The sequence below is a fragment of the Labeo rohita genome, unplaced genomic scaffold (assembly GCF_022985175.1).
Source record: "Labeo rohita strain BAU-BD-2019 unplaced genomic scaffold, IGBB_LRoh.1.0 scaffold_66, whole genome shotgun sequence".
Taxonomy (NCBI): Eukaryota; Metazoa; Chordata; class Actinopteri; order Cypriniformes; family Cyprinidae; genus Labeo; species Labeo rohita.
The window spans coordinates 503618-646252 of record NW_026129590.1 but is presented as its reverse complement, the minus strand read 5'-3'; the positions used below and the strand labels follow the sequence as shown (position 1 = coordinate 646252).

Genomic DNA, 142635 nt, shown 5'->3' with positions numbered 1-142635 from the left:
CCTCCTGTGCACTTTGAACTGGCTTATATTTTGTATATTTAAATATTTGTAAAACATGTGTGAAGAATTTTAAATTACTGTGTGTAAACGATGACAGCCGTGTTGCAGTTGTGCTTAACTCTTGCTTTCTTATGTTTAGGGTTTTGCATCACAAGTTCATCAAAGAGCAAATTGTGTCTTAGTGAGTGAGAATGTGTTTAGAGTTTTGCAAAAAGATTGCATGAGATCTGCAAACAGTGTCCAAACTGCCTAAACTTGTTTAAGGTTTTGCAGAAAAAGTGATTTATTTAACAAATTGGTTTAGGCTATTGAGAATTTGGTTTAGAGTATGGCGTGTAGTGTTTTAGCAAATGTGAAAAACTGTAAACAGATCATAGTCAGAAATCAGGCAGAAGGTCAAAATACCAAGAGAGCAGTCCAAAAGTTACAAATAAACAAGGCAATGGAACAAGGCAAAACTATGGCAATGAAACAAAACAATAACCATGGAAAATACAAACAAGGCAATGAAAACAGGGAAAACGCTTGGTAGAGTCCACACAGGCAAAACAATACTTCGCCAAGCCTGTTTGGTATAGGCCTCCTTAAATGGCCACGAAACAGGAAGTAACCAGAGAAGCAGCAGAGGGAGCGGTAACAGGCAGTCCATGGGAAAGGGCTCCCTCTGCTGGTGTGGCATTACAATATGTGTGTGTGTGTGTGTGTGTGTGTGTGTGTATATATATATATATATATATATATATATTATATTTCAATATTTCGAAAACAACTGTGAAGAATTTTGAATTACTGTGTCTTAACAATGACAGCCGTGTTGCAGTTGTGCTTAACTTTTGCTTTTTTGTGTTTAGGGTTTTGCATCACAAGTTCATCACAGAGCAAACTGTGTCTTAGTGAGTGAGAATGTGTTTAGAGTTTTGCAAAAAGATTGCATGAGATCTGAAAACAGTGTCTAAACTGCCTAAACTTGTTTAAGGTTTTGCAGAAAGAGTGATTTATTTGACAAATTGGTTTAGAGTATTGAGAATTTGGTTTAGAGAATGGGGTTTAGTGTTTTAGCAACTGTGAAAAACTGTATATAAAAAAAAAAAAATCTTTATTTTGCAAGAACATATAATACATACATAATCAGGGAAAATATGACTATCTCTGACAACATTTACACTTACATCAACAACAAAACAAACATGGCCTTACATGCACAGACAGAGAAAGGCACAATGATAAGGTCAACATGTGTCTTTAAACACATCCTCATAAAACATAAACATTTTGTGCTTTTGTTTATAAATCTAAGGGATGAAATTGAGAGTTGAATTCAGCAAGGAAAAGTGGAACTTAAACCATTTTTGCTTATGGATAAATAATTTTACATACAAAATAAATGAACAACATAAAAAAAAAAAAAGTGTGTTTTGGGTTCTCATAGTAACAAAAAATAACATCTTTGAGGACAAAATTGTGAACCACATTTATAGTGCCAAAAACAAAAAGTTAAATCAACCCCAAAATCTATTAGTAATGCTACAATCAAAAACTAAATGGGCAGCCGTTTCTTCCATAAGCCCACAAAATGAACAATTCCCATCAATAACAGAATATTTAGGAGTTAACAGGATCATTTTTATGAAGGACTTCATAATGGACTTCCTTAATCTTGTTAGATCTACAAAACGCGCTTGGCAAAAGTCAAGCCTTTTCCCCAATCTATATCGGTTATAAACGAATTCCAGTGGCACACTCTGATGCAGAACCGAACTGACAGTGCTTGCAACAGTCCTGCAGATTTGGAACGAAGTACATATGAGAGGATTTTTCATTTTTGGGTCAACTATCTCTTTAAAAACGGCATAATGTCCCTTTGGCAGTGTGCTGCTGCATTCGATTTTTATTTGTTATTTTTTTTAAACCATGAAAGCGCCCCTTTTCGGGCTCTGAACAGATTTTCCTTGTCCAAATGTTTATGCGCACACACACGAAATAATACGGCAGTAAACACTAAACACTGCACACGTGTTTCAGCGTCCACACCCGAAGTGCGTGCTGAAGCTCACGAACTTAAGCCGAACTTTGACGACTGCTAACAGACTAAACACTTCAACTGTCAGAATAGTTCACGGCTGTCCTCTTGTGTGCCTTAGAATAACTCGTTATCTTACCGTAATATCATTGATGAAGATTCGGAGTCTCCGTGACGTTCGTGTTTGCGCAAGCTTAAGCACTAGTTTGCTATTTCCTCGTGAGCTACAAACAACGTGGAACAATGATTTTAGAGAAAATACCTCCAAGAATATGCTCTTTATTCATGCAAAGGGTAAGTGTGGTGAGCATGCTTTTGTGGGTGTTCAGCGCGTATTCACATTTAAAAGGGACGATTCTTAGAAACGCTCGTGGACTGTAAAGCATTTATTTATTAACGTCCAGATGAAAACTTTTGTCCTTGAGTAGAGGGCTCTTACATAAGGAGACGAGGGAAGTGACTTATTTTCAGCGAGCAGCTCAGTCGCTCACTTTCAGTCGTCTTGTGTCCCGTTCGTCAGGCCGTGCTGAGACAGGCCCACTCCTCGGTCCCGCCGCAGCCGGTGCCTCCGCTCGGCCAGACGCTGCAGCGCTACCTGACGGCTCTGGAGCCGCTCCTGCCCGCAGATGAGCTCGAGCACACCCGCAAGATCGTGCAGAAGTTTGGCAGCCCTGGAGGTCTAGGCGAAAAACTGCAAAGAGAGCTGATTAAAAGAGCAAAGCACTCACACAACTGGGTGAGAACAGCGCATATAAATGTCAGTTTCACGATTTATTTGGACAGACTGTAATACTGCGGTACTTTTGTGTTTAAAGCAGGAATGTCAAAATAGGACTAGAGGGTGCCTTGCGTTTTTTTTCAATTGTCCATCCTTGTCGTTCTTCCTTGGGTCGTACCTTCTCCGTCTTAGGAGGCGAGGAAATAATGCAAGGGTGAAGCAATTAACAAGAGTTTTTGTAAAAGAACTCAACCCAATGACTATGTGTCAAAACCTAGTGAGAACTGCCTCATTTTTGGCATCATGGCTGTGTGCAGCAGTTTTCACTCTGCTCGTATGTGTGATGAGCTAGCGGGCTGGTGTGTTATGTGTGTGTCTTGACTTTGCAGATTTCAGATTGGTGGGTGCAGTGGGCATACCTGGAGTGCAGGCAGCCCTTGGCAGTGCATTCGAACCCTGCCATTTCGTTGCCCAAACGTGACTTCACCGACTGGAGAGGTCAACTAGTGTACGTGACAGCCAGAATCTACACACTCAAACAAACACCCTTACAAAATCACTGACAGAAATGTCCTCTTAAGTTTCCTTTCAAATGCTTCAGATAACTGATTGCACAAAAGTATTAAGTATCAAAAAGTATTCAATCTGATACATCTAAGACTGCATTAGGGTTGCGTGTGTTAATCTGTATACGCGTTGTGTCTATATGTCTACGTTGTTTCTTGTGCAGGTTTGCATCAAAGCTGATTGCAGGAGTGTTGGACTTCAAAGCTCAGGTGGACAGGTCTGGACCATAAGAACATACAGTGGCAGAGTTACTGTTTATGTCTGAGCACCTGTGCTAATTTAACCGCTAACCTTTAACTCATGCTGGTCTGCATGCTTCAGTCAAGCAGTGCCAAACACTGGAACTTAATATCATGATATTGCTTCTAAATATATCATACTGTTGCTGTCTGTAGCTCAATGTGACTCCCTTTCTCTCTTTTTTTTTTCTTGATTTCTATCTGCATGTCCTTTCTCTCTCTTGCTCATCTAGTGGGAAGCTGGCGGTAGAGTATATGCGCGGACAGCCATTATGTATGGAATTGTTTCCTCAGTTGTTCTCCTCCTGTCGAATCCCAGGACCCAAACATGACCATGTGGTTCACTATGGACGTCCACGCCGTGGCCCGGTTCACATTACAGTGGTCAGGAACTACCAGGTAACCTCAAAATAGATGATTCTACAACTCAACAAAAAAATTTAATCTTTATTTTTTCACATATCTTGGCAGGGAAGGGCAGGGCTTAAGGCACCAAGTGTCCCGTAGGTTGGGCTAGTTTTTGTGGAGTGTTCCACACGTCGGCTCACATCAGTAGCAGTTTTCATGATTCAGTGCTTAAAATGAAGAAATTTATCAATGTAAATGATATATTCAGTTTAGTAAGCAAAGTGCTGCTTTGTTTATATTTGGGTTCTTGTTTCAAATGACGAACATAGGCTGTCGATAGCTGCTGATATTGACGTTTGTGTGTTTTCAAAGTGATTCTAGCAGTCGGCATCAAGTGTCATATATCATTATAAACAGGAGAAGTTTTAGTCTAGCTGTCTTACATTTGTTTTCTCTAAGAATGGATGAATTTGCCAGAATTAAAAAAGAAAAAAGGCAAGCCACAATTTGTTTTTGTTTTTTGTTTTTTTGCTTGTTTGTTTGTTTTTGTTTTTTTAAACTGTGACCTCAAACAATAACTCCCAAAGTTTATATTTTTTTCTTTAGATAGTTATTACTGTGATATGCATTTTAAGCTGTTCAGCGTTTTTTGAAAGGTGTGTGCCTGTCCAAATCATACCCAGTCAGTTGAATTTGCCACAGGTTCATGTGACAAAATCCTTTATTTGGGGGAAATTAACAAAAATTTGCGTAACTGTACTAGATTTTGTTTATTTTCCCCAAACAAAGGATTGATCGTTTCCTTCAGTTACTACTGAAATAATGATGACATGTTTCGGTCGTGGATTTTATGGTAGTGACAATTTTAGATGCGTTTGAGCCCAGTTCAAAGATACTAATCAGCACATGATTACCTAGCACAGTTCTGAACAGTTCTACACACATAAAAACTAAATGTTATGGAATAACACCCCAAAAAAAAGTGTGCTTACTTGCAGAAAAAAGGTGTTTGGTAGTGACGTTCCTTAAAGGGTAATAAAACCCCCTGTTTCAGCACTGGTTAGTTCTCACCACAGTTTTTCGCTCCCATTGAGTCAACAACACAAATAAATCAAAAACATCTATATGAAACGCTGCACCTCTATTAACTTCTAAGGCTTTTTTGCGTAGTTTATAATCCTTTTGATGGGTTGCGTCAAGAAGTGGTCAAAACCGCTATCACACTCACTCTATGCATGAATCGCGTTTGTGCCGAACTCATACAAAGCAAACAAAAACAAACGCTCTCCTTCGGTCCATGAATGTTTCTCTCAGTTAATATACGCGTTCTCGCAGTCTAAAACTTCTGTCATAGCAAATCAGCACAGGCTGTTGTGAATAATTAGGCGAAGTGTCTACTCATAGGATAAGAGCACACAGCCTCATGAATAATTATGAGACAACAACGCGTCGTCGAAGTACTGTAGTCCTTTGCTACGTCACAAACTGTGACGTCAACACAATGTAGATTTTAAACCCGGACCCAAATCTCTCTCCCACTTCGCTTCCTGTCAGTTCTGATCTGTCCTATCCTAATAAAGGCAAAAATGCCAAAAATAAATAAATCTTAAAAAAAAAAAAAAAATGATAGGGCCTCATCAAGTAGATATGAGAGAGAGAGAGAGAGAGACATACATGCATGTATTTATATATATATACTTATATTTATATATTCATACACAGACGTTTGTGTGCAGATATATAGCAAATAGTGAAAACAATTGTGCAAACTGTCTTGAGCAGCAAAGATAAAAACAGTGCAAATGATTTTCACAAACTGCACACAAAATTAGAGAGAAATGTACTGAATAAATACATGTTGATAACTTGGCTGTACTCCTTCTTGCTGCTCCAGGTGTCTGCATTAGAATCTGAATCTAATGCGTGCAAATACTTTCACATTGTTTATTGGTTTGAACCAGTTTGAACCAATCTGAGCACAAGGTGGGACTAAGCATCAATAACTGTTCCTGTTTTGGCTCAGAGAAACAAACCGTGTTTGTTTGACGAATTCATGATGATCAAAACATGATGACGAAACTACTACGAAGCCTCTGAATGTCCAGCCAAGACAAATGTGATGGCACTGATAAGCCAAGAATCCTCTTTACCTTTAAAAGCCCAGATGTACAGATTGGATTAGCAGTTGAAAAATTATTAAATATTTTGAGAACAAATGTGAAAGATAAGATGTTAGATGTAAAATAAGTTAAAATAAGTATAGAATAGAAATAGTGCTTTACGCCTTAAGCGGGGGAGAGAAGATCCATGCGTGGACTGGAAAGGGGTTTGAATGAAGCTTCTAGATAAAGATATTAGAGGATACGGTGCTGAAAGATCATTGCCATAAACAACACTGAGCATCCGTGGCGTGTACATCTCCACTGTGCTGATGCACTACTCACTTTTAGCTGTTAAAAACGTCAGTAAAATGGCTCATGGTTGTGTTTTTTTTGATTCGCAAAGAGAGAGAGAGAGAAAATAATATATATTTATAATTTTTTTTTTTTTTTTTTTTACCCAAAATAGGACTGATTGGCAATTATTAAGTGTGTGAACTGTGAACTGTTTCATTCGTACTGTAAGCCGGAGGGATCCACATATTCATCACAGAAGTAACAGAACTCATGACGTTTCAGGAAATCCCTAATATGGACAAACGTTGACTGATGTTGTGGAGTAAAAATATGCTATATTGTTCTCTTTTGTAGGACAACAGGTTTAGAAACACTTCTGATTGCATGTCATTACAAGTCAAGTTTAGTTTTTAGCATTTTAATTCAAGCATGTTTAATGTAGCTAGCCAAAGGTAAGATACGTGACGCCACATAATTGCTGGATTCACGCGCTCTTCGGATGGTCTTATTTACCGAGTTGTGCTTTTAAACAACAGGGACTTTAACGTTACTACAAAGATGTGTTGGATTTGCTCAGTCGGGAAATGATTTTTCCAGTTATTCTGAAACCACATGAATGCATTGTCATTTTACCAGATACCACATGCAGTGATGATGCTTATATACATTTCGGAGTACGAGAGGGCATATATTTCAATCGACAGCTCGGGTGGTAAAAGTAGTTACCTTGTAAATGAACAAAGCCCAGTTGCAGGCTCTTAGCTCCATTGTCTTACGCATGTGATGTCATCAGTGCACGCACATACCAGAAGATAATCGTGTGTCTAGCCTTCTCACGGCATCTCCATAAACTGTACAGATTAATGGCAAAGAGAAACATACCATTATAATAGAAATTTAAACACTGAAGCACTAAGTTGCTCCAAAATGATTTTTCATTATAGTAGTATATTTGGAAGTCATATAGTAACTGTGATGTAGTAACTGAACTGTGATATATCACTCGGTTCATATTTGGTATTTACAAGAAATCAGGTTGTAAACACATTATAATTATTTAAGTATACTGTTTCTTTAAAAATAAATAAATAAGCATGCATATGTGGTTGTGTGTAGTTTTTCCAGCTGGATGTTTACAACAGTGATGGAACACCACTGACAGAAAGTCAGATCCATGCTCAGCTGTTGCGGATCCGCTCTCAATCGTGGAAAACCGATAAGGAACCGATGGGAATTTTGACCAGCGAGCATCGTCACACCTGGGGTCAGGCTTACACGCGCTTGCTCAGAGGTAAACCTGACCTGCACGCTCAACTACTGTCTAAAACAACACCAGAAAAGGACCGTGTACTGATGATCCTTTAGCGAGAGTGATGCACAGTAGCGTTGTTATATATACGAGGTCCTTCTTTGCTTTTTGCTTATGTGGCCTATTGTGGATTTCAAGACCAATACAATTTTACACTTTGCCCCATCTAGCTGCAGAAGTTTCAGGCTTAATTTAAACTTTTTTTTCATTTAATCTTTTTGTTGTTTTTTCCCCTTCAGATAAAATCAATAAAGAATCTGTGAGGCTAATCGAGAAATCGATCTTTACGTTGTGTTTGGATTCTCCAGTTATGAGGGTTTCTGATGAGAAGTAAGAGTTGTTTATACACTCTGATTGATTGTGGATGATGCTGACAGTTACTAGAGCTTAAACACTGTACTTTCATCTTATTGAGAACAAAATTGTTTACATTTTTACTGATGATGATTTGGTGTGGTGCTAAGGGTGTTTGTTGTTTGGCAGGTATTCTAGTCGAATGGCAGCACAGATTTTGCATGGAGGTGGGACTTATTCAAACAGCGGCAATCGCTGGTTTGACAAGACACTACAGGTGAGCCGCATGGCAGAGGCCCGTTCTAAATGCATATAATTGTTGAAGAAAAGTTTAAACACTATTATATGTCAAAATATGTCAATCATTGTATTTAATCAGCAGCTTCAGAGTGGCAGCTCAAGTGTATCTCTGTCACACACACACACACACACACAAAAGCTGCTACAATGGAGCTCCTTTTAAAAAGTAAAGGATGGTGAATGACCCTTGGTGGCACAATTAATGCTGTGTACGGTTAATGTAATAATGTTCATCATTACTCAACACGTGAAATTCTGTCATGCATAGAGTTAAAGTGGACTGCGTCTTCCTTGTAAGATTCCCACTTGCAAAATAGGCAATGTTTCTTTATTAAGGTGTTTTACCACCTTTTGCCTTTAATACAGCTTCCAGCCTTCTTAAAATAGATTCATGCAACTTTTGAGTAGTCTCCAGCTGGATGTGGATCAAAACATCTGCCTATTGCTTAAGAGATGTTAACGGTGAGATCTGCTTTCTCACCGTTCTCTCCAAAACTGGCCACAGTGGTTTGATCATATTCAAGTCAGGTGATTTGTTTGACCAGGGCAGATGTTGACGTTCAGTCTAGCTGCTCTGGTTGTTCAGGTTTTATGATCCTAACAGCATGTCGCGCTGGTGTGTGTGAATTAAAGTTTTGCTAAATTGCAGCTCTTTCACTGATGTTGGCTTTGTAAGGTTCTCACTTTTCCGCATTAGTTCTGTGTTGTTTTTACACAATCCTTTTTAGCGTCCGACAGTCCCTATCATCCAGTTTCAGTTTTTTGACCACTATTCCTTTTTGCTGACAAAATCTTTCTTTGTCTTTTTTTTTCACGTCTGACAATTGATCAGTTTCACCCATGGCTTGTACTAAATACTAGAAAAATAATTTATGCTGTGTGTGTCATCCAGTCAAATTGCTAAACCTAATAATTAGAGTTCTTTCGTTTGCTTGGAACTAAATTCAGTAATGCGTAAATCGCAATTAATCACGTTTAGGTACTGTAATCAGTTTTAGCTTTCTTTGATTTTTATTGTTAACGTATCATTTTTTCTCTCCCTCTGTTTCTGTGTTCAGTTTGTTGTTGGTGAGGATGGGTCTTGGGGTCTCTTGTATGAACATGCGACAGCCGAGGGTCCGCCTATATCCACGCTGCTGGATCATGTGCTAGAATACTGGTATTTACAAACTCACGCATGCCTTAAGGCAAAAACGCACAACAGTTCTATGCATTCATTGTCTCTGCATTGCTGTATTAATACTAGTAAAGGTGGCATCTCACTAGCCAAATTGGTTTTGTTTAAGGGTGTCACACCTACAACCGCTTTTGATAAATTCTTGCCCTGTTCTGTCTGAGGTTTGTAAGGAGAGGTGCACTAGACTGTCTTCAGAAAGAATGAGGCTGACCATTTTAAATCGGCTAGTAAGATGCCAGCCTAAAAAGACATTTTTTTGTGGTAACAGTAATTGACAATGTTTTTCTCTGTTAGTAAGAAACCGGACAGAGTGCGAGCTCCGTTAATTCCTCTGCCCATGCCCAAGAAACTCTACTTCTACATCAATTCTGAGATCAAATGGGATCTAGAGATGGCCAAGCAGAATCTGGATATGTGAGTTCAAATGCCTGTTATTGTTTTGGGCTCTTTTTGGTTGCTTTAAGATCAGACACACTACAGCAATCTGGTTTAGCTGCAGAGGCTTCGCTGCGCCACTTTAAAGGTTTGCCGGTCTTGAAATGACAGGAGCTCGGACTAGAAGCTGCCAGTCTGAATTTTCTAAAATTCTAATAGGATTATCACAATACCTTACTTAATGTCTCTTAGTAGTATTGTGGTACCACTCATATTGCTATTGCAGGAACTTTTCTGTTGCACTTACAGTTTGCAGCAGTGTTGCCAGCTTTACCTTTTATTTTATTTTTTTACCTTCTGTTCCTCACCTATCTAGTGTGTGAGACTCCCCACCACTGGCCCATGAGCAGGTCTTGCCACATTTGCACCTTTCTTCTGCATCTGCTCTGTTTTCTCTGTTTTCAGTATGCGCTAAAATCATTTTTGGTCCATATACACGTGTTAAATGGATGTTGTGGTGCACTTTATGTTTGAGAAACACACAGCATTGTGTTAGGTTCTTCCAACTTGTCAGGAAAACCAAAAATGTTGCATCCAGTCTCTTTACCAGATCCTCTCAGAAGACATCTGCTTTTTCTGGCACCCCAGTGCAGTTAACAGAGAGTTTTGCCCTATATCCGAAACAGTTAAAGTTTTGTCTGATACCCAAAACCTGTTTTTTTTTTGTTTTTTTTCCCCAAAAATGTCATCAGCCAAGAGGCAGGGGTAGAACAAAAAGCAGGAGATGAAGTAGAGTTTCTATAATAATGAGAGTTTAATGAATAGTCTTAGTTGTGTCTGAGAGGAGAAAGAAGGTAGGAAAAGTGCTGCGCCTTTATGATTGTTCCAGAGAGTTTGTATATAAAGAAGAGGAACTGAATGCTGTGCTGATGATAATAGCATGCTAATTTGTACTTTAAATTCTCCCTTTAGTCTCATCAATGATTTGGACATCAAATGTTTCAACTTCCAGCGCTTTGGAAAAGAGTTTGTCAAACAACTCAAGCTGAGTCCAAACTCCTTCATCCAGCTGGCGATTCAGCTGGCCTACTACCGGTGAGCTTTCTAGAAAACGTTCTCTCATCATCAGTTAGTAAGGACAGATAAGAAGATGAGCGAATAAAGTGTGCGTTCCTGTTCGCCGCCAGAGTTCACAGCGAAGTGTGCGCAGCCTGCGACATCGCCTCTCTGAGGATGTTCCGGGGAGGACGAACGGACTACATCCGCTCTCCCACCAACCAGATGCTGAGCTTCATACAGGCCTTTGACGATAATGCCGTTTCTGTGAGTACATAGGATTGTGTAGAGGAGACGGCATGGGACGTCACGTTTAGAAGTAACGCTGGTCGTTAAATGCGCGCGTGTGTCTGTTTGCGTGCGTTTTAGAGAGAAGCCAAGGTGCAGCTGCTGAGAGAGGCTGTTGATGCATACAGCATCCTCACAGAGCAGGTGAATTACATGGAACCTTCTGACTCTCTGCCCAGATCTTAATTTATTTTGACTGCATAATGAGTGTCATTTTTCCATCAGTCGCTGATGGGGCAGGGTATAGACCGCCACCTGCTGGGTCTTAAACTTCAAGCCATTGAGGAGGGACTGAGCGTGCCCAGAATTTTCATGGACACGGCCTATGGCCTTGCCACTCACTGGAAACTCCGAACGGGACAGGTAACTTTTAGATGCATTGAAACAAACCCTGCCTTAATTCATTCTCAGATCGTAACTATTTCTGCACAAAAAAATGCTAAAATACAATGCAAACATTTCATTTATCTTCTTTGAAATGCAAAACTGAAGCAACGTCACAGCATAAAAGATGCATGGGAGTTCATGTCTCTGCTCTTAATGTTCAGTCGTCCCCACACAGAATGCATTGCAGATCTGTTGCGTTGTGGTTTGTACCCTCTTCCCCACTATAGACTGTAAAAATGAGAAATGAAGCCAAAATATCCTAGATATGGCAGCTGTCATCTGGCGCAGATGATGTTATTTGGAGCCGGAGTCTCAAAGTAGTAAACTGGAAGCGGATCCGCGGTATCAAGGTCCCGGCCGAAACTCTCGCAGACTCGATCATGAAGTCACACCCTGTTTTTACAGTATCAAATAACTAAAAGCAAACTTGTTCGAACAACAATTGAATAGTGTTATAAAACTACCTAAAATGACAGAAATCACCTTTGGGGGAAAAAATGTGATTCGGTGTGTTATTTATTAATAGTTTTTGCTCCGGTCCCACTCGTTTACCAGAAGAGGGTGGGGGTTTTGACCTGTGCTGCAGCCAGTATAATTTTGGCTTTCCGTTTCAGCATGACGGTTGCTTCTCAACCTTTTAAACGGTTTGATTACACAACAAGCCTAAACTATGAGAAGACTATAAACTATAAAGTTAAAAGCACTTGCATGTTGCATCTTCCTCACAGGTGCCCACCAACACAGACAGCGTGATGTGTTTTGGACCGCTGGTTCCCGACGGCTACGCGGTCTGTTACAATCCACAGCACGATCACGTCCACTTCTCCGTAACTGCCTTCAACTGCTGTGAGGAAACCAACGCAGAGAAACTGGCTCTCACGCTGGAGCGATCGCTTTGTGATCTCCAGGAGTTGTTTCAGCCCACCGTTTAGCACCGTCGAGACATTCAGAGATGGTTTTAAAACTCTAATCCAGCCTCGCGGCAGCTTCAGGACCACGGCCTTTAATATGTGGTGAACAGAATGTACTCCTGAAAGTGCCGGGCTTTGTTAAACGAGTGCTCTTCATGGAAGTTTGCGTGAAGTGCAGCGCATTTGAGCACCTGAGATGGACCATTCGCTAATAAGAAAAACATGGCTATTTTTGGTGTTTTAAGAACAGCCATGAAAGCTTAAACCGGTAATCTAATGTAATACCAAACTTAAAGGTGTTTGAAATATGAAATTGTCTCATGCTGTGCATTTGGGTCCCTCTTCAGCTTTTTTAAAAGAGCGCAGAGTTTCAAATATGTCTGATTTTGTGTGACATACCAGCAGTTCAATTTGATATACACTTCTTCCTCATAAAATGTGTGCCTAGTCAGGAAATGACCAAATGTTTAAGTAACACGTATATATTTGTGTGAAATCACTGATTGTGTTACAAAACCGGTTGTTGTTACTATTTAAACCTACAGGAGATGTCTGTTACTCATGTCCTAAAAAAAAAAAAAAAAACTTTTTTTTTTTTTGGTCAGGTAATAAATTGTACACTGGTAACACGTGACTTTTCTTTTACATTTTTTTTTGCCAGAGTTCTCCAGATGTTCCCTCATTCAAATGATCTCTGTGTTTGGCTACATGAAGTAGTTGGGTTGTTTTGTTCTCAAGAAAGTTGCAAAACAGTTTTATATGGAAGCGATTACTGTTTTCATATGAGCTACGTCTTTCTATCCATAAACATAGCTCAAACCCTATCCTAATACAATTATTAAACATCTTTGATTATAAATTGTGCTGACTGGTTTTGGTTCATTATTAACATTGATGGGTCTCCAAATCATTGCTCTTAAAGTGACAGCAGCCTATAAGTACCTGCTGCTGTCTGTGTCAGTTACGTTCATCAAACAACAAAACGGCTTTAATAAAGTCTAGTCTTCATTTCATGTATACACTAAACACTATGCAGTTATGTAGTTAATTAACCCTAACCCTTTTTCTATTGTATTTATGTACACTGCTGTTCAAAAGTTTGGGATCAGTAAGATATTTTGAGTCTCTTATGCTCATCAAGGCTGCTTTTATTTGATCAAAAATACAGAAGAAAAAACAGTAATACTGTAAAATATGATTACAAAGAGTGCCATGTTTTCGCAAAAAAAAAGAGACTTACATTTTAGACACCATATTGCGTATTTTGCTCTATTTCACCAAAAAAAATAAAATAATAATAATAATAATAATAATAATAATAATAATATTTCCAAACACAGCAACAGCACTGTTTTACATCTCTGAACAACATGATGGTTTTTCTTTTGTGAGTCAATGAACCGTTTGAATGATTCGGTCCAATCGCAATGACTTACTTATTAACAGTGACTTGCTGCCACCTACTGGCCGTTTTAATTTCACAATTAAAGTCCCTTATTATTATTTTATTTTATTTTTTAAATAATTTCAGATATCAGTATTCAACGTTTTAGGATTAAAATATCAAAACATTATTCATGCATTTAATGCATTCACGTCCTGCATTAAACAGTGGGTAATACATCTGTCTGTGTTTCCGCTGTGCTGAAAAGATGAAATTTGTTGATAATGATCTAAAATGCCTTAATATTTGAATTGACTTTACTGATTAAATATAAGAATTTGACGCAGAAGATAATGCACACTTTTAGAAAAAAGAATGGCTTTATAAAGGTAAAAAATGCCCATAAAAGGTAAAAATCACTTTAAACCGTTTGGAAAATATTCATTTCTGTCGCTGCTGTGAACTGTCCACACTGAATATGAAGAATATCAAGAACTTTAACTTCAGCTGTCCACGGCAGTCCTGCAGCGCAACACACTCACAAAATCCAGTCTGATTATCGCTATCGATAAAATGTCTGGTGAGGGGGACCCCAAGAGCTTTGACACAATTCACACACTGCTGTTAAATGGTCTAACTACAGAGCCTTCAACGTGGTGCAGGCACAGTACCTTCAGATGGATGCAAATAACTATTCTAACATCTTTTAGAACTCCTTGGCGTTAACAGAAGCAGACTCGGATATTAATGGCGAGTTTTATCGTCAGCAACAGAGCTGACTGGGAATGTCAGGTAAGCAGAAACTGCACTAAGGACTGGTGGAAAGAGCACTTTTCTGCTTAGAGGAAAAGGTGGAATTGTCTCAGGCGTTTCACAGGACCACCACAACGTGCTGGTGATGTTTGGCCATGCTCCGGGAATATACAAGGACGAGTCCCAGAGCGCCTAGTGCATGAACTCCTGGAACAACCTGCTGAACACCAAGGCTGGAGATGTTCGAGGGGAAGTGGGTATGAAACTTCACTGTAATCTTGTTCAGAGCACAGTGGTCTCACGGTAGCTAAAGGCTAGGATGTCAACGGACTGCATCTCAGTGGGACTTTCGATGGATGTGGGGTTTATGAGAAGTATCTTGGTCTGATCAGAAACTGGATGGGGAATTTGAGGAAAGCAGACTGGGAAACAATTACTGCCCCACTTCAGGACTTCTCTCGTTATCAGTCTGCCGCAGTCCGGATTCCAGCAGGAGCTGGCGCAAATTGCGGCATCGGCATCTCGCAGCCAAGTATACCCGGCTGCAGCCCGCAGAACGGGGCGGGGCTACACGCATCGCCCCGCCCACAAATGCTTTCATTGGCTAATGACATGTAATGACGTAGTCAACTCCGTAAACAGGAAATGCGGTTACGAGCATAGTTCAAGCTACGATTTGCGATTTCATTGGTCAATCCGGTTACGCGGTCGCCGCCCCTGAGAAGAAGTTTAGAAATCAATCAAGGTTGTTGACGATGGATGCATCGCTGACAAACGGTCACATATTGTTTGCTATACAAAAGAATTAATAATAAGTTAAAATATATATATATATATAATCTTTTTGTGTTTTCCGGTTTTTGTTCTGTATAATACGTGAGTGTAGTTTACTCAAGCGTTAAACTACTCTGTGAGCATGTTTTATAGTCTATATGTAGTTTTAAGCACTGTTTCTATTCATTTTGTACACCGTTTTATTTAAATTGTAAATTGTGAGTACGTCGTTTCACTCGTGTATCCCTTTCGGGTATTGTATTAAAATTAGTGTGTTTCGGGGCGGCCGTAACGCTGTGTAGCCAATCAGCGCTGTGATACAGTTGACCAATGAAATCGAGCCGGAGACGTGAGTCGCGGCTCCGAGGTGGGGTTTTCGCTTAGAGGGCGTGGCTTGCTCTTAACTGGTTTGGGGAAAAAAATGACGCCTACGGTTCATTCGTGATATTAAATATCTGTTACATATAAAATATTAAACAATATATTATAAATTCGTTAATTATCTACATGTGATATTAATAAATGGTTCAGTTGGCTAATGACATGTAATGACGCAGACACCTCTGTAAACTGGAAATGCGTGAAGAGCACAGCTATATAGAATATAATTCGTGATATTAACTTACATACAAAAATAAACAATATATTATGAATTCGTTAATTGTCTACACATAATATTAATCTATACCAAACATAATACATTATGTTTTCATTCATTATTTTGGGCAACATTTCATTATTATTTCTAAGCAAGCATCCACTTCCTGCTTTCGACCTGTCATATCTTTGTGCATTAAGAACTGTATATCGCAACGATTAATGTTTATTTGCTAATTTAAATTATTTATGGGTTTTTATTTTTATTTACGCATTTACTTGTATTTAATGTTTTTGTTTTTTTTGTCACCAACTCAACACTTAAAGTTTCTTTGAAAATGTTGTCTTAGAATTGAATTGATAAAGTGCCATTTTTATAAGAACTACATGACAGCTATTGCTTTGTTCTGATAACAAAACCTTTCACAATAAATTATGTGTACATGTAGAGATAAAATATAGAGATTACCTCATGTTAAAGAAAGTTGGAAGTCCAAAAGCGTTGGACTAAACAATATATGAAGAGGAATAAACTCAGAGAACATGAAGATAATGCAGTTTGATTATTTCATTTTATTGGTCATACAAAACTGCAGTTTAACATAACTGTTTTATTAGCAGAGGCCCACCTGTTGTGTCTTCCGTTGTTACCACATACATTTAACATGTAATAATACACACACACACACACACGAGGGCAGTCTTATTTTAACTACTTCACATCTCCTTATACAATCGCTCATTAGTGACATAATGAACGCAATGTTGTAATCAAATATTACAACTAATCAAATAAGACAAAACTCGTAGCTCAACTACTCACCAACGCAGCGACAAACGAGTGGAAATAAAATCCTGCTGACCAATGATATAATTTGTGGGCGGGGTGACACATGTAGCCCTGCCCCACATGCAGCTCCACCCCGTTCTGCAGGCTGCAGCCAGCAGCCAGGACCTTCTCGGCTGCGGCACTTCTCCAGATGCCGCCACAGCGCCATCTCTATAGATGCTGCGACATTTTAAAAAACTTTAGCGTGGCTTAATGCATTAAAATAGTGTTTTCAAAAGACAAATATCAATAAACACATTAATAATAATGCATATTATGTACAGATAAGCAGATGCGTTTCGTTTAATTGCGCGTAAAGCGCTTTCCTCCCATAAGGAATACCCTTATAGGAGAAAAATGCTTTACGCGAAATTAAACTCAACGCATCTGCTTGTGTGTACATGGCATGCCTGTAGCCGTGGCATCTGGGGACCGCCGGAAGTGCCGCTGAGAGATGCCGATGCCCCAGTAGTATGTTCCTCCACAACCGGAGGCTGCAGTTTCTAGTGATGGGTCGTTCTTGAACGATTCGTTCATTTTGAACGAATCTTTAATGTGACTCGGGACGAACGAGTCGCCTCGGGGAGTGATTCGTTCAGTCGCGCATGCGCAACATCCTATTAGGTTCTGTACTGGAATTAGTTCACCTGTTTTAGAGTCGTTCGTTCACCTTATGGGGCTGTCACGTGATGAACGAACGACTCAAACCCGAAGACTCAAAAGATGAACTAATCAATTCTCCTTCCGGCTCAGGCTGCATAGGTTAACATTACAGGGCTGTCACGTGATGAACGAACGACTCAAACCCGAAAACTTGTCAGATAAGAGGCGAGGTGAGCGAATCATAGACTAAAGACCCAGGTAAACAATGAATGAATCTTTTCTGTTTCTTATAGCATTATAGTTTTGTTTGTAGTGTGATCAACGTTTGTGTAAGCAGTAGATGTGTTAGGGAGGTAAAACGTAACATTTTAATTATATTTTGCTAAAATGAACGAAATGACTCGAAAAAAGATTAGTTCATTTTGCTGAACGAGACTCAAAGGACCGAGTCGGTAAAATGATCCGAACTTCCCATCACTAGCAGTTTCAGGACCGCACTTCTAGGACCCTATTTTTTTGGTGACAGCGCCATCTAGAGGAGACCTGATTCAGGCATAAAACAAAAACTATTCACTTTTTATCTTTCCATCTTATTTTTAATGTAAGACCTGGTGTGAACTTGTGTTCGAGGCGGTGTCAGCAATCTCCATTTAGCCAATTTAGCTGTGCAAAACAGTTCATTGCTCTGCTGAATGTTGTAAACTAGCATTTGTATTCAAATTATCTTACATTTATTGATGTACCAATAAACACACTAATTTGTAGCGCAATTGTTTTACCGTTTACTGCACTTTATGCGTGTCACACACCAGATGTGAATCGCTGTGCTGCGGCTAATGAACTGAAGTCTCGCAAAGATACAAGTCTTTCTTTACAAGAAAACTGAATTTAAAACCAGAATATATATAGAATATATTGAAATAAATTAGGTTGAATATTTCAGTCGGGTTTCCAATGTTAAGGGTATGTTAAGGGTTAGGAGTTGCTTAGGACAATAATTAAGTGTATACAATTAACCAACTACATATTTCTTTAAAATATAATAACATACACAATAGCAAGCGCTATTAAATAGTATAAGAAGCTAATACATACATAAATACAATAATAAAATAATAATAATAAAAAATAAAAAGACTGCCACCCTAAGAAAAAGCTCTGCCACCCACCCTGCCAATTATCACAGAATAAAATATAAATGAAAGCAGCGTTTCATGTGCTACTTTTCAGAAGCGGCGATGACGGTTTAAGGCAAAATAATGGCAAAAACACGTCTTTCAGTAAACAGTTCACGATAGTTATACGCGCACGCAGCGCGCACAGTGTATTCGGCTTCATTAACAAATGACTCCTATGAACCGGTTATTTCTGATTCCAAAACAACAAAGCGCTGCCCAGTTCATTAACGAATTGTTTTTACATTTGTTCGTAAATCAGATAATAATTGCTGCTTTTCGGCTAACTCGTCCTCTGATAAATCTAATTCCGTCCGGTCTGAGATTCATTGTTTGTGCTCCGATTCTCCGACCGCTCGCATCCACTTTCATCATGGACATAGGCCAAATCTGACGAAACAATAACGTGAAATCAATAAGAAGATGCCGATCACGGAAACTGATAGCAGAGTTAGGTAAGAATCTAGTCGTATTGCAGTTTTCTCGATTGCTAACAAGTATAAATTCCCGTGTCGATTCGTTCAGCTCTCTCCTCTCTCCGTTGTTAGGACGCAGAGATTCTGATTGGTGTGTCATCAGTGTTGCTAATGTTTAACATAGTTTAACTCATTGTTAAACTTTTTGTGAAATGAATGAATGGTTCGGGAAAATGTGCCAACTAAAATAAGTTACACATAGAGCACATCAGATTATGGAAATTTCACTACTCTATATGTAGAGTAAACTGATATTTTTTTTTTTTTTTACAGTATGTGTACTGCGTTTTTGCAGAACTGAGAAATGACTGCCTAGAGATATAGTATTGTGTCAGAAGACCAAGAAACTACTATAGTACTGTATACTGTAATGAAATTTATTGTGGTATTTTGGCATACCAAGTTCATGTACAATGCTTTGTTATTTGAACTTGTCTAGTGATTATTATCTACTGCAAGATTACTTTACAGTAGTAAAATGAAAATAATTTTTTCCCCCCCAAAAGTTAATTGCTGATTTATACATCTGTATCTGTTTTTGTTATAGTGTTATTGATCTCGTGAGTCATCAGTGCATTTAAATTGTGTGTAAGCGCTGCAGAACACCTGTGATAACTAGATTGAAAAGTTTGAAAGACAAATGTATGCTGGCTTGTCTTACAGTCTTGTTTAAAAACATAACTAGTTTGGTCAGATGTTCTAGGTTTGCTAAAGGGTTGCTAGGATATTCTGGGTGGTTGCTAGGCTCTTGCTATACAGTTGCTGGGGTGTTGCTACAGTACATGGTTGATAGTGTATTCTGGGTGATTACAGACATTCCCACCTCTGTTAATAATAGGAAATCAAACATTGTTTTCAAAACTGATTCAGTTTCAGTCCTCTCATATTATTGTATTTCTTTCTAATGTTAGGATATTCAAACGTTTTTGTTGCTCTTAAACTTGCGCTAAAACGTAATTTATACCATCCAAGTAGCCTATATGTAATTTTAATAGAACTTCATGTCTTCTTTAGTGATGCAAGCTCAGAAATATTTATAACCTGTTGAAGCTTTTTATGTTGCGTATTGACTTTTAAACAGTATAGATGCTTACCTAATGGTAATGCAATATTTGTGAACACAGCTGTGTATGTCAGACTATAGATCTCCTAAAACTATGCATGGGGGCTGCTTTGCTGTTGCCACCCCTCATGGACCCCATGCCACCCCTTTGCCACCCTAAAAATTGTTTTCTAGATCCGCCCCTGCCTAGAAATGCCGTCCTGAAACTGCAGCCTCCGGCTGTGCAGGAACACCGTTCTCGCCGATGCCGCAGTTTGCGCCAGATTCCAATCCCTGCCGGTAGGTGGTGGTGAGGAGCAATCACTTCATTCCATCCACTGGCTGCTGCAGGGGAGTGCGCTGTGATTGGCTGAGGCGAGAGCTTCGCAGATCTGGAACATGTGGATTCAATCCACTTTATTTTACCCGTTCATCTGAAATAAATACATATATTACATAATTGCTTGTGCTTTTATTCCTATATTCAGAAAAGCTTTTAAACAAAAAAGATGCACGTGGTTACTACTACTATTATTATTATTATTATTATTATTATTATTATTATTAGTGCTACTGTCGGATAAGGGACATCACGAGAAAACACCGAATTAAAGCAAAGCGTCAGGGAGCATGGAAAGAAAGTGAATATCTGCACTCATCTTTTTAACATCGTGCTTTTTAACAAAAGTTGATTACACAAATATTATAATAACATAAACAAACAGTTACGATAGCAATTAAATTATTCACTGGATAGCTCACGGTTTGTATGTTTTTTTTTTTTTTTTTTTTTTTTTTGAATTATGAAGTAAGCCTCTTATTACTCTTATTTTCCATAGAAACTATAGAATGATGGGGAAAAATAGAATCCGAAATCAGCTTCATATCTGGGAGGGCAACTGAGCACGGATATGACGTAGCGAACGCTTGTGTTGATCTACTGACCGGAAGCCGCACAAACAGATTCATACAAGCCTAAATATGACCAACGGACCCGAGCTGTGTTTACAGTAACGCAAATACAGGCGCTTGCTATGGATTACTTCTGAATTTATTGCTTTGATTTTATTGTTTTTAGACGTTTATTTATATAAGACTTTTTTTTAAGTCATTTTTGTTGTTGTTATGATGAAGGCCGTGTCCGTGTGGCCGTTGTTTGCTGTGTGTGTGTTTTGTGTGTGTGTCGCGTATAAACCGGTGATCATCATTCACGGGCTCTTCGACAGTCCTGCTGATTTTATCAACCTTCACCGATTCATCAACCTGGTAAACCATTAATCTGATCTACGTGTTTCCCGTCGTTTACTCTGTTTTAGCTGTTTCGAGCTGATGAAGACTATCAGACCTGTACATTTGCACAGGGTCAATATACAGACAATAACTCCAAAACAGAGACTAATATTGAGGACAAAAAGCTTTGTGGTGGAACTGTGCTGCAGTGACAGTATATAATGGTGTATCTGTCGTTTTTATAGTCTTAGCTAACAGAATGAGTGGCGTATTATTTAAACGTGCAATATTTGCCAAAGAATATGTGGGGGTTTTTTTAGTTATCAACAAAGTAATTTTATTACTTATCATTTGAAATGATTAAATAAAATGGTTATTTACCTAAATGAAATAGTATAGGTCATTTGTTGCTATAGAAGGATGTTTTGTTCTTAAGTTCCTCATGGCTCTGGAAATTACATGTGACATGATCCAAACAAATACACCACATGCTGCGTGTGTTTCTTAGAGAGGACAGTTTGTTGTTTGTTCATATGTAATTGATTTGTGTGTTTTGTGTGTGTGTGTGTGATCGGTGACAGTCTCACCCGGGCACTAATGTGACTGTCCTAGACCTGTTTGACCGCAGCGCCAGCTTGCAGCCGCTCTGGAAGCAGGTGGAGGGCTTTACAGAAGCCATATATCCCATCATGCAGAACGCAGTCGATGGCGTCCACCTCATCTGCTACTCACAAGGTTTGTGGCCTGGCTGGTGGTTGTTGTTAAGTCATGATGTGCAACATAATTACGTGACGCTATGGTTTAGTGTACAGCGATGATAAACAACTTTTTGGCCTATTTTATTTGTTGCCGTGCTGGGATTTAAGCTCGGGTGGAGGAGCCGTGTTAAACGCTAGGCAGGACCAGAACTGGGTCATTCCCTGTCAACAAAACAAAAGGCCCTTGGCTCAAATGTTTGGTTTTTTTTACATTGCCAAAATATTACAGAATTTTTACTGAGTAATCTTCTGTTTTGTAGAGGGGAGTCAGATTGACCATTTTCACCTGAGCTTTGGAGCCAAAATCCAGGAAGATACAAACGAGCTTTAGAGAGATGGCGCCATCGTTATTTTTACTCAGAGATTGGTCTGTTAGGTCTTTGGTGAATTATGACAATGGTGACAATTAAAAAATGGGAAAACATTTTTTCCCCCTATTTAATCTACATGCCTGTAACTCAGGAAGTACTTGAGATATCTTATGTCCCTTTTTATTTTAGTTTTTAACAAACTTTTCTTTTGGTATGTTAATTGTTAAGGCCCTATATGCCTAGTTTTCAGAGATATAGGGATTTCAATGTGGCTCACTGAGAAAATTGTTCAGTGATCAAGAACCAAACATGGGTCACTTTGCATACAGATGAATTTTTTTTTATTTTAATTTTTTTAAAGAAGAATGTCTGAAGAACAAGTTGTTTTAATATCTGTTTTTTCCATCTATCAAAACAACTGCGTAGAACATAACTCTGATTTTCTCTGAAGTTTGTGTGCCTGTAACATAAAATGTATCTCAGTATGATTTTACATTCTGGTTCCTAAGAAACTTTTAGCTTTTGTAATCTTGATTTTAAGATATTGGGTACCTGAATGCGGCTCCATATCCAGATTGTTAAAATTTCTTTGACCACTGAAAATGTGTACAATTGAACAGTTTGCTCTTGGAGCCATACTGAGATCCCAGTGTATCCGCTGGTGTTGAACATCGTTCCTTTATTTCAGACTCTTAGGTCCATATCCACAAAAAGTAACAAAATACAAAAACAATACAAACATAAATATACATAGCACAGCACTATTTAAAAACATACGAACATTCGTTCCAGCGCTTCCAATACCTTGAGGAGTACTTCGTATCACTTAATGTAGGATCACTTGAAACCATTATAACTACATTTCTTGAGTTACTCAATCTACACACAAAATGAGACACATATTTCCTTAACACAGCATGAAGAGTAGGAATATTATTATACACAAACATCTGACTTGTACTCGTCCACCTTGGGAGCCTAAGAAAAATTCTCGATGCGTCGTTAAATGCCACCTGAAGCTTTTTCATTGTAGCTTTACTGTAATTACACCACAAGTGCGCTGTATACAAAGAAGTATGTTTTAACCTCATCTGTACACAAAAAATGTACAAGCCAACATATTTGCTTGTCCATACAACTTACAACATTGGCGCTCATCATCATGAATCATCATTCAAATCATCTTTGATTTTTTTTTTTTTTTTATTCACCACATTTAATACTTGATCACCTTGATAAAAAGATAGAAGATTTAGCTTAAGGTCCTCTTTGGTTTTGACAATCATAACCAAACTATTTTTGCTATTAAATTTTATATCAAACTGCACATCATAGCTTGAACATATTCAAAGCAACTGTAGCAAGTCATCAGCATACATCGGATGATTTAAAGACATCCAGTTTTACACTCATTTAACTTTACAGAAAGATCATCCATATACAAGTTCAAAAGAAGAGGAGACAATATTCCACCTTGACGAAGGTGCTGATACACTCCCACCCCATCTTACTCCTACTGATTGATGGATGTACCAGTAATGCAAAATCCTTATCAAGTAAAGGGAAGCCCCTCTTTCTTCTAATTTTATAAATAGACTAGTATGATTAATTTGATCAAATGCCTTCGAAGCATCTAAAAAACACGTAAATACTGTAGAATTTTGCTTATTATATTTACTAACCACTTCCTTCAATGAATATATAAAAAAAGTTTGTTAGACCCAAAATCTTTAGACTGTAAAGATTTTTAATTTGGCTGCAAATCTCATTTGTCATTTTGACCTCCCTCTTTAAAGTTTACTCAGGAAATATTCATCATTTGCTTTCATTTATGTTGGTCTTTTTTTTAAGAAGAAATAAATAAATAAATAAATAAATAAATAAAATAACTTGTGTGTGCATGTTGGATGGCCAGATCTCCCATTCTCATTATTTCACCCCCAAATAAGGAGGAAAGAGTGCACGGCCCTGTGTATGTATATATTTACACAGAGAGCTGTGCAGACCTCTAGTGGTTACACCATGGCATTACATAAGTTTTAATCTTAAATGCTGCAATGAGGGGGAAAAAACATTCAAATGTTAGAACCAATAAAGCATGTATAATAATATTATTTAGTCAAATTCCCTCCAGTTACAAAATATTAATGAAAAAATATTGAAGTGAAATATAGTACCTTTATTTCACTGAAAACGTTGAAAAGCCTACGAGTATGAATGTGGTCTGTAAATTAGGGAGCATCAGAGGGTTAGACAAAATCGAACTTTCTGTTGGAATTTGGGCATATATTTTTATGCAAATACTTCACCACTCTAAAGTGTAATGTCTTTTGTGTCGTCTATAAAGGTAGATATTTTTGTTGTTGTTTTTATTGCCGACTCTGTTCAATAAGTTGTGCTTTTTCTTTATTTTTGATGAACACTCTTACTCTTGGTGTTTTTTTTTTGTTTGTTTTGTTTTTTTTTTTTTGAGTATTAAAGCGAGGGCATGTCTGAATCTGTTGCAGGTGGCCTGGTGTGTCGAGGAATCCTGTCCACTCTTTCAGACCATAATGTGCACTCTTTCATATCTCTGTCTTCTCCGCAGGCAGGACAGTATGGAGGTAACACACTTTCTTTAGTTTTGCTGAGAAACACGTGTACAGATGTGCTGATCTGATTAAACGCTGAATTAAAAAGCTTTGACTCATCGAGGGTTGTGTGAAACCGTTCTGTGTTTGAACCTTTTTGGAAAGAAATGTTTCTGCTTTTGCTTATGTCTTATAAGATCCATATTTGCTTTTCTTTTGTAGACACAGACTATCTGAAGTACCTGTTCCCTCAGTTTGTCAAATCCAACCTGTATCACGTATGCTATACTGCAGTGGGCCAGAAAATATCAATCTGCAACTACTGGAACGGTGAGTGGATGAATGGACCAGAAAATAGACACGCAAATGAAGCAGCAGTCAAATAAAAAAGAGGTTTCCTTGTCAAAAGTTTGATCTATGATCTTAAAGGTCTAATAAATACATTCATGACATCTCACTTTCATTTTACATCACTATCACTATTCACATCGCGTTACTATTGTTCATACTGATTTGAACAAAACCGAACTCCAGGTCATAACTGACGCTCATGGTTTGTGCTGTAGACATGAATGATGCCTCAAGTCATACGTACGATTTTAAAGAGATTGTTCACCCTAAAATTAAGATTCTGTCATCAGTGACTCATTCTCATGTTGTTTCAGCCCTGTATGACTGAGCGTCCTCTGTGGAACACAAAAGAAGATATTTTGAAGAATGTTGTTGACTCTGTGAAATTTCCGGTTTAAATAATGACTCTGTTTTTCAAGTCTTGTGTTTTTTTTTTTAATGCATAAAAACATAAAAACTTTCATAAATGGGTTTCAAAGAAGGTTTACATAAAGCAAAACATTATTTGCCATTACAAAATAATGCACTTGAAAAGTTGTGTAGATGGCTGATTATTTGTACAACTGAAAAGTACTTTAAAAGTATAGTAGCAGTTTAAAGTTCATGTTGAAAAGGCTTCAGATTTATGCAAACTGAAAATGGAATACCTGTTCATAAACATCTTTTGTTGATCTCAGCTATTTAAATACAGTGATGTTTTAAGGAATATGATGTGGCCTGAAAATTAAAACGTTTTTGGTTTTAATCCCCGAAGTCAGACATGTTTAAAAAGACGTGCGAGTGAGTAAAAGATGACAGCGTTTTCTTTTTTGGGTGAACTAGGGACCTGAGGCATATCTAGAAACCAGAATATCACAGACCCATACAGGGTGCTTTTCCACCGTCGGGCCAGACTGTTCTCGTTCCCGTGCTGTGCCGAACCAAATTCGAGTGGACATATAACTGTAACCGTAAAATAAATCTAACCGTAAAAGTGGCAATAGAGCTGGTTCTTTTGACTTGGGCCGGTATCAGCCACCCAGAACACCGTGTCAACCGAACAACCATGTGCTGGAACACTGATCATTGACTGACTGGTTCAGTTTTTTTGGCTTAGAATGATGGTATTATTAAGAAGTCTAGTATTTGTTTATGCTATCATGAGACACGCAGTGATGTTTCAGCGTCTTTTCTTCTTCAGACCCTCATCACAGAGACATGTACATCAACAGCAGTGACTATCTGGCCTTACTGAACAATGAAAGAGCAAATCCCAATTCCACTGGTGAGGCAGCAGATCACAGTACCAGCTTGTTTTAAAAGAACGTTTTCTTTAATAGGATGCTTCCTTTTTTTCAAAGAAAATTGTGTATGACTGGTTTGTGATGTAAAAATGTTTTTGCACAGCTTGGAAACAAAACTTCCTGCGCGTCAAGAAGCTGGTGCTGATCGGTGGCGCTGATGATGGGGTCATCACACCGTGGCAGTCAAGGTTGGTTAAATCAGTTTTGTCATGTTTTTTAAGCTCTGATTTATAGAAGCTTAAACATAATGGTTATTTTTGGCTTTTCATTTTAAAGAGATTTTTATGATGCCTCATTTTTTTGCTTTTCAGTCAGTTTGGTTTCTACGATGAGAATGAGACGGTCGTTGAGATGAAAAACCAGAAAGTAAGCATCATTTACTTGAGGCTGCTTTGTAATTCTACGTGTGACTCTGACAACAAATATGATGTGTGTGTGTGTGTGTGCGTGTACAGTATGTATAGAATTGTTGATGTTTCCTCTACACGTGTGTGTATACGTATGAATCAGGGAGGTGAGCTCTTAGCTCAGGAGTGATACCGATGCCGAGTAGGACTGTAGATGCAAAAAACTCCATAAATGTAAAGTCTGAATATGCCTTTCTTGATACCTTTAACCTTAGTTAAGAACTACAGCGCAATCACAAAGGATTCATATCCCTTCATCTTTTGCTCATTTTGTTTTAGCTTAAATGCTTTAAATAATTTTGTCTACATTAGTCTACACCAGGGGTGGCGAACGTCGGTCCTGGAGAGCCGCAGCCCTGCATAGTTTTGCTTCAACCCTAATCAAATGCACCTGAACAAGTTAATCAAGGTCTGAAGGGTTACTAGAAAGCAACAGGCAGGTGAGTTTTAATTAGGGTTTGAGGTGAACTCTGCAGGGCTGCGGCTCTCCAGGTCTACACCATAGACCGTAAAAACATGGACGTAGTGTCCGTGACGTCACCCGCAGGTTTCTGAAGAGCATTTTTGAAGCTCTTAGTGGGCGGGAGTCGGCCGTCGCCATCTTGGAATCGCGTCACTGCACGTCACTCCCGGATAATCCTGTTGGAAGTTGGGTGCTTTGGATCAGCTTTTTTTAGGGATTTCTACCCTGACTAGTCCTCTAGTCCCTGCCGTTTAAAATCATTCTACTTAGTCAAGTCAATGTTTCTAATATACCGCTTTTCACAATGCATAGTTTCAAAGCAAAAAAAAGTTGAAAATATCGTATTGCCATAAGCCTCTGATATAACACTGGAGAAACTGAAGAATGAACTGGTGTGTCGTCATTTCGAACAAAATCATACCAAAAGTTCATTGTAGGAGTTCAGGCTTATTTTTTGCTTTGCCTTTTAAGGATTAAAAAAAAGTCAGAAATACCTTTACCTGTAGTGTTTGCGAACATCGCAAGGCCACCCGCACTGATAAGAGCCCTCGCAGCGGTTCTTCATGCATCTGTAGGTTTACGGTTCATATTCATCAGCTTGTGTCTTGATTTCCAGGTGTTTCTGATGGACTTGTTTGGGCTGAAGACGCTGTACGCGCGAGGAGATCTGATTCTGTGTTCGATGGCAGGTGTTGCACACATCTTCTGGCACTCCAATGAAACCGTTTATAAGACCTGCATTGAACAATGGCTCACGTAGACACTGACGAAGGGCCACACTTGACTACAGATCTTTCTCTGTTTTCTATTCATTGATAGAATCTTGCACATTTCGTTACAGTATACTAATGCGTTGCATCAGAACATACATTTTTGTTACTGCGTCCTCTACGACAGAGACACACACATAGAAAGGTGAACACTAAATATAAAGAACAACCATCAGTGCCTGAGGGATACATTTCTCATTTTGCAGAAGGGTTTGGATCCTAACCACTAGTTTTCAATGTGTGTGTGTATTATTTTTTGTCACATGTTTGATGTGGACTGTGCTGCTGCAGTAACATTCATGCCTTACATTTGATCATTTGAAAAAAATCCAAGTGCTGCGTCGGACCGCACATAGTAGCAGTGCAATGAGAAAGGAGAGAATGAGGGCGAAAGGGGAAAAAGGGATAGTTTGAAAGAAAGAGGAAAGGGAATCCATTTGTTGTATATAAGATTACCTCTCACTGCACATCCTTCAAACCTCAGGCCAACGTCGCATGTTCGGCCTCATAGGGATTTGAGTCTGAACGGCTCTTTCATATTAAACACTTGTGTTAGGGTATTTTTACTGTTGTTTTATGCTTCTAGAAACCTGGTGTTTTATCATCGTGCTCTAACAAGGTGTTCAGTTCACATAGTGTTAATGTTCACGTTTTTAAAATGATTCATAGAAGGGATTCATAAAAGCACAATTTGAAAGGATGCCTTTAGATGAAAGGAACTCGTTTCCCCTCTCTGAGGTGAAGCTATGCTATACAGACGAGTACTGTACGAAACATATTTTGCCATATTTATTGATATCATAGCAGTGTTATGTGTTTTGTTTGATGTTTTAGCTTGCTTTAACTGTTTTTAATGAAATGCTTGACATTGGAGGATTAATGGATAGTTTAACATACCGTATAAATATTGTGTCTGAAGTCAAAAAATCCTTCAATATCGAAGTACACTTTTCAGCTAAAACTGGCTTTGTTCGATATTTCAATACCATGAAAAGATGCACATTTTGTAAATGACTTGAGCTGCATTACTGTTTTTACCTGAGCCAGGTTTCAGAATAAAATTTCCATTTTATGTTACCAGTGTTGTCATTTGTTAAATGTTGCCCATGTTTTTTTTAAGAAACAGGAACGTTTTAAAAGCTGTTTGTGACACAGAATCACACTTCATATGTAAATGCTTTCTGAGCCTTGCATAAGTCTGAGCCATGTGGTGTTACACTGTAAATGTAGTACACATTTTGGGGTAATCTGCCCTTGTCTGTATATGCCTTAAGTAGTGAGTGTGGTGCATTAGTATGAAAATAAATGAAATACGTATGAAGTATGAATATAAATGAAAAAGCCATCTGAATGACTTAAAGCATGCCGTGCCATTGATCCGAGCCGACGTCACGTCTCTGAGTTCAGGGAAGAAATCAGGTTATGTAACATACTGCAGCAATGGCTTTTAACACAGACATATATAATCTCTGATTACAAGTGACCTTGTACTTTCCAAAATCATCATAAATGAGGAAATTCCCTTCTCCCAGACTTTCAGTTTGTATTGTTGTTCCTTTGTGGTTATTTCCTTTTCACATGGTTTTAATTCCCTTGGTTCCGTTTCATCATCGCCTGTTTCTAGTTTAGTTGCTCGTTATCCCTTGTGCACATATGATATGTTATGATGTATATGTGATATGGTGTATAATGATAAAGAACTGGTGAACTGTGGTGTGGCCAGTGTTAAGGCAGTCTGGTTGCTGATATAACAAGTGAATGCTATAGATCTCAGGACAGGAAATGGAAAGACGACACTCTCTTCAAAGAGGTGCGACAGGAGCTGGTTTTCCTGTGCCTTGTTACTGCGTAGATTTCAGCTAAGCCACATCAAAGGGTTTAAATGTTTACAGAAACCATCAGGATCTGAAACCTTTCTTAGTGAATAGTCAGAGATAGTCAAGAAAAACATTCATGGACATGAGAAAGCAGACAAACTGACAAAGGAAGCAGTCAAAATGTGTGTGTGTGTGTGTGTGTGTGTGTTTCTTTTTTTTGAAGCAGTATAAAAAAGCAAATGTGGAGACAAGAAGTATAACACTGACAACAACATGGGCATCAAGAAATGAAAGAGAGGCAATTACGCTCAATAAAAAAGACCAGTGGATATTTTAAGAAATAAGGGAGCTAACAAATAACAAGTAATAATTAGCAGGTAGGGAAAGGGGCATAGCGACCTCAATAACACCGCACACAATGGAAAACTTTCAGGTCATGAGGGTGAGACAGCTGAACATGTTTAAGCTAAATGAAAAAAATCATTCAAGACAGGAGAGAACTGATGACTAATTTATGGGAAACAGGAGGAATAGAGGGCAATATTAAAAACATACCAGATGCCAGCTGTTGTAAAACTTACACAAAAAGGGAAAGAACTGTGCAAGTTTATAATTTACCGGCAAACAATTAGGAATTATATTTTGATAACATTATTATTTTTCATTTATTTTATCATTGTTAATTTATTTTATTTTATTTCGGAATCTGTCCATTCTGTCATTTATTATTCGACAAAACTTGCACAGGCAGATGAAGAAGCCTGAGTTCTATTAAGAATCGATTTTAAGAATCGATTTTCAGCTACTGAAGAGACATTGATCTATAAATTAGTAACTATGACACCATCAGAAATTGTACCACATATACGTATATCTTAAATGTTGTTTCAGGGAGAGTAAATATGAGGAAAACAGGTTGTAGTTATATATGTGAACCTGGAGCACAAAAACCAATCGTAAGTATCACGGGTATATTTGTAGCAATAGCCAACAATACATTTTATGGGTCAAAATGATCGATATTAAGTAAAGATCATGTTCCATTAAGATATTTAGTAAATGTCCTGCCTTAAATATATCAAAACTTAATTTTTGATTAGTAACATGCATTGCTAAGGACTTAATTTTTCTCAATATTTTGATTTTTTCGCACCCTCAGATTCCAGATTTTTAAATAGTTGTATCTCGACCAAATATAGTCCTATCCTAACAAACCACACATCAGTGGAAAGACTATTTATGTCGAAAAAATGGATCCTTACGTCACATATAAGAAACCAACATCATGAAGTGGAAACTACAATTAGAGAGTTAAGAGATATTATGGTCGCAAATCAACAAGTGTAAACCTTAAAACAGCACTGAAATGAAAATGTCATTTGGAATGATGGTCCAAAGAGATTTTGATAATTAATTAATTAGATTTATTCTGAAAACGTTATCGGCAGGAATCATCATCTCTTGATAAAAAGCACAGAAGCATTTTATTCCGCGTCCTGAAATCTGTCGTCCTTCCTTCCGCTGATCTATGTAAAGACTGTAGTCTAGTTCTCTATTATTAGCGATCAATGCCTCCCTCAAAGTGTACAGCTTTTGTTGTCTTGAAGGATCGCTTCAAAAGGGCTCTGGCGTAACTTCCGGCGAAAAGAGGACGTCAAGGAGACGCGCAGACCGGACGGTCTCTTTCCGCTCGGAGCGACGACGCGTGCGGCAGCCAGAAGATGTAAGTGAGAAACAACGCTTGGTTTGAAACTAAAATATTGATGTGATTCATCGTTCAATGCTTAGTAAACGTCTTCAACAGTATTTCGCGCACATTCATCGAACACGGATATCCGTTTGATGTTAGGAGACGAGCGCGCTTCTGTCCACGTGGATTCGTTTGATCAACCACAAGGCCATGAAATATCTTAAGCGGTGTAACAAAAGCCTCAATTATCACTTTACTGCAAAATTTGGGCACTGAAAAAGACGAATCGCGATCGGACTAATGTGACTGTTATCGGGTTACTTTAAGAGGCAATGCCTTAGTCTTGAACGTTTCGCGCTCCAGACGCGCTGTTTCAGAGCAGCTCCTAATCCATGAACACGTGCCTTTTTATGCCGTGGATTTTGACCGTTTTGAATTGATGGTTATTTTGTTGTATGTAGTAGGAGTGCAGGTTTGATGCTCCTCATCAGTCTGAACGCGCAGGTGCAGGTAGCCTTAGTAAAGCACGGATGTTTCGAGCGCGTGCCTTTTTAATTTTGCGGCACGGATGTAAGCAGTTTTCCTTGAAATGGTGAAACTCTTGATTCTTTATCCGCTATAGAGAAGTCATTTCAAGAATAACCGTGCAGTAAACGGTCAAACCGTTCCCGCGATGATGATAAAAAAAAAAAGGATCATTGCCAGTGTGCAGTATTGAGCAACATGACTCGTGTCAAACACACACATGTATATCTACAGTAGTCAACATGTGAAGTGGGCGAAAAAAAACAAAAAACAAAACAAAAACCAGTATTGTTTTGGTTTTAGGACGACTTTGATGAAGGGTTTTGATCCACTTCAGATGTTGAGTGCTGTACCTGCAGCGTGTGTGTCACGGTACACCAGACTTTCATCAGACACACAGTGGCTCGCGGATCTGAGGAATGGACGGTTCTGTTTGCTGTGAGTGGGTTTTACCTGCTGATCTGTTAAGGAATCATGCCGTTCTGAACTCTCTTAAGAAAGATGTTTTAAGAACGTTTCAGCTGTTTTCATGCTCTTATTAAACATTTCTCTCTTCTTTTCACAGCATGACCCTTCCAGTTGTGGCCCCAGAGATCCAGCTCTTTAGATGTTGCTCTGTCAGTGTTCAGATGGACGATCTCGCTCCGGTTCAGGAGACGTTTGCCAGGTGTTCACTCGCTGCTCGTCTTCAATTCCCGTAATGTCTCTGATTGGTTCAGAAGCGAGACTAGAGTCACATCTCGATGTTTCTCGTTGTCCTGGTGTGCTATAGTACTCGCAGAATAATGTCTCGGCTTATTCATTGGCTGCTGCTTTCCATTGCCCAGCCAATCACCAGCTCAGAAACATGACGAATATTAAATGCCTTCCGTCTCTCATAACCTGGTGTGACAGCAAATTTGTAACAGCAGATCACTTGCTGCTTTTGCTGTTTCACATGATTAGAATTAAAATCCTTTGATTACCAGAAGAGGATATAGTAATACTAATCATTTATTCATTTTTTGGGTCGTCCTCAAAATTTACAGCACACCTAGTTAGGACACTGGATTTTTCTCTGTGTTTTCCTAAACTCTGCTTCATTTTTTACATTTTTTATTTTTATTTTTTCTTCTTTGGATTAAATGGTTATTTCTTCAGCAGTGATGTAATCCTGAATGAGAAGAATGAATTCCAGCAGCTTTGTCCATTCTGGTGGTCGCTGCATTGCTGAATGTTTCCGAATGTCTCCGTTCATCGTGTGGCTCCTGACAAACTCTAATAACGGCGGCTGGTGAGCGTACGCTCGTATGGTTACAGTAGGACAGGTGGGTGTGTTGACATGCCGAAGTTGTCAGTTTTTCTAAAGATCTAAATCTTTCCTGGTTTTATCAAAGTAATGTCTGAAGAGCGAGACTAGAGTCACATCTCGATGTTTCTCGTTGTCCTGGTGTGCTATAGTACTCGCAGAATAATGTCTCGGCTTATTCATTGGCTGCTGCTTTCCATTGCCCAGCCAATCACCAGCTCAGAAACAAATCCATTATTACCAAACCTTTTTGGTCCTGTTGCAGTTGTGTACTAGCTTTGTAGTTGTTGAAGGGTAATGTGGTGTTTCCTCTCAAACCCCTGCAGGCGCTGGTGAATCTGCTCATTAATGGCGTGTCAGTCAGGAGGAGCAGCGCTGCAGATGCGTCTTCCCTTCGGACTCGTCCGTCTCATCAGTGCTGTCAGGGTGAGTTTAGTTCTTCCAGAATAACATCCTGAGCAAGACGCAAGACATAAAGTAATAATCTTGGGCTAAGAAAATCAATTGTCTGCAACTGATTGTAATTTGTATGTTTTCGATCGCATTTCTTTGTCTGAAGAGCGAGACTAGAGTCACATCTCGATGTTTCTCGTTGTCCTGGTGTGCTATAGTACTCGCAGAATAATGTCTCGGCTTATTCATTGGCTGCTGCTTTCCATTGCCCAGCCAATCACCAGCTCAGAAACATGATGAATATTGTATACAGGGTTTGAAATGAACACCTGCCAAATGCGGCTAAAAATCAGCTGTGGCGGGTAACGCTGTCAAATCACTAGACAATTTGATGGGTTACTTTTCGTAAGTTATGTTCACTCACTCATTTCTTGGGTAAGTTCATTCAAGCCAAATCTGTGCGGGTTTAGCGCAAATACTGAACTTGTGACATCATCATATATTAAATATAGCCTAACTGCACAGCATCTGAAGTGTACGATTTCTTTTTCTTCAAAAATCAGCATAGTTAGAAATGTGGTGTTAATGTTATACAGCAGTTCAATAAACAAGTTAATATTAAGAGATGTGTGTTGCAGACACCTTATTGGCTGTTTTTGCTCCATTTCGCAAACAAAAAAACAGTCCAAACAAAGCCACAGCACTGTGTTTCCTTCCTGAATGAATCAACCATTAAAAGATTCGATTCAATCGCAGTGACTCAATAATTAACAGTGACTTGCTGACACCTACTGGCAGCTTTAATTTCACATTTAAAATGTCTTTTCTTTTTTTTTCTTTTTTTTTTTATTTCATTTGTTTTATTTTTTAAATATTAAAGCATTATTTATGCATTAAGTGCAGGTTAAAGCATTCCATGTCCATAAGTTGCATTAACGTGTAAATCCATCTAAATTCCGCTTCATATGCTGCTTCTGCAAAGATGAATATTGTTGATGATTTCATTGGTGTGGTAACAGCTTAAATGTATCCAGCCTATTATTGTAATTGACTGATTAAATGTAAGAATTTGACTCAAAAGATGATGCCAACACTTTTAGGAAAAACTGCTTTCTAAAGGTAAAAATGCCCATAAGTGGTAAAATAATTTAAACTTAGTGGAAAAGATTAATTTCTATCAATGCTGTGAACTGACCACACAGAATATGAAGAATATCAAAAAACGTCAGGAGTCGGCTGTCAGTGGTAGTCTCTAAGATATCAGCACGGTAACACACTCTGCAAAATGTCTATCGTTATTGAGTAAAATCCCAGCAAATATTGACATCTCGCTTATCACGCACCACTAGTACTGACACAAGTAGAATTTAGTAGCCAAATTGGCCAGTAAGTGAAAAAAGTTCATTTCAATCCCTGATAAAATGCCTTCAGTTTCTCATAACCAGGTGTGACGCTGCAAAATTGTAACAGCAGATCACTTGCTGCTTTTGCAGTTTCAGATCATTAGGATGTGAGATGTGATAATTTTTTTTAATTTTTCATTTATTTTTTTGGATCGTTCTTTAGATTAAATCAGTATTTCTTCTTCAACAGTGATGTAATCCTGAATGAGAAGAATGAATTCCAGCTTCTTTCTCCATTTTCTCCATGAATTCCATTTTCTTCCGAATGGCTCCGTTCATCGTGTGGCTCCTGACAAACTCTAATAACGGCGGCTGGTGAGCGTACGCTCGTATGGTTACAGTAGGACAGGTGGGTGTGTTGACATGCCGAAGTTGTCAGTTTTTCTAAAGATCTAAATCTTTCCTGGTTTTATAAAAGTAATGTCTGAAGAGCGAGACTAGAGTCACATCTCGATGTTTCTCGTTGTCCTGGTGTGCTATAGTACTCGCAGAATAATGTCTCGGCTTATTCATTGGCTGCTGCTTTCCATTGCCCAGCCAATCACCAGCTCAGAAACAAATCTTTTTTTTTTTTTTTTTTTTGGTCTTGTTGTGGTTATATTGGCATCAGATGATTTCTAACTGCTGTTCTGTGTTGTCCTAGGGATCATCGGACTCCTACACCAAGATGAGCTGGAGAACGTGAAGCCCAACTGTCAAACATCTGTTGCTTTATACACTTATGAATGATGACTTTTGCAATAGAATATAGATGATTTTATTGTGTGCAGTTGTGGTCCGAAAAGCAGTAATATACTGGTGTCAAAAGCATAACAGACCAGTCATAATGTGGTGAGATTGTAATTTTTCTTTTGTTTTTTGTTTCTGAAATGTCCAATAGAACAAGAGATATTACTGCCATTTTTAAGTGTTTAATGAACTTTATAAATGTTTATAAAGTAATTTTTTTTTTTTTTTTTTTTTTTTCTCCTTGCTAATGTAGACTTTTAAATACAATAAAAACACAACTGCAAATTTCTCTTTCCAGTCCATGAAATTCAGTTATGAAAAACTGTCCTAAATCTTTTCAAAATATGCTGAACTGGATAAATCTCTACACACATTTAAGAAAAAAAAATCATTTAGTAGACATGTTTATTAAAAAGTGTCAAAGACAAGCAGATATGTTGAAAAGGAAAAAAAATGTCTTAGAAAAAAAAAAAAGAAACTTACACAATTCCATGTTGTTGTTAATACAAAATGCATTTTGCATTCTCCATGCTTTGCAATAGATAAAGCTTAATAAATATTGCTATGGGAAAAGAGACCAAACAGACTCTCTCTTGTATTGCTATATTGGGGTTTTTAAAATGCCACAAAAATCATGAATGTTTATTAACTTTTTTTAAAAGTAACATCACACAAATCTATTTGAATCCACTATACTAAAAAATATCTTCTATGAATCAAGTATGATAGAATATAAGTGATTTATTTATAAATGTCAGTGAGAAAAACAGTGAGAAATTGTTTGCCATTCAACAAAGTGACTTTCATATGGAGATGAAGGTGATCACATGTACACAAACCCAAGCATATGTGTAAGAACAATACAAAAAAACAGCATCAATTAGTACACAAATTTGGATGCACCAATCTACCGAAGCTCAGCTCGTCACCACAACAGTAACAATAATAGAAAGTTAAATCCCAACATGACTGAACTAAACCTGATCAAGTTTCCCTTTTTCCTCATCTTGCTCAAAAACACAAAACTTTCCCAAATGAATTCTCATGCAAAGTATGCTGCAAACTACTCTTTGTCAATATAAAAAAAAAAAAAACTGCTTCACACTGAACTGCACTGTGTAATTTAATCTAACTGATTGCACATTTAGAGAGAAGTCTTCTACTGAAGGCAATGATAGCAAGTTTGAAAGCGAATTAAACCACATTCCTGCAGCATTGTGGCGTTTAAAGGTATAGTAGACATAAAAATGTAGGATTCTTTCTTCTGTGAAACATAAAAGATTTTAAACTGTTGGTTACCAAGAAATGAGTATAATACTTTTTTTATAAACTCTGAATACAGCTCACATCCAAATAAATCTTTAATGGAAATGTTGACAGGCTGTCAAAACAAAAAGCTATTTGTTTTGTTTCCTCACAAAAGGTGGTGAGGCTACATCCTGGACAGATGGTCCATCTGTCTCACACACACTCATACCTGTGACGCAGGTCTTTTAGACTGTGGGGAAACCAGAACACCTGGACCAGCTCCACACAGAACGGCCTCCAGGCTCAGTCGGGACCTTTTTACAATTCTGATAATACTGAACTATTCATGAATAATGCAAGTCTTCTTTACTTTTTTGGTAACATTATTCTCTAAGCAGGTGCTACAGAGCTTGGAGAAAATGAATGTCCCTTTTTATTTGAATGTGGAATTTTCCTGAAATAATAAAAAAACGTTGTACAAGAACATTGAAATTGATTTTTATTGGAATAATAGATATCATAATTATTTATCTTACAACTGAGAATTTTAAAAATGAAGCCATTTGTGTTTTGTTGTAAATTAATCTTGTAACACTAAACTGCCTATTCTCACTCACTCCATCTTTACTAGAAATTTAGTTCATCTAATTATTTTTAAAAAGTATTTTACCCAAATGATTTTATTAATAGTATCACTATACAAGTGCAAAAAAAGTAATTTTTACATTACTGTTACGACATCAGTAATGGAACAACTGAAAAAAAAAAAAAATCATTACAGCGACACTACAAAATGTACGGATGCCGTTACCTTGAAAAAATAATCTTGTGGCCCTACAACATACTTCACGTTCTCACAAGTACTCTACATGCTACGATATTCTCACGGGTTAATATGAGGGTTTTGGTTAGATGAGCACAGTAAACATCAATGAACCAAACCCATCCCTTCCTGGACACCTTCATGAACAAGAAACTGGTTCTGTGCTGGACTAGATAATCAGACTTATCCACTAACACGCCCATCTTAATAGGGGAAAAGCAATTCAAACATTGTATGTGGCAGCCTTTAATAGCAGAACATTAGAACAGGATTTCTCAGCTCTGGCGCTGGAGGTCCACAACCCCGATCCGAAACACCTGAACAAGCAGATGGAGGTCTTCAAGGACTGCTAAAAAGGCAGGTGAGTTTGGTCAAGGTTGGAGCTTGAGATCCAGAATGGAGAGCCCTGAATTAAAACAAAAAACTCCTCAGGAGAGGGTGAACTCTTACTTTGAGTGAACAGTTCATCTGATGTTTATTTCAAGGCCATTTATTATAATACTCTCATAATGTGTGTCCATTATACAAATCTAAACAAACCTGCGTAGCTGAGGAATTAAAGCCTATGAGAAACATAAGGATAGTTGCAGACGATAGCGAACCAGGTCTAACCGGGCCGTTTCTACCCCTAAAACCTCAGACTGAAGCGAATGCACAAAGGAAAGGAAAGATGTAAACAAAGTAAATATGACTATGCAGTGATTGTACTCGAGTGTCTTAATAGTTGGGTTTCTTGTTGATAAGCAGGCAAAGGGAGGACAGTGCCGCCCCGAGTTTGGAGGCTTCGCTGCAGGCGCTGGGCAGCAGGGTGTAGTCGGTCAAACGCTGGAAAGCCTGAAACAGACAAAAAGTAAATACAACCATTACATGATCAGCTGTGAGAAAAGCAGGTCTGTTTCTTCTATTGCCTGCCAGCAGACACAACTGCCAGCTGAATTTACTCAACGTTTTCCTGATATTAGCATCTAGTTCAACAAGAAATAGACAATAGACATCACACTAACTATAAGTAACTTTGCAACTACATCTCATTAGTAGAATAAGGCACCTGAATATTTTTATTGTGGGCTTTTTTTATGCCTTTATTTGGACAGGACAGTGTAGATAAGACAGGAAAGCATTGGGTGAAGAGAGAGGGGCGTGGGATCGCCAAAGGACCACGAGCCGGGATTCGAACTCGGGTCGCCGTGAGCGCAATTGCACTGCATGTCGGCGCACTAACCACGAGGCTACTGAGTATTTTGCTGTTACCCGGGCACAGAGGAACTCTCAGCTGAGGGCGCGATGATAGTAAGGCTGCTCAGTTTATCAGCATAAAACCAAAATCATAATTTGGCTTAGTGCAACTATGAAATTGCAAAAGCTGTGATTTTTGATGAAAGAAATCAGATATATATATATATGATATAAATGGCTTGTTTGGTTCGCAGTTAATGTGCATTTGAAAGAGCGACACGCGGCAAACTTTTTCTCAAAATTGTAATGAAAACCTTTTGTTCAGTGGAAAGTTCCCATTTGGGATCTGAAGTGGCTTCGTATCACAGAATGAGACAAAATATATTCAATACTGTAATAAAGGCTATACTGAATTATAAATATACATTATTCTTACCACCATACCATATGATTGTCACAGTCATCTGTCTTTTGCCTTTATGTCAAAACACTCTATCTTCCTTTTATAGATCGCTGCAGGGACAACATCAAAACCCAGAAGACTGATTTACCATGGGATCCCTCAAGATTATCCCAGGCTTTTCAATTTCTTAGTAAAATAAAGTCTTGATGATTCTTTAATGTTTTGCTTTGCAGCATAAATTACACAAGCACACGCACTAAAAACAATTTTAAGGGCCCCTATTATGGATTTTTGAAAATGACCTTTCATTCAGTGTGTAACACAGCTCTAAGTGAATGAAAACATCCTGCAAAGTTTTAAATCTAAAAGTGCACAGTGTATAAAGTTAGTGTCTTCCAAAGGAAAGAGTTGATTCTGAATCATGAAAATGAGTCGTTTTTAAAAGGAATCCCAAGCTGTTTCAAGCTGACGTCAACATGAAACATTAGCATATTGCCCGCCCACTTGTTGCGCACGCAGACCCAGGAAAACTTGAAACCCCCCTCCCTCAATCACTGGAGTGGATTCCTGCGGAGAAGACGCTGTGCTCTGCACTGTGAGAGTAAATCTGTTAGGGTACATTTAGGGTATGTCCAAAAAACTCCCATCTCATTTCCTCCTCCAAATTAAAAATCGTCCTACATTGCTCCAGAAGTACCAACCCAGTGTTTACAAAGAAAGCGTGCAAGGAGAGCCAAACACCTTTACCTTTACAAAAAAACAAAACAAAGGTAAAACAGTGATATAGGACAATTTTTAATTTGGAGTTTTATTGACATACAATAAGCTGTCTTGAACAGGAGAGCATAGAGTAGAGAGCTAGACAAAAGTTTAATGTAGACTAAAAAGTTTATAAATATATATATATATATATATATATATATATATATATTTAAGAAAATGACCAATTGATTTGCTGGATAAGACCCTTTTTCCTTGGCTGGGATGGTTTAGAGCAGTGGTTCCCAACCTTTTCTTGCCTGAGACCCTTTTTCCTAAGAAAATATTTTAGGGCCTATTACCGCTCTTGTAAGCTTGCAGCAAAGATGACAAAAATGTTGTTTTCAAACAAATGGTATGTTTATTACTATAACCTGATATGTTTATGCACAATTAACAGCCTATATATAATATTGAATATATAATATTAATAGCCTATATATAATACAATAACAAAAAACATCAGTAGGCCATCTGTAATTTAAAAACATAAGACTATAGGAGTAGCCTATAAATTGGCCCTATTTAAAATGCAAAAAGTTTTCTTTCAAAAGCCTCTACTTGTTAATGCTGCATCACAGTGTTTATGTTTGCACCTTGCATTGCTCTGTTAATCTTCTTTTTTTCACCGAATATGTCTGAAAGGTAGCTGAGTTGAGCAAGCCATTTGTCATCGCCCAAAAATTCTGCAAGGTCTGGTCTCTTGTCCACAACTCCTCCCTCAGCACCCGCCCTCCGGACGGCCACCTCACGTCAGTGTTCAGCATCAGTCTACATGTTAACTCCATGTAGACTGGGTTCCATTTCTTTTCTAGCAAGCGCCTCTCTGTGCAGAAAGCAGTGTGTTGAAACGGCAACGGGAGCAACTCCTCTGATACGCTGAACTACCCCGGACTGCCTGCCAGTCATCGGGCAGCTCCATCAGTACAGACCCCAATACAGTGGCTCCAGTTTATCCCATCTGATCTCATGAAATTATCCAAAGTTTCAAAAATACTGTTTGCCGTTGTTGTGGTATGGAGCTCTTGACAAAACAAAAAATCATCTTTTATCTCGTTTTCCCATTCATAACGAACGTATGCAAGGACTCAGCCATTTTTGACACGCCGGTAGACTCGTCTATTTGAAGTGCGAAGTTATTACCAGGAAGTCGCGCAGAAAGCTGATCCCTCACGACATTTAACCGCATTATTTGATAATGGTATCTCAGCCAATTGTTTTGACTTTTCCTCTCCAAATAATTTCTTGACAATCTCAGATTTCTGCGATTGTATGCCCTTTCTTTGCTTTGCCATTTTTTTTAGCAACTGTATACAATATTTTTAAAAGTTTCTTGTCAGTAGCTGTGACTTCCCTCATTTTATTTTGGGAAAGTGTCAATTCTTTTGCCTTGCGCTGTATCGAGGATGAGTTGTCTGCAAACATCTTAGTAGTTTGGACGGCCTCATGCATTCATTAGCAATGACTTTGGCGCAGATAATGCACTGTGGCTGAGGTAGGGAGTCTTTGCTACGAGAAAATGAAATAAAGCCATAGTTCAGGTAACCATCTTGGTATTTCCTGCACTTCGTGTTACCAGTATTGCTAGCACCACGACCCGAATTGGTGGGAACTTCCTCACCTGGGCCCAGCGTGCCTGTCTCACTACTATTATCAGCTGCTGGACTCTGCTGGTCATTTTTGTGGAGGACAAATTACAAATTTGTCCATTTTTTGGTCAGCCAGGGGAGCATCAGGGGATAAAACTAGCCAATGTAATATGATCGTTCTCCTAATTGCTCACTACTCAACACTTTTCAAATGCCATTTTTTTATCTTTTGAAATAAGTCTCTTCTGCTCACCAAGGCTGCAGTATTAGTAATATTGAGAAATATTATTTCCATTTAAAATAGCTGTTTTCTATGTGAATCCATGTTAAACTGTCATTTATTTCTGTGATGCGCAGCTGAATTTTCAGCATCATTACTCCAGTCTTCGGTGTCACATGACCCTTCAGAAATCATTCTAATATGCTGATTTGATGCTCAAGAAGCATTTCTGATTATTATCAATGTTGAAAACAGTTTTGCCGCCCACTAAATTTGTGGAACCTATTTGTGGATATTGTATTTTTCAGGATTCTTCGATGAAAAGAAAATTCAAAAGAACAAAATAATTTGAAATAAAATATTTTGTAACATTTTAAATGCCACTTTGATCAATTTAAATTGTCCTTGTTGAATTAAAGTATTTATTAAAAGAAAAAAGTTTTTTAATAGTACTTCTGAATGGAATATATTATGGATTCCACAAAAACTATGAAGAACAACTGTTTTCAATATTGTGCAAAGTTACACTCAAATCAAAAAAGCTTAGATAAATGGTTTTCCATTGATTACAAATGCCCAACTTGACACAAACCTGACAAACAGGCTTGTGTTGTCGATTACATTTACTGTACATCCTCTGTTACTTACAGGGACACTGTTGGGACACTCCTCCGCTGTGGGGTGCAGGAGGTAGTCCACTTTGGCAGGACCTCTGATGTAAATGCAGTTAGCAGCGACGTCTTCGGGTACAGACAAGATCTCATAGTGATGGTCAGTCAGCTGCTCCATCACCTGAAACCAAACAAAACATGCAGATGATGACATGCTTTTATGTAATGTCTCCTCAGAAAAGCTGCATACATGCGTGTACGTTATGAAGTCATTATGATACGCATTTCACTTGCACACACTCACTCTGAGTGTTTTCTTGGCCCCGTCGCTGCTGCTGATGATGATGGTATCGGGGCCACCCATGGAGCAGATGTTCTTCAGGCGAGAGCCTCCACACACGGGCACAGTGGACACAGCGAAGTCCTGAACACACAGAGCCACGCGGCGACAGTAGAATTAGCACAGGCGAGACCATCCAAATAAAGTGTTAGCAGATATTATCCAGTCAGTCTACTAATACTCTAATGACTGCTAGTTGTAATTCTTATAGTTGGGAGAATGTCAAAAGTGGACTATTGAGACAAAGTGTTACCTTGTGATCATCTGACAAAACGGCAAATGAAATTCATTATTAAAATAGGTCTGCTATCTACAATGTATAATGTGCACAATATGCCGCTGTAATCAGCCAGCGTTAACAGATCCAATTCAACCAAATCGCAACGCTCACCTTGAAGGTGTCGGCCAAAACTTCCGCCCCACGGTGATTGGTGTGTTTGGAAATGCCCACAAAGAACTCTTTCCCTGTGAAAAGGACATCGCTTCCTTCTAGAGTGGCTCCACCAGACCCGCCCTCCTCATCGCCCATCTCCACCACCGTCAGTTTGAGTTCGTTCAGGACGCGCCGCACAGCCTCTGCCTGAAGAAAACACACCGCTGAGCCCCGTCCACGTCTAGATCTCCTACAGCCACGCACGCATCCCTTACCTCAGCGCGTCTCTGCTGTTTGAAGGGTCGCGTGACGAGCGCCGTGTCGCCCTGGATCACAGCGATGTCTTCGATCCGCCAGCTCTCGGGCAGCTCGGAGTCTGCTGGGATTTCTATGAGCTGCAGCCCAACCTTTTGCCTCAGAGCGCCCGTCAGCACCCCCATCTGACGCTGGGCCTTGGCGAGGTCCGTCTGAAACCCTTCTCCGCCCTCTGCCAACTTCCCAAAGGATTCTGGGATACTTCTGACGACAGCATGAGTGAAGCAGCCGTACGGATATATATTGGCCATGGCGGCGTATCTCTGAATGGTATGTGTTTATGACAGCTGTCTGTTGAATGTTTGTGTACAGGCTTGACTGTGTGTGTATGGGACTCAAACTAAGGACAGTCTTCGAACCGGATCAGCAAATCATTCTCGGCATCCTTGATTCCCCCGGGTTGAAACCTCAAGGCGTGCGTTTGTCCCTTTATTACTGCCTGAGACAGAGAGAATAAATTGAGAGAAAAAGAATCATGTTGTGAGGAGCTATAGACCAAACCATCTAATCCGTGAATATCTGGGCCTTAGGAACCTGTAGGATCTAAAGTTGAATGAATCAACCTGATGCACTTTGAGAGCTGAAGTAAGAGCTCAGACTCCTTTCAGTGACCAAACTGAATAAATAATGTCTTTGCACCTGGACTTTAAAGTGGATTCAAACATCTTATGATTTTGTCAGTTGTCACAGCGTCAGTTAAAGTTTGTCGAGTGAGAACAGCATATGTTTTAGCATACGTGTGTGTATGTGTAGCCTGTAAAATAACTAAACATTGTAGCAAAAAAAAAAAAAAAAATATTAATCGCTGGCAAGAGCAACCAGAGTGATATGTATTATTTCCAATCATCCATACTTTAGGACATTTCTACATTCTATAATACATTTTTGGAGCTGATTCTTTAAAAATCATAAAGTTACTGCTGACAAGAGAACAACTGTATCCACATTGTTTAGGAAAAACAAAACACTTGGCCTTTCAGCTGTTGCAATAAACTGATACAACCGCTGAATCTGGAAGTGTACTCTACAACCAGTCAGAATATACCACTGGTAGCTTCCAAACACAGATAATGATACCGGTTACCTTTCCTCTCTGTGAACAAAATATCTGATTACAGCTATTTGGATCAACGGCTGTGTTTGGTGAACATCTAACATTCTGCAGATACCGGACTCTACAAACAAGCAGCGCACAAACACAGTGGTGCAAACATGAATAAAACACGAATTCGTTTCACTTTAGTTGACTTTCCCAATTAGGTTCGAAGAAACGTTCTTGTAAAGTCGCCGTTGATGCACAAAAGCGGTTCAACAGTTGTCCCAAAGAGTCTCGGCTGCCAAAGTTGACGCCCTGTTGAAATACGACAAATCCTACCTCATGATACGACGAAACACGCTAATTCGGTTTCCTTTCTGTGAAAGCGCTGAATTGTTTTGACTGAGTCGCACTCGGTCGTGCAGCAACACCACACCGTTATTCTCTACTCGTAACCTCCGCTCTTTCCCTTCCCCCTCAGTCCATCCATCCTGTCCGAGTCCGTTTTCTCCTGCGCGACCATAAGCAGTATCGGGGATTTACTCAGCACGACTTCAAACTACGGGACTCAAACCCGATAACCAAAGGAACGTATGTGGAGTCTTTCCTACGTAGCTCTGTAACATCAGCCTACCTCTGAGACAAAGCGAAACAGCGGTTCTTGAAATGTGCAAACTCTGATCCGCGTGAAAAACGCTCCTGACCATCTTTCAGGATTTTCCACTTACCCGTCCTGTTGTTTACAGTGCCACACCCCCATCGCTCCCTGCATTTCCTCCCTTTCCACAGTGTCACTACCCTGTGAACTTAAACTCTTCCTAAAGACAGTAAAGTAAACTAAGGAAGCAGAAATCTGCTGTTGCTCGAACTAAATAATGAGTGTTCAGTGAATTTTGAGCTGACACAGTTAACCGGCCCTAGTTTGTGTTCTGTTATCTGCAGCTGTTCTCTTAATCCACTCTTTTAATATGTAGGTCAGGTTTAGCTGTGTCCTCTGTCTCATCAAATAACAGATTATTTGTGAAATGTATATGCTATAGATGTGTTGTTTTGCTGTTATGGGGTCAGTGTTTCCGGCAGGATTTGTGGTGGGTTGACCTCAGAGCCTAGTCTACAGGAGGAATTAGGGGAATGCTGTCCTACTATGAGAACTGTTTAGATAGATAGATAGATAGATAGATAGATAGATGAATCACTCTGGTGCATTTTAACAGCAAAATTATACCTCTTTCATTGACAAACTGCAGAGAATAAAATGTTTTTGCTCTGCATTGACTTGTACCTGGACTTCAGCAGTGTGTTCTGAAATGAGGAGATAGTCCAAACATGTATGCTTTATTTTATTTTTTTTTTAATTTAATTAAAATTGAAATAAAAAATGAATGCCCCATTTACCATTAACAGAGTCACATTTTCCTGGTTAAACGTTACTTACAAACACACAAACAAACAAATACCGTTCTCTTGTATTTTTACATTAACAATGTAATTAACGTTCCATTATTAAACTATATCTCAGCAAGTTAGTGTTTTAAGCTTTTTTTTTTTTTTTTTTTTACATTTATTCCAAAACAAGAACTAAAGCAGGTAACAATTGAAACAACATTTTATTTGCGAACTGATGGTCAGCTTTTCTTTTTGAAAACCCCCATGCTTATTAAGTTTTAGTTTGATCGTGTTTTAACCATTTTGATAGACATGGCCTGCTATTTTATCTTTAACCACTGCTGCTGCTTTAGAGAAACAAGCGATTTATACACTTTTTGATGTTATATTTTGCAGTATCTGAGTTGTTTTATTTTTGTACTGTTTATTGTTTTGTTGTCCAATTTTTGCCCCTGCTGGACTTTAATGTGGACTCAAATATTTTTTTGTTGTTATAGTCTCAGAGAGAAACTCATCTATTTAAGTAATAATAATATTAATAATGAAATGAGTTTTATTTAAAATGCAGTTGAGTCTGAATAGGAAGGCATGTTTTAAATTTATATATTGTACAGTTTATACTAGGCTTGTTAATATAAATGTTTAAGATGTGGATGTGCAGGTACATATTTATTACCTCCATTTGGCTATTTGTTTTCACCACATGTTAGCATTATTTATTATACATCTGTGTCCTATGATACAGATATGTCTTATGACTATTATAGATTGTTAGGATTTGTTGTGGAAAACGTCGTTTTGGGGGCGTGTTTAAATAAAGAGCTGTTTTGGTGTGTATCACTTTAAATGCAAATGAGCTGCATATCAGAAGAGAGTGTAGCATATACATCTCTGCTTTGCATACCTACAGCAATAAACAGCTGGCAGAAGCAACATGACCGAGAACAAGAGAACTGGTTTTCAGCCGTACCGAAGTCACACTTCTCAGAGAATCAAACATTTGGTTTAATGAGGATTAAAAACAGGGAGTTGGTGCAGTTTTATCATTGTAGGGTGGTTGTGTTCACACACTGCCAACACACATTTATGCCCAAACCATGTAAAATTGAATTTTGCAATAGGCCTACAGATTTTCTAAAAAAGTGATTTAGACAAATATGTAGCGTTATTACCCTCTTTTGGTATTAAGCTTGTGATTTCAATTTAATTTAGTTTTCTTTTTTAAAGTTTATTTTATTGTGATTTTGACAGTTGCTTTGCCAAAGCAATGCTGCAAAAACACAAAGTAAGAGATCTTTTGTATTATTATAAGTTTGGTTCCTTAAAAAATTGAGACAGGACAAATTAGACGGGTCGCCACGGTCTAATGGGAAACTCTGAAGGTCTTGAAACTTTGTGTAAAACCTTTTCTCGTTCACTGTGCATCATCAGAATGGGTGGTTTTTAAGAATGGGGAGAGCAAAGACCTGGTGAAATTCATGTAGGGTTCTGTGGCTTTTAGTTCCTGTGTGTAGGTGTACATTTAAGAACACCTTAAGACAACAGATAACACATTTCTTACTTTCCCCAAAAATTGGACCAAAAATGTTGACGACTGTCATGCCAAGGTGTGTTCAAATTTGTGATATAAAATGTAAAATGAAAAGCTCCCATAAATGAGAATATCACTCGTTGTAATATTAGCTGCCCTGACAAGCAGCAAGAACTAGAAAAACTCGGTTCATGGCTGTGGAGTAAACCAAATCCTATAGTCTAATTAAACATTAAACCCTTGGCTGTGTCTCATCCTATTTCAAAAGAAGGCAAGGGTTTTTAAACTCCAGCCTCTCCAGCACTGCACACTTTGGACGTCTCTCATTTTTACCCAGTTAAATGAACTCATCAGCTGATCAGCAGAGGACTCCGTGACCAGATCTTGGACTGTCTGATCAGGGAAACATCCACAAAGACTTGAAAATTCAATAATGAGTCCACACCACAACTATAGTGATGATGGCACAGGTGAACAACATCATTGGATTTGCTTTCAAAACAAATTTTTCGGCCAATCGTTCATTTATAACACATTTTACTCTGAGTAATTAAAAACGTTGTTTTAGCACAGTGTTCTAGACACCAGCACTTTAATGACTCTTTAAAAATGGATCACTGTCTGCGATTTCATCATGGAGATAAAGGTTAGGATTATGATTTTTCTGTAGTAGTACAGCAGTGAGTGTATTTTAGCACCTTTTCTTGTTTGTTTTTAGGATCTGAAGGAGCGCTTAGGCCCCGGAAGGAGCGGGAAGGCCACTGACACACAGCAGCTCGAAATGACACGGCCGTGACTCCAGGGCATTGGAGCAACAGATCGAGACCAAGAGAGAGACACAGACTAGCAGAGGACAGACAGGATTAAAGAACAGACCATCTGTCCATCCCTCGTTTCTCAAACGAAACCAGAAACAGTACAGAAACAGTAAGCCCATTCTCGTCCTCTTTGGCTCCACATGCGTGTGCTTGATTCTGTCGGCGAGTGTCCAGTAGAGGCGGAAAGCACACGACTCTGAAATATCTTCATGCTGTGTGTGATAGCGTGTCGTTGGTGTGTGTTTGTGCGCGTGTGCCGGTGGCATAATCACTAGTAAACCGTTTATCGTGACTGTGTGTCACGCTTGTGTCACAAGATTGCTGTCATTTGATTTCCCTGCTGCCCTGCATGCTTGTAATTTGGAACAAACAGGCTGTGCATTTTTCAGCGTTTTCATGCTCATAAACGCACATACCCCCCTTTTAATCTTTAGGAATGGCGGCACCTGATTATAACAATTATGAAAATGTATGATTTACTTGTGTTAAAAAGTCAGATACTCTGTGTTGTCTGAAGGCCAATTCGCACTGCCCCGACAGACACGGATGTTTGTTAGGTTTTGTCTCTCCTGTCGCCGCTTGTTTTTGCCAATCGATTGTGTCGAATTTGCATTTATGTTATGTCTTGTTGGGTCTGCATCTGTGGGTGCAGTGTGCATCGGCATGTTTTAATTTAGACCCTGACTGCAGTTCGGTTCTGAAGTGATCACCACTAAATCAAGTTAAACCACCAGGGTGGAGTCCAGGCTAGTCAAAGCCCACCACAATCCCACTGTGTTTTCAGCTGTAGACAACAGCAAACCAGAAGCTGTAGGAGTTTCATAGTGGCATCTGTTGAGATCGCTTGCTGACTCCATCATACTCGATATTACATGCCTGGAATTAGAAAAGGCAAACTGCTCAGTTTGATCTGGAAGAATAGGAAAGGTTGACTCTCCTGGCTTTTTTGAGGTAGACGCACGATTCATTCATCACAATGAATTCTAAAGGATCCTTCCTCATCCTCATCGGCTGCTGTCTTCCTTTAGCAGGTAGGATGCATATGAAAATGGAGTTTTTTATGTATTCAACCAAAGAAACTCGAGATACTGCTCATTTTTCTGTCACCCTGCTGAAGGTGATGTGTTGGGTTGGTGTAGTGCTGAAAGTACATAAGTTGAACCTCGATTTAGAACGGTGTAGGTTGCTTTGAGCTGGAGCTGCTTTCTTATTTTATAAGGCAAGTTTTTTGCTCTTTGGGGTTTAATGAGTAGGAATACAGACTAAGGTTCGGATATAGTCCTAACTTCATCTTCTTAGTTCACATCTTCAGAATGAATCAAGCACGACTCTATGACAACTGCTAAAGATTTCAGTACCTTGACTGCATGTGGATATTCAGGCATTGAGATCTAGTGTAAAAGAATTTGGACTTTTAAACTACATATGCCCCCAGGTCTTTTCTATTTGGGTCTCAACTCTGTGTCAGGAGAAACCTTTTAGGTGTGAGGAAGGGTGAATGGGAGCAGGACATGAGCTAGGTATGATTCGCACCCTGTCCACTGCACCACAACTCTGACAGGATTTACTAAAAAGGAGTTTACAAAAATAAGCGATGAAAAGGTGTGGACGCAGTCATTTGCAGCAGATGACCTTATTGCATACGCATTTGTAGGAGTTTCCCTTTCAGACGTAAGTTATGGGAGGAAATCACGCGACATGATTTACTAAGGTTTGCGGTAGGTCATTTACTGGTATTTGGAGCATTATTTTATTTAGCCTTAACCGAATTTGCACTTTACACGTAGCTGCCAGGAGGAGGCGCCACCGAGAACAAATCACAAGGCAGATGGGAGAGAATTTTCTCCACTTGTGTTGATTTATTTGGAATGCCAGAGGAAGACATATCGTCCGCTTGTTTGCGACGTTACGCTCATTTGCGCTGCTCTTGGTGGACTGCGGCTGTGTTCTTTAATGTGCGCGCCGTCACTAAAATGAACCCGCAGAAGCGTTTTTTTTCTGGCCCTCAGTCTCAAATACAACCAAGTAGTCTTATTTTTTTAGGATTCAGATTAGACCAGTATGTTTTTATGTAAGCAACTTAAAACTAAGGTGTAAGACTAGTCTAAGCATTTATGTAACCGGGTTGCAGATGCTGATTCTGAGACATTCACTGACGATCCTCCCTCTCTCTTGCAGCTTTGTCCTTGACATGCTACACATGCATGTTTCCAGCCATCTCTCCACTGGACTGTCTGAAGTTCCCCCAGGAATGTCCCACGGGCCAGCGTTGTCTTGCCAGCACAGCTGTAGGAGTTAAAGGTCAACTGAACCAAACACTGCGCGGACAGTCGCTGTATTATTGTACTGGTTGATTATCAAATGGAGCAAAAAAAATGAATCGGCTGAAGATTAATTGGCAAAGTCTGTGCAGGGAACGTGTGATCCTGATTTGATTTACTTTCCCACACCGTCACGCACACTCGAGACACTTAGATCAGGTGTGGGAAAGTAGTAGTGAAGCTTTTTCAGACTATGAATTAGAGGACTTTAATGTTTTTAAGGTGAGTTCTGCACATGTGAGTGAGCAATAGGGTGTTCCCTAGTAAGCCGTCTGGACCTGATTTTGCAGAACCTGATATAAGACCACATTTAGTTTTGCGAGCCAGGCGTTTGACTATCAACAAAGTCTGGTACTATTGTCACTATATTGTCACTCTAGCTATATGAAATAGGTGATCTGAAAAATATGTCAAACGATCAACCACAGTTGATTTATTTCTCATCGCGTGTGCGGCAGGAAAGCCTGTGGCTGTTGATGGCACAATAATAGACTAGCATGCAGCATGTTGTAGCTTGTTCAAATATTGATACGTCCTTGTTTTCCCATGTGCCGTTGACTATAATGTGAATGTTGTTTACTTGATAAGAACGGCCTCAATTGAAACACCTGAATATCTTTTTTAAGATTCAGTGGCACAAAGCTCACAGGCAGCGCACACTAGGTCAGCACACGCTCGGTACACAATAGGTCATAAACACTGCAATACAAAAGTATTTCACATTTTATATCGGCTGCATAAATGAAGAAAATAATACTTATATCCATTTGTGGTGGTGGAAAGAATTTTGCTCAGCTCTGATCATCACAACATGAGCTGTGTCCACAATCGTGTACCGTCTGAATAGGTGCAGTAGGTTTGTGAAAAGCTGGAAACAACAGGAGTGTGTAGCCTGCAGTGTATTCAGCTGAGAAGGATTTGTCATGTGTAGACACCCATGCGTGTGGCCTCAGCTTCATGTTTGTTGAACTATTTCTGCATGACCCTTTGCAGTTTTTGGCCACTATCAATACTGCATCGATTGGCTGTTTTTCTTCGTTCTGTACGCTCGTTTCTTCCTACTCAGTTAACACGCACAATAGGACACATGGCATTTTCTTTGGTAACATCATCTTGTTGGTGCAAAAACAAACAGATGTGAGACGGTAGTGAGTAGCAAACTCTGATATAACCCCTTGATTGGGACGCCCTGCATCAGCAGTAAGACGTGATGTTTGTGTGTGTCCAGGGTCTGTGCACATCGTCCTGTACGAGCGGAGCTGTGCCCTGCCATCACAGTGTGACCTGAGCGGAGAGAAACACGCGGCAGGAATAAGCTTCAACTACACGAACGAGTGCTGTGACACGGATCTCTGCAACGCTGCTGCGACCATCAGCTCCCCCTGCTGGACAGGAGCAGTGCTGAGCCTCTGCAGTCTGGCCTTCCTGCTCCAGCTGGGTTGAGTGAGGGAGCTCTAACTCTTACATGAGGTGCTAACTACGTGATCAGACAAGTCTTGTATTCAGTGAAACGATTACATAAACCAATGCATCTATAGAGCCTAAATTTTAAATGAAGACTGAAACTACAAGTCCATATACGCACTTTTTTTGCACACACCATGCTTGAACGGAAGTGCCTGCAACCACACAGAATGAGTCATGTAGTTACTCAGTGCTCAAAATACTGAAACTCTTCTTCTAAATATAAACGGCTAAACTGAGTTTAAAAACTAACAACTAATTTGCTTTGCCTTATTTTCTGCTGTAAACATTAATAAGCAAGTAACTTTTTGTAAATGCATAAATCATTTGTTTCTCAAGTTTTTAAATGAATCTGCTTTACTCTTTAAATTAAATGTAGCTTAAGTATGTTGTGCTCTAATTAAACAGTTTCTTAGACATTAAACCTGCAATATCTAAGCATGAAGAATCAAGAAAAAAAAATGCACTCAGCATTTCATTTTTTATTTCAACTTTTATTACAAACTGTATTGCTGAATAACCATTTTGGAAATGGAGGAAGAAAGATGACTTTGTTGTAACATCCCTCTAATGAATAAAATCCTCACTAATTAAAATTTGCACTGATGCTGTGTTGTCCACTTGCAGGGTAAGATTTGGAAACGACCGTCAAGCGGTTAAGAGGAAGTGAAAAGAGAAGTGCACCGGGAAAGAGCGCTGAGAATATACTGTATATGAAAAACATTTTTGTAAGGTCATCTTAGGCTGAATCAACTTGAAGAGGGCAGACTAGAGCTTAAAACAGCAGTTTTCACCGTTACCGGTTTCCTCTATTTCAGAAGACAACAAACGTGCATATATTTCAAAACTCGCCCCACACAATAAATAAGAGTGTTTTCAATGTGATATTTAGAGATTTGCACATGCATCCTATCATATAGTTACGAGATGTGACTGTCCTTTGGGGCCAGTACCTGATTTAAAAGATTTTCAGTGAATAACCACTTTTATTTTACACATAATCCATGACTTTAAAAGATTTGCAACGTAACACATGATCCCTATGGAGTACTTTTCTGATGCCTGCATGAATTTGTAACATATCAATCTATGGAATGTAAAGAGCAGCTCGAAAAAACAGTTTATGAAATGCACGCGACCAAAGCAGCCGTGAGTGGAAAGCTGTCATTAAAGACTTTGGTCACAGACTCTAGAGAATGACACAGCGAGAGGGAGGGACAGCAATGGGAGAAATGTGGCAACGACATCCTGTTTGTAACTGCTAGAAAAAACTTCATAACAACGTAAAAAAAATACTGAAAAACGACCACTACTGCTGCCTGTTCAACTTGTGATGATATTTTGTAACGTATTGCTGCAGGCTGCCAATGTAAGTAACAACAGAAATGACATTTACCTCTGCAGTTCAGCTGCTTTTGAAAAATATAAACTATAAGACCACGTTTAGTTGAAATGTGAGACTTTTGCCAGTGCAAACAACCTCAGGTGCTGGAGACATACAAGAACCAATTGAAAGACTAGGACAATCTGGAAAGAGAACTGGTAATAACGCATGAGCGCGTGACTGTGTGTGAGAGTGCGGGGTTTCCTTCTTCTATTTGAGTGCCTTCACGACGGAGGAGTAGGCCACGTGTATCTCCTCGTCGCTGGGACAGGTGGAGGAGAACTCCTCTCGGGCGTACGCCGCATCCAGGTATCGCCAGAGAGACGTCAGAGAGCGAGGGATGGAGAAACCTCGAAACTTCTGGCACACGACCTGAGAGCGAGGAAAAGAGAAGCTAAGCATTGGATTCGTCAGCTCTTTCGCTTAAGCGTCAGTCGGCTGGCGGTCTGTCTCACTTTGACGATGTGGAGCTTGGGCAGCAGGTTGCAGTCGGCCAGAGTGAGCTCCTGACCGTCCAGGAAAGGGCGGGTGGAGGAAGCGACATCATCAGCGCTGTTCTCGTCGATCTCGTCCGGTAGAGGAGTGCTCAGGTAGTCATCCAGCTTCTTCAGGGCCTTCAGCAAACCCTTCTCCAGATCTACACAAGGAAACAGTTCATACAGTTTCATTAAAAAAAAAAAAAAAAACGCAAAATGGTTTGACGGGCGCAATTTCCTTGTCCTGTGTTGACGTATTTTCCGTTCAGACAGGGGCTTGTCCTATTTTTAAAAGTTGGTCTGTTCAGACCAACGTGGAAAAAACGGCAGGCGCGCTGAATGGAAATGGTATGGAAAAGCAGAAATACAACCGTACGCAAGGACGGTGGTGTAATACACTCTTAAAAAAGGGTGTTTTTGCAGTGATGCCACAGAAGAACCATTTTGGTCCCCCAAAGAACCTTTCAGAAAACAGTAAAAAAATCTAAAGAACCTTTTTTGACTATAAAGAGCCTTTTCTGCATTTGAAAGGTTCCATGAATGTTCAAGGTTCTTCATGGAGCCATCGATGCCAATAAAGAACCTTTATTTTGCAGTGTATGCTATTTGATCTTTAAGATGCTTGTTTTAGTTTCCATGTTTTTTTTTTTTTGTTTGTTTTTTTTTTTTGGCAAGTGCCACCAGGTCAACTCTTATCGGTGTGATGGAAGAGATCAGATTACATCCCTGTAAAAAAATCCAGTCACACTGAGAGCATGCAAATGCTCTGAACAGACGCATTAACTGCCGTTCATTCAGAGTACATTTTTTTGGTGTGAACAGGCCTTAACCAAGTGAAAAGCAACAAGGTTCCACGAAAAGCAAAAAATTGGTATCAACAGAATCTCATGACAATGTCACATTACCACCTCTTAGCTGAATGAAATAAACACACATTTTAAGTCTGCAGGATTGCAGCATTGCAGTCAAGTGGAGTAGACTGAATATTTGTATTATATGTTGAATTATGTATTTAAAGAGGACATCAGATGAATGATTCTTTACGGTTTTCATGAAATGTCTATCAGATACTTTGGTTAAAATTCCTCAAAGGGCGTGTAAAACAGCACCTTGTCAAAAACTGTTCACAGCAACCCGTTTCGGTGCATGTCTCTTTAAATGATAATGAGCTTCTGCTCACCCCGCCCCTCTCTTCCACGGGGCTTATCGACAGAATACACGTGAATATATCCATAAGTGGCACGGAGGTGGTCTTATTCAAATAGCTCGCTCTCTACGTAGAAACCGGCTGCAGATTGAAACGGCTTTTTCATTTCAGCTTTTCTGAGCTAAACCTAACTAAATACAACAACAACTAAAAGAGTGATTTTTTTTTTCTTTTAAAAAGGAGACCACAGAGCATGGTCGTATTAACAACGTTGCAGGGTATGTAGTTCCTCTAAAACAGACAACACAATTAAATGTGTGTGGATTTAGGGTGTGTCAAGGGCACTGAGCTTTGGCATTATTCAGAACTTGGAGAGTCTTGCACACCCACTTCCTGTTGCATACGTGTGCTCGCAAGTGGCCAAGACGACAAGTCAGCGACGCTTTTCCCGGTCTGGCCACTTAACAATCTCTTTAGCAAATCTAAGAGAATGAAAACAATTAGCAGCAATGGTGCACTCACTGTCGTTCATCTGCGGGTTTGAATTCTTGATGTAGGCGGAGAACTTGGAGAACACATCGAGACCCGCGGTGTTAGATTCAGGATTGCGAGCTCCCAGCCGTGGGTATCTGTGCCGGATAGAAGGAAGAAGAGGAGGAGGACAAATGGATATTGCAAACATAACAGCTGTCAAATGTAGTAATGGAATATACAAATACAAACACAGTGATATGGAGCCACAGAACGAAGGGAGACAAAGCATGCGCTCATGAAGGGAGTTACTTAGGAGGGGAGAGGGTTTCCTCCAGGAACTCTTCGATCTTGTTGGTGTCCGTCTTCACCTCTGTACCGTACAGCAGGAAGGGGGGCTGAGCGCCAGGAGCCAGATCTTTAAGAATGTCTGGCTTCCTACCCACAAAACAGAGGAAGAGGAATGGCATTCCACTTGTTTTACAGATGCTGCTTTTGCAAAATGGCGTATGCGTACGCTACACATGAAAATGAATGAATGAAAATGTCTTTTTTTGACCGGACCTCCAATTTTCATTTTTGGAATACAGTGTCTACAATGTAGCATACTACTGGTTAGAAGAGAATGCAAAGAAACACCAACCTCTTCATGTCAACGGTGGTCACATTAAAGGTCACGCCTTTCAGCCACAGGACCATGAAGAGCCGCTGAGAAAACGGGCAGTTCCCAATGCTCTGACCATCACTTCCTGCCTACGCACACATACAGAGAATGTCTACGGGTTTCTGATAGACTGCGTAGCCCCAAGTTATGCTTACTTAGACACAATTACACAACTGAGTTTTGTTTTTGTGAACGACAAACAGCCACAGCAAGATAAAAATAAATGGAATCGTTCACATAACAGATGTTGACCTATAGTCCACAAGGCAAAATAGGCTGAATTTATAAAAAAAAAATCACCTTGTTAAAAGTTTACACACGCTTGTTTCTTAATCTGGATGCTTTTGTCATTATCTGAATGTTCCATTGGTGTTTTTATGTTTAGTGAGAGTTATTTTTGGTTTTCCAGCATATTTTCCATATTTGAAGCCTTTCCAGCAGTGACAGTATAATTTTGACATCCATCTTTACACACTGACGAGTGACTCGAACGCAAAATGTGCAAACATTCATGCTCAAATAGGTAACATAATGCATTAAGAGCAAGGGGTCAACTTTTGAAAAGAATGAAGATGTTTAAAGATCTAATTTAGTTTGAAGATCATGTTGTTGTTGTTTTCATTTAGGGGGGCTTTATACTGCTATATACATCAAACTAATGGAGACTGAGAATGGGAGGTGATGATAATCTCAGCACTGCTAAAATAAAAGTCCCGCTTCTGATGGTTATTGACCAACCAGTTAACATTACAGATCTCGGCTGATATACACTGGCTAAACCGCAAGCCGTGACCTGGATGGCTGTGAGGTTTAGGAGGGGCGAGTGTAATGGAGGAGCTGTTTAGGCAAACCCTCACTCCTGCTGCACTAGTGCCTGTGGTCTGCAAAATATTCTATTTTACAGTTTTTTTCTCAATTGCTTTGGCTCGATTTTCAAATAAGAAGCACATTTATACAAAAATAAATGTACTGTATAAATTAAATTCTTTTTGTGTGCTACAGTATTGGCTTTTACCAATACATTTTTACCTACTGTTGAACAGACAAAACTGACATTCTTGTACAGTATAGAAAGCAGTCTGACAACAAAAAAGTATAACAATTTGCATAAAACAAATATGAAATAATATAGCATATAACAATATCAAATTTGCATATCAAATGAAATGAAATTTGCATCTAACAAATATTCCCATGGTGAAAAAACATCTAAATATTTGACCAGTGTGGCTTTTTTTTGGTGGCATTGGCCAAGTCATTGACACATTAACTAGATTTTGAAGCGTGAATTAAATGTTTTGGGTGAGTTACTACATGTTGCAGACATGCAATAGAGCTCTGATGTTCCAGCAAACAACTGAACTTACTGTTTAGAGAATGTTAAGACTGTTTCGAAAAACGTGCCAAAGTCATTGAGAAAAAGTGTAAAGCACTGTAGAGGAGATCAAACATTGTAAACTGTTAGACAACCTCCACATTTTATTCAGAAATGCTACATAAAAAACTGCTCTCGTCAAGCCCTTGGGACTTTAAGAGTCAACTTAATAATGATGAGCTTGTATATTGGGAAAAAAAAAAAAAAACCCTACATATTCCTCATATTCATTTTTTAGCAATGTGCTGTTCATTTGTATTTGTTTTCAAGCCACTGGCCAAATCTTCCCAAAGGAAACCTGACGCAAGTTCATCACAAACTGCTTCATTTCAGCATTTTCCCGTGGTGAAAACAGCTTAAAACAGCTGCGCACCGTAGATGCATCCTTCAGATTGTGGATTTATTATTGTTTTTCAGTAGTTGCTGGTTAAAACCGCTATTTGTTTTATTACTTTTATTTTAGTTATTTAAATTATTGGTGTTAAAAAGGGGAGTTTTTCCTTTTGCTTTCAGTTGTGCTACTCTCTGACAACTCTTTTTACCGCATATGTACTCTTATATACAAGCATATATTTAAAAGTTGTTCTGGGTGAAAACAGTTCTCGTATGATGAGACATTTTTGTCCCTGATAGGAGTGGTCTCTTCCAGAAAGACAATGCCCTATTTGAGGGGACACCGAACGCTTTTTTAGGTATAAAAATATTATGATCTTTGCAGTGTCCAGATCTCAACCCATTTGAACACTCATATGGGAAATTTTAGACTGAGGTGTTAGACATCAAAACACCAAATGTAGGAATATCTTTTGGAAGAATGGTGCATCCCTCTAGCCAAGGTTCAGGGAGCACTGAAGCTGTGCTGGCAGCACGTTGTGGCCCAACATCTTACTTTCCTGTTTAGCACCTTAAAGCTGATTTGAAACAATCTGTATTGTATGAAGTGCTATGTAAGCAAAGGTGACTTGACTGATTTGACTGCAATACGGCTACTACTAATAACATTCAAATACCGACAGTAATAATAATGCATGTATTTTTAAATCTGGAGCATTTCTCATAGGTAGGTTTTTTTTTCTTTTTTTTTCTTTTTCTTTTAACAATGTGACAACATTTTTGGTGATTTCATAAGATAATGTCACAATTTAAACACCGTTATTACTTTATAAGCTCACGATGTTATCATGTGTTGAGCCAACTGCTACATTACAAACAGTTTCTTACCTTAATAACGTAACGTTTATTACATTATGTGAATTTATTCAGTTGGCTAAAAGTGCATCAACGGCCTTTGATTGTCCAGCAGCAGCCTGCGGGTGCGGGTAAACTCACCTTTACGAAGAGCTCAACCTCAGGTCTCTCCTCACTCATGCTGGAGTCCAACAGCTCGAACGGTCTAGACACCGATCGTACAGCCCAATAAATAAGTGCCTTGTATTCCTGTCGCCCTTTCTCCGAGCTCACTTCCGCTGTGCCTTCAACAATTTGAAATTATATGCAACTTTTCCCCTTCGAGCTCTGAATCTTGCAGTGGGAGGGAAATTTGTAGAAAGTCAAACAAACGGCGCCAAAAAGTGTCTGATTTCCGTGTAACTTAGAAACTGTGTGAACGTTTACTGTTCGCGTTCAGTATCGAAATCAATAACGCCTACAGTAAGATCAGCCTTACTTCCTCTCTCTCTCTCTCTCTCTCTCTCTCTCTCATTTCCTGACTTTGACTCGCCTTGCACTTCCTCAACTTGTAACCATGTTATAACTGTTGGAGGTGATGCTCCAGTATACGTGCACAAGTTCTTTTGTTCCGTCTGCTCTATTTTTAACCCGCGATGTCAAACGTGTGCAAATTAGACAGCTGATCATTATGCACGAAGACAGTCGTAACCTGTGTATTACATATTTTATAATCATAGGGTTAGCATATTTCTAGTAGTAAGCAGTTTAAAATAAGTATTTTAATTTAGCTGCTTTTTCTTCTTTAGATTTGGATACTGTTCCTTTAGTAAATTTTACTAGTCCAAAAGCAATAATTTAGTAACAATAATAATCTAGTAACTATTTAGAGCAAATGTAATCCCGAATTAGGTGCAATAATAACACTTTTGCTTAGGTAATCTTTATATTAGGTTATATATAATGATTATTTCTTGAAGTGTTTCTCACTTAAAGGGAAAGTATCACGTTTACAGCAAACGTAATTCTGACACCTAGTGGTAGGAAACTGAAACATGAACATTTACAACTGTCTAATGACTAAGTGCTAGTCAGTATACTGACCTCACTATAACTAATAAATAAATAAACTGTTAGCAACATTCAAAACCAAATAAAGATTTCTACTGCATTTTTAATCCCATTAGTACAGTTTTCTTTTAGCTCCAATAGAGTCCAATTCCTCCAGAAATTCACAAGATGGTTAAAGGGTTTAATTCTGGTTTCACATGCGTAGAACTATTGCTACAAAAGACAAATTATAAGAAACAATGATTCTGTATTTAACTCTGATAAGGACTAAGATTGTATTATAGTTGGACTACATTAATCCGGACACATTTAAAAATGAGTTTTCGTTTTAAAACGCTCTCCGTCCACACTAGTGTTTTCAAGCGTTTTCGAAATGTTTCTCATCCACAGTGAAACGTAGGAGAACGTTAAATTCGCCATAACTCGCATAGATGATACACTGTAAAATCTAATTAGTTGGGTTTACTTAAAAAAAGCATGCAAACCGATTGCCTTAAAAAAACTAAGTAAAGTGAAATAAGAATAGTATGTTGTAGTGACAAATGCTTAGTTAGTATAGTTTACTTACACAGGAGCTCTAGTAACTAAAAAAGAACTGTAGGGGGTACTTGATCATTTACTTAAGGCTTACACTTGACTTAGTATACCTACTCACAGACTCCCAGAGTGCATTGCGGCATGAATAAATTATGCAATTGGTTTCTTTTACTGTTGTTTTTATTTGCTAATTTTATTTACTGACTTATGTCAGTAGTAACACAACAAAAAGAGAAAATAAAATAATAAAACAGTTATTGTCACAATTAATAAAAATAAATAAAATTGAATTGTCACCATTGTTGTGATTCACGTGCTGAATGTTGAAGTTTGTGACTTGAGCACGTCACCACAAATATTAAAGGGGACTGTCTCAACCCAATAAAGTTTCTCAAGGTGTTTATGAAGAACAATAAAATTGTAAAAAATCATTAATAAACAAAAAAAGTACATCAACTAAAGATTATCAATAAAATTTAAAAGATTTCACTAATGCAAATATCAGAATTAGAAGGTTACCTTCTAAAAGCAATCTACTTAATACTTTTCTTCCCTTGAAATCAAAAATTATGACTTCATGTTGCATTGTTGCAACAACAGGAAGAAAATTATAATAAGAAAATGCAAAGTTCTAAGTGCCCAACCAAACGGAACATTAATCACTATAATGGTAAGTAAAAAAAAAAAAAAATAATAATAACAAATAAATAAATAAAATAAGACACACAAACAACATTTTACGAAAATCAACATCAATTTATGAAGTCAGCTTATGTGATGTTCTCTCAAATATATAGTTGTATTGAAACAACATTCAAGATGACTTTGGGAATGAGTGAAGGTAACTAGTGAAAAATAACCGCAGATTAACAATTGCCACCTCAAAAAAATTATTTTCTTCTTCTCTTGTTATTTTGCAAATTAGCAACATATTAGTGCACTGCTGCCTCTCACTGGTTTATTAATGTCATTGGTTCCTTTGTGACTACTTGAATATTTTAAGTAAGTAAGTGTCACTCAAAGTAGTAAGTAAATTGTTTTACTTGCTTGAAAGTAGCTGCAACTTAATAAAACCTAGTAAGTATAACAAATAAGTAAAGATAACTAATTATATCTAAGTAAGGTAAACTATTGGATTTTACAGTGTACAGACAGTTCACGCATTTCTTGGCAGGATCATTTTATTTACGGAAATATCTCATCATTCACTAACGCGTCCATGTCGCGCGCTCTCGTGTTTGGTCTAAAAAGCAACTGCAGGAGTCAAGACAGCAACTGTGAGTACATTTTCTCATCTTTTTAGGACTGTAATGTGAAGGGCGTACAAATATATCTTTAGCAGCAGTGTGGACGTGAATAGCACATAACAGCCACAATTACCGGTATAAGCGTGGATATCTATTGGTACAATATGCTTCACATGACTAAACACGCGTCATCGTTTTCAAAAGCCTCCGTTTTCACAGTCCACACTGCGCCGCGAAAACGGCGTTTTCAAATGTATCCACTTTGGAGAGCGTTTTCGAAAAGCTCCGTTTTCCTTGACCAAAAACGCCGTCTCAGTGTGGACGGGAGGCCAAAATGGAGAGAAAAAGATATTAGGGTGGACATTCATTTATATAGCACTTTTTTTGTTACACCAGACAGATTGTAACAATCAAAAGCAGCTCGCAGTTTGTCAAAGCAGCTTTACAGTTTTAAACAGGACAATAGTGTGTCGAAGGAACCAAAATTCCAGCGTTCTCCTCAACCAGTTTTATTCCAGGCAGCCTAACAATCCTTTAACGCAGTGGTTTTCAAACCGGTCCTGGAAGCACCCCTGCCCTGCACATTTTGTATGTCTCGCTTATCAGACACATTCAATTCATGTTGTGCAGTTTCTACTAAGGAGCTGATGAGCTGAGTCAGGTGTGTTAGATGAGGGAGACATACAAAACGTGCAGGGTAGGGGTGCTCACAGGACCGGTTTGAAAACCACTGCTTTAACGGATCTGAATTATATGTGTAAACCACATTAAAGAGATGTGCCTTTAATCTAGATTTAAACTGACAGAGTGTGTCTGCGTCCCGAACAACACTAGATAGATTGTTCCGGAGTTTGGGCACTAAATAAGAAAAGGATCTGCTGCCCTCATGTGAACTTTTCTTAAAAGTAGGTCCTGAAATGTCATAGTTGCCCTTGTAATCATTTCAAAATCATAGGATAGTTGTGGCCTAATGGTACTAGGCTACACATCACAGTACTTGGCCTATGCAGCTGTCACTTGAATTCAGGGAAGGAATAGAATCAAACAATCACTCTCGGAGACAGCTTGTACTCCTGAGTCATATAAAATGCTTCTGTCCAGCCCGCTCTAAGACATCACCACGATGAGCATACGCACATCCAGCGGCATTCCGCATCTTCTGGAAACAAAGGCTTCAGGAGGGGAAATAAGACCTACCACAAACAATTCAATGAATAACTACACAGGAACAAATGACTAATGTACTATTTACGTTATAGTGACTACGATGAACTAACAAGAAACTCTCAGGTGAAAGTAAGAGCACTCAGGTGAACGTCGTAGTTCACTATTGGCTAATCAGTAACTGCTCTTTTTTTCATATCTCCCAGAGAACTACTAAGAACTACTTTATACATGTCCATAATTAATGTGAAAAATGCAAAATGTATAACTGATGCTAAAGCAAAGGTCATGGTAACCCACTATTAATGACTCAGTTATTACCAAATCCATCAGAAGGGATAACTAATTAATTGGATCAGTATTCTAAAGTAAAGATCACGGTAACTCCCAAGTAATAACTAAAGTCATTAAATCGTCAAGTTATGATCTTCACTTTAGAATATTGATCCAAATAATTAGTAATTTCTTTAGTAGTAACACTTGAGTCACTACTTAAGCACTTTTACTTACTGATTCGTTACTCAGAATTTCTTGTTAGTTAATAGTAGTTACTAGAATGTTAATAGTGCATTAGCCGCTCATTCCTGCGTAGTTAATAATTAATGACGGAACAGTATTTTAAAGTGTCACCCAATTCCCTAACTCCCTCTCTAATTAAACACAGGAGAAAATATGGTTCTTAAAAAAAAGCCATCCACCTCCCTACAAATGTTTCCACATCAATTATTTGGAATAGTGAGAAAATGAAAAGGATAACACAGAAAAATATCTGATGTACACAAAAATTCATATAAAACACTTCAAAGTTTGGACTGATCTAATGTCTCAGTTGTTAGTTGAGTTAGTTGACACACTCTTCACAGCTGTTTACCTGAACGCTACAGGCAAGGCAACATACACAACACACAAAAAAGATGGTAGTGTCTGTCACAGAAGAAAGCCTCAGTCTGTCTCCCTGGACTGTAATTCTCTGGGTTCCTTTGTACAGGACAGAAATCAGGAGGCGCTCAACAAGCAGACGGTAGGAGGAGCAAGAGCAACATAGAAGAACACAGAGCACACACACACACAGAAAAACAGGCCCCACATTGTACGCAAATGACTCAAAATAAATAAGTACATAAGTCCGCAGGGGCGTGACACTGTGCTTTAAGAAATCTACCTTCATCGATTTATTTACTGAGAAAACAGCACAATACAGAGTGAGCTGAACGTTTAATCTTCACATATCGCAATACAATTAAAAGCTTTAGAAGGTTTAGAGGATAAAAACAAAAAATCATCAATCTTATAGGCAGAGATGTGGATCTAGGCACTTGGTATCTAATCGAATGAAACCAAAAAAGCAGGTATATATTTGCATTAACACATCTAAATATGGGCTCAGGCTCTGTGACCTTTTTTTTTTATACATGAATAGTTCAGATGCAAAACCAGCAAAATCTACACTATATACATTTATTAGGCTGATTTCAGAATAGCACTCGACTCTTACATTTATGTCGTCTGCAGTGAAAGGTGGGGTGTTTTGAGGGTGTGGTTAGAGCACAGGGTGAAGTCGCTAGTAGGAGTGGAAACTGTGCAGTAATACAGACACGCCTTCTCTGTGCCTTTTTCCAAACACACGGCTCTAACGAACTGAGTTAGAGTTGACAGGAATTTTTCCATTCTCTTTCCCATGCCCTTTTCCCACCAACACAGCAATAAGATTTCCCACATTCCATGCAGTTCCACTAAAAGAGATGCCTCTGTTTTGGAAACCCTGAGTCTGCACCAGAACCAAAAGTACTGTTAGGAAGAGTCGAGATACTTAGACTACAATTATGAATGAACTCAGGCGTTTTGGACGCGTACATTTTTTAGAGTGCAGACAAATCCATGTCATGTGTAACATAGAAGATAACAAATAAGTAACGATATAAAATTAAGATAAAATGACATGAATAAACAGCTGCCACTTTTGCTCAGTTGGTTAAAGACTAGGACTCAACTCGGACTGGACAAGGTGGGCTTGGACCCAACGCTACTGTTAGGATCTCCCACTGGAAACCACACTGTAAAATCTAATTAGTTGGGTTTACTTAAAAAAAGCATGCAAACCGATTGCCTTAAAAAAACTAAGTAAAGTGAAATAAGAATAGTATGTTGTAGTGACAAATGCTTAGTTAGTATAGTTTACTTACACAGGAGCTCTAGTAACTAAAAAAGAACTGTAGGGGGTACTTAATCATTTACTTTAGGCTTACACTTGACTTAGTATAGCTACTCACTGACTCCCAGAGTGCATTGCGGCATGAATAAATTATGCAATTGCTTTGTTTTACTGTTGTTGTTTTTATTTGCTAATTTTATTTACTGACTTGTGTCAGCAGTAACACAACAAAAAGAGAAAATAAAATGATATAATGGTTATTGTCACAATTAATAAAAATAAATAAAATTGAATTGTTACCATCGTTGTGATTCACGTGCTGAATGTTGGAGTTTGTGACTTGAGCACATCATCACAAATATTAAAGGACTGTCTCAACCCAATAAAGTTTCTCAAGGTGTTTATGAAGACCAATAAAATTGTAAAAGATCATTAATACATATAAAAAATACATTGGCTAAAGAATTGGAAAGATTTAGCTAATTGAAATAACAGAACTTGAAGGTTATCTTCTAAAAGCAACCTCCTTATTACTTTTCTTCCCTTGAAATAAAAAATTATGACTTAATGTTGCATTGCTGCATCAATAGGAAAAAAATTATAACAAGAAAAGCAAAGTTCCAAGTGCCCAACCAAACAGAACATTAATCACTATAATGGTAAGTAAAAAAAAAAAAAAATAATAATAATAATAATAATAATAAAAATAAATAAAATAAGACACACCAACAACATTTTACGGAAATCAACATCAATTTATGAAGTCAGTTTATGTGATGTTCTCTCAAATATATAGTTGTACTGAAACAACATTCAAGATGACTTTGGGAAATGAGTGAAGGTAACTAGTGAAAAATAACTGCAGATTAACAATTGCCACCTCAAAAAAAAATTGCTTTTCTTCTTCTTCTGTTGTTATTTTGCAAATTAGCAACATATTAGTGCACTGCTGCCTCTCACTGGTTTATTAATGTCATTGGTTTCTTTGTGGCTACTTGAATATTTTAAGTAAGCGTCACTCAAAGTAGTAAGTAAACTGTTTTACTCGCTTGAAAGTAGCTGTAACTTAATAAAACCTAGTAAGTATAGCAACTAAGTAAAGATAACTAATTATATCTAAGTAAGGTAAACTATTGGATTTTACAGTGCATGTAAATAATCCCTAAAACATTCTAACCACATATATCTAATGAAATACATGGAAAACATTTCATTTAATATTTGATCTTATAGACTAATAAAATGTTTGACTTTACATTAAAATGTATGATGAACCTGAATTAAATCTACATAAAAATACCTTCTTGAAAGGTTGAGGTTGTTTAATGGTAACACTTTACAATAAGGTTACATTTGGTAGCAATTAATACTAACGAAAGCATAACTGAAATAACACCTCGAATATATCATCACCTCATTCAAGAGTGCATCTAACTGTAGGTTTTTATTAAAAATAACATCAGCAAAAGTGTTGAAAATTGAAATATGTTTTACACTGTATGTAAATGTCCATAAAAAGCAGTTAAAGTCATGGGAAATGATGGCATCTGTGCACTCTAGATTGTATCTTGACTGATTCCTATTCAAGGAGTTATTATGAACATAACATTGTACAGACAAGGAGGTGTTACGTCTACAACATGTACCCGCTCCAGACGGAGGCCAGTAGTGCGGCGCTGAGAGCCCCAGCCACGGACAGCTGGACAGCACTCGCTCCGTTACAGAGATCTGTGGAGCAGCAGGTCTTGGTCACCGTGTACGCCGCGCCCAGGACGGTTCCAGCGGTGTTGTTGCAATCGGATGTGCAGCCGCTCGAGGACAGACTCAGAAACCCAGTCACGTTGAACTCTGCCAAGTGTTATTAGAGGGGAGCAGAAGCAAAACGTCACAATTTATTATTCTTCTAAATAACCACTACTAATAAAAATAATAATGTTTTCTAGAAATCAGCCAAAGGATTTTAGCACAGACGTCTCTGTTAGTAGAATTTGCAACAGTCCTGGTTTTGGTTTTCTTTTGCAGGTAGGTCTGTAGTCTTTACAGCTTTACGTGACAATAAAATAATAAACCGGAATGTGGAATACAATGTGGAATGCTAAAGCTTTTTAAGAAAGTGGTTCTTAACAATATGAAAGTGTAATAAATGGGCTAAATCATGTTTTGCTTGATCTACAGTGCAAATATCGGCAGGTTTCTCTAGGGTTGGGCTTTAGCTAATATTGTCATTTTCATATAAAACCATTGCAAATATCACTAAGTGAAGTTCCTTGAAAGGTGTGTGTGTGTGTGTGTTGACTGACCTGCTTTTGCAGTGTAGCAGTTGAGCTCGGAGGCAGCGCAGGACACTTGAGAACTCATTAAGCATTTGCCTAGAATGCCCACCTTACACGAATTACACGTCAGGGCTTCACCTGGAGAAACATGAAATGAAATGAGCATTCTTATAAACTTCTGCACATGTCCCTTCCCAAAGTGATCTGTCACAATGATTTGGTGTGAGAATATATAATTACTTTTATGGTGTGACTGATTGAGGTTCAGTAACTATATGTTTGAATTATTAAAAAAGATAATATATATATATATGTATATATATATATATCAGCATTATCAAAGTGTCGCTATGCTGATGCTGTGTTTACTAAACATGAATACAACTGGACTGTTGTGAGTCGTGTAATCGAATGTGTTAAGCTGGTCCAATGTCAGTAATCTAAACATTTTCCCACCCTTTAGCACAAGCCTTTCTGATGCTTCAAGAATCTCTACTTCATTTTGTACTGTAATTCTCATTTTAAAAATCGGTAACACTTCAGATTAGCAAACACATACGTTTCCCTCAGTGTACTTTCCCTCAATAAACTCTTAATTACTGGTTACTGATAGTAAGTAAGGTAGTTGTTGTGGTATTGGGTTAAGTAGTTAAGCCAGCTATGTGGTCATGCAGAATAAGGCATTGGTATGAGCTTTGTAAGTACTAATTAACAACCAACACGCTAGTAATATGCATGTTAATTTACAATTACTTAATAGTGAAAAGTGTTACTCTTCCATAATTAACCTTAACTGTGTGTCTTTCATTTGATGTAACAGATGCTTTTTTTTGGCTTTTATAAATTAACACTTAAAACATACTGAAAAAATAATAATCATCACAACAAGTGTCAGCCATGTGTCCTGGCACCGTGCAGTTGTTAGCAGAGTATTTTTGTACTATATTCAGTTGAAAAAACATCTTAAGAATATATTTACACATAAAAGCTACTTTAAATTGTAATAACAATTTTCAGCATTATTTAAGTACATGCAGCCTTGTAGAGCAGAACCTGTTTCTCTGTAGACTTACTTAGAGTGAAGAATCCAATCGCTGCAATGACTCCGAGCACAACTCTGAACATCATGTTGACGACGTGTCCACCAGAACTGAAGTGTGACAGGAGAGAAGCTCTTCGGATGGTTCTTCTGAGGTGAACGGGTCTTTGGACAGCAGCACACTAAATGGCTGGTTGGAATACATCCAGATATATGGCTGTGATAGAAAGGGTGGGGTTTTTGACACAGGGAAGACAATGAATATGTGCAGGTGGAAAGAGGCATTTGAATGTGAAGAATGAACAAAGCAATCTGGTTTGGGGAGTTAAGACACCCGATTATTGACACAAACACACACACACACACACACACACAAGCATGCACATACGCACATGTATAAATTGGGGACATTTTGTAGACGTCAGTTGTTAGTCATTTCAATTTTTGTAATAGATAGTTAGTTATGTTGTAACCAATGTTGTAACCTAACCCTGACCCAAAAGATACAGGAATATATATATATACTTTTTTTTTTTTTTAACTTACTTATTTACTTACTTTTTTTTATATCATTTTTACAAATGAGGATGAACCCAAAAGGAGGTTTGGAGAGGTTTTGTCAGATTTACTTTACCTCTAAATACAAATTTGTCCCCAAAACATGGTAGTAGTATTGTTAAGGAGCAATATAGTTAGTGCACACATACTGTAGACATGGAGTGACTGTAGTTTTGTACAGTTGCCAGATCAACATCTTTTGTTTTGTCAGTATAATAATCTGAACATAAAGTACCCACAAGCAGGAAATGATAGGTAATGTATAAATGTATGTCTAAAAAAATACATATTTTAATTATATTTTGGTAAAAAAAAAAAAAAAAAAAAAAAAGCATGAATTGGCACTTTTATCTTTTCAATTATTTTTAATTATGTTCATTAGGAGCCTTTCTCAGGTTTGACATATCTGTATTTGTCATTTACAAATTTATACAGATAGACTGGAACAAATCAGGACTGATGTTTGTACAAAAAACAAAAAGAACATGTCCACACATAAATAAACAATGCCAGGTTTTGACAGTGGGGTTGTTCATTTGTTCAATGCTTATCCCCAATCTCACGCCAGCGATGGCCAGAACATGAACAGCGTAATGGACAACAGAACCTCAGGGTTTTTTTTTTCCATTTCAGAATCTTTTTAGTAGAACTCTAGAAACTATTTTCTAAACACAAGCTATGTAAAGCCAAACTGGCCTCCATAGGCTGTGTTACTATACACTGACACACTGACTGTTACTACTGGATTTTGGATTAGATTTTTCTTGTGGTTTAAGTTGAGCAAGAGAGTAAATAAGCCAATCCCTGTATCTAGGAATCTCTTAACAAAAGTAATCATGTGATCACATATTAGGGAGTATACGTCACATTATTCAATGCATCTTCAAGTCACACGGAGAGATTTGGTAAGCAAACCAAAAAAATGCTGTCATTCATCATACGATTCAAGTTATCAGTGTTGCAACCTTAATAATAAAAGGTAGCTTATGTGGATCTGAGCCACTGTATGGAACGGTTTTGTCAAAATGGAGGTTGTGGGCTAAATTGAGCAGCATGTGTTTCGTGTTGAGTCAGTGGCTGATTGAGGCAGTGGTTGACAATACTGATGTAATAAATACCTAATTGCTGACTAGTGCTGCTTTGCGCAAGTGTTACATCGTATGAAGAAAGCGATCATATTCGTGAATTCATGAATATATTCAAACAGAATGCAGTGCTGAACTTGCAGGACCCGTCTGGTCACTATGAAACTTAAAAATAACACACACATCAATAACAAATCACAGGAGTTAAACAGTTTTATTACAGCTGCACTGCTCTTATATTTGCAGTTTGTACACACATTATGATGGCAACTAAAACAGGTCGTTTGTCAATGCAGGGCACAGCACCTTCACCTCAGCTGAGTGAGTGCTGAATTCTGTGGATGCTGCTGATGGAAGACCTCCGAAAAACATGCCTTGCCCTTTACATAAACTTCTTTCAATAAAGGATGTGATGTTCATCAAACAAACAAACAAGTGAACAAAATATAATGTTGACAGCTTTACACGTTTTACAAAAATGGCTTTGACAAATGAAGAATGTCCTGTGTAAATGAATAGGCATACACGTAAAACGCTATAGATAAAACCCTTAACATTTAAACCAAATGATTTCATAAGCATCATTCATGCATTCATGTTTTGACAGCCAAACCCTCTGGTCTATTTAGGAGACCATGTATTAGGAGTGAAATGTACATCAGGAAAAATAGAATAATAATAAAAATACACAGCAAACTGCCATCAACAACTAAAAGGTTTTTTTAACAAGGGTATTATTTCTCAACCTGCCCTAAAGAAAGCTAGAACAATGTGGTTGATTGCATGCTGACATATGTTTGTGTGTGTGTAAGTGTATCTAAGTCCCCTTACCATATATTGCTGGTTTTAATTAATGTTAGTTAAATGAAGTGCTCATCTACCGTATAGCCAGAATGGTCTTCGTTGCTGTTATTGAAAGAATTCTTGCTGTGTTTCTATGTAGAAAAAGTATTAACTTGATGGTATGTTGAGATTATCACAATCTGGCAATCTACTGAAAACATTTCAGATTTCAGTGTGACCTATTTTGAGTATTCATTCAATAAATTATTTTGCAACAAATTCATTTGGCTTGTTCATTTTCTCAGTGATGTTTTGTATATATATTGTATGTGTGTGTGTGTGTGTGTGTGTGTGTGTGAGCTGAAATAATCCTCCTCAAATGAGGAATTTGACTACAAACACAGAGCTGATGGTAGTGAAGGCCATGCCGACAGCAGAGATGTGAAAATGACCCGGAGCCGAGTTGCACAGGTCAGTAGAACAGCACGTCTTCGTCATTTGGTACACCTGCGTGCTTGAGTTGGACGGGAAGTTCACCTGTTCAGTTTTGTTGCATTCGGCCACTTTAAGACATCCTTTTTTCTTTATATCCACTAATCCAGCTGAAATAGAGATGCAAGAAACCCATTTTAAGCTTTAAAATCCCATTAAAAGGGTATGCAACAACTTGTGAAGATCATAAACTTACCAGCTTTCCCTACTCCGCTGAAGCAGCGCTCATCAGCTTCACATGTCTTTTTGGTTGTAATGCAAAGACTCCAAAAACCCAGTTTACACTCATAACACTGCAGCGCCTGACCTGAGAGATAAAAGATTCATGGAAATTTAAACTGTGAGTCAAGTGGTACCCATCAAGAAACTGATTAAAATCCTACAAAAAAAAAAAAAAAACAGGCACAGAAGTGTCTACAGTATAAAAAGTAATACAGTTATTGAATGGTCTGTTTTAGTAGACAGGCAAGAGCGTTATTGCAACGTTTTGCTTGTTTCTCACACTGATCAAATAAGGAACATAACGAACATTTTCAGCATTTCTCAACAACCCTTTCTCCTCTCAGTGTGTGCTCCAGATTCGGGTGACACCTGAAATATTCACGTAACAAAAAGAAACGCTGAAAAACGACTATAAAACCTTGCTGTACTGGTCTGGTTTCTTTGGGACAACACACATCTGCGCTAAATGGTGTCATTCAAAGCAGCAGAGGGATGAAGAATTGCACGTAAACTTAAGCATGGAAACATCAAGAGTTCATCTACAATATTAGTTGAGCCCAAAACAAGAATGAAACTGGTCATTCTAAATGTTTCCTTTTGTTACCCATGGATTGAGTGAGTGAACGAGGAAATGTTGGCAGGAAGAGTGAGTAAATGTTGACAGAATTTTTATTTTTGAACAAGATAACATTTTAAGTTGACATACTTCATTATAACACACACGCGCTTTACAGGGACTCACCATAGGCGTAATGTTTTTTATACTATACAAATTGTATTTTCTATCCCACTGCACTTAAACCTACCCCTCACACAAAACATTCTGCTACTTTAGATAAGTTTAGTATATTTATTAAGCCAAGTGTCCTCATAAACCATATAAACCTGTACACACACAGACACACACACAAAAAATGTAGTGTAATTTATCAGCTGTTTTCCCTGTGGGCCCCAACAAAATGGCCCCACGAAACTGAATATAGTGACAGTCTCACATATAAAAGAAAAAAAACTACACAGACTGGTTTCGGTCACACCCTGGGTGGACATTAAAGCATTTTAAAGAACAAGGATTACCCCTTCTTTCCACCACACCCACCCATGTTTATCTGGATGTCCATGTGAGAGCATTTCATTACATGAGGGATTCATGTGCAGTAGTTTTTTGTTTTGTTTTGTTTTGTTTTGTTTTTATAATAACAATTACAGACTAACCACCAAATAGACAAAAAACATTATTTACTATATTTGGTAATCATTTTTATCTTTGAGGACATTTTTTTATTTATTTGTTTTTCAGATCTGATTTAGCTCAATTCTGAAAAGTATTTCGTACCTAAACTACAGCTATACTGAGCCCCTGTCCACACACGCACACACATTCAAGCTTACACAACGAGATCGTACGGCATATGGCATATAGCAAATGCTCCATGTTGCACATCCGAGATATGTTCTAATCCCAGTCGCAGTTCACTAACAGGGTTCTGAAACATTAAACAAGCAATTAAACAAAACCATTCAAGTGGGTTGAAGGCAACACAGGGTAAACAATGTGAAGAGGCTAATTGTCTGAGCCATTGAACTCTTTCATCCACCACTTTATTTCAGAATGAGTAACTACTAACTGAGATAAACAAACATATTTATATTTCCCCAACATGCCTGGTAATTCATGTGTTTTATTTTTGGTTTTGTAAGATCTGGACAAGCATTAACCTGACTTTATGACAGTTCAGCTAATTATTATGCTCTTCCCTGTTTTCTGTGAAATGTCTTTTCTTAAATCCCCGTTGAACCTGTTTTCCACCGGATCATTTGATCTTCTTAAGAGCAGGTTGTCGGGCGGGCGGAGGTTACGGAGAATAGGGCGCTGACACAGAAAGTTGCTTGATACTGTTAAAAAAAACAGTCTCCTGGTTACCAGCCTAGTAGTTGCCGAAGCAGTGTTGTCTCTGCAAGATTCCAAGTTTCAATACGGAAAATAAAAGTCACAGAAAATGTGCTGGCAGTAACATTTAAAGCTACTTCAAATGGTTTTCCACAATGACTCACAGCTTTGTAATTGTGTAAAACTTTACACAGATACACAGATACGGCTAAAGAACATTTAAACAACAGAGCGCTTCTGGAAAATTCTCACTGGAAATTTGGAAGAATTCCATTTACTAAACCGCTAACAACATACAGTACTAGCTGAAATCGTTCGTCTTCAGTACTGATTATTTTACATAACAGCTCCAGATTGGTGGATGAGTAAATTGGTGTACATTCCGGGACAGCTGATAGGCCTGACTTTTGTGATAACTAATACTGAAATACGTGATGGTGCTGCAGATAAGACGAGAATGCAGACTGATTTAAAGCCTGTCGCCCCAGGCTGCGGCCTGAAGCTGCTGCTTGCATTTCAGAAGCTGAACGTTATCAGGAGTTACATTTATTAGCGGTTTTACATATAAGAGAAAGAGTCTGATTCAATATATTTTAAAATATGGCATGTTTACTGACAGGAAATAAAAGACATTTTCTAATGACTGAACTGGGAAAGCAATCCAAACAGTTCCATAGTGATTTTATGTTATTGTTTAGACCATGTAACTATATTATTAATTTTTTTTTTTAAGTGCCTTTTTTTCCATGATGACTGAGCTGTGAAGTGGAGGAGTGAGCAAACAGTGCAGCATTCATTGATCAAATTCTAGTAACCGAGATAATGCAAGCATTATGTTTTAATGCACGCTTATTTATTTATTTTGTCAAAAAGTGTAACTTGGTTGTATTTTTTTTTTATCTGATAATTGAACCAACAGCGCCCCCTGGTATAAACACTCGCTAAATCGTTACATGGATGTTCTTTTACAGCTGGCTATAATAATCCCTCAGTTTGACTGAATGAGCTGTACATTTTTCATCATGTTCTGTTTTTATCTGTCAGGAAAATAATGCATCGCTTGCTATTTAAAAGTGTCGTTTGGTTTCTCAAGAATATTCGGGCAAAGAACTTTTTTTTTTTCTCTCTCTTTAAATCCTCACTTACGTCTTTGTGACGTACGTATTTGTCTTTATACAGGCGTTTAATATAAATGCAATTTTCACTTCTAAACCATCATACCAGGATTTACTGGAATGCTGTGGTGCTGATTTTCCTAAAGTTGGTAGGCACATGCCCATCCTTAGTCAAATCTCTATTAATGACTAGCACTGAAGAGGCCTCAGTGTTTGCTATAATGGGGTGCAACTGATGAAGTTTACCTAGTCCTAATGTATGGAAATGTGCTGTTGGCTGCGTGATAACCTGCAATTAGGCAGGTTTTTTTTTTATCTCCTTTCAGACAAGAAAAGGAGCGCGCACCAATGTAATGTAAGCGCGACTACATGACACTAACATGATCATTGTGCTGTTTTCTTGAGTATCTCTGTAAAACACAAATGAACGTTCACTTTATTGTCTCTCTAATCTATTTGCGCCACAAAATAACGCTCGGGGCAAACCTTCAGAGCTGTGGTCTAAAGCCAAACAGACTGGTTGAGCGGTGGGCGAGTTCTGCCAAGTTCTTTTGCGAACTGGGTGGGTCTCTCTGCCTCAGGCTAACCTGTGTGTGTCTCTCATAAACAAGCACACATCAACAAGTGGGCAAGAGCACGAACAAAGCTGCTTTCCCAACATAACCTTCATAACTGCATTAATAAAGAAGAGTGGAAAGAAGTGATAAAAATGCAGGATGTTCCTTTTCAGAAGCTTGATGTAGACCCACATCACTAGCAGCAAAACTTTAATACTTATATGAGAATGACTCATAAACCACAGGCTTCTAAATTAATAATGTTGGTGACTCACGGATCCGCATGCTCCACGACCACTGGAATAATACGGAATGAAAGCAGCTCATTCATCGAACAAATAAGCCAACCAGAAATAAGCGACAAATGATCTACAGTTATATAGTTGCTATTCGAAGGTAAATTCGACACAGTGTGAACTTATTAAATATCGTCTAGTAAGCTTTGGCACGAAGGAAAATAATAAAAAAATAAATCAAACAAACAAAAAAATGTTATCTTACCCACTGCGAAATAAAGAGCAACTGCAAAGATTCCGAGAAAGATTTTGTTCATGTTTCCTGTTGTATGGGAGCCGAGCTCAAGAAGAGGACCGTTAAACTCTAGTCAGACTGCTGTGAGCAGCGGACCGCCGAGATCCGCTAGATTTATAGATCCACACCCATGGCGCCGCCCGTTACGCTTCCAAACAAGGAAGCGATGGAGCACTCCTGCGGCTACCTGAGTCTCCAGGGCGCGGTGTAAATGAATACGCATATCCCCATAACACAGCGATTGTCTAAAAAGACTCTCCCAGACATCCCATTTTTTGTTGTGGGATTGTCGAAAGGAGCACAGAACGTCACCAGTGTTAGTTCTGGCAACTTCATCAAGCTATTCGACGATGGACTGTTAACTGATGGCAGCCACTGTTCCTCTTTAGAGCCAGGTGGATTCGTGCCACACCAAAATATCCATCCGCTTGAGAACTAAATTGTTAACAAACAAGTGAAAAACGTGCAAAATGGGTCATTCTTTATTTGCGGCGACAAGTGGCCTCCCGACTCATTACAACAGTTAAAATAAAACGTTACATAGGCCTACTAATAATGTAATATAATTAACATGATATAATACAATATATTTTGTCTGTGCATTTATAACAATGGATGTCATCTATTTATGAAAAGGAGGAATTCTGTTTGGTCAACTTTGTGTGTAACAGTTAGTGTTGCAGTCAAGACCACCTAAACCAAGACCAAATCAAGACCAATACCATGTGCAGGGGATGAAGCCGAGTCAAGACCGAGACCACATTTACTGTCATTTACTGTCAAAATGTCTTATAATTAATCATTAAATACAATTAGAATACACTGTCTAGGGGTGTTACCGATCAAATGAAATCACTAATGGCAAAATTCATCTTTGCACTGCAGAGGTGGCACAGACGTTGCATCTGAAAGGGTGCAGTTACAACTGCATTAATACTGTTGTGATTAATGTTGTAAAAACAGCATTTTGAATATTGAAAAATGATGGAAAAATAAAATGATACTATTAAATACAAAACTAAAGCCGCCAGTAGGCTAGGTGGTGGCTAATCAATTAATTAATCGTTTATTCAACCGATTCGTTTCAAGCAGCTGCTTCATTCGCCGCTGTGTGTTGCTCGGAAAAGCACGGCAGTTCTGCTATGGATTTGTTTGGAACTATTCCTTTGCTGAAAGAACTTGTGTTTAAAATTGTGTCTAAAATATAATTCACTTAATTTCTTGTTTATTGAACATCAAAAGAAATCAAATTAGAAAGAAGTTATTGATTGCATTTGAAGCAAGCAGTCATGTTAATAATGCAGTTTGGTGATATCCCAGCGGTTGTGATCTTGTCCTCTTAGTCTGAGACCAAGACAAGACCGAGTACAAATGCAGTTGACACAAAGACCAAGACCTTCAAAAAATGGTCTTAAGACTGGTCTCAACACTAGTAAAAGTCATTGCCAGTAATGGTTAATCTGAGAGGTGCATGGTGAGTTTTCATTCATTTCCATTTCAGTATATCCAGTTTTCATTAAAATCCATTTTCATCGCTACATTTCCGACACGATTTACACTTTATTAGAGTGGTGTTTCAGTAGCTGTCGACACCTTTTTTTGAAAATCGAGACATTGTACTGGAATGTTTTAAAGCTATGCAGTTATCTTATGACTTTGATTAAGTCACTGTTAGGGAGGCTGAAGGTTGATTTAATGTTTTCTGAACACAAATGCATCATCTTCTTATATCACGCCCATGCCGACATCCTCTATGCACAGCTTCAAAAGTTTCATATTTCAACAAATTCCAGTTCAGCCGCATTCACACAAAACATTACGTATTGTGTTAATCAACTAACAGGCCTAATAAGCTTCAACAGAGCCACATCGCAGCACTGAATGGTAAATCCTGTATGTAACAAGATTAAATACATGATACAAGGGAGCACATGACTATGAATCCATAACCAATGGAAACAAGACACATGAAACAGATGAACCAGAACATGACATATGAACAGGGGAAGCACATCGCAAGATCACACGAGGGCATGGGAAACACATGACAAACAACAAACAAGACTGTGACTAAAATAAAAAACTTGAAATAGAAGCGAAACAAAACCTAAAACAGACATGACAGATTGGTTGGTTCAGATGTGTTTAAATTTTAAATTTCATTTTTTTTTTAATGTCATAAATAGTACACACTTGAGTACTACAGAATCATATTAGCTGAGCTGCCATAAACTTTTTTTTTTTTTTTTTAGGTAATTATGTTATTATTCGAAGCATAAACCATGAGATATGTCCACCCTGTCATGAACATATTACTGTTAAATACATTTTCATTGCAAGATGCAAATGATATTTTCTGAGAGGTATGATGTCCCTTTCCTAAACAGGGTTATTTGTTTGCTTCCAGATTATAAATACATGAAAGATTTTATGTAAACCATGTGTCTTTAAAGAAACTCATACAATTCACACATGCATTTTTTTTTTTTTTTTACTGGGAGAAAACTGTGATATTTGGATGCAGTTTTTTGTTTGCATGTTATTGCCCCCACACCTAGCTATTGAACACACTGGATTATATGATTGAATTATTTAAAATATTATTGTAAAATATCAAGATGACAGGGTGGACCAGCACATGACGGGATGGACACAAAGCAGAACACACAAAGCATGACAAAATATGCCAGTGAAACATTTATTTAACTTAAAAAAAAAAATGGACATGATAAACTTAGGAAAAGCAAGTAAGCAAACTCATACAAAACTTACACACCACAGCCATCGAAATTCCGGCCACTGAAGAGACAAAAAATAGCAAACTAACACGCATCCTCCTACACAAAACTTCTAAAATGTATCTAAAGACCCAAGTAATGCTTTTGTTATGAATATAACAACTAATATAACACACCCTTCCTAATCCTAGGAATCTAGGGTTATCTTGCTTCACATTTCACACTGCTCATAATTTACCCAGGGTTAACAATAAATCCTCAGTATTCATAAGATAAACCCGGGTTAGCGTTCTTATTTGCATATTTGTGGTATCACTGTGATAAACTGGACAAACACAGCATGTGATGCGTTTACATAAAGACTATAGCGTTGTGCATCCCCACTGCCAATTGTCATGTTTTCCAGAATGGACTTTTCAGACTATATGTCACGGTTGGGTGTGGCAAGGAAACGCACGAAGAGGAGAGTAACACAAACAGGAATCTTTAATCAAATCCAAACTGGTAATTCCAACAAGGGCAGGAGAACACACAACCAAAATAACCTTGAGATCGGACACGGAACTAGAACTAAGAACAACTTATAAAGGGAGGGAAATCAGACACAGACAGGTGAAGCAAATTAACTAATTGGAATACAACGAGGGCAGGCAGAACCAAATATGGGCACAACAGGGAAAAACAAACATAAACAGTCCAAAGGGCGTTACATCACTCCCCCCTCCCGGAAGGCGCGACCTCGCGGCGTGGAAAATAGAAAACAAAAAGGGAGTGGACGTGGGATAGTAACAAAGTCATTGTGGGAGGAGGCTCTGGTGGCGGACGGACTTCCGGGAGGAGGACAATAAACAAAGTCCAGGGTGGTGACGACGGAGGGAGGAGCCAAGGAGAACTCAGGAGGGACCCGGAGCAGGAGGAGCCATGCAGGACCCAGGCCGCAGCCATGATGGTGGCCCACGGTGGAGCCGACGGAGGGAGGAGCCATGGTGGAGGAAGGGCTGACGACTCCAGGGGGCCGACTGACGGTGGCGGAGCAGGTGGAGGTGGAGCCCGAGGCGGAGAGCCGATGGTCCAGGGCGACTCCGAGGATCCGGAGGGCCGAGGCGGAGCCCAAGGCTCTGGCGACCGAGGCAGAGGCGGAACTCCGGAGGTCCGCGGCGGAGGCGGAGTGACCGAGGACAAAGGTGGAGCTGGAGGGAGGGAGGAGCCCAACAGAGCCGGTGGGATGGAGCGACGAGGCAGAGCCGGAGGAGCGGAGTCCTGAAGCGAAGGCGGGACAACGACCGACCAAGGAGGAGCTGGAGGGACGAGGGAGCCAGGTGAAGCTGGTGGGCCGACAGGCGACGGTGGAGATGAGGGAGCAGAGGGCCGGGGTGGAGCTGCTGGGTCGGAGGACCGAGGCGGAGTCTGGGACTCAGAGGCCGGAGGTGGAGATGAGGGATCCTCCAACCACGACACCGATGGGGACTGGCAGACCTGATGGTGGGCTGAGGGTGAGCAGATGGGCTGCCAGGAGACAGCGGTGGCGGGACTGAGGCCGCAGAAACAACAGCTGGAGATGACAGAGGGTGGGTGGGTGGGAAATCCAGGCAGTCAGGTAATTTAGATGGTGGAAGAAGAGCGGGTATGTCTTCATATACATCTTCAAAGAAATTAATCAAATCTTGTTCCAGGTTGTCAGGCAGTTTAGATGGTGGAAGAAGAGCGGGCATGTCTTCATATACATCTTCAAAGACATTAATCAAATCTTGTTCCAGGTTGTCAGGCAGTTTAGATGGTGGAAAAAGAGCGGGTATGTCTTCATATACATCTTTAAAGAAATTAATCAAATCTTGTTCCAGGTTGTCAGGCAGTTTAGATGGTGCAAGAAGAGTGGGCATGTCTTCATATACATCTTCAAAGACATTAATCAAATCTTGTTCCAGGTTGTCAGGCAGTTTAGATGGTGGAAAAAGAGCGGGTATGTCTTCATATACATCTTTAAAGAAATTAATCAAATCTTGTTCCAGGTTGTCAGGCAGTTTAGATGGTGGAAGAAGAGTGGGCATGTCTTCATATACATCTTCAAAGAAATTAGTCAAATCTTGTTCCAAAACAATTAGTCCCAGATCCAGGCGTTGCTCACCCTCAGCGGTGGTGCAGTGGGCGGTGCTGTCCTCAGCACCCTCACGCCCATCAGGAACGTCCACCGTCGCACACTCTGTGGCCGGCTCTCGCACCTGGTCAGACAGGAGAGGCTCTGGCTCCTGGGCGATCCGCAGTCCTGTTGCTCCACATGGCGATGACTCGGTAATGCTGGGCTCGGGCTCATGCTCCGCGAAACGGGGTGATGGTTGGCTGGATTAACCCAGGGTTAAGCACAGTGTGAAAAGCCCTAATAAGATGCAAATCTGATAAACGGCATGAGAATGCTGTCTCCATAAAACAAGAAAATAACAACCAATGTCATTTAATACTTCCCAAATACCCAACCCTACAAGAAACCAGCAACAAATGAAATCCCAGTTGGATTGGTTTATCCTTATGTAACCTGGGTAAAAAAAAATTGCCAATTCAATATGGTACAATTAGGGTAAATATGTACGTTGTGTTTAGTGCAACTCACAGCTTCCCCTACATATTAAGTATGGCTCCTTTAAAATTATGTTGGTTGGTAGGTGCAGTGGAAATTTACCTGCTAAAAAAATGTGCTTTTGACAAGCAAGTTTCTCTATCTGTTTATTTATTGGATTATGTATAGCTAATCCCTACTCCTTGAAAGGACTCGTGACAGGGATTGGATGTCGCGAGAGAGGAGGCAGGGTTGATAATAGGAGTGAGTAGGAAAAACCGCAAAACGCAAGAAATCCTGATCGGATTAATTTGCTTTGTTGTTGTTAGTTTACTAACAAATCGTTAGTAAGAGACTTCGAGCCTGCTGCTTGTGATTGTTTTATAAACGATCATACTTATTTTTGAGTTATTATAAAGAGACGGATCGGAATTCGTCCGTTTTACCGTGACTGCTGTGACGAATGTGAGAGACTATATAGATGTGCGTCTTCAGTGACCATGCGGGAGTCTCACGCTGTTTTCTAAGACAGGAATTGTTTCGGACGAATGATCATCATTGCTACTAAGGACGATCCAGATAGCGCTCTGAATCACAGTGGGGTTCAGAGTTCCTTTGGCAACGGGGGACACCCGGAGTCGTGAACTAAGTTAAAAGTGAATTCAAGGAAGCTGTACAGTCGTTACCGAGCCCGGCGGACAGCTGATGGACTCTCAGGTATTTAGTTTCATTCTATTTTGCTCTTCGGAGTGAAGCAGCCAATTTTGAGTTTGCTTTACATGGCCACAACGCACGCAAGCAACGTTACAGGCCTGCTACGAGGGTGTGTGGACTTGAGGGTGAATGAGTGATTGTGTGTGGGCCCACTATTATTCGGTTTGGTATGGGGGTTCAGGGATGCTAATTTTGTGATTTGCTGATTTAATACCTACCACACAAAAACTTCCCAAGAGTTACAAACTTATTAAAGGGTGTATTTCAAGTGAGAGAGACTCACTTGGACTGGGTAATTCTCTGGTGTTAGCAAGGACAATATTGTGTGTAAACTAACTGAAGCTCTCTTACAATTTGAAATTAGAAATATTTAAGAACTTACTGGTGTGAAGAAGTGTAATTTTGTATTTCTTATTTAAGTTCAATTAACAACCTTTGCTGTATTCTAAATAAAAATTGTAATCGTTTCCATGGAAAACTAACTTCCGTAATTTGATGTTTGACTAGAGTTAGTGTGGCTGTTAAAATCTGGTTTGACGGTTTCATTTCCATCACCCTACGCTACATACAGATTATTGCTTGTTAAGTTGGGGTAAAAGAGAGTTTGCATAACTAGTCGAGAGACACATAATAAAAGAACCTGTGTGTTCATCCTAAAGAGCTCTAGAAAGGCCATATCTGAGAGAAGGGTGTTACACTTACAGCACAGCTTGTTGTGACTTCATATTAAACTCCAGTCACCCAAACAAACAGTACATACCTAAAAACCGACATCAATTATCTTCCACAAAAGCTTCTCTATTTTCATTTAGCGAGCCATGTGACTTACCTAATGGATCCTGCTTTACATGTGTTCGTGCTGCAGTCAAATCTCTCCCTCTCTGTGTGCACATAGATATTTTCTTTTGTTTGTTTTTATCAAACCACCATGACTTATGTGACACTAATTTTTGTCAATATGGTTTAGCTGATCGCACAAAGGATCCTGTCAGCAGCAGGCCTCTGGCTCTGCAGAATACTGACTGTCGTGTTTGCCTTTCCTAAAATACAGTGCTTTGTTCTGCGACTAAGTGACACACGAGCTCTTATCGCATATTAGTCCTTCACGTCTGCTGTAATCTCTTTTTAGCGCCCAAACTCTGGAACAATCTACCTAACATTGGGCCTCATTCATGAAACACGAGCAGAACGAATTTTTGTGTAAATCGTTGATAAAGCCGTTTTGAGGTAAACTTTCAAATTCGTGAAAATAGACACATGGTCTATTAGTCTTTTTTTGCATGTATGCAATATACTGGAACCACACCTGAGAAAGTAGACCAGAATATTCCACTGTGTTCCTGGACACGCAATTTGCGTAGCTGTAATTAAAAGGTGGGGATTATGCTAATTGCGAATGAGCGTGCATGAGCGCTCTACTTACGAACGACTGGAGTTCATTAACATACATACGTTTAACTATCGAATTGGACATTTAAGAAGCATTTGTGAATCCGGAAGAGAGTTTTCGGGAAAGTCTGTTTTACGCACAAATTACTCAGAATTTACTCAAGTACACATATTTACTCAAGTTTCATGAATGAGGCCCATTGTTTGGGAGAAACGCTCTGTCAGTTTAAATCTAGATTAAAGGCCCATCTCTTTAACCTGTCTTACACATAACACATTAACACATTTCTATTATTCAGATCTGATTAAAAATTCTTAGGCTGCATTAATTAGGTAAACTGGAACCAGGAACACTTCCCGTAACACCCAACGTACTTGTTACCATAGTCACCTGGATCTCAAGTGGATCGGGGGGTATTCCAGAAAGCAAGGCTACCTTACCTTATATATATCCTGAACTCTGAGCTGATTAACCCAAACCTTTCTTCCTCCATAAATGCACTTGGGAGTAAATTTAGTCAACTCAGAATATGTTCACGGTTAGCACATTAGACATTCTCAACTGAGTGACAAATCAATCTTTTTTGTTTAATATTTAATCTTTAGTCTTTGAGAATAATAACTATTTTGTTTGTTTGATGCTAGATCAGGCCCTTCCTGACAGAGCATTTCTTGTCCAGGTCCTCATCATTTCTAGGCTGGACTACTGCAATGATCTTCTGGCTGAACTTCCATCATGCGCAATCAAACCTCTACAAATGATTCAGAATGCAGCAGCACGACTGGCCTTTAATGAGCCCTAAAGGTCCCACGTCACACCTCTCCTTATCTCCTTGCACTGGCTACCGGTTGCGGCTCGCATGAAGACACTGATGCTTGCGTATAGAACAGTCATGGACTCAACACTGAACTACAATGAACTACATCCCCTCCGGTAGTCTAAGATCTACAAGTGAGCAGTCTCCTGACAACGACAATGATCCTTCCGTGTTTTGCCAAGCCAATAGGGGGTGCTGCTGAGGGCATGCATAGAAGGCATGATTTGCCTTTATAAATGTCACTTCCCCCGAGAAGAATGGTTGTCTGCAAGTGGTTGTTGCTGGGAGAACGAGTTCTATGGATTTTAGATGTGTGCTTTCATTGCTTTCATGCTGCTTATTTTGAGCTGGATAAGTGGAGGATGCCGAAAAGTTGGTACCGCATACTGCACGAAATGTACAGCTGTAGTACTCCTCTCGTGGATTCGGTAATCAACTGAAAGCAATAAAGGGTTGTGCCTGTCCAGTGTGATCGCTCACTGTTTTCCCTACTTTCATTTGTTAATGTATTTTTGTTTTTGTGGTTACAAAACAGATTATGGTTTTGTGAATACTACAATTTTGTTGCATGTTTATTGCTCATGACTGGTCATTACTTTTCTGTTGATTATTTTGGTGTTCTGCCTAGGCTTTTACTTATAGACTTGCTCATTGAGAAGAGGGGCATTTTCACTCCCGTTTACACAAGTGTGGTGTGTTTGAATTTTCTTTTTGTGTAAATTAGTGCGGTGTACAAGTAAATTGTGATTTCTTTTGGGTTTATTGAATTTTTTTTACGTATTGATTGGTTATTTTTTAAGTGTTATGTTATCCTCTATACTTTTGTATTTCTGTCTTTTATGAGCAGTGTTTGGCCAGCTTATGAGCAAAATCAGATAAGGACAGAATTCCTGTATTTAAAAGTAAAGTGCCATTTATAGTAATTCTGCCTTGAGTATATTCATTGAATTGAATAGCTGTGCAGGACCCCTTTTCTATGGTGATTTTGTAATCTCATTCCCAGATTAAACTGGAGTGGCGTAGCCAAAGACAGTTCCAACAAAAATAAAGAACACTGAATAGCCTCATTATACGTGGAACACAAAATCAGGCGTACAAAATCAAGACATGCAGGTGAACATTAGTCATTCTAAACACACACAGAGACATGTGGCTTGTTGCTAGGAGAAGTGTGACACATGAAAACAACATGTTATGAAGCTCCAAACGTGGGTTTGGGAGGAACCTAATGATTTAGTCCTGTCAATCATCATTACAAGCCTATATAAGCAGCACTCATTACACTATTCCAGCGTCAATTCTTCCAGCATTTGTCTCCACCCTGTCCCATGAACAGCATCCCAACCTGAAGAACTCCAGCACTTCCCCTCCAACTAATGATGCCCTGCAAAGACACTCTTAATCCGGATTCACTTTCAGCTCAGAACAAGAAAAATCGAGCCCGTCAATGACCTCTTGCAGATTTTCCATGTGACGCTTCTCCCGGCCTGGGTAGGCATCCGCACACTCCATTTCCCTGTTTCAGCTCCTACTCAAATTCTAACTAAACCACTTTCAGCTTCTACTTTATTTTAGGTGGCCTTAACTACTATGTTCTTACTTTAAAATTAATAATTTGATACAGTGCACTTATTTAGTACATATATGTTTTTACATTGTACTTATATTTTAAAAAATACCTGCATATACACTTTTGACCCTTAAACCTACCAATACCACCACACCTGCCCCTAACCTTACTCGTATCCCACCTCAATAGCAGCAAAAGTGCTTTGCAATAAAATATGAAAGCAATAAGTACACTGTACTAATTTTTGGTATTCATTGTGTGTTATAAATAATCATAGTCTTAAAGGGATAGTTCATCTAAAAATAAAAATTCTGTCATTAATTACTGACCCTCATGTCGATCCAAACCCGTAAGATCTTCGTTCATCTTTGGAACACAAATTAGGATATTTTTGATAAAATCTCTCTGACCCTCCAAAGACAGCAAGGGTACCACCACGGTCAAGGCTGTTACGGAATGAGGGAGACGTGAAGCGGACGGATCCATCTGCATAACTTTATTAGAGCAAGACAGAGACATGGTCATCAAACAGGCAGGGTCAGACATCGGCGAACAGGTATGTAAGAGCAAGACAAAAGAGCAATCCAAAACAGGCGAGGGTCGGTCAACGGCGAACGTAATCCAAGGGGCTAGGCAAAAAGGAGTAACCTGATAAAACAGGCTAGAGTTCCAAAGGGCAGGCAGCGAAACAGACATAACGAGATAACCAAGGCGAGAATTCAAAACTCAGAGAACTAGACAAGAACACGGGTAACTAGGGCAAGGCTTTGTACGAATGTTAATACAATACAATACTCGCCAAAAGGCAAGGGGAAGTCCAAGGCTTATACACAGTGTCTGATTGGATGCATGTGATCAGCACAATGGAAGATGGGGAACGTAGTCCGGGGTGTGGTGCAACAGTTTGTATAATGTGAATGTAATGAGAGGGCGACATCTGGTGGTGAGCGGACCGAAGGTCACCGGCCAGATTCGTGACACAGCCCTCTGTGGCAGCTGAGCAGATAAGACAGACGAGGCAGAGAGTTCTATGATGGCCTCAATAGTCGTGACAGGACGGGCAGAGAGTTCATTTGTGGCCTCCATGGCCGTGACAGGAAGGGCAGAGAGTTCACTCACGGCCTCCATGGCTGTGACAGGACGGGCAGAGAGTTTGTAGGTGGACGTTGCGCGTTTATGAGGTTCTGCAGCCGGAGCTGCCACCTCCGGGGGCACTGGAGCAGACTCATGGTCAGACGAGGCCTCTGGAGCAGACTCGTGGTCAGATGAGACCTCTGGAGCAGAGTGTGCAGCACACACTCACAACATGGCAACCGCCATTAGGGGAAGAGCAGCAGTGGGTGGCAGGATCTCTATAATGATTGGGCTTGTAGGTGCTGATGCCACTGGGATGCCTGCAGCCCGCACAGACATTAGTGGTGGGTCCAACACACTGGCCATAATGATAGGTCGAGACCTTGGAGTGTCAGACGAGATGTGACGAGGGTCTGGAAGGACAGCTGAGACATGACTTGACTCTGGACGAACGGCTGAGATGTGACTTGGCTCAGGAGAAACGGCTGTAACTTGACTTGGCTCGTGAAGACCAGCAGTGACTTGACTTGGCTTGTGAAGACCAGCTGTGACTTGATGTATTGTAAAGATCAATTAATGATGTAATCAAACAGACAAAGAACACCATAAATTAGTAGCAGAATTCGGTAGTGCTGTACGTTGTTTCAAGGTTGGCATCATCTGAAGTCCTCTGAGGGGTTGGCATCATCTCTTCTTAAGTGTTCTGGATCCAGACTGGAGCTTGTGAATTCCTAGTTACCACGGGATGTCAATCCCACGGCAGAAACAGAGAACAAATATGAACATAATTAGCGTAGCTGCTGTTCAAATTAAACAAAGAAACAACCAGAGCTAAAAGATTAATAATGAACATTTGATCAGATATAATGGCAGGAAAAAGTTTATGAGATGCGTTATTTGAATTCCTGGCTAAAAAGATGTGTCTTTAATCTAGATTTAAACAGAGAGAGTGTGTCTGAACCCTGAACGTTATCTGGAAGGCTGTTCCAGAGTTTGGGAGCCAAATGTGAAAAAGCTCTACCTCCTTTAGTGGACTTTGCTATCCTAGGTACTACCAACAGTACAGAGTTTTGCGACCTTAGGGAGCGTGATGGATTGTAGCGTGGTAGAAGAATAGTTAGGTACGCAGGAGCTAAACCGTTAAGTGCCTTATAGGTAAGAAGTGATATTTTGTAACTGATGCGGAACCTAATAGGTAGCCAGTGCAGAGACTTTAAAATTGGGGTAATACGATCATATTTTCTTGACCTGGTAAGGACTCTAGCAGCTGCATTTTGGACAATCTGTAGCTTGTTTATTGAAGATGCAGGACAAACACCTAGTAGTGCATTACAATAGTCCAGACTAGAGGTCGTGAATGCATGAACTAGCTTTTCTGCATCAGAAACAGGTAACATGTTTTGTAGCTTGGCAATGTTTCTAAGATGGAAGAATGCTGTTTTTGTAACATGAGAAATATGATTTTCAAAAGACAAGTTGCTGTCTAATATAACACCCAGGCTTTTGACTGTAGTGGAAATAACAGTACATCCGTCTAGTTGTAGATTGTAAGTCAAGAGATTCTGTGTATTTTGGTCCAATAAGTAATATCTCTGTCTTATCTGAATTTAACAGCAGAAAATTATTGGTCATCCAATCTTTTATATTTTTAACACACTCTGTGAACTTTGATAATTTAGAAGTTTCATCTGGTCTTCTTGAGATATATAGTTGAGTATCATCAGCACAAAAATGGAAACTAATCCCGTGTTTTCTAATAATATTACCAAGGGGCAGCATGTATATTGAAAATAGCAGAGGACCTAGGACAGATCCTTGTGGCACTCCATACTTTACTGGTGATAACTGAGATGATTCCCCATTTAAATAAACAAAGTGGTAGCGATCGGACAGGCAGGATCTAAACCATCTTAAAGCCTGCGCTTGGATACCCGCATAGTTTTGTAGTCGATCTAATAGTATGTCATGATCTGTAGTGTCGAACGCAGCACTAAGATCAAGTAAAAGTAGCAGTGAGATGCAGCCTTGGTCTGACGCAAGAAGCAAGTCATTAGTGATTTTAACAAGTACAATTTCTGTGCTGTGATGGGGCCTGAAACCTGACTGAAATTCTTCATAGATATAATTTTTTTGCAAGAATGAGCATAGTTGAGCAGATACAACTTTCTCTAAAATTTTAGATATAAACAGAAGATTAGAAATGGGTCTATAATTTGCCAGTTCACTAGGATCTAGTTGTGGTTTCTTAATAAGAGGCTTAATAACCGCCAACTTGAATGGTTTAGGGACGTGACCTAAAGATAACGATGAGTTAATAATATTAAGAAGCAGTAATACTTGACTCAGGAAATACAGCCGTGACTTGACTTGACACAGGAGTGGCAGCTGTGACATGACGGAGCACTGTTTTCGCTGCCATTTTGTGAACGGGCTCCGCTGTCGCCGCCATTACGTGAGTGCGCTCCAATGCGGCCACCATTTCACTAGCGGGTTTCAACACCGGAGTAGCGGTCATAATGCTAGAGTGTCCTGGGGTTCCTGGCTGACTTAACGTCGTGGCCGCAATCACCGTGTTGTCGCGTTCCTCCTCCGTGACCACCCAAGGCGAGAATTCAAAACTCAGAGAACTAGACAAGAACACGGGTAACTAGGGCAAGGATTCGTACGAATGTTAATACAATACAATACTCGGCCAAAAGGCCAGGGGAAGTCCAAGGCTTATATACAGTGTCTGATTGGATGCATGTGGTCAGAGCAATGGAAGATGGGGAACGTAGTCCAGGGTGTGGTGCAACAGTTTGTGTAATGTGAATGTAATGAGAGGGTGACATCTGGTGGTGAGCGGACTGAAGGTCACTGGCCATATTCGCACAGAGATGTTGTAAGGACGTTGTTAGTTCATGTGACATCAGTGGTTTAACTGTAATTTTATGAAGCTACGAGAATTCTTTTTGTGCACAAAGAGAACAAAAATAACAACTTAATTCAGCAATTTCATTTTTGCCGGAACAACCCTCCACCATCACGGAGAGTACCATGACATTTTTACGAGCAGCACAAAGTATGCGTATGTGTCATGGTACTCTCCGTTAGCAAGTTAAGTTCAGAGAATGTTACTGTGGCTACATACATACCCTGAGAGTTTTTGGAACCAAAAGCTAAGTTTATCCACTTAAACACTATTGGATGAGAACTGAACTGATCTGAATGATGACATTGCTGTTTTCTCTAAAGCTGAATTCCATAACTGATGGACTTTACACAGTTTTTCTTTTACCTAAACTGAATTAATAATAACCGGATTTCTATTGAATGTTTACTGTTTTCTTTTTAGAGCTGCTTTACAGGTTTTTTTTTTTTTTTTTTTTTTTTTTTTTTTTTGAGTACTTGATTGGTTCACACTACCTAATTAAATCTAGTAGTATACACAGAAAATTACATTAATTGAAAACAAAGAGATCAAGTCAAAAGGGAAACACAATTTTGTCAGAACAGTGGGTTGAGAAGCACTTCCTGGTTTTCAGGAAAACACTTACATAATAATGTGCAATTTAGCATGACATGTTCAGATTCTGGGTGCATCTGCTAACCTGTATATAGTATTCATCATCACGAAGATGTATACTGAGTTTGGTCTTTTAATGTTACAATCTTATACAATACAAATAATATCTGATGGGCAGTGGAGGAAAGTAAAAGAGCCTACTACATGACACTCTAGATGTGGCTCAGTCAGTTCTTGTTAAAGTAAAAGCACACCTCTTGCCTAAAAAGATGCATCATTGACATCTGTAGTACAAATGCTGCAGGACAAGTTACACCCTAACATTTAACATTTATACTTGCCTTAGCAAACACCACTAATAAGGTTTAATTGTTACTTAGCCTGAACTAGATCCTATTGACACTGGATTTATTTATTTATTTGTTTATTTACAGTTTTACATGCTAAAGTGCTTTTCTAAATATTGAGTGTCCTATAGACCAGTATTTCTCAACTGGTGGGTCGTAAAATGTTCAAAAAGGGGAAAAGTGTCCAAAGGGGAAAAAGTGTCCAAAATTAACAGGGGATCTGGTGTCCTCGTCGTGTTGGGGATACGGAGGGGCAGTGTTCGAGAAGGAAGGGTCCAGGTAAGGGACCGAGTCCGGCGGCCAGCTTTATCTAGCAGCTTTGTCCTTCTTGGCCCACGGCACTTCAAGGAGATTAAACGGCCCGGCATCCTGGCCCATCAGCTGTATCACGGGTGCAGTTCCCATCCTGACCGCGGGTCAGGTCATGTCAGGTCAAGTCAAGCCAAGTCATGTCATGTCACCTTTATTTATATAATCCTTTTAACAATACAGATTGTGTCAAAGCAGCTTTACAGTATTAAATAGGAAAATAGTGTGTCAATAATGCAAAAGGACAACAGTAAACACTCAATTTTCATTTAAAGTCTGTTCATCACTGAATTCAGTGATGTCATCATCCAGCTCAGTTCAAATAGTATACGATATTGCAGGAAATGAAGTGTCCCCAACTAAGCAAGACAGAGGCGACAGCGGCAAGGAACCAAAACTCCACTGGTGACATAAATGGAGAAAAAAACCTTGAGAGAAACAGGGGTACAAGTTCTCTTATGGCCAGACGAACCAGCAGTTGAATTCCAGGCTGCAGCAAACTCAGATTGTGCAGAGGACAATCAGGTTCCTGTAGTCATGTGCCAGTGGCCATCTAGGTGATGAGGTCTGCATTGGGGATTTGTCTCTGGGGCTCATCTAGTTGACTTGTCTAGGTCCTGATCCACCATCTGATCTGGATACGGAGTGGATCCCTGTGGCTACGGTGACCTCAGAATAAGAATGAAACAGACTAATGTTAGCGTAGATGCCATTCTTCTTAGGATGCAACAAGTAAATCGGGTATTATGAGAAGTGTACCCGGTTCTGGTTGACCTAATTAATGCAGTCTAATAATCCTTTAACGGATTTGAATATTATATATGTGTTAGGGTATTATGTGTAGGCCAGGTTAAAGAGATGGATCTTTAATCTAGATTTAAACTGACAGAGAGTGTCTGCCTCCCGAACAATGTTAGGTAGTTGATTTTGATATCCTAGGTATTATCAAATGGCCAGAGTTTTAAAAACACAGTGGACGTGAGGGACTATAATGTGATAAGAGCTCACTCAGGTACTGAGGGGCTAAACCATTCAGGGCTTTATGAGTAATTAGCAAGATTTTAAAATCCATACAATGTTTAATAGGGAGCCAGTACAGTGTTGACAGAACCGGGCTAATATGCTCATAATTCCTGGTTTTAGTAAGAACTCTAGCTGCTGCATTTTGGACCAGCTGGAGTTTGTTTATTAAACGTGCAGAACGTGCAGAACGTGCAATAAAGCATTACAACCCAGACAGCACACGTATGTCTGCAAGATGTCTGTTAAGGATCACTGTCAGACATTTGTACACAGCAGATGCTTTCCAGATCAAGAGATCTTTAAAAGACATCTTGCAGACGTACATGTGCTGTCTGGGTAGGGTCTAGGTAAGGGGCGGAGTCCAGTGGAAGCACACGCTCCCCTCTCAGGTCCGGGGCGCGGGCAGCAGCTTCATCCTTCTTGGCCTACGATGCTTTAATGAGATTAAACGGTCTGGCATCCTGGCCCGTCAGCAGTATCACAGGTGCGGTTCTCATCCAGGCCATGGGTCTGTGTCTTCGGCGGCACGTTCTTGCATAGGGAAGAGACCCGGTCTCCCGAGGAGAGGCGCGCTTGGCATTTAAACAGGAGTGGCGATGAGGATCCATTCAGTTCAGGTGCACTTCATCACATGCTGCCAGACCTGCCCTGCGTTCAGCCCCGACAAAACGATGCAAAGCGGTTTTTAAACGGAAACGGTGATGCGTTGAACACCCTGTTCTGATGACGCAAGAGTTGCAACTCTGGCAGCTGAGAAGGCAATTTTTTGTGTTCTTTTTGAAGAATTTTCGGAGCCTGATGAAATCGGTGTAAATACGTGTTTAATACTGCAAAATACACTCGATGTTGCAGTCACTGCCCTTGCCATCCAGAAAAAAAAAGAACATCCCAGTCGAGTGAGGGAATTTGTGGAAACTATGGTTCATAATTATTGTCATCCAACATTTGCCTCGCATTTGAAGGTGAAAAGACTAACATTTCAGGTGAAGGATAATCCACTTCTTACCTCCGAGACTGTGTTATGATCTGTATGACTTTATTATTTTTATTGTGAGTAATAATTAGGCTTCTCATTATTGCTGATCACTGTTGTTGTTCTATGATATTGTAATATTTACCATTATATAATCAGAGGAATATAGAAAAGTTAATGAAAGTGTCACTCCACAATACAATAGCAAAATATATAAGTATGTAGAGTATTTTTGTTACATTAATCAGTGTCTCTTTAATACCGCGTAGTTTATATACATGTTGCTGCTGATTGGGCTGACATTTTTGACACACCCATCAAACAAGAGAAAATTTATCTCAAACCCTGTTGCATACCGCTGAACACCACTTCCAGGAAACACGTTGTTCAACACGGAAACCGTAGCAAAACGCTGGGCACCGGTGTGAGCTTGAACGTGCCCCTGGATGTTTCAGCGCCCTTCCTCTCTCACACACCCACTCCTGTCAGGAGCCTGGTGAAAGGCAGTGATTAAAAGACGGGGTGATAATGATAATTGGGGGGAGGCAGCCAACCCGTCACAGCACGAAAATGGCATGTTATTTTCACTTTGAGTTATTTTGTTAATGTTTAAATGACTGTGGTGGCTTAGGCAAACGTATCCAAATGCAGCTTAACACAAAATTGATAACACAAAAAAGGGTGGATGCCTGCTATTTGGGAATGCAGCCATGTAAGACAGTTCTAGGAGACAAATATACAGAAATACTTTGACAACAGACTTTGCTCAGGCATTTCAGAATGACTATAAACAACATTTCAGATGCTGTGCAATGAGATTGATCCAGTGGTTAGTCAGGTTATGGTGCCCCATTGCACAATGACGTATTTGAATTTTTTTTTTTTAGTGTGTTTGGTTTCCTTCACTCTTTCAGGCGCAGTACTTTGGAAGGCACAAAGTGTGCATAAAAACATGGTGATGAAAACATAGCTAGTGTCTCTGTAGTCCCACCTGCCTTGTACGTTCCCATAGTTTCCCGTAGTTATTTACCATAGTGACTTCATTAGCTCTTCCCTGCCTGTTACCTCATTATTCTGTGTATATATGCCCCTGTGTTTGCCTTGTTCACTGTTAGTCATTGTTGGTTCCCTGTAGATTCTCTTGTCTAGATTTGCTCCTGTTCTGTGTTCCTGATTGACTCATGTTTGTTTTTTTATTTAATTATATAAGCCTGCTTGCATGTGAACCCTGAAGTCCCTGCATGTGCGGGACTTCACTGAGCTAGCTTGTTTAGCCAAGATGTCTGAGATTTCCCTCATGCCAGTTTTATAGATATATATTACAGTTATATTAAAATTACGATTTTTCATTTTTCATTTTTTTACAGTGTATGTTGCACCTGAAGTTACCATGGTAGTCCCTATGGATTTGAGATTGACTTGATGTCGGTACATGTGGCCGTCGTCCCTAGCTCTGCTGCCTCAGAGCTCTCAAGGTTCTTCGACCATCTGCTGCCCTTCCAGTAATGGTGGTCGCTGCTCCAGATCCTTCTGTGCCGTGTCTGGTCTAGAGCCTGCTCCAGTCAATGAATCTGCTCCACAGCCCGTTCAAGCCCCATAGCTCAGTCCTGTGTTGCCACCAGCTTGTGAGTTCTCTGTCTGTCCACAAAACCAACATTTATATACAACCACAAAAGTCATCCTTGAACCCTCTGTCTGTCCTGTCATGATCAAGGATATGATATGACCATGGAGGTCATCCCTGATCTGTCTTCCTGTCCTGTTATGGCCATTATGGGGCCGTTTTTAACCCTCTGGTTTGTATACATTCACAATAACAACAAAACGCTCTGTTTTTGAGAAATATGCCTATAGAAAGCTTGAAGTGTCTACTTTTATATTCAAAGTCATGTAGAAAACAAATATTCTCTGATAAAGTAATCAGTATGAAACTCGAGGTACAGTCTTTCCCGTCTGAGCTCATTATCTGTGTCACACCTACGTGCAGCGTGCCCTATTTATACAGTAATCATCCATGTGAGACACAGGAAAATGTAAACACCCACATCACCTTATTAAACAAAGTGTTAAGATTCATCAAGTTCTTTTAGGATACTTTTCCTTTTTCGAAGAAGACACACTCTAAGGAATAAGCCAGAATTTAATATGATGTGATGCGTGGCTTGATCTAGCAGAGAATATTATTTCTGATGAGTCATTTTTTATTACTTGCATAAGTTGTTATTGTGACATCACTTGTACACATTTTACTAGTTAGACTTTTCCCAAAAAATCCTGACTAAAATGTATGGAATCAAGTGAAATATTTTGAAATATGTTTCCTTTCATTACATATAAATGTCTCAGGACATGAGAAGGTGTGTGCGTGTTGTTTTTATTTTTTTTTTCTATAAAATAAAAAACAATTCAATATGGAATACAAGCATTTCTGTCACAACAGCTCTCGGAAGGGTTGGCATGGTAATGTACATGACAATGTTAATATATTTAACATTGTATAACGTATCGGAATAGATCTGCTACACTGCTGTGGCAGAGCAAATACTGAGACTTGTTACTGCCAATACATCCACAACATGCTGCTGTAAGCATGTAAGACATACTGCTGCTGCACATATAACATACATATAATAACCCCTACAAAGCAGGAGACATAGAATGGACAATACAAGCCAAAACAAGAATCCCCCAACAAGCAGATCTACTACCAAGACATATGTACTGCGCTGCCATGTAAACTGCATGCATTACTATCTGTGTGTGCCTGGGCTACCACACCAACTGGCTTAACTCTAATAGACACGCACTATGAGTAATGTTAATTAACATTGTTAATATACATTGCAATCCAACAGATAAGACCCCAGCATCCACCTGAGCAAATATCATAATTTAGTTATTTGATAACTGCTGTTACTTTCTCAGTGGCAGCGTAACAGCTCTATTTCATGTTCGCGCAATGATGAGACAAACAAAGTTAGCTGATGCATTTTGTCAGGGTTACAGTGCACAAAAACTCCTGAGTGGACTGACTTGAATGAAATGTTTTTTCTTCGTTTTTTGTGAACTACACAAAACAGCGAGAGTATGCGTCACATGAGCACATTTCTGTCATTGATATGACTGCGATAAGCACGTGCAGCTGAAATCAACCACACACTCATCACAGCTAACGAAAACGCTGACCTTAGGAATAACGAACATGAACATTAAGATTACGCCAAAGTTGAAATGCATACACAAGAATGCTTATTTCGTTTAACCTGTTTTCATGTCTGTTACTATCGGCTTGTCCTCTGAGTGATTACATGCTCTAAACTGCGTTTTGCTCTAGCTGTATAAACACATGTGGTTGCTCATTTTTTAATTCAACTAGGCGGACTACGCAATATACACAGAGATATGGATTAAACGAGCATTCACATTCAGTCTACTTGAGTATTGGTGACATGTTAAGTTGTTTAACTTGTTAATGTGTTTTTCACTTTAAAATAATGGTCCAGGTCACTAGTAGTTCCTGTGGGCTGACAAGGTAATGCTTGAGTAATTTGTGAGGGGTTGACATTGATTTCACATGTAATTTATTAAATAATTTGATATATTTTATATCTGACATATACTGCAGCCATACATTTCTGAGGCCCTAGTGATATTCTAACCTAACAGACATTGTAATCTGGAAGATGTTGTTTTGTGCTTAACACAATGCAGTCAATGTCTTAATTAAGGATGCACACCATCATTGTTTATATTCATATCCCAAAGACAGGTCTTTCCCAGGATCCTGTCACTGTCTAGGTGTTTTGGAGTCAGATGCATATTGAACTGGCACTGAATATAGCTCATAATAGAGAACCTATCCAATCATGGGCTTGTCAGCATCTCTTCATAGTTATTTAAAATTTTAAATGAATTATTATCATTATTATTATTATTCTGTGTTTAAGTTTGAAATTAACTACTTTTTGGTAAGAGTATAGTAGTCACAATCTCAATCTGTAGCCAACTTATTTGTGGGCATATAATATTCATAAATTAGTCTCCACAAAGAGCCCATTTGAGGTGCAAGCTTCTGAAAAAGGCATTTTATGACAATGTTAAGAATAAAACAAGACAGTAGTTTACTTTTAGACATGTTACATGTGGTTATTCTTTATTAATTGATCATAGTTAGCAAGTAGTTCTCAATGCAAATATATTTGTTTAGTAATTACTGAATACCGAACAAGGAACTACTATATATTACTTACTGCTTAGTTAATATTGCTTCCATATTAGTTAACAATATTAAGCTGGTTTGCGTTTTTAGCTCCCTGGAGCTTCGTTTTTCTGTAGAAATCTTTATCGTGACTTCCTGTTTACTGTTTGCCGTGCTGCAGAGTGGTTTGCGTTTGTAGCTCCCCGCAAACCACTCTGTAGCGTTTGTAGATTTGTAGAAATCTCTATCTTGCTATTACACTGTGATAAAATATATCTTTATTCCCACCAGATTTCTGATATTATCCATCAGACTAATCTGATTGATGTGATTGTGACTAAATTCAGTAAATGATATTCAACTTCGCCAGTCGGAGATCACTAAAAATAATGTTAAAGAGGTGTGTGAACTTGCAAGTATGATGTCAGACACTGTAATTTGCTCTGGCCCCCTCCCGGCGTATCGTGGTGACAAGATACATAACAGACTGTCGTCACTAAATGGCTGGATGTCTAAGTGGTGCCCGCAGAATAACATAGGTTTCATAGACAGTTGGACCAGTTTTGGTTTTTGGGGCAGACCTGACCTGTTGAAAAGAGATGGTCTTCATCCCTCCAGGGGTGGTGCCAGTCTTCTCTCTAGAAATATGGCACATAGTCTTAGAGTTGCACTTGACTAACTGGGGTCCAGGTCAGGAAGCAGACAAACTTGCTAAACCCACCGTCTGCTAGCTGCCTCACGTCACCAAAATCAGTTAATTCTCAGCACATAGAGACCCTTTCACCTAGATATCATGCTGTTGAGACTGTGTCTGTTCCCCGGGCTAGAAAATACAAAAAAAACATCCAAACCAATTTAAGAGTAACAATCTATTTGATGTTCAACAAATAAAAAAAATGTATATAATACAGAGAAACAAAAGATAAAGCTTGGCTTATTGAATATCGGGTCCCTTTCTACAAAGGCACTCTTTGTAAATGATATGATCATTGATCATAAGTGCTCTGTTTGACAGAAACCTGGCTAAAACCAGATGATTACATTATCCTAAACGAGTCTACTCCCCAATATTACTATTATAAACATGAACCACGTCTAAAATGTAAAGGGGGAGGTGTTTCTACAGTTTATAGCAATATTTTCAGTGTTTCTCAGAGAACGGGCTTCAACTATAACACGTTTTTTTGAAGTAATGGTGCTGCTTCATATTACATTATCCAGAGAAACAAGTGTTAATGATAAATCCCCCGTGACGTTTCTACTTGCTACTGTATAGTTAGCGTTAGGGCTAGTGTTGGCTACAGATAAAGTCTTAATAGTGGGTGACTTTAACATCCTTTTACATATTGATCATGAAAACAATGCACTGGGATCAACATTTATAGACATTCTTAACTCTATTGGGGCTAGACAACACGTGTCAGGACCTACTTATTGTAGAAATCATACTCTAGATTTAATACGGTCACACAGAATTGATGTTAATGGCGTTGAAATTCTGCAGCAAAGCGATGATATCTCTGATCATTATCTAGTCTTGTGTATACTCCAGATAACAAAAACTGTAAATTCAACTTCTTATTACAAGTATGGTAGAAACATTACTTCTACCACAAAAGACTGCTTTGTAAGTAATCTTCCTGACTTATCTGAATTCCTCAGCATAACCAATAGCTCAGAAAAACTTGATGATGTAACAAAAACTATTGACTCTCTCTTTTCTAGCACTCTAGATATGGTCGCTCCTTTGTGCTTAAGGAAGATTAAGGAAAACAGTCCAAACCCATGGTATAATGAGCACACTTGCGCCCTAAAGAGAGCAGCCCAGAAAATGGAGCGCAGCTAGAGGAAAACAAAACTAAAGGTTTTTTGTACTGCCTGGCGTGAATGTACCCTATCCTATAGAAAAGCGTTAAAAACTGCAAGATCTGATTAGTTTTCGTCTCTTTTAGAAGAAAACAAACATAACCCTAGGTATTTATTCAATACAGTGGCTAAATTAACAAAAAATAAAGAACCAACAGGCATTGACTGTGCCCCTCAGCATAGCAGTAATGACTTTATAAACTACTTTGCTTCCAAGATCGATACTATTAGAGATAAAATTGTCACCATGCAGCCATCAGTTACAGTATCACATCAGATAGTGCGCTATAGATCTCCTGGGGAACAATTCCACTCATTCTCTACTATAGGAGAGGAAGAACTGTATGAACTTGTTAAATCATCTAAACCAACAACATGTATGTTAGACCCTATTCCATCTAAGCTACTAAAAGAGGTGCTTCCAGATGTCATAGGTCCTCTTCTGAATATTATTAATTTGTCATTGTCATTAGGATATGTCCCCAAAACCTTCAAACTGGCTGCTATTAAGCCTCTCATTAAAAAACCACAACTTGACCCCAACGAATTAGTTAATTATAGACCAATCTCGAATCTCCCTTTTCTGTCAAAGATACTAGAAAAGGTAGTATCCTCACAATTATGTTCCAACATTCTTTTGAACAGACTTGAAAATTATGTTGGCATTAGTGGTAGTGCACTGGCATGGTTCAAATCGTACTTATCTGACCGCCAGCAGTTCATGGTAGTGAATGAAGAGGTATCATATCGATCACAAGTGCAGTATGGAGTACCTCAAGGCTCAGTAGTAGGGCCATTACTTTTTACGCTTTACATGTTACCCTTAGGAGATGTCATCAGGAAAAACATGGTGTTAGCTTTCACTGTTATGCTGATGATACTCAGCTCTATATTTTGTCACGGTGAAACATACCAATTTGAAAAACTAACGGATTGTGTAGGTCAGATAGAAAACTGGATGATGAGTAATTTCTTACTGCTAAATTCTGAAAAAACAGAGGTATTAATTATTGGACCTAAAACCTCTGCGTACAATAACACTGTCTAAAACTTGATGGCTCCTCTGTCAGTTCTTCATCTTCAGTTAGGAACCTAGGTGTGCTATTTGATAGCAATCTTTCCTTCGAAAGCCACATGTCGTGTATTTGTAAAACCACATTTTTCCATCTCAGAAATATATCTAAATTACGACCTATGCTCTCAATGTCAAATGCCGAAACGTTAATTCATGCGTTTATGACCTCAAGGATAGATTACTGTAATGCTTTACTGGCTGGTTGTTCAGCACGCAAACAAACTCCAGCTGGTCCAAAATGCAGCAGCTAGAGTTCTTACTAGAACCAGAAAGTATGACCACATTAGCCCGGTTCTGTCAACACTGCACTGGCTCCCTATTAAACATCGTATAGATTTTAAAATCTTGCTAAATGGTTCTAAATGGTTTAGCTCCTCAGTACCTGAGCGAGCTCTTATCACATTATAGTCCCTCACGTCTGCTGCGTTCTCAAAACTATTGGCAATTTGATAATACCTAGAATATCAAAATCAACCGCGGGCGGCAGATCATTTTCTTATTTAGCGCCCAAACTCTGGAACAATCTACCTAACACTGTTTGGGACGCACACACACTCTGTCAGTTTAAATCTAGATTAAAGACCCATTTCTTTAACTTGGCTTACACATAACTAATCAACATATTTCTATAATTCAAATCCGTTCAAGGATTGTTAGGCTGCATTAATTAGGTCAACCGGAACCGGGAACACTTCCCATAACACCTGATGTACTTGATGCATTGTAAGGAGAATGGCATCTACGCTAATATTAGTCTGTTTCTTTCTTATTCCGAGGTCACCGTAGCCACCAGATCCAGTCTGTATCCAGATAAGATGGTCACTGCAGTCCCCCGGATCCAGTCCGTACCCAGCACAGATGGTGGATCAGCACCTAGAGATGACCTTTACATCCCTGAATATCAGCGGGGATCATGTCAACTAGATGAGCCCCAGAGACGGACCATCAGTGAGGAATTTATTACCTAGATTGCTGTCGGTGCAAGACCACTGGAACCAGATGAGTCCTCTGCAATCTGACTTTGCTGCAACATGGAACTTTTGCATTATTGACACACTATTGTCCTATTTAATACTGTAAAGTTGTTTTGACACAACATGTTTTGTTAAAAAGCGCTGTATAAATAAATGTGATTGATTGATCTGTTTCCAGGAATAGCACAAAGGTGTCTTCACGTCTCTGTGTTTAGATCATTGCGCTCAATAATGTGTCTTTGACCTTCATTATGTATATGTTGATTTAATTGTGTTGTAAATAAAATACAAACAATCACAAACCCCATCTGATCTGCTGTAGGGATCTTCTGATCCACAACGGTGGTCTTCCTTTCCACTCTTGTGGCTTCCTGCTCCACCCTGGCCTGCTGCTCAGCCGGCTTCACCCTGACTTCCTGGTCTACCCCTGTCTCCAGACCCTCTTCCACCACATGAGCCTGGCCCACTGTTACTCCCCTGATCTGCCTGGAGTGTTATGATCCTTGTCTGTGTTCCCCTTTCTTGGTCTTGTGTTTTGTACTCTTATTTTGAAATGTATTTTCCCAGTGTTTCTATGCTCTCCTCCTGTTTTCAGTGTCCCTGTTTGCCCACCTGCCCTGTTTGTTCCCATAGTTACCATTGTTAGTTACACGCACAGGTGGGTCGAAAGTAACACCACAATACAAGCTAGATTTTTTGGGCTACTCTTTTATTAAATACACCTGACTATAACCTTGTCAGTATATATAAATATATCATATTTTGATAAATACTTACATGCATAAATTACATTTTCATTTTAAATTTTAATTTCATCAGATGTTTCAAAAGTTACTGAACAGTACAAACTTGCATTGTTTACAAACAGTACACACTTGTATTGGCAATGTCAATCTATTTCTATTTATTATTATTATTTTACAGTTTGAACAATATGAAAATGAAATGAAATGAAATTCACATAACATAAATCTCAATATAATGTAACAGTAGTCCTATTTCCATCCAGTTGTTTTTGTGCTAAATGCAAAATGTGCGTAAAAACATCTGGTTGGAAACACTGCAAATTAATAGGTGGAGTTGGAAAAGTTAAGGGTATGGCTAAAACCTAAATGTGCCTAAGGTAAATGAACAAGGAGCTCCTGACATTTAAACCCGATTTACTTTTATACTGAAAAACTCTGACAAGGCAAACTTCAGGATGTATTACAGCTCTAAATAACCTGTAAACTGACATTAAAAACAAGAAACACAACTTGAAGTGGTAAAAAGTATACCTTTAGTAATTTACTGTACTTGAAAACTTTTCTCTTTCTGGATCTAACTGTGGGAAAAAAATAACAAAATCATGTGATATTTGGCAGCTGCGTCAAGGGCTGCTAGCTGAACGTGCTATCACAGCTTGGAATGGAAATGTAGTCAGGGCTTTGAGAAAATCACTTTGTTACTTTCATCTCATGTTACTTTCTCCTCTGTTCTCCCCCACCCCTGTTTGCCTTGTTCAGTGTCAGTCATTGTTCTTTGTAGGTTCTCTGTAGATTTTCTTGTCTAGACTTGTCTAGATTTTGTCTAGATTTCCTGGTATTCCTGATATTTTTTTGTTTGTTTTATTGTTAAACTTTAAATAATTAAATCCTGCTTGCATGTAGATCCGCTTCATCTCACTTTTATTCAACCCATCATTACAGTAGTGGTGTTTGAATTCTTTGTGAACAACTACATTCTCTGCATTCCTTCTCTCATACCCACAATGCACTCTGATTTTGAGTGTATATTGTATGTACATTTGCTGAAGCACTACATCCCAAAATCCAAGGAAGAGAGGACTGATGTTGATGTTGGCTGATTTCTTAATCCTACTCTAGATTACATTTTCATTAATCATTATGTGAATTAAAACATACTAAGGAGTTGAGTTAGGTGTGTTTTAATTAGGGAGATGTACAAAACGTGAGGGTACTCCAGGAGCAGGACTGGGAACCACTGACCTGGATGAATTTTAGAAATTATACAGGTATTACGCTTGTGATTATTGTAAATTTAAAAGACTGTAAGAAGAAATGCTAATTTAGTGAGTGATTCAGAAATATCCAGTAATCATCTGCAGATATGGTAAACACAAAAGTTTATTGTTCTTAAGTCTCTTATGCTCATCAAGATTGCATTTATGTGGTCAAAAATACAGTAAAGACAAATTAAAATAAAATTGTGAAATAGTATTACAATTAAAATAACTATTTTCTATTGTAATATATTTTAAAGCATAACTTATTTCAATGATGCTAACCAGCATCACTACTCCAGCCTTCCATGTCACACAATCCTATATTCAATATTGTAATATGCTGATTTGCTGCTTAAGAAACAATCATGACAACAGTTGTGCTGCTTCATATTTATGCAGAAACCATGCAGAGATCCTTTTCGGTCTCTTCATTTTCCATATAATGATGTCTCTCTGCATCTCACGTTGTGTGTGTTTGCTTTTTTCACTAATTTTTGTAGCTGTCCCTTTCCCCATCAGCCATTTACTGTTATGAGCAGAACTGTCTCCACCTTCTTGAAAAACAACCACCTCATTATATTCTGTTTGCACTAACAATTTTATTCAATTTAAGTTCAATTTAAAGTATCACATTATGACCAGGTGTTGTTGTTTTTATCTTAAAATGGCCTAAATACTATAGATTTAACAAAACTATATTTTCTAAATTGCCTGAACGTTAAAATTAGTACAATAATGATTACATCATGACAATATCTTTACAAAAAAAAAAAAAAAAAAAAATCCTAATACTGAACATGTTATTGCATTATCATGAGTCATATTTTCTCTTCCCAAAATTATGGTTTATTACAGTAAAAGTATAGTAACCATGTTTTTTTTTGGCGGATTGATTACAATCGGTTTTAATTTACAACCATAGTTTTACTACACATCTCATGGTTAGACTATGGTTAGTGTAGCAAAACCATGGTTCATTTGTGGTTACCATGGTTTAATTATAGTAACCATGGATTTTAGTTTTAATTTTCATAAGGGCTGTGTTGTTATCTGCCCTAGCTCCCTCTGAACGTATTAGAAAACAATGTTTTATAACATTTGTTTGCTAAATTACTACTGTAACTTTACAGTAGATAATAATGATGCCCTTCAGCAAAGAGTAGTTTGAGTGATGATAGTAATTTAGTTTAGTTTGGTTTATAGTACTGCTGCTGTAGTTTTGTCTTTGTTTACTTAGCAGTAAACTGCTAGCAACTCTTAGCAGCCTGTTTACAGATGAAACTGACCTGCACTTGAAGTCCTGAATAGGTCAGTAGTTTTGCCTCTCTGATCCACCCGGCGCTTCCACTCCATTCTCGAGTCACCTGCAATGATTACTCCGTTTGGCGGAGACACGGAGCGCACGCGAGCTGAATCGTGTAGCCAGTCATAATTTATTAGAGATTTGTCATCGAATGGTGGTCAGCCAAATGCTGATTAAAACTAAAGTAACAACCCTAGTTTGAAAATAAAGTAGAAAGTACAAATATTTGTGTAAAGTAGTCAGAAAAATAAATAGCGAAGTAAAGTACTGATACCAGAAAAATCTGAAACCAGAAAAAGTACAGTAACAAAGTATTTGTACTTCGTTACTTCCCATCTCTGAAACCATGACATATTAATATTCAAAAGTTTGGAGTTTGTGTGTGTGTCAGGGTTCTGTCACTTTAATCTGGTCATGTAGGTCGAGTTTGTCCGGGCTGTGCGTTCTTTTGTCTTTATGTTACGCATATGAGTATGATGTTCAGATCCAGTGTTGAGGTTCAGACATTTATTCTCCATGCTGCTGTCTTGTTGAGAGCGCTCGTCTCATTTCTTTGTTGGTTTGGTGTAACACGTGGTTGTGAGTGTTCTCTTGGCTGTGTGCTGTTGTGTTGTCTTGTGTGAACATGCAGGTCATGAGTTGGCCACCTGTTCTTTTTATGTTTAGTGTGAACACATGGCTTTGTTTTGTTTCTATGTGCCATGCGCTCTCCTTTCTATTAGGCTCAATCCCGCCATTCTTGTTAACCCATCATTGGTTCATTTGCCCCACCTGTACTCCTTCGTTCCCCTCATTGTTTGCTTCCATATTTATTCTTCCAGTGTTTTCTGTCCTGCACCAGTTTATTATCTCATGACGTCTTTATGTTTGTATGTGTCTGTCCAGCTAAAGCCTGTTCTGCAGCTGTGTTTTACACCTAAGAAGAATCCCCATAAATCATGTATACAAGTATGTATATGTGTTTGTCTGTGTGCGTGTTGAGTTAAATTGGAATGAATGCTTTTAATAATTTAAATGCATTCATTTGATCAAAACTGACAGAAAAAAAAAAACATTTCTAAATTTATTTAGAAATTCTGTTTCAAATAAAATCTGTTCCTTTTTATTGATTGTTTTTTATATATCTACTTTTATATTCATCAAAGAAACCTTTCAGCTCACCAAAACAGGCAGAGTTGTCTGCCTATATAGGTCAAAGCTGAATGCCATTTCAGAGAATCCTTTGACTGAGAAGCAACAGCATGGACGGCAATTGTTCTATTCGACTGTGAAGTGCCCTGTGAAGTGGATATCACCGGATATTCTGCCATGATTCCAGTTCGAAACGAGTGTATATGTTCCATTCAGGTGGGGATGGGGCACGAGGACTGGGGTTGGGAAATGCTGAGCTAATATAAGGGCAGAACTCAAAATCAATGAGGCTGGAGTCCTCAGGGCAAAGTGGCCCAAGTGCCCAAACCTGACAACCAGCAGGGACATAAGCTGGTTTGGCAGACAAAAGGGCAGGGACATCCAGGTTATAATACCATAATACCTAGCAAAGGTAGACGGTAAAGACCAGCCAGCTGTCACACAGATATCATCAACAGAAACTCCACTGGATCAAGCCAAGGAGGAGACCATACCTCTGGTGGAGTGGGCTCTTACTGTAAGCCCAATGAGGCGTAAGTTAGCACTATGGCATCCACTATCCAGTGGGATAAGCTTTGCTTTGTGACCAGCAGCACTTTAGAGCAGCCTCTGAAGCACACAAAGAGCTACTTTGATTGCCGAATTTGGCTACAGCAGCCCATGTGTATTCTGAGGGTAAAGGTAAAATCTGCTCATCCTTCAAAGCAGGAAGAGCTGAGAGGGTAACAACCTGTGTTCTGAATGGATTAGAGAGCACCTTAGGCACATAGCCATGCTTTGGCTTAAGGACGACTTTACATTTGTCAGGTCCAAACTCCAGACATGAAGCGCTCACCAAGAGTTTACTCTCTCATAAACTAATGAACATTTTTATATGATTCCTAGATTAAGTAATCAATAAATTGCTTTTTGTTAAATGTGTCATGATGTATTAATTCCCTAATAACTTATTTTATTAACTAATGATTTGCAAAGATATCATTGTTATGATTTTACTTGTTGAGGCACATGACTAACTAATTCTAAATCCATAACCACAATGACATATTACTTAACAATTAGTTAATAGTTCTGTGCCTCAACAAGTAAAGTCATAACATAATGATACATTTGCAAATCATTAGCTAATGATTAATTAAGGCAGACAACTAGAAGATGAAATGCATGACTTCAAACCATTGTGGTAATTAACACATTAATTTACACTATTAGTTTATAAAATAAGTTATTAGGGAATTCATACATTATGGCACATTTAACTAATAATTTATTGATTACTTAATCTATAAAATCATATACAATGTTCATTTGTTTCTGATATGGTAATTATTAATAAATGGTTTAGTTCTTCATGAGTTAAATATTAACTCATGATTATCTCTGCATTATTTAAGCATGAATTTATGCATGTTTGTGCACCCTTTTGTAAAGTGTTACCCAAATTGCTCCTTTCGCATGAGAAAGAATTTCTTCAGCGGGATTGACCAAGGGGTTACTGGTAGCATCTGTACCAATTTGGAGACTGGTTCCACCAGAGTGAGGCCAGCAGAAGTATCTGTCCTCCCTGACACGTCAGATTACTTGAAGGAGAGAACCACTGAGTGATTGGGGAAACAGCATACAGGCAGGCACTGGGCCATTCGTGGGCTAGCGGTTCCTGTTCATTTGAGGAAAAATATTGGACAATAAGGCGAAGTGGTCAACCTCTGCCTTTACAAAGAAATCCCAGAACATTTGAACCATTTGGGGGTGGAGTCTCCATTCCCCTAGAGACATGTCCACTGGGACATGTCCACTTCTTGGTTTAACCTGCCCAGCATGGGCACTGCTATCAGAGAACACAAGTTCCTCTGTGCCCATATGAGGAGGTGCCTCACCAACTTGTATAGAGGCCACGATCTGAGACCACTTAGGTGGCTTTTCAAAACACAATTCCTGATGTTTGAAACAGTAAGCTGATTCTCCTGCCTCATTGGGATGTTTCTGCTGTAGATGTCGCTTGAGCTTGGATGGTTTCATGCATTCGTTGGAGAGAATCTCTTCACAGAGTGAGGTCTCTCGACTCCCTGCGGGATTCTTCAAAAATCTTTCTATCATTTGTAGAGCATGTACATAGCTGCTAATTGCTCTATCCAACTTAGTGTATGCAAAATGTTAAGAGCGCAGAGTATTTTGGGATAAACACATTACACGGATCCACTCATATAAATCACAAAACTATATACAGATTTGATAATTAAAAACTTATGATTAAATATATATATATATATTAAAAAAAATATCTTGAGTAAATCATGTCAAGTTTTTGTTTCTGTCAAGTTTTTTGTGGACCCCCTAGCACTCTCTTGCGGCCCACCTAAGGTCCATGGAGCCCAGCTTGAAAACCCCTGGTTTAGGCCACCACTGTCACGTCTGAATGGACTAGGACATTGTGCCCCTTTAGGACTGGCAGGAAGGTAGGAGAGTCAGAAAAGCCACCATCATTTCCAGGCAGTAGATACGTTAGCATTGCTCCAGGCTGGACCAACCTGAGTATGCAGCATATGTTGTGACTACCTTCCTTCTGGAAACCAGTGCCACTATTATAGCCACTATTGTTTCAAGTTCTGTTGTTAGCAATAGAGTTCAGTGGAACTAACGACCATAGTTAGCTAAAGATGCTTCTGGGCAACGCACCACAGGACCATCTGTGTACCTGAATAATACAGTTGAGAGGACTTCCATAGGGGCCACATGCCCTGCGGGTTACCCTAAGGCAGAGGCATCTAGACGCCAAGAGTGGGACAGAACACAGGTTTTCAACCAGCACTGAAGAGGCCACATGGAAAGCAGTCCCTTTTGCACCACAAAGACAGCTGTCATCAATCCCAGCATCCTCTGGAATGTCCATAGAGAAAGAGAGACCTCTACTGTGAATGATGCCACAAGCCGCTAAATGTTAAGAGAGTGTTCTGGCAAGAGCCAGGCCGAGAATGAGTCGAGAACTGTTCCCATGAAAGTAATTTGCTGGCTGGGAGACCGGGAACTCCTAGCTGAATTGATCTAGAGTCCTAGGGTTTTCAAGTGGCTGAGAATCAGAAATCTATGGGCACAGAAGCTTCTGCTCCGACTGGGCTGAGACGATCCAGTTACTGATATCATGACATACACTCCCTTCTGTATCAGAGGGGAGAGGGCCATATATGCACTTAGTGAAGGTGATGGAGTGCCAGAGACTGTCTGAATGGGAGGACAGTAAGTTGTTAAGCCACCTTTTGATCACAAATCTCAAAAATGGTCTGTGATGAGAAGCTATCTGGATATGAAAGTAAGCATCTGTCAGATCCACCAAGTGGTTCAGGTTCTTCAGATCGAGGATGGGCCTGAGACCAATATCCTTCTTTGAGATGAGGAAGTAGTGGCTGCAAAAGCCTAACTTGGTAATAGCTGATGGGATTGTTTCTTTGGTGCCCTTTGCCACCAGACACTCTGCTTCGGGTCAGAAAACATTACCATTGTTGGCCTGGACCAAAGCACCCTTGAAGTGGGGAGGACTGTGAGCAAATTCGGGTAAGTAACCTCATATTACTGTTTGCAGGACCCAATTTAATATGTCTGGGATGGCTTCCGAAGCCTGATGTCAGTGAGGTGAGGAGTCTGAGCCTTTTGAGTGGCAGATCGCTGAAAAAAGAAAATAATTTGTTTTCAAATAATTCAGTGATGTGGGAATGTTTATACTGTACTCTTATTTCTTTTAGGGCATTAAAGGTGTTTCACTTTGTTGGAAAAGATAATTTTCCTGTGCAACTTTTAATTAATGCACAATTTTAATTTATGTGCATATTAATTGAGCCTATTTATAACAAACTCTGAATTACTTGTTCTTGAATTAAATCTAATTTAGTTAATCTCTCTTTGAACACAACCCACCTCAGCACAGGTTCCTTAGAGGGTAAACACCAAATAAAGCAAAATTTACATTCAGTCTAAATACCAAATAAAGTAAAATTATGAATAAGAAGACCTCAAATTCATCCAAAGTCAATTGTTTCCTCAATGTAAAAAAAAGTCCATCCATAAATTCAGTCTTCAAATATTATGTAATTTACAGTCTGTACATTTTATTCAGGATAAGGACAAAATGAGTTTGTTGTGCAATTCCACCTCTACCATTCTACAACAAGCAAATTATTTTCAAACAGGAAGTTCAAAGGATGCCCCTCTGGAGGTCTGTGTATGCCACAGTAGAAAGGAGTTAAGATGATTCACAAAGCTGGTCTTGAAGACAGAAGGTCAGAAAAAAATGTTACTGACTGATGATATATAAACACACACTAACTTAGTTTGAACCAATTCCTAATAAAACACATCAAATAGTATCCTCTTGTCACGTTTATGGACTGTCATGTGTGTTTTGTTTTGAAGTCCACGTGTCCCATGTCCTCCTTGTCCTCATTTTCCCTCCTGTTTCCTTATGCCCTTTTTTGGTAGTTCCTGTTTTATTAAGTTATATGTAAATCACCTGTGTTCCCCTCATTATCTCGTTATGTCTTTATTACTTGTGTTTCCCTGTGTCTAGCGTCCGGTCTTACGTCTTTATACCATGTGTTCATTTGCATTCCTTTTCCTGCTTTTGCTCTGTGCTTTCAGCTGGGACTGGACAATGAGACGTGCATGTGTGATTATCCCCTGATTGAGCTGATTGATCTTGTTCTTTATTTAAATGGTTCTGATTCTGAAATTGAAGAAATAGAGGAAAAATTTTGGTCTTTTCGTCCAGCCCCCTCTGAGGCATGCCACATCTTGCCATCTCAACCCATGTCAAGTACGCCGGCTGCTCTCAAGTCAAGTCTGCCCGCCGCTTCTTAGACAAAACCGATGGCCGGTGTCACGTGGGACCGTTGAACAAGATGGAGGTCTGAAGACTAACTCTGGCTTGATCTCTGTAATTTATTAAGGTTTTAGTCAGTTAACACTCCACTGTCAATAATGGTACATTAGATTAGTGTTATTTGAATATAAAAGACTGAGTCTGTACTTGCTCGTTTATGACATTAAAGTTTACACCCAAGACACAAGCTGCTAAACAAGGCGCAATGGCGAGCGGTGGAGCGGCCGAGATTCACAAAAAGGACTCTTGATCAGTACCTGTTACTGCACCACCAGGGTTCTTGAATAACAGACTGCTTTAAAAACAGCAATGGAGGAAATGGCACGATTTAGTGGAAATCTGTCAACTTTGCAGGCGAATCTAACGAGGTTGAAGACTACGCAATTTCAGATGAGGGCTGACGCTGTCGCCATGGTGCAACGGCTTGATGAGGCTGAGACTCGAATAGGTGTACATGAAGATGAGAACGAGCACCTACAGCAAATGGCCAAAAAAAGCGCTAAAGAGTGTGCAGAGCTTTGGGATTCCGTGTCTGACATGATAAACAGAGAGCGGCACATGAACCTACGACTGACAGGTCTGAAAGACAAGTTTGAGAGTGGTAATCTGCGGGAATGCGTAAGGTTGATTCTTTCCGAGGCCTTGGGCGTGGATATCCCCGAAACTGAGTTACAGTGCGTCCACCGATCTTTTGTTCCAATACAGGATGAAAACAACTCCCCTCATCCCGTCATTATGTGTTTCCATAGCTTTCTGGAAAGAGAGAGGGTTATGGCGGCAGTGAGGATAAAAGTACGGGAAAGCGACAGCATCATGTAGAGGGATTCTAAGATATCGCTGTTCATGTCACGTTAATGGACTGTCATGTGTCTTTTGTTTTGAAGTCCACGTGTCCGATGTGCGCCTTGTCCTTGTTTTCCCTCCTGTTTCCTTAATAGTTCCTGTTTATTAAGTTCTATGTAAATAACCTGTGTTCCCCTCATTAGTCTTGTTTTGTCTTTATTACTTAAGCCCTCTTTTTCTCTGTGTCTAGCATTTGGTCTAATGTCTCTATGTCATGTGTTCATTTGGATTCCTTTTGGTTTTCTTCATTAGTCTGTTTTAAGTATTATCTGTGTTTCCTTGTGTCCAGGTTATAGTCCTGCCGATCGCTTGGGCTGTAGTCTTTGTAGCACACAGGGTCAGGTCTGTTGTGCCACGCAGCTCTTTGAAAGCAGGGTTTGGAGGAGTCACCTGCCTTGGCTTTCCATCCTAGGGCCATGGGTGAGCAAGAGATGCGAAGCAATGGACTTTTAAGGGGGGAAGCTTCTTGTATACTTTTTGCTTGGTACCATCAATGGACAAGAAGGTGGCAAAGGCAGAAGAGTGGGCACAGGCCATCAGGGGGTATGCCACCACTTGGTGAGTTCTTCATGAACTTCTTTTACATTGTCATGTACATTACCATGCCAACTGTAGACAACACACGGCTAGAAGATGGTTTGTTGTTTGGCCATTCATGCACCACATTTGAAACATACTCACTACAACGGCACGTAACCAACCCACAAGTTGCACCATTTCCGAGATTTCTGAGGCGCCATGCCATCACAATTGGTCCTTTAACAAACTGTAATAAATTAGCATATGACAATATGTCCTCTTTTTCCCAGACACGTGTTGGACAGGATTTCTATATTGCCTAAAATATCCAGGTTTAGCTTGGTTTTCCTGTTTTCATACTTGCTGAAGGTAATGATAAAAATGTAGTTTGACCAATAACATGCAGGTATTTACCATAATTAACCAATCATGGCACTTCAAACACACTTAATATGTATGCAATTTGCATTGCTTTGACCATTCTCTATAGATTCCATCTTCTCAGGCGCCACTATTGGTTGCAATTCTGGGGGTTTTGACATGTCATAAATGTCTGATCAAACCACTGAGAGAGGGGTAAAGAAGGGTGGGATATGAATTGGGAAAGACTGAAAAATATATAAAAACTTAGGTGAGATATTCATCTTGATATCTGTCTGCATCCTCTAGACCAGGGATAGGCAGTGTTGGTCCTGGAGAGCCTTTGTCCTGCAGAGTTTAGCTCTAGCCCTAATCAAAACACAGGAACGCAAAAACTGTATAGTTTCATTCAGCTCAGACACAGAAAATGGTTTATCCAAGATAGGTCTTTTTTCTTCAGATAAGGATGGTAGATTAACAGAGAAGACAAAAACTTTCATTTGGTTCAGAACTTCTAACTTGGAATGTGTAAAATTCTTTTTTAAAAAAAGAAAAATACTCTAAAAGCATTGTTTATCTCTTTAGGGTTGTGAGAAATTTAATAAATCCGGTATCTATAGAAATTATAATATGCCTTTTTTGGTCTGCCTTAAGCTGATCAGTGATCTGTTGTCATTTGTTTGTTGCTTTTAGTTAAAAAACGGTGTCCTTGTATTTCCCTTTTGAGTCCTCTGCTTTCCAAACGTTACATCAGTACTGACCAATGCTTGTTAGCAACTAAAGAAAAACTGAAAATTTGTCACAATCCCTAAATATGATTGTGAACAAACAGTTAATTTAAGACACACAAAGTAGACAGAAGCAGACAGAAATGATTTCAGCAACCTAATTCTACAATCATTTGTTCCATTTCAGCCTAATAGCTGCACTGAACTAAGTAAAAGCACACCATCTATTCCATCTCTTTAAAAGTGTGTCAGGTAAAGAAAGACAGTGAGGAAATATAGGCCAACATTTGAGCAACTGAATGGCGCAGTGTAGCAGTTTACCACTCCCAATCACAGGGCATGTCAGCCCATCCCAGGATGCTATCACCTTACAGTCCTCTATACAAGTGTTCCCCAACCCTTTTTTTAGAGGCATACCAACAATACAAATTTCAGATGTCTCCCTTATCTGACCCATCCATTTCAGGACTTTGAGTCCTGAAGAGCGTGAAAATGTGTAGTGTAGTTTATTTACATCATCCCCAAAACGTGTGCTACTGGAGTTCTGTCTGTGTGTGAAGACAATACAAAGTGATTTGAATGAATGCATTCTGTCAAGTCAAGTGAACATGAAAGAATATTCCATACTCAGGGAGGATCAGGAAACAGTGCGTTGGGACTCGGAATGCAGCTATATTGTATATACTGTGCGATGCTATACTATGAGGGTTCTGGTCATCTCTCTCTCACACTCTTCTTTCCCCACCAACCTGGGGATCATTTTAAAAAGGCATGTAACTGTAACTGTAGGTAACTGTAATAGAACAACACCACACATTTCAAAACACAAACACGTAGCTCATCCTCTCTCAAAGAAAACAGGCAGGTGTTGGCTTTTGGCTCAGACAATAAGGCATGTCTAAGCAGACATTTGTACATGACTGCAAGTTTCTGGCATGTTCAAACACGTACACACACATGCATGCACACACACACACACACACGTATGCACACATGTACTTAGCTGTGTACATAAGGACATTCCACAGCTGTGGATTATTGCTTTCACACAAAGTGCATTCCAAGTTACTTCCAAAATGTAATGCATTATATATTACTAGTTACTGTCTTTTAAAAGTAATTAGTTACATTACAACATTACTGTCTCTGAACTGTAATGTGTTACACTACTTTTAAGTTACTTTTGACTTACTTTCACCAAAATATCCACTGAAGTATGATTAGGCATTATAAATGACCAAACTGTAGTTCACTGCTGCTCATTATATATGAGGTAGGTCAATATAGCCTAAAATTATAAAACCATATTTAGATAGGCTACCGGTATGTAGGTCTACATAAACATTACTTGTAGTTCAGGTTAAACACAGATAAGCACAAAATTATTACATGTATAAATAACGCTGGTAAATAAAGCTAAATGTTATAATGTACAAACAACACAATACTTAGCCTATATGCTATTTTGAACGGTTCGGAACAAAACAAGAATGAAATATATACGTTGCTAAACAAGCCAAAACAAATTAGGCAAATTTAAATCGAAACTGAAAGCAAACGCCACCTACTGCTCTCATTCGGCATGAATCCAATTAAATGTGTCCATATTCGCGATGTATTTGAATGCTAAACTATTATTTATTAGTAAACCAGGCTTCGTACTTAACGCGCGTAAAAACATTGTACTACACAGTACGCACTATTTTATTCTAATAATGAACAGGCTGCAATCGTTTTTTCTTTCCGCGAACTTTCGTGGAGCGCCATATGCCACAAAAACATGAACCAAACTCAGCAGCACTTAAATATATTTCGCATATTCATTCATTTGCTATATAGATTATGATGTGATTAAAACAGATTTTGTTATTTTTAGTTAACTTAATTTTTGTTGCTTGTCTACGTTCGTCCGCCGCATTCTTTCCCGAGCTGCGGGGTCGGAGAACCCTTGCTCTCTCTCTCTCTCTTTCTCTCCGTTAGCTTAGCTTAAGTGGCACCAGTCCAGGTTCTATTTCTCCTTGTTGAGAGATTGGTGTCGCACATAGATTACATCTGATTATGCATTCTTATTCTTTTCTGCCTTACTCAGATTGTAACGAGTAATATTATTACCCAAATTTGATTAGTAATGCGTTATATTACTGCGTTACAGCAAGAAGTAATATACTACTGTAATATTATTACTTTTGTAATGCGTTACTCCCAACACTGGTGACCACATCCTCCAAAATCCATGTCATTCTCTTGTCATTTATGCACCAGTTCCTGCAAAACACTATATTTGTAGTACATTTTTCAAATGCCAACACACTGCTTTAATTGTACTGAAATTTACATAACATCTTAGCAGAATATTTACAGTAGTATAAATTACAGTGATTTCAGCTGAAAACTTACCCAGTTTTTTTTTTTCTTTTTTCTTTCTGTTTGTGATTTTCTGTTGTGATTATGTTTGGAAACATAGATCAAGGAAGACAGGTTGGTTGGGAAAAACGAGGAGGACTAAAACAGTCAGGATACTCGAAATACAGTATTATTAAACTCCCAAGTTCAGGGGGCGGGAAAAACATTGCAGCATTTCTGATTCATCTGTTTCACATATGTTTTAATGAAGTAAAAACTACACATCATATAGACTATAACTTGACACCTAATGCATTAGATTCCAATTGTCTGAAAGAGATGCACAAGCATGACTGAGGTATGGCATCACAATGCAGTGTCGCATTCCCTTAGGGCGTTTTGGCGCCCTGGAAAAGTTTTGACATGCCCTGACATTTGTGCTTTTTTCAGTTTCTTATAAACATATTAATGGCTAAAGTTTAATTACACTGTAAACTGGGCTACAATATGTAATCAACATGTATGTACAAATTTGTATTTCTGATAAAGTAAGGTTTATGCATGGTTAGTAAAATAAATGAGTAAATAAATAACTGAAATAAGGCCATTTGTTCACAAGACTTTTAAGAACTGAATTTAGAAGACTAGAGTTTTTGTTAAAAATAAAACAAAAAAACATGAAAATCATGCTGTTCACTCATTCACAGAAAACAATAAATTGATTTAAATTTTGTAAGACATGTTTTGTGTTGGAAAGGCCATATGCCAGGGAGTGACAATGACCATGAATATTTAGTGATTTAAACCTGAGAGACAAAGGGGCCTTCCCTAACAGGCTGTCAGTAGGCGCGTTTCCGTTACAAATTTGCGCAAAACTTTGGCGATATTTTATAAATGTTGACAAAAAAGTATTGCGAAATGACAGCATTTCCATTAACTGATGTTATGTGACTAAAACATAACTTGTTCCTCTCACAATTAGTCATGGCAACGGATTTGGCTTTATTTAATTCGAAAGAGGCATACGCGTGTATATTTACAGAGGCAGCACAGAGAGCTGCTTCAGAAATGTGTGTGGTGCTGCTGGTAAAAGCATAACATCAGCTCCAGTGGCTGTGTCGGAGATATTACTCGCCGCAGATACAGGCAGCGTACACAGTCTAAGCACTAATGGCAGGGAAAGACCCTTATACTTGAGAGCAACTATGTATGAAGCGTTTCTTGGAGTTTATACTTGTTACAGAGTGACAGAGAGGTGTGAAGCGGGTGGATCCAAATACAAGCTTTTATTGTACTGAAACAGAGACATGCTCATATACAGGCAGGGTCAACCAGGTGAGGACACAAGACTCGAATGACAAAACTAGAAAACAAGAAATAACTAGGAAGTGGCTCCGTAAAATTGTTAACACTTGGAGATTGCTAAACGCATTGCTGAATAGTGAATAGTGGGAAGGGCCTCATATTTATAGTGAGCCTGACTGGATACACCTGTGTGAGTATTTAGTGAGGTGGAGCATGGGAAATGTAGTCCAGGGTGTAGTGCAACAGTCTGTGTAATGTGAATGTCAATATTATGTGTTAGGACTGAGTTGTGTTGTTTTGGGTGTTTTGATTTCTTTTCTCTGTTGCAGGTTTTGTGATTTGGGGCGTGACTTGAGTGCACCTGATGCGCGTCATGGCTCTTATTTAAACATGGTGCAAGAGTTTGATGGCGCTGCTGCTCCGCTGTCACGTGGGCAGTTTGTTCCAGTTTTGTGACATTATGTTTTGTTTCGCATTCATTCACTAGCGCTGACCACACTTCATTGTGCATCCATTCACTCGCATTTCACACTGATTGAACCTACTGATACTGATGTCCTGATTATTATTTTGGTTAATTTTGTTGTAATATTCAGTTTGAAGTTATTCCGCCGTGTCGTCTCCCTTAATGTTACATCTTTGAGCCAGGTGTCACAGATGGGGGCTCGTCTAATTTAAATTGGTTTGATTTTGTTGACGTTACACTTTATGCGTTTAATTAATTTGGTAGGAGAGACCAGGAGGCGGAAACATTTGTTGGAGCGTCGGTTGCATTGTTAGTCAGCTCGGAAGAGGTTAAGTTCTTGTGGTTTAAAATTTATGTATTTGTAAATTCTCTTCTGTTAAACTGTAGCAGCGCTTTGCGTTGTTTTTTTGTTTTAGTTTATTATTTTTGTGTGTCTCCTGGGTCGAGTGCACTGCCGTGGTGTTAGTTCCTGAACTGTTGTTCGGGTCTACGTCAGCGGTATTTAGGTGCTTCAGAGGGCTTGACTCTTGGGAGCGCATGAAGACTAGTAATAGTCAGTTAGAGTGTTTTGTTAGGATTAGGTGGGGATGTGGAAATTGTGCACAAATGGACTGTAAGAATTACCTGAGCTGAATTGTGAGTTGATGTATAGGTAGGCCGGATTTATTGAATTAATTTGTGCAAGTTTGTTTTTGGGTTGTCGCATTATGACATCAGTTGAGGAATTTTACAAAGCTCCTTCAGACGAGCTGGTAAATCTGTGTTCGAAAAAACAGCTGTGGGAAACTGTAGAACGATATGAATTAAGTGGCATTGATAGGCAATTGAGAAAAGACGTGGCCAGAGAAAAAATAAGAAACAAATTGAGGGATTTTCAGATTTTACCAATTACGCCGAAACAAGTAACAGCTGGGGTGTCTTTATTGGCTGGAAGTCAGGCACTGGAAGAATGAATGTCCAGTACTCAAAGGCAAACAGGGATGTGGCAAAAATAAAAATTCTGCGCCTGTGCTTTTAACGAGTTGCTTGTTGCAAGCGCCACCTGTATGCAGTACGGAAAACCCGTCCGTGATTAAAACAGGGTTTCCACCATTTATTTCGGAAGGGTTTGTTTCTCTTGTAGAGGGACATGAGAGTGTACTAGTAAGGGTCTTAAGAGATACTGGATCCGGAATCGGAATGAGTCCTTCATTTTGGATTCTATACTTCCATTTTCGCCCAGTTCATATGTCGGTAAGAATGTTTTAATTCGAGGAGTTACACTTCAAACACTGTCTGTTCCTTTGCACAAGTTTATTTTACAGTCCCAGTTGGTTAGTGGGGAAGTGACTATGGGAGTGCGTCCTCCTTTGCCGGTGGAGGGAGAGGACGTCATTTTTGGCAACAACTTGACTGATGAGTGTGTGTGGCCAGTAATGGCCCCTTCACCGATTGTCACCCCGTCTCCTCTTCTTGTTCAGGGGTGTCGTGAGTTGTCTGAGGTTGCATCTTGCGTTGTGACGTGGTCTAAAACCAAAATTATGAATGATGAGAATGTTAACTTGTGTGATACCTGCATACCGGTTAAGTCGGTCGTTCCTGGGTTGTCTCTTCAAGTGGCTTGCTCAAAAAAAAGATTGCGGTGGTGAGTCACTTGTTCAAGTTGTTGTACCTAAGAAGTTCAGAGATGTTGTATTCCGATTAGCTCACAGCGACATAGCTGGTCACTTGGGTGTAAAAAAGACGTATGGCAAAGTTTTGCAGCATTTTTATTGGCCGCTGTTGAAAAAAGATATCTTGTGGTCTATTAAAACGTGTCATACGTGGCAGGTGACCGGTAAACCTAATCAGCCTCTGAAACAGGCTCCATTGTGTCCAATCCCTCCAGTGGAGCAGCCCTTTGAACATTTGTTAGTAGACTGTATGGGTCCGTTACCTTCCTCCAAGCCGGGAAGTAAATTTAGTCCTAACTAATTAGTTTTTGGGCATAACGTGCGCTTGCCATTGTGGGCGATCAGTTAAAAGGTAAACAGCCACCAAAAAGTCTGCTTGAGTATGTAAACGGTTTCAGAAGACACTTGTTTTTAGCTGGTCAGGCAGCATGGACAAACTTGGAAAAGGCCATATTGAACAGAGCATATTTAATCCTGGGGATCAGGTTTTGGCATTACTGCCTTTGGTGAGTTCTCTGTTCTGCGTGAAATTTGTAGGACCATATACTGTTGTGCGTGCACTTTCCGATCTTAATTATGAAATCGATCTTAACAATGACTGTGGTCAGTCCTGTGACTGATGGGCTGGGTCAGTCTTCACTTGGAGAGAGGGAAGGGGTTAAGATTTTAGACAATGCTGTAATGCAGCCCTTTTTCTCTGATACTCTGAAACAGTTGGAAGGTTTGTTGTCCCATTTGTCCGTTTTGCAGAGAGCCGAATTGTCACAGTTGATACACAATTTTTTCGTCATTATTTGGGGACGTTCCATCACAAATTCATTTAATAGAGCACAACATGGATGTGGGTGATGCTTTGCCTATACGCCAGTGCTTTTATTGCGTCCCTTTTGAAAAACGTTTAAAGTTGGAATTTGAGATTCAGTATATGCTGAAGAATAACATCGCGATGATGGTGGTTCCATCTCCAACTGATGTGAGTTTATCCTACCTTTATATGTCTGTGTGTTATAAATCTTTTTTTTTTTTTTTTTTGATGTGGGAATTTTTTTAAAGGGGGGGTGTGTGTTAGGACGGAGTTGTGTTGTTTTGGGTATTTTGGTTTCTTTTCTCTGTTGCAGGTTTTGTGATTTGGGGCGTGACTTGAGTGCACCTGATGCTCTTATCTCATGGCTCTTATTTAAACATGGTGCAAGAGTTTGTCAGCGCTGCTGCTCCGTTGACACGTGGGCAGTTTGCCAGAGCCGCGCTCCAGTTTTGTGACATTATGTTTTGTTTCACATTCATTCAGTAGCGCTGACCACACTTCATTGTGCATCCAGTCACTCACATTTCATACTGACTGAACCTACTGATACTGATGTCCTGATTATTGTAACAAGGTCATTGACTGATCCGGAGACGTAGGATCCATTTGCGACAACTTTATTGGCAGCGTGGAGTATAACAGGCAGAGTTCAAACAACAGCAGACAGGGGTTACGTAGATAATCCAAAGCGTAAACGAGAGTCCAGGCAAAAGGTCGGGGCAGGCGTCGGAGAATCATAAACAAACTAACAAACAGAACGGTCGGCAACGGTCGGCACTCTAAATGGCCGTCAGAGGGGAAGAGATCTGGGGGGACCCGGAATCTCCCATTTCTGTTCGAAGATATTAGAAAAGGTTGTATCCTCACAATTATCTTCCTTCCTACAGAAAAATGATATCTGTGAGGATTTCCAGTCAGGTTTTAGACCATACCATAGTACTGAGACTGCTCTTATTAGAGTTGATCTGCTCTACAAATGATCTGCTCTTATCATCCGATTGTGGTTGTATCTCTCTGTTAGTGCTACTGGATCTTAGTGCTGCGTTCGATACGGTTGACCACAACATTCTCTTGAACAGACTTGAAAATTATTTTGGCATTAGTGATAGTGCATTGGCATGGTTCAAATCGTACTTATCTGACCGCTATCAGTTCGTGGCAGTAAATGAAGAGGTATCATATCGATCACAAGTGCAGTATGGAGTACCGCAAGGCTCAGTGCTAGGGCCATTACTTTTTATGCTTTACATGTTACCCTTGGGTGATATCATCAGTAAATATGGTGTTAGCTTTCACTGTTATGCTGATGATACTCAGCTGTATATTTCTTCGCGGCCCGGCGAAACATACCAATTTGATAAACTAACTGATTGTGTAGTTGAGTTAAAAAATTAGATGACAAGTAATTTCTTACTGCTAAATTCTGAAAAAACAGAGGTGTTAATTATTGGACCTAAAACCTCAGCGTGTAATAACGTCTTGGTTATGTATGGTAACCCTCATTCCCTGATGGAGGGAACGGAGACGTTGTGTCGAGTAGTGTACGACACTAGGGGTCGCTCTTGAGAGCCCAAACACCTCTGACAGTTTTGAGAAAGGCCAATGAAAATTGGGTGTGCAGATTTGCATAGCTGGCTACGCCCCGGCCATCCAGGTATAAATAGGGCAGCGTGCGCATCTGCTCACTCGTTTTGATCTGAGGAGCCGAGTGTCTCAGCTCACTCAGGGGCGGTCCAGAGATGTGGCATGGAGGACACAACGTCTCCGTTGTAGGGTATCAGAGCGAATCAGACAAATGGAAGATTCGATCAGAACATTTGGTTGAAACCAAAGAGCCAAATTCCACAAAGGGGCCCAGAACCACGTCATAAATCTGTCCAGGATACCCTGGCGCCAGCCAGCCTGAAGTAAGCCTAACCAACTAACTTTCACAGCTTTGAACAACTTGCAACATTAAAACAAAAGAACACAATTATTGATAATCCCATCTCAGGAAGGAGATTATCAATATTGGGGCGAGAAACCCAAGATTAATGGTCAAAGATGCAGCCCATCAGGACCATCACATGAGGAAACTTTGTTGGGTGGTGCTCCCCCACCCAAGACAAGAACCAGACCAAGTTCCTTCTAAATTCCTTTGTTCCTTGGAACATGCCCTTAGTTCACAGAATGGCAGAGACTGTCCATTTTACCTAAATATGCACCAAAACGATGCTTAAAAGGACTTATGAATGAACATCAGACCATTGCATAACTCCCTACTATGTATGCCACCCACACATTTGTCTATTATGTTCTAATCACTCGTTGTGTATGTCCTTTTTAATAACTATTGAATAGCTTAAGGGTTTATATTCATGTTTGGTATGTATGAGTTTGAAAATTCATGCTTTGAATGTTTCCACCAATCAATTCATTGTCAAATGTGTTGTATTCATGTTATAGGAATCATGGCCAAATTATACTCTGCAAGAGCGGGAAAATTCTGACCATGTGACTGATAAGATAACATGCTGATTTATGTTTTGGGAGGAGAAACATAGCAATATCCTGAGTTAAGACAACATCTAATTGGTCAAGACACCATTTTGGGATGTGTCCAAAGCTGAGTTTAAAACCACAGGACACCATCAAATTTGGCTTTTAGCTATTTCCATCGCTCCTAGCCATGCTTTTAGCTTTTAGCTTTAGCTTTTAGCTATTGGTTTAACCATTGCTTTTAGTCAGGCTCTTAGCTTGTGCTTTTAGTTTGTGCTTCGTGCCATCTCTTTTAGCCATGCTTTTTGCCATAATTTGCCGCTGCTTTTTGCGTTCTTTGAACGCTTCCTGGCTTGCACGCCAGCCACTCCTCTAACGAAAACATGAGGAGACCGTCACATTTCTTTCTTTTACTTTAATCTTTTCTTTCCGTTGAGAGTTTCGTGTTCTAAGTTAAGTTTTGCCGCTAAGCCGTGTCTCAGACTTCGTGCCTGCCTCAAAACTTCAACCAGCGTACACGACTCCATCATCCAGCCAACGCCCAAGACATCACCTCCAACGACCACGGACTTCCAACCAATCAGCAACCTTGGGGAACCCCTTTCTGCAACGACGTCATCAAAGGAAACCCCTTAACACAAAGGCAACGCAAGTACAACCTCCAGATTCTAGCTGAACTGGTGCATTAATATAGCGTTTAATAACCTCACTAAGAAACTCAACGCGAGGGTTAATTAAATGATTGATGGTTGTTCAGGTCTAAGCAATTGCATATACGTATGCTATAAACTTGGGATTTCACATTTTCACTCTTCTAAACTCATTCTTTCCTCATCTCTCTCTCTTTCTGCAACTTGTATGAATGTGTGAATGCGCGTCTATGTGTTAGATTAGTTTATATGTCTTAGGTTTTTCCAATAAATTCCTATTCATATTGAAAAGAGAAGTATCTTGTGTTTTGTGCTTATAAATTAATGTCTTAAACTGCCGACCTTGTTACCGTGCTAAGAAATAGTGTTTTCACTATATTTTGGATATTAGTATCCAGTACAGTGTTGATGTTATACGGCTCGCTCAATGAATCACTGACCGATTCATTGATCCGCTGTATACGGAGATTCTGTTCAATCTTAAATGATTCCCTTTGAGCAAAATTGACTTCTGTAGATCCCCTACACCGTTCCCTCCATCAGGGAACGAGGGTTACCATATGTAACCGAGACGTTCCCTATCTGTCGTACACTCTGAGTTGTGTCGAGTAGTGTACGACACTAGGGGTCCCCGTAAAAACACGCCACATATCTGGCCGCGTCACGAGTGATAAGTGCAGAAGTAACAGGCCAACGTGTTAACGTAAGTGCAGCTCACCTCCTCTGTGACCATCCAACGTCCAAGGACTGACCTGTACAGCAGAGTCCTGCAGCCGGGCCTTCCTCAGTAGAGCGGCTGAGTGTCTTGAGATCATTGGGAAAATGCCTGTTTCCCGAAGGAAAAGGCATTACGGAGTTCACGACCTCCCCAACAGGGGGGTTAGAGTGACATTGTTAGACATGGGACCTGAGGTGGGTCTCACACCCAGGGAGACAGCCAGACTCAGACCCTAGAGACAACCTGTCTTCAGGGGAAAACACCGCACCACACGAGTTATAGGTGGAAATACACACATGGGGCCACATAAGGAGCCACTTCATATGGGGCACAATCCAATCATGAATAAAGGTGTCATACCTTGTGATGGAATTCCATAGCGAGTTCCTCCGCTAAACTCTGCCATGTCCAGAAGTGCCAATGATGGAGATGGTGCCCAGGGTTCGCATCAGGAAACCTACTGAAACTCAGAAGCGTAATCACCATTAGGGGAAGTGCTTTATGCAAGCTCTACACCGACCAGTGTGCTGAGTCAAGAGTAGTATTCAAGACTCTGGCTGACACTGGTTCCATGCGCAAATTGTAAAATCTGGCAAATGTGTTAGGTGTAGCCCAACCTGCAGCTCTACAGATGTCTGTTAATGAGGCCCCATTTGCAAGGGCTGCCGAGGCAGCGATGCCCCTGGTTGAGTGGGCTCTTACCTCCAGAAGGCAGGGTAGGCCTCTGGCCTGGTAGGCCATACGGATCGCGTTCACCAGCCAATGGGAGATCCTCTGTTTGGAGACAGCATTCCCCTTCGGCTGTTCTCCATAACAAACAAAGAGCTTGCAAGGTCACTACCTGATCTCTGAAGGGAGTGATGGGGACCTAGGGCACGTATCCAGGCCGGGGTCTCAAGACAACGTGAGAATCTGCTGGTCCGAATTCCAGGCATGAACTGTTAACGGAGAGGGCTTGGAGGTCTCCCACTCTTTTGATAGAGGTGAGCGCAGTCAATAGACCCGTCTTTAAGGAGAGAGCATCGAGTTCGACTGACTGAAGGGGCTCAAATGGATCCTGTTGTAGACCTTGGAGAACCACAGCAAGATCCCAAGAGGGGATAAGATGCGGCCGAGGAGGGTTCAGTCTCCGGGCTCCTCTAAGAAACCTGATTATCAAATCGTGTTTGCCCTAGGTCCCCACCGATCTGCTGCCCGCCAGGTCATGGTTAGCTGCTATAGCCGCGACATGAACCTTGAGTGTTGAGGCAGATAGGTGCCTGTCCAGGCCCTCTTGGAGGAAGGATAACACTGATTTGATGCCACAACTCCGTGGGTCTGTCCCGTGAGAAGAACACCAGTTCACAAAAATGCACCACTTTAGGTTATACAGCCGTCTGGTAAGAGTGTGTCGCCTGTAAGAGTGTGTTTACCACTGATGGTGAAAGGTCTCTGAAGTCCTTCTGGTCGCGTCCAGGGACCATAGGTGGAGGTTCCAAAGATTGGGGCGCGGGTGCCAGATTGTGCCCTTCCCCTGAGAAAGGAGATCCTTGCCAGGGAGGGGCTGATGCCAGGAGCACCAGGTCTGAGAACCAGGTTCTGTTGGGCCAGAAGGGGGTCACCAAGAGAATCTGTTCCCTGTCCTCCCTGACTTTGCATAAAGTTTGTGCGATGAGGCTCACTGGGGGAAACGCATACTTGAGCCGGCCCCTCGGCCAACTGTGTGCCAGTGCGTCTATACCGAGGGGGGCCTCGGTCAGACCGTACCACAACTGGCAGTGGGTGGATTCCGGTGAGGCAAAGAGATCTACCTGTGCCTGGCCGAATCGATCCCAAATCAGTTGGATCGACTGGGGGTGGAGCCTCCACTCGCCTCCGAGCGAAACCTGTCGTGACAGGGAATCGGCCATACGATTGGCTTCGCCCGGAATGTGAGTGGCACGTAGAGACTTGAGTCTGTGTTGGCTCCAGAGCAGAAGATGGCGGGCTAGTTGTGACATGCGAAAGGAGCGTACACCGCCCTGGTGGTTGATGTAGGCCACAGTCGCAGTGTTGTCGGACCTGACCAACACATGCTTGCCCTGAATCATAGGTCGGAACCTCCTCAGAGCTAGAAGTACTGCCAACAACTCCAGACAATTTATGTGCCAATGCAGTCGGGGGCCTGTCCAGACCCCGGAAGCTGCCTGCCCGTTGCAGTTGGCACCCCAGCCTGTCTTGGAAGCATCTGTGGTGACAATGATGCCTCTGGACACCTGTTCCAAGGGTACTCCTGACCGTAGGAACACAATGTCTGTCCAAGGGCTGAGTGTCTGGCAACACGATGGTGTGATGTTCACAAGAAATGTGCCCTGGTGCCACGCCCACCTGGGGACTTGGGTATGAAGCCAGTGCTTCAGCGGTCTCATGTGCATCAAACCCAGCAGCGTGACCGTGGCTGAGGATGCCATGTGCCCTAGGAGCCTAGGAGTTTTAGGGGGACCGCTGACCCGCATCTGAGTGTTGCCACACACTTCAGAACTGACTGTGCACGCTCTGGGGAGAGACGCGCAGACATACTGACAGAGTCCAGCTCTACGCCGAGAAAAGAGATCCTCTGTGCTGGGGAGAGTTGGTTCTTTTCCCAGTTGACCCGAAGTCCCAACTGAGCCAAATGGTTGAGAACCATGTCCCTGTGTACGCAAACCATATCCCACGAGTGAGCTAGGATTAGCCAGTCATCGAGATAATTGAGAATGCATATGCCCATTTCCCTGAGGGGGGAAAGGGCGGCCTCCGCTACCTTTGTAAAGATCCGGGGCGACAGGGAGAAGCCGAAGGGAAGAACCTTGTACTGACAAGCCCGTCCTTCGAAGCCAAACCGCAGGAACGGCCTGTGTCTTGGAAGGATCGAGACATGAAAGTACACATCCTTCAGGTCTATAGCCACAAACCAATCTTGAACTCTGAAGCACGTAAGGATGTGCTTGAGGGTTAACATCTTGAACGGGAGCTTGAGTAGGGCCCGATTCAGAACCCTCAGATCCAAGATTGGTCTGAGTCCGCCACCCTTCTTTTGTACAATGAAGTAGGGGCTGTAGAACCCTTTCTTCATTTTGGCTGAGGGGACAGTTTCTATCGCACCCTTTGCCAGAAGGACTGCGATTTCCGCCCGAAGAACCATGGTGAACTGAGCCCTGAACTGAGGTAGTGAGAACACCACGGAACTTGGGCGGACGACGTGCAAACTGGATAGCATAGCCGAGCCGAATGGTCCTGAGGAGCCCGTCGGGAAGGATTGGGGAGATTCAGCCAATCCAAAAAATTCTCCGCTAGGGGTCTCAAAGGAGTTACATTTGGTGTACCAAGGGTGGGGGTACCGTCGCTGGGAAAACAGCGTGTGGCCGGAGGTGAGGTGGGGCGGGGCAGGGGAACCCACACAACCCCAATCTCCATGGCTGCCCGTTTTAGTGCGGCGGCCATTTCGGCATCTGCCACAGACTGTGATTCCACCACCGGAGCAGCAAATTCAGTCGTGACGTCAGCCTCTGACGGCTCTCCCTCCGATGCTACTGAAACTGCCTTTTCCTCAGCAGGAGCTCCGAACAAAAGATCCAGCCCATTCTGAGACGAGCTTTCAAAATCGTCCGGAGACTCCATCGGTGGACACACAGGCTGAACGCTTTGCGAGGACGTACCCGGCAAAGCGTCACTCAACACCTGTCGCTCTTCCTCAACGCACATCGCCACGGCCTCGTACCCAGAAGTAAAAGGAAGGAAAGGAAAGGAAAGTACGTGACGTGTGGCCAAGTATGGTGACCCATACTCGGAAATTATCCAGTCCGTACCCAGCCCAGACGGTGGATCAGCACCTAGAGACGACCTCTATAGCACTGAATGTCAGTGGAGACCACATCGACTAGATGAGCCCCAGAGACGGATCACCGATGGAGTTTTGGTTCCTTGCCGCTGTCGCCTCTGGCTTGCTTAGTTGGGGACACTTTATCTTCACTTTATCTTCACACAATATTGTATTTTATTTTGTTGTATTTGATTAACTACCCTTACCTGAAAATTGAGTGTTTACTGTTGCCTTTTGCATTGTTGATGTACTATTTCCTATTTAATACTGTACAGCCGCCTTGTCACAATTCTGTATTGTTAAAGGCGGTATATAAATAAAGGTGATTTGATTTGATTTGATACTCAATCACAGATGAAGTGAATTAAATGTAACATTTGTCAAATATGAACAAGAATAATGTTCAACATAAACAGATTCTATTTAAATAGTAATAAAGTGGGGTTATATATGCTTTTATCACCTCTTCCCCGGCACCTCTGACCTGTGGCCTTCCACAAGGCTCTATTTTAGCTCCATCTCTGTTCTCTCTCTACATGTTACCTCTGGGCTCTATTTTACGGAAACATGGTGTATCTTTTCATTTCTATGCAGATGACACTCAAATTTATATTCCCATCAAAAGAAACAACGCTACTGCTATCACTAATCTTTTGCAGTGTCTAGAGGAGGTTAAATCATGGCTAGCTCAAAACTTTCTCTTCTTAAATGAAGACAAGACCGAGGTAATTGTTTTTGGTCCTAATGAGAACTCTCAGAGTTTTAGCCCTGACCTGGACAGTTTATCTGTCTTTAGTTCATCGCAGGTGCGCAACCTTGGTGTCCTCATTGACCAGCACTTAAAATTTGATAAACATATTGCTGCCGTTATTGGATCCAGCTTCTATCAGCTTCGATTACTTGCTAAAGTGAAACACTTTCTCACCCCCAAAACTTTAGAAATGGCTGTTCATGCATTCGTTACGTCTCGTCTAGATTACTGCAATTCTTTATATTGCGGTATTTCCAAATCTCAAATTGCTCGTCTACAGCTTGTACAAAATGCTGCAGCAAGATTTCTTCGTAAATGCCGTAAACATGAACACATCACTCCGATTCTGAAAGATCTACATTGGCTGCCAGTCTCTCAGAGAATTCATTTTAAAATCCTTCTTTTTGTCTACAAATCTCTACATAACCTAGCACCAGCCTACCTCTCTGAACTTCTTCATCTTTACTCTCCTTCTAGAACACTAAGATCTTGTGACCAGGCTCTATTAGTAGTCCCACACGTGAGGCTCAAGCGTAGAGGGGCACGGGCATTTGCGGTAGCAGGGCCCCAACTTTGGAATATCTTGCCTTTAGAGATTAGAATGGCACCTTCTTTGTCTTCTTTTAAGTCCTTGCTCAAAACTTATTTTTTCTCCTTAGTGTATTAATTCTATTATAAAGAAGTGTTAATAGGTTGTTTTATTTTTGTGTGTATTGTTTTTGGGGTATGTTTTCCGATTATGCTTTTCTGTGAAGCACTTTGGTCAGCCTGAAGGCTGTTGTAAATGTGCTATACAAATAAATTGAACTTGAACTTGAACTTGAACTATCAGTGTTTTATGAAAAACATAACTCAATATAACATTGCAACTAAAACATTCTAAAACATTATCAGACTTGAGGATGTTAGAATAAACCCAAAACACACGTGATCGTTGTCATGCAGTGAATCTGGCCAATCGTGAAACAGCCGTGTCGTCATCAGAGCTCCTGCAGCCGCTCTGGAGAAACTGCGGCAGCTGAGTCAGCCGGCCGCGCTCGAATCGCTATCGCGCATGTACTTTGATGCCACACGTGATGTCACCATCTCAAGTCGGACAAAATTTCTAACCGGCATGTACTGCTTCAAGTCAGAATATGATCGAGCTGCGCAGCGCTGCGTGAAGTCTGGGGTCATGTTTTCATTGGTTCAATAGGTGTGTTCGACTTTACCTATGGCTACAGACGGCGATCAACGAGAGTAGCCGAGAGCAGTCGTGGGCGGAGTTGAAACACACGTGATCATTGTCATGCGGTGAATCTGGCCAATCGTAAAACAGCCGTGTTGTCATCAGAGCTCCTGCAGCCGCTCTAAGTCAGCCGGCTGCTTTCGAATCGCTATCACGGTACTTTGTTTTCACACGTGACAGTCACGAGGCGTCGGCGCCGTCTCAAGTCTGACAAAATTTCTAACCGACATGCACTGTTTCAAGTCAGAATTTGATCGAGCTGCGGAGCGCTGCGTTAAGTCGAACACACCTATTGTCTCCTGTCGTGTATTGAACTGTGTAATCTGCTGTCGGTGAGTTTGTGTGTCTGTTCATCCCAAGACTCTTCAAAACAAGTCAAGTAAATTCTGAGTCAAGTCAAGTTTTTGTTTGTTTGGATTTTGGATTACTTTTAAATAAAGCTGCACTTGGGTTCATCACAACTCGCCGACTGATTATTAAACAAATAAACTATACCTGATAATTGTGTTTGCTGCTTCTTTCCATGGATTTAAGAAAAATAGCCCCATCATCAGTAGTCATGGAGCTTATTTTACCATATTCATGTAGCACTTCAGCTCAGAGTAGTTTAACATGTGATGCTGGTACAGCGCTGTCAGAGAAAATCAGCAGGACTCATCTGTACTGGAGATATCTGCTTACTGAAATAAATACATACCTGTACATACATACTGTCACGAATCTGGTCGGTGTCCCGTTGTCCGCTCACCACCAGATGTCACTCTCACCTCACCTACACACTCTGACTGTTGCACCACACTCCGGACTGCATCTCCCATCCTCCACCGCACTGATTGCGTCAGCCCCCGTGACCAATCAGGCGTTCTATAAAAGCCCTGGTCCTTCCCAGTGCACTTCATGGATTGTTGTATTGTTGTATTCCCTTAGTTAGCGTTACCTAGTTTCTTGTTCCAAGGTCCTGGTTTTTGTTCTCCTGCCTGGTTTTCTCGTTTTCGTCTGTCTAGCTGCCTGCCTTTGGATTATCGCTCGTCATAAAGGACTATTCTCTCGTCTCGCCTCTGACACTCCTGTTACTGTTGTCTGACCCTGCTTGCATGACCATGTATCTGTCTCGTCCCATTAATAAAGGCTCGCATGTGGATCTGCTCGCCTCTCGTCCCTCACTCCCGGTTACAGAACAATCCGTCACCACAGGATCCAGCAGCTTCACCCCCAGACATTCAGACATGGACACCGACAGAACTCTATGCAGAATCAAACAGAGATCCCACACCCTCGAACAGTATGCCCGTGAGTTTATTGCAATTTCTAACTACTCCACCCTCCCGGACTGTATTAAAATTGAGGTGTTCTGTGACGGTGTGAACGAGCACTTGAGGGCGAGACTGAGACGCGAGGGTCCGCGCTCCTCTCTAGCAGCTTTCATGAACTTTGCGTTGCCGTGCACCGTGGGGGTGGCAGAGAGGGAACGCGACAACGCGGTAAAGGCGACCGCGCGTCCCACCGGCAGATTGGCGGTCATGCTGGAGCACGTCCCACAAACACGTTTGCTGCCTGGATCGCCCGTGAAATGGCGGCCGTGCAGGAGCGCGCTCAAGCAATGGCGGCGACAGCGGTGCCCGTTCACAAGATGGCGGCAGCGCCGGCGCGCGCTCACAAGATGGCGGCGGCGACGGAGTCCGTTCGCAAGATGGCGGCGGAAACAGAGCTCCGTCACGTCACAGCTGCCATACCAGAGCTTTATGGAATTACAGCTGCATTTCCTGAGTCAAGTCAAGTTTCCAAGTCAAGTCAAGCTGCAGCTGTATTTCCTGAGTCAAGTAAAGTTTCCAAGTCAAGTCAAGTTGCAGTTGTGTTTCCTGAGTCAAGTCAAGTTTCCAAGTCAAGTCAATGTACAGCTGCATTTCCAGAGTCAAGTCAAGTTTCCAAGTCAAGTCAAGCTACGGTCCTTGTTCCTGTGTCAAGTCAGGTCAAAGCTGTGTTTCCTGTGTCAAGTCAAGTCAGAGCTATCGCTCCTATCTCAAGTCAAGTAACAGCCATCTTTCCTGAGCCAGAGCCACTGCACAAGATGGCTGCCACGCCAGAGCCACTGCACAAGATGGCTGCCACACCAGAGCCCCTCCACAAGATGGCCGCCGTCTCCAAGCCACTTCACAATATGGCTGCCACTCCAGAACCTGTGGTCAGCACCCGGACGCCACCTGTGGCCATGATGGCTCACGTGCTGGACACACCTCTAGTGACGGTATGGGCAGCTAAATTGGCGCTCCTTCATGCCGCGGCGGCTACCCCAGAGTCAAGTCGAGACACAGCTGTCGTTTTCCACGAGTCAAGCCAAGTCACGGCTGTTCCCCACGAGTCAAGTCACATTACGGCTGTTCCCCACGAGTCAAGCCAAGTCACATCTGTTCTTCACGAGTCAAGTCATGTTACAGCTGTTGTTCCTGGGTCAAGCCATGTTGTTCCTGAGTCAAGTCACGTTACAGCTGTTGCTCCTGAGCCAAGCCATGTTGTTCATGAGTCAAGTCCCGGTACAGCGGATCTCCATGAGTCAAGCCAGGTTATAGCAGATCCTCATGAGCCAAGTCAAGTTGCTGCTGTTATTCCAGAGCCAAGTCAAGCTTCAGCCGCTGCTCCGGAGTCAAGTCAGGCTACAGCTGTAGCCTCCAAGTCCAGTCATGCCTCCAAGTCCAGTCACGCCTCCAAGTCCAGTCAAGCTTCCAAGTCCAGTCAAGCTTCCAAGTCCAACAACGTCAAGGCTGTCGTACCTGCGTCAAGCAACGTCAAGGCTGTCATTCCTGCGTCAAGCAACCTCAAAGCTGTCGTTCCTGAGCCAAGTAAAGTCATTGTTAACCTTCACAAGCCAAGTGAAGTCAGGGCCGCTCTTCCTGAGTCAAGCAACGTTACAGCCGTGGTTCCTGAGTCAAGTAAAGTCATTGATCTTCACAAGCCAGTTCAAGTCACCGCTGGTCTTCACGTGTCAGATCAAGTCACTGCTGATTTCCATGAGCCAAGTCAAGTCACCGCTGATCTCCATGAGTCAAGTCAGGTCACCGCTGATCTCCATGAGTCAAATCAGGACACTACTGATCTTCACGCATCAAGTCAAGTCACAGCCGATCTCCACGAACCAGGTCAAGCCACAACTGATCTTCACGAGTCAAGCCACATCCCGCCTGACGGCCCAGAGTCAAGCCACGTCCCGCCTGACCGCCCAGAGTCAAGCCACGTCCCGCCTGATGGTTCTGAGTCAAGCCACGTCCCGCCTGACCGCCCAGAGTCAAGTCACGTCTCGTCTGACCGCCCAGAGTCAAGTCACGCCTCGTCTGACCGCCCAGAGTCAAGTCACGCCTCGTCTGAGCGCCCAGAGTCAAGTCACGTCTCGTCTGACCGCCCAGAGTCAAGTCACGTCTCGTCTGACCGCCCAGAGTCAAGTCACATCATGTCGGCCAGTGCGATGGCGATCACCATTCTCAGTATGTGGGCCGCACACTACACTCCGAAAGTCACGTCTGTTCACAAGTCCGCCCCGGAGGTCACGTCTGTTCACGAGTCCGCCCCTGCGATCACGTCAGATCTCAAGCCTGCTCCAGAGCTCCCGTCAGATCTCAAGCCTGCTCCAGAGCTCCCGTCTGGTCTCAAGCCTGCTCCAGAGCTCCCGTCTGGTCTCAAGTCTGCTCCAGAGGTCCCGTCTGGTCTCAAGTCTGCTCCAGAGGTCCTGTCTGGTCTCAAGTCTGCTCCAGAGGTCCCGTCTGACCACGAGTCAGCTCCAGAGGCCTTCCCTGTCGGAGAAGCCGCGCCAATGCCTCCTGAGGTGTCAGCTTCGGCTGTAGATCCTCCTAGGGAGGCGGCGTTATCCTTTGGTCTCTCTGCTTCTCTCCTTATTCTGTCTGCCTCCTCTGTCTCTGTTCTCCCCAGGTCCCAATCCATTATGCGGGTTCCTGCTCAGCCCTGGAGAGCCCTGGTGCCTCCTGCTCTGCCTCCTGTTCCGCCCTGGAGGGCTCCCGTGCCTTCTGCTCCGCCTCCGGCTCCGCCCTGGAGGGCTCCTGTCCCTCCTGTTCTTCTGTTTGTCTCCTCTATCCCTGCTCTCCCCAGGTCTCCTGCTCTGCCTCCTGTTCTGCCCTGGAGGGCTCCCATGCCTTCTGCTCCGCCCTGGAGGGCTCCTGCGCCTCCTGCTCCGCCTCCGGCTCCGCCCTGGAGGGCTCCTGCTCCTCCTGCTCCGCCTCCGGCTCCACCCTGGAGGGCTCCTGCGCCTCCTCCTCCGCCTCCGGCTCCGCCCTGGAGGGCCCCTGCGCCTCCTGCTCCGCCTCCGGTTCCGCCCTGGAGGGCTCCTGCTCCGCCTCCGCCCTGGAGGGTACCTGCTCTGTCGGTCCTGCCTCAATCACTTGGCCCCCCACATGGACCTGGCCCTCCAGAGCTCGCCCTGTCTCGCTCCCACCCCACCGCTCCCCTGGACTGTTGTTCCCTTCGAGCGTCTGGAAGCCGCTCCTTGGGGGGGGGGGCTATGTCACGAATCTGGTCGGTGTCCCATTGTCTGCTCACTACCAGATGTCACTCTCACCTCAAATCAGCAGGACTCATCTGTACTGGAGATACCTGCTTACTGAAATAAATACATACCTGTACATACATACTGTCACGAATCTGGTCGGTGTCCCGTTGTCCGCTCACCACCAAATGTCACTCTCACCTCATCTACACACTCTGACTGTTGCACCACACTCCGGACTGCATCTCCCATCCTCCACCGCACTGATTGCGTCAGCCCCCGTGACCAATCAGGCGTTCTATAAAAGCCCTGGTCCTTCCCAGTGCACTTCACGGATTGTTGTATTGTTCCCTTAGTTAGCGTTACCTAGTTTCTTGTTCCAAGGTCCTGGTTTTTGTTCTCCTGCCTGGTTTTCTCGTTTTCGTCTGTCTAGCTGCCTGCCTTTGGATTATCGCTCGTCATAAAGGACTATTCTCTCGTCTCGCCTCTGACACTCCTGTTACTGTTGTCTGACCCTGCTTGCACGACCATGTATCTGTCTCGTCCCATTAATAAAGGCTTGCATGTGGATCCGCTCGCCTCTCGTCCCTCACTCCCGGTTACACATACATACATACATATTGCCCACATGATTTTGTATTATAGATGTACACATGGTTTATCATACAGTACAAAAACGACATTTTATATCTGAGAAACTAAATTATTATTGTTAAGCACATTATAAAGGTTTAAGCAGGTATTTCACAGTAAAGACTGGTCTAAATTGGTCTCAATCTTAGACTCTAACATACATTATGTAATAGTGTAAACACTCATGACTGTCTTCATATAAACTTACAGACACACATTATCACATTACAGATAATGGGCCTCATTCAGGAAACTTCTATAAATATATAAGTAAATTCTGAGTAATTTTCAGGTAAGACAGACCTTCTCGAAAATGCTTCTCCGGATTTACAAACGCTTTGTAGGTCCGATGTTATAGTTAAACGTGCATGTTAATGAATTCCAATCATTGATAAATAGGGTGCTTGTGCACACTCATTTACATATGAGCATAATCCCAGCCTATGAATTACAGCTACGCAAATTGCGTGTCCAGGTACGCAGTGGAGTATTCTGGTCTTCTCAGGTTTGGGTCCAGTATATTGCATAAATGCAAATAAGACTAATAGGCCATATGCCTAACAATAAATATTCAATAACGTGTGTCCACCAAAGAGTTTTTAGCCTGCAAAAAATTTCATACACTCTTCTTAAAATGACCAGCTGGTGGCACTTGAAAACGCTTGGGTGGCACAGCATTTTTTTCCAGCTGAGAGGCTTTAGTTGCTATGATTTGGAATATCCATTACTAATATCTATTTTTTTAGGAATTTTACTATATATATATATATATATATATATATATATATTGTGGCAAGCCGCCCGAGCACTAATCAGCGTTGCCCTGGAAACAAACACAAACCAGCTACACCCGATCAGCGGCAGATCAGTCGGGGCTGCAGCTCGTTAAACTGGGGCATAAGAAAGCACGCCGCGCCAAGCCAGACGAGAAACACTCTCCACTCTAACAAGCCTCTTGTATTGTGTCGCCCAGCGAAGGGGGGAGGTAAAAGAACTACTCGTGGTGCCAAAGAACAAAACGGAGACAGTGATAGAGCTCGTCCACACTCATCCCATGGCTGGCCACCTGGGGGCGGCCAACACGATCCAGCGTATCTGAGACCGCTTCCACTGGCCAGGCCTTGACGGCGAGGTGAAGCGGTTTTGCCAGGCCTGCCCGACCTGTCAACGGACAGCACCCAAGTTACCTCCCCCCAGTCCACTCATTCTGCTTCCCATCATCGAGGTGCCCTTCGAGCGGATCGGAATGGATCTTGTGGGGCCTGTTGCCTAAGTCTGCCCGCGGGTCATGAACACGTGCTGGTGATCGTTTACTACGCCACCCGGTACCCAGAGGCCATCCCGCTAAGGAAAGCCACGGCGAAGGCCATTGCCAAGGAGCTCTTCCTGCTCTGTACCCGAGTCGGCATCCCAGCAGAGATACTGACTGATCAAGGGACCCCCTTCATTTCGCGGCTAATGGCTGACCTCTGCCGGCTGCTGCGGGTAAAACAGCTCCGCACCACCGTCTACCATCCACAGACAGATGGTGGAACGCTTTAATCAAACCCTCAGGCAAATGTTACGGCGTGTGGCGGCTGAGGACATGCGTGACTGGGACCTAATGATTCCCTACGTCCTGTTCAGGATTCGAGAAGTTCCCCAGGCGTCGACAGGATTCACGCCATTCGAACTGCTCTTCGGCCGCCAACCCAGAGGACTGCTAGACGTCGCACGAGAGGCGTGGGAGCAGCAGCAGCCGACCCCTCTCCGCTCCGTCGTGGAACACGTGAGGGAGATGCGTGAGGGGATCGAGAGGGTCCTTTAGTCCACGAACACCTGGTTAAGGCGCAGTGGTCCCAACAACGGCTCTATAATCGGGCGGCCCAACCACGGGAATTTCAGCCAGGTGACAAAGTCATGGTTTTGGCCCCCACCACCGCCTGCAAGTTCCTTGCAACGTGGCAGGGTCCCTACACAGTAATAGAGCAAGTCGGCCCTGTGACCTACCGACTCCGTCAGCCCAGCAGACGGCAAGAAGAGCAGCTCCATCACGTAAACCTCCTGAAGAAGTGGGTGGGGACCCGCGAGCAGCTGTCTGCTTTGGGGAGATCCCGTGGTTGTCAACGTGGGAGAACACCTCTCGGCCGCCCAGAAGACAGAGCTGCAACATCTGGTCAGTCAGTTCTCTACTCGATCCGGACAGACCAACGTCATCGAGCACGACATCCGCACACCACCAGGAGTCATCGTCAGGCAACGGCCCTACCGGGTTCCTAAGGCTCGGAGGCAGGCTATCGAGGATGAAATCAGCGAGATGCTGAAGTTAGGGGTGATTGAGCCATCACGCAGCGCCTGGTCCAGCCCCATCGTGATGGTCCCGAAACCGGACGGCACCCTCCGCTTCTGTAACGACTTCCGTTGCCTCAACCAGGTCTTAGAGTTCGACAGCTACCCACTGCCCCGAGTAGACGAACTGCTGGAACTATAACTATATAACTAACCAAAACACAGGTACGACTGTGTTTTGGTTACAACTTTTGTTTTCAACTGCCCTTTTCTGTTACAGACGGACGCATCAAACACGGGCCTGGGTGCGGTCCTCTTCCAGGTCCGAGATGGAGAGGAGCACCCCGTGATATACATCAGCTGGAAGCTGACCCCAGCCGAGACACGCTACGCCGCCGTCGAGAGGGAGGCCCTAGCCATTAAGTGGGCAGTCCTGGAGCTCTGGTACTATCTGCTGGGCCGTCGCTTCACCTTGATGACCGATCACGCACCTCTCCAGTGGTTGGCCAGCGCAAAAGATACCAATGCCAGGGTGACGCGGTGGTTCCTGGCACTCCAAGACTTCCACTTCTCCGTGGAACAACGGGCTGGGGCCACCAACGCCAACACTGATGGACTCTCCAGGCTGTGGTCAGCTTTCGCAGGTCTGTCAGGGCACACTCCCCGCCCACCCCTATGCTCCCCATTCTGCCTAACCAAATCTCATTCCAGGTCCAGCGCGACGCTTAGGGGGGGAGAGTGTGGCAAGCCACCCGAGCGCTCATCAGCGTCGCCCTGGAAACAAACACAAACCAGCTGCACCCGATTAGCGCCGGCAGATCAGTCAGCTTGTTAAGATGGGGCATAAGAAAGCCAGACGAGAAATGCTCTCCGCTCTAACAAGCCACTAACCCTTCTTTCTCTTGTGCCGCGGATAGCAGCCGTGTCCCGGCCCTCCTCTGTTTACAGCTGAGTAAATAGTGACAGTGACAAGTGTAGTGTTTTACAGTTATCAACTCACCTGGAAAACAAAAGAAAAAAGGCAAGGGCAAATGAACTTGTAATTATTATGGCAGTGCATCAAAAGTCTGTGTCATCAGTTTGCCAAAAAGAACACTGAACGTTTTATGCACCATTTACACGTGGTAGGGAGTGTAATAATTTCTAATGAACACACTTGTCTTGACAGAGCAACAGAATCACTTTATTCTCTCCTATAACGGTGAACACACTCACAGAACACAACAAGTGCGATTAACCCCGTAACCACTACATAATCACGTTTTCTTAAAGGAGTACACCCATTACATCTCCCCTTTTCAGTTGTTTTTTTTTTCTTTGAACAGCATAAATATGCTTCAAACATTTCTCTTTAGTATTAAGCCATTTTCAACATCAATATACAAAACAAAAACAACTTATTTCCTAATTTCCTAATTTCCTCACTGCTTATTCTAAACAAATTCAAGGACATTGTTACTAATCTCTATTAAACATATGACTAGCATATTTTCCTTCCTCTTTCTTCCTTTTCTTTTTTTTTCACAAATCTAATCTGTCCACTGGTTTGCTTATTCTGCCAGATCTAGTCATCAACAGTCCTGTTTGTGTGTTTGAGGGCTGAGACAAAGTCGTCCCAGTGTTCAGTGTAGACACAGGCTGCTGTTCGTATGATTGTTCCTTTTGGACCAGCGTTTGAGTTTCTCCAGCTGAGGCAGGGATAAGCCGCAAAAGACGACATTACGCCGCAGAGTTGCCCCTTGATGTGTTTCAATAGTAAATGATCGAGGAGTTGTACTCGCGCATGTGACCACAGAAGCTGACCCCCAGGTCTTTTGATGGTCCAACTTTGTGAGCACGGCATCCCAGACTTCAGCAATGGTAAGGGTCTAGCTCCGTGGTGACGATTAAAGTAGAAAGCTTGAAAGGAATCTTTTCTCCTAACCTCTTTCAGATTTGGCCACTGAGGCTGAAGATTTGTCTCAAGCATTGGAAGTGTTGTTTTAATCTTTCTGCCCATAAGTAATTCGGCTGGGCTTACACCTGTAGAGATGCAAGGTGTTGCCCTGTAGCTCATCAGAGCCAGAAGAGGATCTTTCTGTTGCAAAATTTTCTTTGCTATCTGCACCCCTCTATCTGCATGTCCATTTCCTTGAGCGTGGTGTGGACTAGATGTGATGTGCAGAAAGTCAAATTCTTTTGCAAATTCCTGGAACTCAGCATTCACAAACTGCCGACCATTGTCCGAAACGATTTTGTCGGGGCAGCCAAACCTGGCAAATAGTGCTTTCAGTTTTAACACTACTTCTGAGGTGGTGATTGTTGGCATGTAAAGGATTTCAAGGAATCGAGAAAAATAGTCTGACACAACAAGATAAGTGTGCTTGTTATGCTCACACAGATCCATAGCTAGCCTTTTCCAAGGCCTGTCTGGAAGGGGGGTCGAGATGAGAGGCTCCTTTTGCTGTGTCTGTTTCATCTATAGGCATATCTGAAAGGACTGGACCTTTTGTTTGATTTCAAAAGAAATACCCAGCCACCACACAGATGTAATGGCCCGCTCCCTACACTTTGTCAGACCTTGATGCCCATCATGTATTCTATTTAGAATATCTGCTCTCACGACATCTGGAATCAACATACGGCTTCCTCTTGTCAGTATTCCGTCATGCTCAGACAGCTCATTTTTGAAAGGGAAAAACTTTCGAATTGCCACTGGAATGTTGTCTACATAATTCGGCCATCCTGACCGGATATAGTTCAGTACAATTTGCAAGTTGTTGTCGGCCATTGTAGCAGCTCTGATGGCTTCAAGTTTTGGAGGGCTTGCAGGCAGGCCTTCAGCAACAGCTGCAGTGTAACACTCCACATCAGAATGTGTGTTGATGTCATGTTCTTTGCATGCTAACGGGTTCCGTGATAGCATATCAGCTACCAACAAAGTTTTCCCTGGAGCATATTCTGCAGTCAGTTTGAATCTCATAAGCCTCATAAGCAGTCTCTGACATCGCAGCGGAACATTGTCCAAGTCCTTCTTATTCATAAGAGGCACTAATGGTTTGTGATCTGTCACTAATTTAAAGTTTTCAAGGCCAATTAGATACTTTTCGAATTTTTCACAAACCTAGACGTTCGCCAGACATTCTTTCTCTATCTGGGCGTATCTGGTCTCTGCCTCAGACAAACTGCGTGAGCAATACGCCACCGGTTTCCAGTCTCCATCATGCAGCTGCAGTAACACACCACCTATGCCATGACTGCTAGCGTCAGCTGAAACAGCGGTGGGCAGAGACACATTGTAGAATGTCAAGACTGGAGAGGTGGAAAGGATGTCTTTTATGCGCTGAAATGCAGCTTCCTGAGGGTAGGTCCATGTCCATACTGCTGATGAACTTAAAAGGTCATACAATGGTTTGCCTTTTGTTGACAGATTTGGAATGTACTTGCCCAGGTAATTAAACATTTCAAGGATGCGTTTTAGCTCCTGAACATTTTGTGGGAGAGAGAGCTCACGGACTGCTCTGACCTCTCATGCCTGATTTGTCGATCAAGTGACCAAGGGAGTGAAGTTGTTGTTGTCTCAGCAGACACTTTTCATGGTTTAACTTTAACCCAGCAGACTCAATTCTCTCCAATACCTTGGTAAGCCGTTGGTCATGCTGTTCCATGGTGTCTCCATACACCAGTATATCATCCATATACACGTATACTCCTTCAAGCCCCAGGAGAGTTTCTGCCATCTTACGCTGAAATATTTCTGGGGCGCTTGTAATGCCAAAAGGAAGATGTTTAAAGGAGTGCCTCCCGAACGGTGTTATGAATGTGGTCAATTTGCTGCTTTCTGGGTGTAATGGTATCTGCCAAAACCCCGAAGCAGCATCCAAAGACAAGGAGACTGTAGCACTGCTTAGTTTTGCAATGATCTCCTCTGCAGTTGGAAGAACATATCTTTCCCTCTTTACAGCCTCATTCAATTTTTTCAGATCCACACAGATTCGTACCTTTCCATTCGGTTTTGGTACAGGCACCATGGGTGCACACCAGTCTGTAGGGTCTGTCACTGGCTCTATGACCCCGTTTCCTTCCATGCGTCGCAATTCCTCTTTTACTTTTAGAATGAGAGGCAGTGGAACTCTGCGTGCTGTGTGTATCGCATATGGCTGAGCGTTTTCCTTAAGCTGGATTTTAACGGGGTCTGTTTTAAGGGTTCCATGCTCACCAAACGCATTGTGAACTTCTTCAGTGCGTTTCACCAGTCCCATTGAGGATGCAGTGGATCGGCTTATCAAATTGTTCACATTTTGTCCATGGATGACATACACAGGGAACGTATACACACTTCCTTTATATGTGGTACTGAATTGAAATTTCCCTACACACTCTAGTTGACCTCCAGGACTGCATAATGTAACATTTGAATGCTCCAGCATTCTCCTGGGATTAAGAGTGCTGAATGTTTCTTCACACATGATGTTTGCATCTGCACCAGTGTCAATTTTAAATTTATCTGGTGTCTTTCCAATGGAAATTCGCACAGACCACTGCTCATCATTTCTTTGTGAATTTGTAACAGCACCCAGGAAATACTGTGTCTGTGCAACAGTCTCTATCACTTCTCTGACTGATTTGCTGTGACACATTTTTTCCCAGTGACCCACTTTTTTACATTTATTGCATGTTGATTTTATTGCTGGGCATCTTTCCTGCTGTCTGTGTTTGATTTTTCCACGGCACACCGACAGGCATCTGAGAACGGCTTGATTTGAAAAAGGGGATATTATTTTTACAGATTAATTAAAAACCACTGCATGGATTTTTATCATTATAGAGTAGATTTGTATATACACTGCCAACACACATTAATGTTCAAACAACATGAAAAAGTGAACTTAGCATCCGATGACCCCTTTAACGAACACCAAAAGAGCACATACTCTACAGCCAAATCTCGTTAAGTATGAATGTAATCCGGACGTCAACTGCCATGTTTATTTTATCATGTGATTTGCAAGCTTATAACAAGTGCAACAATTTAAAAGATACTGTGACAATGTCAAAATGAAATAATCAAATTGGGTTAGGGTTAGGGTTGGCACCCCAGATTTTTATATTACTTGAAACCACTAAAAACACAGCAATCAGTCCTTCAGGCAAAATGGCTGCTACTCAAAGTGAGTCGTGTCATGAAATGGAGGAAGATGGCAATCAATCCACTAACAAAGCCTTGAAGGATGACTTGATGGGTTCTGATCAAGATGAGATTTAAACACTTTTACGCAATTCACTAGAATTCCCGGCTTTTTCAACTCATGATACTTTGTTGGATATGGATTTAACAAAAAGTTTTGATCTCAGACCTCCACTATCACCAATCTCTCAACTCATTTTGGCAGATACTGGATTCTCTGACACTCCAGCAATTGAGCCACATGATCCGGTCACAATATCAGAGTTTGAAAGACACATTTTTAATGGAAATGGGAGAGTTAAAGCAGGTTGTAGACACCTTCACTATAAATGTGAATGCGGCATCTGAAAAACAAAACGCATAAATCAAACAGCTCATGAGTAATCAGTTTGAACATTTCAGGAAGGAGTTCAACAACATGTTGCAGTGCTGTTTAAAGAATCATCATTCAGAGGTATTGAAGGATTTCAATGCTGTTATGTGGCTACTACTTTGGTTCTTAAAAAGGCAACTGATCAATGCACTCATCAGATAAGTACCTTTCTTGCTGGGTCAAGTTCAAATCATTTTATAGCAGGGGTGCCCAACCCTGTTCCTGGAGATCGTCTTTCCTGCAGAGTTTAGTTCCAACCCTAAACAAACACACCTGTCTGTAATTACCAAGTGCTCCTTGAGATCCTAATTAGCTGGTTCGGGTGTGTTTGGTCAGGGTTAAAGCTGAACTCTGCAGGAAAGTTGATCTCCAGGACCAGGGTTGAGCACCCCTGTTTGACAGCATGAATTGCACCAGTGTTTGCAACATCTTCAACAATTAACTTTGGACATGGAAGCTTTAAAATCACCACCGCAGAACTCTGTGAAAGCCAGTGCTTCTGTGCAAACAATTCTCACTCCATTTCTAATGTGACGGAAACTCCAGTGGTGAATCCAAGGTTGCAGCGACTACATTCTACCCTACAATATGGAATGAGTGATTCTGAGTTTAATCCAGCTAATGAATTTGCTACCACCACTGTTTAAGGTAGAGGACGTTTTCTGGGGAAACAGCCCATTAAAATTCAGTTCCCTTGTTTTGGTCGTTTAGAAGACTGTGATGATACTCCGATCTTCTTGGAGAAATTTTATAATTACATGGCTCTTCATCCACTGTCAGATGAAG

General features: G+C 40.5%; 6 protein-coding genes and 4 non-coding genes across 13 annotated transcripts; 6 read left to right on the top strand and 4 right to left on the bottom strand.

The window, feature by feature from the left end:
- Window positions 1–2003: 2003 nt before the first annotated feature.
- On the top strand, window positions 2004–13238 carry cratb (carnitine O-acetyltransferase b). Of its 2 annotated transcripts, none has more exons than XM_051104223.1 (15): window positions 2004–2314; window positions 2541–2756; window positions 3128–3246; window positions 3469–3522; window positions 3778–3943; window positions 7405–7579; window positions 7837–7927; window positions 8081–8168; window positions 9250–9350; window positions 9663–9782; window positions 10716–10838; window positions 10931–11066; window positions 11169–11231; window positions 11313–11450; window positions 12203–13238. In XM_051104223.1, exons 1-15 carry the CDS (start codon window positions 2264–2266, stop codon window positions 12404–12406), a joined length of 1845 nt encoding a protein of 614 aa, XP_050960180.1. In that variant the 5' UTR covers window positions 2004–2263; the 3' UTR covers window positions 12407–13238. The 2 variants fall into 2 exon arrangements, with proteins under 2 accessions (XP_050960180.1, XP_050960179.1); XM_051104222.1 differs by having other exon boundaries at window positions 2541–2777.
- Window positions 13239–20950: 7712 nt separating this feature from the next.
- ppt2b (palmitoyl-protein thioesterase 2b) lies at window positions 20951–29238 on the top strand. Its single transcript, XM_051104230.1, has 8 exons — window positions 20951–21284; window positions 21830–21983; window positions 24825–24920; window positions 25110–25217; window positions 26419–26502; window positions 26625–26709; window positions 26833–26887; window positions 28008–29238. Exons 1-8 carry the CDS (start codon window positions 21144–21146, stop codon window positions 28149–28151), a joined length of 867 nt encoding a protein of 288 aa, XP_050960187.1. The 5' UTR covers window positions 20951–21143; the 3' UTR covers window positions 28152–29238.
- A 3675-nt stretch (window positions 29239–32913) lies between these two features.
- Window positions 32914–33044, top strand: LOC127161521 (small nucleolar RNA SNORA3/SNORA45 family). The gene has a single exon (XR_007827071.1). It is a non-coding gene; the product is annotated as a small nucleolar RNA SNORA3/SNORA45 family (small nucleolar RNA).
- Window positions 33045–33581: 537 nt separating this feature from the next.
- Window positions 33582–33712, top strand: LOC127161522 (small nucleolar RNA SNORA3/SNORA45 family). The gene has a single exon (XR_007827072.1). It is a non-coding gene; the product is annotated as a small nucleolar RNA SNORA3/SNORA45 family (small nucleolar RNA).
- Window positions 33713–34040: 328 nt separating this feature from the next.
- On the top strand, window positions 34041–34171 carry LOC127161520 (small nucleolar RNA SNORA3/SNORA45 family). Its single transcript, XR_007827070.1, has one exon. It is a non-coding gene; the product is annotated as a small nucleolar RNA SNORA3/SNORA45 family (small nucleolar RNA).
- A 1536-nt stretch (window positions 34172–35707) lies between these two features.
- LOC127161518 (small nucleolar RNA SNORA3/SNORA45 family) lies at window positions 35708–35838 on the top strand. The gene has a single exon (XR_007827068.1). It is a non-coding gene; the product is annotated as a small nucleolar RNA SNORA3/SNORA45 family (small nucleolar RNA).
- A 1902-nt stretch (window positions 35839–37740) lies between these two features.
- ddah2 (dimethylarginine dimethylaminohydrolase 2) lies at window positions 37741–45802 on the bottom strand. 3 transcript variants are annotated; one of them, XM_051104234.1, is made up of 6 exons: window positions 45628–45802; window positions 43824–44302; window positions 43567–43755; window positions 43140–43259; window positions 42873–43016; window positions 37741–38911 (listed from the first exon to the last, which is right to left on the bottom strand). In XM_051104234.1, exons 2-6 carry the CDS (start codon window positions 44112–44114, stop codon window positions 38795–38797), a joined length of 861 nt encoding a protein of 286 aa, XP_050960191.1. In that variant the 5' UTR covers window positions 44115–44302; window positions 45628–45802; the 3' UTR covers window positions 37741–38794. The 3 variants fall into 3 exon arrangements, with proteins under 3 accessions (XP_050960191.1, XP_050960190.1, XP_050960189.1); XM_051104233.1 differs by lacking the exon at window positions 45628–45802 and adding an exon at window positions 45239–45621; XM_051104232.1 differs by lacking the exon at window positions 45628–45802 and adding an exon at window positions 45534–45617.
- An 8008-nt stretch (window positions 45803–53810) lies between these two features.
- Window positions 53811–59617, bottom strand: clic1 (chloride intracellular channel 1). The gene is made up of 6 exons (XM_051104235.1): window positions 59266–59617; window positions 56541–56650; window positions 56210–56335; window positions 55949–56055; window positions 54259–54440; window positions 53811–54175 (listed from the first exon to the last, which is right to left on the bottom strand). Exons 1-6 carry the CDS (start codon window positions 59302–59304, stop codon window positions 54014–54016), a joined length of 726 nt encoding a protein of 241 aa, XP_050960192.1. The 5' UTR covers window positions 59305–59617; the 3' UTR covers window positions 53811–54013.
- Window positions 59618–65314: 5697 nt separating this feature from the next.
- On the bottom strand, window positions 65315–68795 carry lye (lymphocyte antigen-6, epidermis). The gene is made up of 3 exons (XM_051104238.1): window positions 68621–68795; window positions 67575–67685; window positions 65315–67122 (listed from the first exon to the last, which is right to left on the bottom strand). Exons 1-3 carry the CDS (start codon window positions 68673–68675, stop codon window positions 66908–66910), a joined length of 381 nt encoding a protein of 126 aa, XP_050960195.1. The 5' UTR covers window positions 68676–68795; the 3' UTR covers window positions 65315–66907.
- A 1629-nt stretch (window positions 68796–70424) lies between these two features.
- Window positions 70425–75952, bottom strand: spaca4l (sperm acrosome associated 4 like). Its single transcript, XM_051104237.1, has 3 exons — window positions 75791–75952; window positions 71701–71811; window positions 70425–71614 (listed from the first exon to the last, which is right to left on the bottom strand). Exons 1-3 carry the CDS (start codon window positions 75840–75842, stop codon window positions 71388–71390), a joined length of 390 nt encoding a protein of 129 aa, XP_050960194.1. The 5' UTR covers window positions 75843–75952; the 3' UTR covers window positions 70425–71387.
- Between the last annotated feature and the right edge of the window lie 66683 nt (window positions 75953–142635).

Bases quoted from the DNA above. Each gene is read 5' to 3' on its own strand.
- lye (XM_051104238.1), bottom strand. From the start codon at position 68,675: ATGATGTTCAGAGTTGTGCTCGGAGTCATTGCAGCGATTGGATTCTTC. The intron at 67,686-68,620 runs GTAAGTCTACAG...ATGTTTCTCCAG, and splicing joins GATTGGATTCTTCACTCTAA to GTGAAGCCCTGACGTGTAAT. The intron at 67,123-67,574 runs GTCAGTCAACAC...AACACTTGGCAG, and splicing joins CTGCTACACTGCAAAAGCAG to AGTTCAACGTGACTGGGTTT.
- clic1 (XM_051104235.1), bottom strand. From the start codon at position 59,304: ATGAGTGAGGAGAGACCTGAGGTTGAGCTCTTCGTAAAG. The intron at 56,651-59,265 runs GTGAGTTTACCC...ATGTGTGCGTAG, and splicing joins AGGTTGAGCTCTTCGTAAAG to GCAGGAAGTGATGGTCAGAG. The intron at 54,441-55,948 runs GTGAGTGCACCA...TTCCTTGTGTAG, and splicing joins AAACCCGCAGATGAACGACA to ATCTGGAGAAGGGTTTGCTG.
- ddah2 (XM_051104234.1), bottom strand. From the start codon at position 44,114: ATGGCCAATATATATCCGTACGGCTGCTTCACTCATGCTGTCGTCAGA. The intron at 43,756-43,823 runs GTAAGGGATGCG...TGTTTTCTTCAG, and splicing joins AACAGCAGAGACGCGCTGAG to GCAGAGGCTGTGCGGCGCGT. The intron at 43,260-43,566 runs GTGAGCGTTGCG...CTGTGTGTTCAG, and splicing joins TTTTGGCCGACACCTTCAAG to GACTTCGCTGTGTCCACTGT.
- ppt2b (XM_051104230.1), top strand. From the start codon at position 21,144: ATGATGAAGGCCGTGTCCGTGTGGCCGTTGTTTGCTGTGTGTGTGTTT. The intron at 24,921-25,109 runs GTAACACACTTT...TTTCTTTTGTAG, and splicing joins GCAGGCAGGACAGTATGGAG to ACACAGACTATCTGAAGTAC. The intron at 26,503-26,624 runs GTGAGGCAGCAG...GTTTTTGCACAG, and splicing joins AGCAAATCCCAATTCCACTG to CTTGGAAACAAAACTTCCTG.
- cratb (XM_051104222.1), top strand. From the start codon at position 2,264: ATGATTTTAGAGAAAATACCTCCAAGAATATGCTCTTTATTCATGCAA. The intron at 3,247-3,468 runs GTACGTGACAGC...TTTCTTGTGCAG, and splicing joins GACTGGAGAGGTCAACTAGT to GTTTGCATCAAAGCTGATTG. The intron at 11,232-11,312 runs GTGAATTACATG...TTTTTCCATCAG, and splicing joins ACAGCATCCTCACAGAGCAG to TCGCTGATGGGGCAGGGTAT.
- spaca4l (XM_051104237.1), bottom strand. From the start codon at position 75,842: ATGAACAAAATCTTTCTCGGAATCTTTGCAGTTGCTCTTTATTTCGCA. The intron at 71,812-75,790 runs GTAAGATAACAT...TTTATCTCTCAG, and splicing joins TGCTCTTTATTTCGCAGTGG to GTCAGGCGCTGCAGTGTTAT. The intron at 71,615-71,700 runs GTAAGTTTATGA...TCTCTATTTCAG, and splicing joins CAGCGGAGTAGGGAAAGCTG to CTGGATTAGTGGATATAAAG.